Consider the following 144179-nt stretch of genomic DNA (forward strand, 5'->3'; position numbering starts at 1 on the left):
ACTCCAGGATCATGACCTGAGCCGAAGGCAGTCACTTAACCAACTGAGCCACCCAGGCGCCCTGAAATTCTGCATTTCTAACGAATTCTTAGATGATGCTGATGCTACCAGTCCATGGAGCACACTTTAGATATGTGAAGTGCTCCATAAACATTAAAGCATATGCAAACTCAGGAGAATGTGAATTTTAAGTTTTTATTAAGCCCCTACTGAAGGCCAGCTATGATAACAGGCATTATGGCAAAAAACCCCTGTAATGTGGGGCCTCATCCATGAAGACTTAAGAATTCAGTTGGTGAAAACAAAATATGTGTCACAAAAACATAAATTTTCAGTGCCATGAGGAGTGACATAAGTGACAAAGGAATTAATTAGAAATTAATTAGAAACCAGTTCTGGGTGTACAGAACACCCCATGCAGACCATTGGATTTGGGGCATGTACTTATTAAATAGCCGTTCTGTTGATGAAGACTTCTTCCCTCATTTTAGTTGTGTGCCGAATTAGCTTCCTCCCAGAACTCATTGACGACTGGTTTGAACCTATGCTTGCTGCCCCCTTGCTTGGCTAAGATGGTCATAAGAGCTGCAGCACCAGAAAGGGAGGCTGTTTTAGGTTGGGCTCCCTAGAGCAGAGCCTGAGATGAGGGTTCTTGTGCATATGATTTATTTAGGGAGCACTTTGGGGATGACCCTGTGATTGGGTGAAGCAGGGCAGGGCAGGGTGGAACAAGGATGTGGTCTCATCTGCAGCCTCACCTGACTCCACATGGCACCCAATTCCAAAGCACCAAGAACTGTCTCACCTTAGGGGGCTGGCCTTTGCAACCCAATATTAGTCACTGCCAGTGGGTTGCCTGGGGTGCTGTGGCATCACCTCCCAGTTGAGGTGCCTCCGATCAGCACGGGCACATTCAGAAGGCCCTTGCAGGCCAAGGGGTCCTTCTACTGTGGTTCATGGAACTCCTGCCTTTCCCCCATTTCCACACCGATGCCCATAATCTTTGTAAAAATGCACTTTTCTGATTTTATTTAGCAAGCATGTGTTGCCCTCATATTCTAGGCACTAGGTACCTGTAAGGTCAGGGACTTAACAGGCAGGGCCTGAACTTCTCTGTCTCAAAGCCCACGGTGATGTCATTTGATACTGAAACCTGACCTCGTGGCTGTGGAGGGCTCAGGCACTCTCTCTGGGCTGCACCCAAGGAACTCACCCAGCATATAAGGTAATGGCTTGCCTTTAATCTAGCCCTCTTCTTCCCTGCTTCATATGGCAGCCCGGGGAGCCTCCAGGAAAACCCGTCTGTTACTGCCCTCTCACAGAAAATCTTTAACGGGTGCCCTATTGCCCTCAGAGTAAAGTCCAAACTCCCTGTTCTGGTCTGTAGGATCTTTCATGCTCTCATAACTGCCTACCTCATCTCTCACCTCTCGTTAAACCTGAGGAACGCTGAAATATCTGCTTCCCATGATGTCTACACGTCCAGGTCTTAGGTTGTTGTAGTACACTGAGTTGTGGGATCCCAAAAATATTAGTTCCTAATCCCTGGAGACTATTAATCTTACTTTATATGGAGGGGCATCCGGGTGGCTCAGTTGGTTAAGTGTCTGCCTTTGGCTCAGGTCATGGTCCCAGGGTCCTGGGATGGAGCCCCGCGTCGGGCTCCCTGCTCAGCGAGGAGTCTGCTTCTCCCTCTCCTCCCCACTCGTGCTCTCTCTCTTTCTCATGCTCTCCCTCTCTCTCTCTCAAATAAATAAATAAAATCTTTGAAAAAAATCTTAATATGGAAAAAAGTGCAGATACGATTGTTAAGAATCTTGAGAAGGACAGATTACTCTAGACTATCTAAATGGGCCTTAAATGTAATCACAACTGTCTTTATAAGACAGAGGCAGAGGAAAATTTGACAGGGGAGAAGGTGATATGAAGACAGAGGCAGAGACTGGAGTGATGTGGCCACACCAAAGCATGCCGGCAGCCCCCAGAAGCCAGAAGAGGCAAGAACAGATTCTCCCCTAGAACTCCATAGGGAGAATGGCTCTGTTGGTACCTTGATTTCAGACTTCTAACCCCCAGAGCAGTGAGAGAATAAAACTCTGTTGTTTTAAGCCACCCAGTTGTGGTAATTTGTGGTAGCGGCCCTAGGAAACAAGTACAAATATGATATTACCTGTTTCCAGGGTTACCTGGGTGCCCTACTCTCTCCCACAACACATACTTCATCACAATGATGCCTGTTTCTGCAGCTCACATGCTGCCTCTCTGGGCAGTCTCCTAGATCTTTCCTCCCACCACCCACAGGCTCTGGTCTGAGTAGACACCCCTCCTCTGTCTCCCACAGTTCCTTGAACAATCCTCTCTCGTTGCTTTTGCCTCATTCTTTAATATGACCTTTCTAGGTCAATCTCCCTGTGAAATTCTAGATCCCTTGGGCCTTATTCATTTTTTTTTTCTAAAGATTTTATTTATTTATTTGACAGAGAGAGACAGCAAGAGAGGGAACACAAGCAGGGGGAGTGGGAGAGGGAGAAGCAGGCTTCCCGCGGAGCAGGGAGCCCGATGCGGGGCTCAATCCCAGGACCCTGGGATCATGACCTGAGCCAAAGGCAGACGCCCAACGACTGAGCCACCCAGGTGCCCCGGGCCTTATTCATTTTTGTAGTCCCTAGACCTGGCATAGTGCTGAGTGCAAAGTGGCTTCTTGGTATTTGTCTCTTGACATGAAAAGTGGTGGATGGTGCTGTTCGGTGGCTGAAGAGGGAGACTCAGAGGTCTTCAAGGTCTCACATCACTGGCCAAAACTCTCTGGATGTGGATAGGTGGTAACTCCCCTGGTTGAGACGCCACGGACAGGCTTCTCCCCTGTGAACTTGCACTGCCACTGCCACCCCAGAGCTTTCTGAGACCTCAGGCCTGGGTGCTCCCTTCGGCTTTGTGTCTGCAGAGTTTGTGGTTATTTTCTGCTTGGCTCTTCTTATGCTCTTCTCTCTCTGCTCTCCCTCTCCTGGCTCCCAATCAGCCGTGACTCACAACCTCAAACACTGCTCCCTGTTGTCATTATTTTGAGGAGTCACATGATTTCCCTCATTATCGCCTTCAGGCTAGAATGGGAGCTGGCCTGCAGTGTTTTATTTCTCAGGGTCAAACTGGGGGGTGTAAAGCAACCGACAAGTTCAATAAGCTCGGGGTCATGTTAGTGTTCTAGTAATCTAGTTGCTCTGAGGAGGTGGCGGCTAAACACATAATTGGAAAATAAGGGATTGGGCATCAGTCAAGGGGATGATGTTAGAGTCCTTCAAATTCTTTGTGTACAAATTTGCTTTCCAACTCAGACTTCCTGGACAACATTTACAGTCAAATTTAACAGTCTCTCCTAAAACCTGACAGTTTTCTTTCTATTAGCTTCCCAGGAAGGTAGATAATGATTTTGTCTTTTTTTTTAAACATTAGGTAGGGGGACTCCCAGGTGGGGGGTATGGTTTTATTTTCTCTCCTTTATGCTGTTTAGAAGCCACTGTATTATTATTATTTTTTTATTATGTTAATCCCCATACATTACATCATTAGTTTTAGATGTAGTGTTCCATGATTCATTGTTTGTGCATAACACCCAGTGCTCCATGCAGAATGTGCCCTCCTCAATACACATCACCAGGCTAACCCATCCTCCCACCCACCTCCCCTCTAGAACCATCAGTTTGTTTTTCAGAGTCCATCATCTCTCATGGTTCGTCTACCCCTCTGATTCCCCCCCTTCATTCTTCCCCTCCTGCTATCTTCTTCTTCTTCTTCTTTTTTTTTTTCTTAAAATATATTGCATTATTTGTTTCAGAGGTACAGATCTGAGATTCAACAGTCTTGCACAATTCACAGTGCTTACTAGAGCACATACCCTCCCCAGCGTCTATCACCCAGTCACCCCGTCCCTCCCACCCCACCCCCCACTCCAACAACCCTCAGTTTGTTTCCTGAGATTAAGAATTCCTCATATCAGTGAGGTCATATGATACATGTCTTTCTCTGTTTGACTTATTTTGCTCAGCATAATACCCTCCAGTTCCATCCACGTCGTTGCAAATGGCAAGATCTCATTCCTTTTGATGGCTGCATAATATTCCATTGTATATATATACCACATCTTCTTTATCCGTTCGTCTGTCGATGGACATCTTGGTTCTTTCCACAGTTTGGCTATTGTGGACATTGCTGTTATAAACATCGGGGTGCACGTACCCTTTCAGATCCCTACTTTTGTATCTTTGGGGTAAATATCCAGTAGTGCAATTGCTGGATCATATGGTAGCTCTATTTTCAACTTTTTGAGGAACCTCCATACTGTTTTCCAGAGTGGCTGCACCAGCTTGCATTCCCACCAACAGTGTCGGAGGGTTCCCCTTTCTCCGCATCCCTGCCAACATCTGTCATTTCCTGACTTGTTAATTTTAGCCTTTCTGACTGGTGTAAGGTGGTATCTCATTGAGGTTTTGATTTAGATTTCCCTGATGCTGAGTGATGTTGAGCTCTTTTTCATGTGTCTGTTGGCCATTTGGATGTCTTCTTTGGAAAAATGTCTGTTCATGTCTTCTGCCCATTTCTTGATTGGATTCTTTGTTCTTTGGGTATTGAGTTTGATAAATTCTTAATAGATTTTGGATACTAGCCCTTTATCTGATATGTCATTTGCAAATATCTTCTCTCATTCTGTCAGTTGTCTTTTGGTTTTGTTGACTGTTTCCTTTGCTTTGCAAAAGCTTTTTATCTTGATGAAGTCCCAATAATTCATTTTTGCCCTTGCTTCCCTTACCTTTGGCGATGTTTCTAGGAAGAAGTTGCTGCGGCTGAGGTCGAAAGGTTGCTGCCTGTGTTCTCCTTTAGGATTTTGATGGACTCCTGTCTCACATTGTGGTGTTTCAACCATTTGAAGTCTATTTTTGTGTGTGGTGTAAGGAAATGGTCCAGTTTCATTCTTCTGCATGTGGTTGTCCAATTTTCTCAACACCATTTGTTGAAGAGACTGTCTTTTTTCCATTGGACCTTCTTTCCTGCTTTGTAAAAGATGGGTTGACCATAGAGTTGAGGGTCCATTTCTGGGCTCTCTATTCTGTTCCATTGATCTAGGTGTCTGTTTTTGTGCCAGTACCATACTGTCTTGATGATGACAGCTTGGTAATAGAGCTGAAAGTCCGGAATTGTGATGCCGCCAGCTTTGCTTTTCTTTTTCAACGTTCCTCTGGCTATTCAGGGTCTTTTCTGGATCCATAAAAATTTTAGGATGATTTGCTCCATTTCTTTGAAAAAAGTGGATGGTATTTTGATGGGGATTGCATTGAATGTGTAGATTGCTCTAGGTAGCATTGACATCTTCACAATATTTGTTCTTCCAATCCATGAGCATGGAACATTTTTCCATTTCTTTGTGTCTTCCTCAATTTCTTTCATGAGTATTTTATAGTTTTCTGAGTACAGATCCTTTGCCTCTTTCGTTAGATTTATGCCTAGGTATCTTATGGTTTTGGGTGCAATTGTAAATGGGATCGATTCCTTCATTTCTCTTTCTTCTGTCTTGTTGTTGGTGTATAGGAATGCCACTGACTTCTGTGCATTGACTTTATATCCTGCCACTTTACTGAATTCCTGTATGAGTTCTAGCAGTTTTGGGGTGGAGTCTTTTGGGTTTTCCACATAAAGTATCATATCATCTGCAAAGAGTGAGAGTTTGACTTCTTCTTTGCCAATTTGGATGCCTTTGATTTCTTTTTGTTGTCTGATTGCTGTGGCTAAGACTTCTAATACTATGTTGAATAGCAGTGGTGATAGTGGACATCCCTGCCGCGTTCCTGACCTTAGGGGGAAAGCTCTCAGTTTTTCCCCATTGAGAATGATATTCGCTGTAGGTTTTTCATAGATGGCCTTTATGATATTGAGGTATGTACCCTCGATCCCTATACTCTGAAGTTTTGATCAAGAAAGGATGCTGTACTTTGTCAAATGCTTTTTCTGCATCTATTGAGAGGATCATATGATTCTTGTTCTTTCTTTTGTTAATGTATTGTATCACATTGATTGATTTGCGGATGTTGAACCAACCTTGCAGCCCAGGGATAAATCCCACTTGGTCGTGGTGAATAATCCTTTTAATGTACTGTTGGATCCTATTGGCTAGTATTTTGGTGAGAATTTTTGCATCCATGTTCATCAGGATATTGGTCTGTAGTTCTCCTTTTTGATGGGGTCTTTGTCTGGTTTTGGGATCAAGGTAATGGTGGCCTCATAAGTAGAGTTTGGAAGTTTTCCTTCCATTTCTATTTTTTGGAACAGTTTCAGAAGAATAGGTATTAATTCTTTAAATGTTTGGTAGAATTCCCCTGGGAAGCCATCTGGCCCTGGGCTTTTGTTTTTTGGGAGATTTTTGATGACTGCTTCAATTTCCTTAGTGGTTATAGGTCTGTTCACGTTTTCTATTTCATCCTGGTTCAGTTTTGGTAGTTGATACATCTCTAGGAATGCATCCATTTCTTCCAGATTATCTAATTTGCTGGCACATAGTTGCTCATAATATGTTCTTGTAATTGTTTGTATGTCTTTGGTGTTGGTTGTGATCTCTCCTCTTTCATTCATGATTTTGTTGATTTGGGTCATTTCTCTTTTCCTTTTGATAAGTCTGGCCAGGGGTTTATTAATCTTGTTAATTCCTTCAAAGAACCAACTCCTAGTTTCGTTGATCTGTTCTACTGTTCTTTTGTTTTCTATTTCATTGATTTCTGCTCTGATCTTTATTATTTCTCTTCTCCTGCTGGGTTTAGGCTTTATTTGCTGTTCTTTCTCCAGCTCCTTTAGGTGTAAGGTTAGATTGTGTACTTGAGACCTTTCTTGTTTCTTGAGAAAGGCTTGTATTGCTATATACTTTCCTCTTAGGACTGCCTTTGCTGCATCCCAAAGATTTTGAATAGTTGTGTTTTCATTTTCATTGGTTTCCATGTATATTTTTAATTCTTTAATTTCCTGGTTGACCCATTCATTCCTTAGTAGGATTCTCTTTAGCCTCCATGTATTTGAGTTCTTTCCGACTTTCCTGTTGTGATTGAGTTCTAGTTTCAAAGCATTGTGGTCTGAAAATAGGCAGGGAATGATCCCAATGTATTGGTACCGGTTGAGGCCTGATTTATGACCTAGGATGTGATCTATTCTGGAGAATGTTCCATGGGCACTAGAGAAGATTGTGTAATATGGTGCTTTGGGATGGAATGTTCTGAATACGTCTGTGAAGTCCATTTGGTCCAGTGTGTCATTTAAAGTCTTTATTTCCTTGTTGATCTTTTGCTTAGACAATCTGTCCATTTCAGTGAGGGGGGTGTTAAATTCCCCCACTATTATTGTATTGTTGTCAATGTGTTTCTTTGCTTTTGTTATTAATTGCCTTATATAATTGGCTGCTCCCATGTTAGGGGCATAGATATTTACAATTGTTAGATCTTCTTGTTGGATAGACCCTTTAAGTAGTATATAGTGTCCTTCCTCATCTCTTATTACAGTCTTTGGTTTAAAATCTAATTTGTCTGATATAAGGATTGCCACCCCAGCTTTCTTTTGGTGTCCATTAGCATGGTAAATGGTTTTCCACCCCCTCACTTTCAATCTGGGGGTGTCTTTGGGTCTAAAATGAGTCTCTTGTAGACAGCATATCATTGGGTCTTGTTTTTTAATACAGTCTGATAGCCTGTGTCTTTTGATTGGGGCATTTAGCCCATTTGCTTTCAGGGTAACTATTGAAAGATGGGAATTTAGCGCCATTGTATTGCCTGTAGGGTGACTGTTACCGTATATTGTCTGTGTTCCTTTCTGGTCTATGTTGCTTTTAGGCTCTCTCTTTGCTTAGAGGACCCCTTTCAAGATTTCCTGTAGGGCTGGTTTTGTGTTTGCAAATTCCTTTAGTTTTTGTTTGTCCTGGAAGCTTTTTATCTCTCCTATTTTCAATGACAGCCTAGCTGGATATAGTATTCTTGGCTGCATATTTTTCTCATTTAGTGCTCTGAATATATCCTGCCAGTCCTTTCTGGCCTGCCAGGTCTCTGTGGATAGGTCTGTTGCCAATCTAATGTTTCTACCATTTTAGGTTACAGATCTCTTCTCCCAAGCTGCCTTCAGGATTTTCTCTTTGTCTCAGAGACTCGTAAGTTTTACTATTAGATGTCGGGGTGTTGATCTATTTTTATTGATTTTGACAGGGGTTCTCTGTGCTTCCTGGATTTTGATGCCTGTTTCCTTCCCCAAATTAGGGAAGTTCTCTGCTGTAATTTGCTCCATTATACCTTCTGCCCCTCTCTCTCTTTCTTCTTCTTCTGGGATCCAAATTATTCTAATGTTGTTTCGTCTTATGGTATTGCTTATCTCTCGAATTCTGCCCTCCTGATCCAGTAGTTGTTTATCTCTCTTTTTCTCAGCTTCCTTATTTTTCATCATTTGGTCTTCTATATCACTGATTCTCTCTTCTGCCTCATTTATCCTAGCAGTTAGCACCCCCATATTTGATTGCACCTCATTAATAGCCTTTTTGATTTCTACTTGGTTAGATTTTAGTTCTTTTACTTCTCCAGAAAGGGTTTCTCTAATAACTTCCATGCTTTTTTCCAGCCCAGCTAGTATCTTTAAAGTGATGATTCTGAACTCTAGATCTGACATTGTACTAATGTCCGTATTGAGTAGGTCCCTGGCAGTCGGTACTACCTCTTGTTCTTTTTGTTGAGGTGATTTTTTTCTGTCTTGTCATTTTGTCCAGAGGAGAATAGATTAATGAGAGTACAAAATGCTAACAGGGTAACAACGTTCCCAGAAAATATACTCTAAACAAGTCAGAAAAGACCTGAAGCAGTGGGAAAAGAAAGGGAAAGAGAGAAAAAAGAAAAAAATAAGGAAAAGAAAAAGATAAAGATAAAAACAAACAAAAACAGAACAAAGCAAAAAAAAAAACAGAATGTGATCAAATATGATCAGGCTGGTATATAGATCAGTGCCACACACTAGATTTTGGGTGTATTTGGTCTGTTAGAAGAAAGTGCCTCCCAAAATTTTAAAGAAAGAAAAACTTATATATGTACAAAAATAAGGGTTGATATGATGAAGGGATGGAATATGACTGTAAAGATGGAGATTATAAAAAATTTTATAAATGAATTGATAAGAAGTTGTTTGAAAAAAGAAAGAAGAGGATTAAAAAAAAAGAAAAAAAAAGGGAGAGAATGGATCAGGCAGGGGAGTAGGAAAAAACCATACACTAGAGATTTAGGGTATATTTTGATTTGTTAGAAGAAACGATCTCAAAATTTTAAAGAGAGAACAACTTATATATATATGCCAAAAATAAGGGTAACTACTATGAAGGGATAGAATATGACTCTAAAAATGAAAAATAAAAATGAAAAATAAATTTTTTTTTTAAAAAAGGGATTGATAAGATGTGGTTGAAAAAGGGAAAAAGAAAAATTCCAAAAAAAAAAAGAAAAAAGACAGCTAAAAAAAAAAATTAACTTTGAAAGACTAAAGAATCACGGTAAAAAAGCCATGAATTCTATGTGCAGTATTCCCCTAGCGCTGGAGTTCTGCCGTTCTCATTGATCAGTAAACTTGGTCTTGGCTGGCTGTTCTCGCTGATCTGGGGGAGGGGCCTGTTGCCGTGGTTTCCAAATGTCTTTGCCAGAGGCGGAATTGCCGTGCTCTTGCCCATTCCGGACTAAGTAATCTGCTCGGGTTTGCTCTCCGGAGCTTTTGTTCCCTTCAAGCTTTCCGTACAGCTTTGGAGGCAGAGAGTGAAGATGGCGGCCTCCCAATCTCCATCCCGGTGGAGCCGAGAACTCGGGGCCCCGCTCCTCAGTGAGCCCCCAGAGAAAAGCCGCCAGTCACTCCCATCTCCCTGGTCTCTGGCCACACTCCGTGCTCACCCGGCCTGTGACTGCGCGTTTCTATCTCTGGCACCCGACCCCGTGTGGAATCTCCAAACCCAGCAGATTTCTGCAGTGTGTTCCCACACCTCTCCTCCTGGGGGAAGAAGGTGAGTCTCCCCGGATCTGCCGCTTGTTGGGTCCCTGCTGGAGTAGCAGTGGCCCGACTGTGCCACAGATCACGGTATATGGCAACCACGAGCTGAGAGCCTGCGCCTGGGCTCCGTCTCTGCAGCCAGCTTCCCCGCTCTGATACCTGGGAACTCTGCCGCACTCAGGCACCCTGGTCTTTCTGTGACCCCGAGGGTCCTGAGACCACACTGTCGCACAAGGGTTCCACGCCCCACTTAGCCACTGGAGTGATGTCCCTCAGCGGAGCAGACTTCTAAAAGTTCCGATTTTTTGCTCCGCGGCTCTATCACTTGCCAGAAGTGGCAGGCAGAGGTCCCTCCCCCGCCATCTATCCTCCCGAATATCGCCTCAGATTCACTTCTCCACATGTCCTACCTTCCAGAAAGTGGTCGCTTTTCTGTTCAGAGAATTGTTGCTCTTCTTTTCTCGATCTCCTGTTGAGTTTGTAGGTGTTCAGAATGGTTTGATCCCTATCCAGCTGAATTCCTGAGAGGAGACGAAATCCAGGTCTCCTACTCCTCCACCATCTTGCTCCGCCCCCCCCTGACTTAATGAATCTAGAAGCCACTGTAATGTTGTAAGTATGGAACCTGCTATGGGGGAGGTTTTAATAATTTATTCACAAAGTGGCTGAATTATTTATTTTTTGCTGCCTAACAAAATATCCCAAAACTTAGAGGCTTAACACAACAAGCATGTGTTAACTCACGGAAGTTTCTGAGAGTTAGGATAAAGCAACAGCATATTCTGGCTCAGGATGTCTCTGCAGTCAAAATGTTGGTTGAGGCTCCTACAATCTTCAGAAGGGCCTGGAGTAGCTGCTTCCAGAAAGGCTTATCATACGCCAGTTGGCTGGAGACCTCAGTTCCTTATCACATGGATCTCTCTACAGGGTTGCTTGAGTGCCTTTATGACCCAGTAGCTGGTTTCTCCTGGAGCAAGTGATCCAAGAGAAAGAAAGGAAGAAGCCACCAGGCCTTTGATTACCTACTCAGAAGTTACACACTGTTCTTTCTAACTTATTCTATTCCTTAGAAGTGAGCCACTATGCCCACGCTTAAGAGGAAGAGAATTAGGCTTCACCTGTTGGAGAAAGTGTCAAAGAATCTGCAGATACATTTTAAAACACCAGAGTACCTTTCCTTCGAATAGCTCCAGAGAATGCAAACAAATCATTGTTACCACCTGGTATTTGAATGTTTTGCTGGGAGATTGCAAGAAACATAGAAGTCTTAACATTTATAATCATAGAATAGTGAAAAATGAATAGTATATAATAGTGAAAAAATAATACTTATGAGGATAGGTGCGAGGACACTGTACTATCTTATCTTAGGTCTGGATAGGTGGGAGGATTTGGGAAGAGTAGAGGATACCATTGGCTTCAATCTCATACTTTCTGTTTAACATATACAATATTAAGTAGCTATCTCATTGTGCTCTTTGATTCAACAATTCAACACCAGGTACCATAGTACCCCCTGCTTTCAAGGCTGAGAGATAGATGGAAGAGAGCTCTCCTAGAAAAAGCCAAACCCAGCACCGATACAGAACCCCACCTGACCATAGATGAGTGAGCCCAGTAGAGACCAGGAGAACCACCCAGCTCAGATATGTTGAACCATGCAGAAATGTGAGACATTAATATTTATTGTTGTATGCCTCTGAACTTGTGTGACTGTTTGTTATACAGCAGTAGTAACTGATATAAGTTTACAGTGTAGTGGAAAAGGTGAATAGAAAGGCAGATTTTGCAGTGCTATATGATACATATCATAGTTGAAGACTGAATAGGGTGTTCGACAAGAGTGAGAGGGGAGGGCCTAAATCTACCTCAGGGTGATCAGGGAAGCTGAAGACTTCTGGCACACCTGAATGAAGTCCTAAGGATGAGCACCAGAGTGGGTTGGAAGACTGAGGCTGGGGGTGGAAAGCACATCCTTTTCAGGTAACTGCAAGGTCTTAGTAAGCTAGAAAGCAGTTGTAATGGGTGGGTCCTAACTGCTGGCAGCCACTGGATTATGAATCACTCTATATGTCCTGCTAAAGAGTTTGCTCTTTGTCCTAAAAGTAACCACTGAAGGACTAAAGAGGCATAACATAATCAGATTGATGGCTTATTAAGCCCACCCTGGGAGTTGTGTGGACCCAGGCAGGAATTGGGGTGGCTGGTCATGAGTCTGTGCTCCTCCAGATATGGCCATGGGAAAGAAGGGGGCAGAGGAGGGAAATATTAGGAGGTGGTTCAGACAAGGCTTGGCAACCAATATAATGAGGGGGTGGTACTTGGCTTCAGCTCCAAGGCAGAAAAGTTTGGAAGGGGGCGGTGGTAAGCATTTCAATGTGGGTCATGATGAGTTTGAAATGCCTGTGGGTGAGCTGAAAGGAGGTGTTTAGTAGGCAGGGGAAAAGCAGTTCTGGGCCTCAGAAGAGGAGCCTGCATCAGGCATATACTCTTGAGCATCATCCACATGGAAGCAGTAACTGAAGCTATTACAGGCAAGGTTGGGTTTATGTAGAATGAGAAACAAACCAAATTTAGTACCTTAGGGAAACACTGACACCTAAATGATGGACAGAGGAAGAGAAACCAAAGAAGGCTGAGAAAGAGAAGCCAGAGAGTGAGAGAAGACACAGAGGAAAGTGATTTCACATAAAACAAAGGGTTTTGAAGTTGGAGGTTAACAGTACAACATATCACAGGGAGGGAGGAGCATGGAGGATTGAAAAGTATTTTGTTTGTTTGTTTTGTACCCAGAAACTTTGATGAGTTTCATGGTGACTTAAGCAAGGATTGAATCAAAGATCAAGAGGGATGAGAGATATACTGCAAAGAGTAGACAAGGACATGCAGACAATAATGGATATTAACTACTGCTCAGTAGAAGAACCATCTGTGGTCTCTTGGCTGCAGCTCTAACTTCAGCCATGGACAGGGAGAGAGTTCTGTGTAGGTTTTGACTCACTTCAAGCAGACAGCATCTTGCCTCTGGTATGTACTTTGAATTTTCCTTTCTGTCCAGGGCTTTTCCAATACCATGGGCCCTAATGAGAACTTGCTCAGCCCCGTACACATAAGCTTGGGAGTATTGGAGAATTAACACCTCTGTGAGAGAATTAATAATCATCCCCCCAAGGGGATGCAATGTCCACTGACGGATGAATGGATAAAGAGAATGTGGTATCTATATGCAATGAAATATTATTCTGCCATTTGTGACAACAGGCAAGGCGCTTGAGAACATTATGTCAAATGAAATAAATCAGACAGAGGAAAACAAGTACTGTATGAGCTCATTTATATGTAGAATCTGAAAAAAAAATTCAGAGTAGCAGGTTGTCATGGGGTGGGGGAAATGGGGAGATTTGGTCAAGGGTACAAATTTCCAGTTATAAAATGAGTAAGTTTTGGGGATCTAACATTCAGCATGGTGCCTATAGTTAATGATTCTGTATTTTACATTTGAAAGTTGCTAAAGAAGCAAATCTTAAATGTTCTTATTGTAACAGCACTCCAACTGGTCTTAACGGTTAACTTGCTTTAAGCTATGGACTCCTTGCTTCGAGTCCCTAAGACCGAATTACCTTGATCTATAGCAGAACTGACCTTCTTTCCTTGAAGCTGGCCTAGAGGAGTGAAGAACCAAACTCTCCCAGAAGATAAGTCCTGACCACATTTGAAAACGGCTACCTCAGATGCCCGCAAATCTGTTCAGGGTCCGATCAACATACGACTAACCTCCTGGGCACCTGCTTCTCCTGCATGTAGCTCCCCTCTCTTTTCCTGTGCCTTCCCCTTTAAAACCTTTGGTCTTTGAGACGTTAGTCCACCATCTTCCCAGGTGACTGCCTTCCTGAATAAAGCAAACTCTCCTTTCCCACCCTCACTATTCTCCTGAGTACTGATTTTTAAGCAGTGAGCAGCGGAACCTGAGTTCTGAGCTGGTACTCTGGTAACATTACCACACACATAAAAACTGTAATTACCTGAGGGGACAATGTTATTTAATCTTATTGTGGTAACCATTTTGTAGTATAAATATGTAGCAAATCATCCCCTTGTACACTTTTAACACAATGTTATATGTTAATTATATATAACTCAATAAAGTTGGTGGGCTGGGGGGGAATGCCTGCCTCTCATCTTTAGAGCGGACAATTCTGAGAGGGATTCTGTAAACTTCTCACAGGTCAAATGGAATTAAGCTCCATTACCAGGAGGTCTGCTATTGACAACACATGCTCATGTTGGCCTTTCTTCCACAGATCCCTCACTTGGGCTCCCTGGGATCATCTCTCAAATAAACTACTTGAATCTAAGTCCATATCTCAGGCTTTGTTTGGGGGAGAATCTAAATTAAAAGAAAATTGTTTACAATAAAGATTTAAGATAAATATATAGGTATCAAGAGGTACTCACCCACTGCACTCCCTCTCCTTAGCTACTTAGGTGGCCATGTTTTGCATCACAGGACCTTACTCTCCAACAATAGCTAATTGAACCAAGGGTAACTGAGCTCAGCCAATCCAAACACACTCTGGTCAGCAACCTGTGATGTTGCTGTTATGAACATAGGGAAGGAGCTAATTGGATTTCCTTTTTTGGGAAACTAAAATATATCGAAAAAATTGACTAAAAAATATCTCCCGCATGAAGTAAGCAATGAGAGCAGAAGCTGAAAGGTGGAGATGGATAGAGGGAATGGAGAAAATATGGTAGCAACATTATGAGAGAACAAAAGCAGTGAGCTAGGGGCACCTGGATGGCTCAGTTTGTTAAAGGTCCAACTCTTGATTTTGGCTCAGGTCATGATCCCAGTGTCATGAGGTCGAGCCCCACTCTGTGGGGAGTTTGCTTGTCTCCCTCTCCCTCTGACCCTCCTCCACCTCTCTCTCATGCTCACTCTATCTCTAAAATAAATAAATAAATCTTTAAAAAGAAAAAGCAGAAGTGGAGTTTCCATGGGGCTCATAAACAAGAGGAAGAGAGGAGTCCTGTATTCTCCTTGACTTTTTTTTTTTTAAGATTTATTTATCTGAGACAGCGGGTGAGAGAGAGTGTGCACAAGTGGAGTGGAGGGACAGGGGGAGAGGGAGAGGGAGAAGCCGACTTCCCGCTGAGCAAACACAGGGCTTGATCCCAGGACCCTGAGATCATGACCTGAGCCCAAGGCAGACCCTTAACTGATTGAGCCACTTAGGTGCCCCTCCATAGTCAGAGTGACCAGAGGGAGATGCTTGTGGGGAGGAAGTGTGCCAATCCCATCATTCACCCTTCCAAGCCAATGCCCTTCCCTTCTCTGCCCTGTCTGCATCTGGCAGGCCAACTTGTGTTTTGTGGGTTATTTTGGTGCAAAAACTGGTTTTATTAAAGCACAGGGACAGGACCCATAGGCAGAAAGAGCTGCCTGGCAGGGCAACTTGTGTGAACTTCTCCTCCTCCCTTCGCCTGGCTCCTGGTGGGGTTCAGCTTGTGGGAAGCATCAGAAAGGCCAGGGATCAGAAGGTGGGAGAGGAGGGAAACCGTGGTGTTTTATCTCCAGCTTACTTCTACCACGGTGCCATAAGTTAGCACCATCTTCAGCCAGGCAGTCTTCTCCATGTAATCCAGCCACCCTTTCCAGGTTCAGGGAACTGGTCCCTTCCCTCACGTCCTTGGAAGTATAGATGGGAAGAGACCCTCACTGATGCTAGTCCCAGGGGGCTGCACTCTCCTTCCTGGTTTCCCTAAATCTGCCCACACCTTCATAAATAGTCCCTAATATTAATAGTCCCTCTAGGAGCCTGACTGATGTGGGAAAACAGTACAACAGAGGAGAGGGACAATCTTGAAACTGGAGGGACAGGAAATGCAAATAATTTGTGCCTGATAATTACAGACTGCCAAGCTGCACTACTCCAGGAAGTGTTTTTCACATTGGGATGGAATTGTGTGAACTATGCTTCTGCTGACAACTGCACTTTTCTCTTAAAATATAAGGTAAAGTCATGCTAAGAGAGAGAAGGTAAAAGGGTAGTGCAGGAGGGGTTCCTTTATATCTGAAAAACCCCAGCAGCCGAAGGGAGAGCCAGATGAAGTTGGGGACTGTAGCTTGTTGTTTTTACAACCATTTCAAAACTTCTTGTTGAGGTGTAATGTATATCCCCTAAAGTGCACACATATCATATTACATAGTTCAGTGAATTTTTGCAAACTGAACACACTCATGTAATCAGTACCCATGTCAAGAAAGAGGACTTTGTGTCCTGGTTAACTCACTAACCCTTTACCCCAAGGGTACCCACTATGCTAACTTCAAACACAATGGATTAATTTATCCTGTCCTTAAATTTTATATGCATGGAATCAAATATATTCTTCATATTTGGCTTCTTTCATTCTACATTGAATTGGTATGGTTTATGCATGTCGATACATGCAAAAGCATGTAGTTGTAGTTTGCTCATTCTTGTTGCTGTATGTACTACATGTGTAAACAACCATAAAAGATTTCTCAATTTTATTGTTAATGGGCATTTAGGTAAATTCCAATTTGGGGCTATTATGACTATTTCTACTATGAACCTCCTTGTATGTATGTGTCTTTCGATGAACAAAAGTACACATTTCTGTTAAGTAGATACTTAGGAATGGGATTGCTAAATCTTAGTGTGTGTACTTTTGTAGATACTACCAAATGGTTTTCCTGAGTGGTAGTACCAATTTACACTACCAGTTGCTGGGCATGAGAGTTCCAGTGGGACCATACATTTTTATTGGCATCAGCCAGGTAATTGTGTGATTTTTAACCTGTGTTCCCAAAATCCCAGGCACGGGCGTAATCAGGCAGAGGGCTACATTGGCCCAGAGTTTGGGGTTTGTAGTCCAAGGCTGAAGGGCAGAAAATTGAAGTTGCCGACATGAAGTGGAAAGCGTCATGCCCCGGGGCTCTTGCCAACGTCGGAAGCTGGAGTTATTGATAGATAGCTTAAAAGAAGGAACTAGAAGTTTAGATGAGTTTGAAGGGCATGGAGAGAGATGTAAGAACATGAGAGAAGAGAGGTGTGAAATATTTTGTTTTTGTTTTTGTTTTTTTTTAAGATTTTATTTATTTATTTATTTGAGAGAGAGAGAGAGCGAAACAGCATGAGAGGGGAGAGGGTCAGAGGGAGAAGCAGGCTCCCCACTGAGCCGGGAGCCCGACGTGGGACTCGATCCCAGGACTCCGGGACCATGACCTGAGCCGAAGGCAGTCGCTTAACCAACTGAGCCACCCAGGTGCCCGAGAGGTGTGAAATATTTTGGTAAGAGAATGAGTTTGGAGAAATGTTGGATGAGTTGAGACTGAAGATAAGAACAACTTGAAAGAGAGTAGCTTCAAGCTAGAGAAACTTATAATCAAGGTCACCTTGACACCAGCCATGAGAAGAGAGGAGGGTCAAGGAATACAGGTGGGGTTATTTTGAGAAGATGAAAGAGAAGTAGCCTGCAAGTGGCTCGCCCTATGTCCTCCAGTCTTTCAGTCACTATTTCTATTTAAAAGTTCCCTTTTATATTTCTTTCTTGTTCCCTTTTAACTAGTTACATCACTCCCACCCCCATTTTCTTCTGTTATCACTTTGCCTGAATTGCTCAACCTTATCTTCTTTGGTGTCCCTTTTTCCTTCTCTTCCTCCTCATGCTGAACTTTCTGGCCCTTTGCCTCTGGGTCTTGAGAAGTCAAAACGACAACAACAACAACAAAAAACAAAAACAAGTCTTCCTTATTACTCTTCTGCTATCACCTGAAACCTTGGCTGAGATCCCCCAGCGGTTGTGTGAGGGGAAGTAGTCTGTGCGGAGATCACTATACTCTCCCCCCAACCCCCCGTGACTCACCACCATGAGCAGCACCTTAGCCAAGATTGTGGAGATCGAAGCCAAAATGGCTTCGATCTCCAAAAGAACAAGGCCACAGCACACCACCTAGGGCTGCTTAAGGCTTGCCTTGCTAAGCTTCATAGAGAGCTCATTACCTCAAAAGGTGGAAGTGGTGGTGGGCCAAGAGAAGGTTTTGATGTGGCCAAGACAGGTGATGCTCAAATTGGGTTTGTGGGTTTTCCATCAGTGGGGAAGTCAACACTGCTTAGTAACATGGCAGGGGTATATTCGAGGTAGCAGCCTATGAGTTCACTACTCTGACCACTGTGCCTAGTGTCATCAGATACAAAGGTGCCAAGATCCAGCTCCTGGATCTTCCAGGTATCATTGAGGATGCCAAGGATGGGAAAGGTAGAGGCCGTCAAGTCATTGCAGTGGCCTGAACATGTAACTTGATCCTGATTGTTCTGGATGTCCTGAAACCCTTGGGACACAAAAAGATAATTGAAAATGAGCTGGAAGTCTTTGGCATTTGCTTGAACAGCAAACCCCCAACATTGGCTTTAAGAAGAAGGATAAAGGAGGCATTAATCTCATGGCCACTTGCCCTTAGAGTGAGCTGGATGCTGAAACTGTGAAGACCATTCTGGCTGAATACAAAATTCACAAAGCTGATATGACACTGCGTAGTGATGCCACAGTGGATGACCTCATTGACGTGGTAGAAGGAAACAGCGTTTACATCCCTTGTATTTATGTGTTGAATAAGATTGATCAGATCTCCATTGAGGAATTGGATATCATCTATAAGGTGCCTCACTGTGTACCCATCTCTGCCCATCACTGATGGAATTTTGATGACCTCTTGGAAAAGATTGGGACTATCTGAAACTAGTGAGGATTTACACCAAACCCAAAGGCCAGTTGCCAGATTATACATCCCCAGTGGTGTTGCCTTACTCTAGGACTATGGTGGAGGATTTCTGCATGAAGATTCACAAAAATCTTATCAAAGAATTTAAATACGCTCTGGTTTGGGGTCTGTCTGTGAAACATAATCCTCAAAAAGTGGGTAAAGATCATACATTGGAGGACGAGAATGTCATTCAGATTGTGAAGAAATGAAACCTTCCCCTCTAACCATGTGCTTGGCCAACCATAACAGCTTTTCCCATGACCAAGCACCCTACCCCAAACCCCTTTGAGCTTTGGCAGCCAGTGGATCAGGATTCAGGAGAGGGAGATGAAGGCATCCAAGCTGGAATTTTGTCTTGGTGTCACCTTGTAAATTCAACTGCATAAAGGACCTGGTAGGCCATCCAAAAAAAAAACAAAAACAAAAACCTTGGCTCCACCACCAATATTTAGAACTTTATTTTTGCCATCTATTCTACAGTTTGCCTTTTCTATTTGTCCTCCAAGTTATTCTTGAAGAGTGGCTTTAAAGGTTTTATTTTTTTGTTTATTTTGCATTTTCTTTTTATCACTGGAAGCTCCTTCAAACAAAATCTCAGTTGAAATCTTATATATTGAGCAGGGAAATATGATGTTCCCTAGGGTTGAGCAGTATGCAACCTGTACAACTCTATGCAGTGAATGTCAGACATTTCTTAAACCTTCAGATTCTCTTGTCCCTGTCTCTTATTCCAGCCATAGTAGTGGCAACCAGTTTTATGCAGACTTCAACCAGCCTCATACAAGTATGAACTGATGGTGCCTACCTCAGCCCCACCTCTCACTTCTGCCCTAGAACTTCTTCTTTCTCCTTGAGAAGAACCCCTTAACCTGGGTGCACAACCCAGAAGTACAGGGGAGTTAAGGCGCTGTCCCATGACTGTGCTTGACCAAAGGGGGATGGAAACAGCTGGGTAAATCTCCCTTTCTTGCTCCAAAAAGATGGTCCTGATGTGCATTTTTCAGGATTTCTCAGCTGCCTCATGGGAATTAAACACCCAGGTGCCTATAGCGTCAGCTAACTCTATTGTGCATTCTTGAATTAGCTTTCCCTCCTTCAGCATTTCCCTCTCCCACACTCATTCCTGCTCCCTGGAGTCACACTCCCAGATTAACTACTTAGATTCCTGCCTCTGTCTCAGGCTTTGTTTTCTGAGGAAGCAGCTGATAACACCCCCTAACTCAATCCCCTGGGGGTGGGGAAAAGCATTTCCAAAGCACTCGGGTGATTTTCGTCATTTGAAGTGATTGTTCTGGAATAAAGTTAAGTTGAGACAGTTAGTAGGGATATCTTGACTGAAGAACTGCTCATTATTCTTGGAGCTGAATACGTTATTTGCATTTTAGGTGCATATATCAAAGTTCAGTGGGCAGAAATTGAAATGGGCCATTGTTGTGGTTGAATCAATAGGTGTGGAAAACAAAGTGGATTTCAGTGGAGTGGTATAAAAGCTCTAGCCCCTTAGGGAATTTACTTGGCCTAGATTGGAGTTTTGCCTTTAATAACAAATGAGAATATGGGTTTAGGTCTCTAGGGCTTTCTATCTGCACAGCCTCTGAAAGTTTAAAAACACACACCATTAGCACTTGCCTCATCTTTCCTAAACTGGCGGTTGTCACAGTTTCTTTAAAGAAGTAAGACAGTGCCTGGGAAGACAGCAGTCACCTCCCACATCCCCACTCCCCCAGACACCCAGGATACATCTTGTGTATACTTAAGCTGTCTCTGACACACATACGTTCTTTTTCATCCCTGAGTAATCAGTCTTTTTTATCCTCTTAGCAAAGAGAATGGTCTATTTTTGCACAGAAAAGATTGGGAGGAAAGGAAAATAAAATAAAGCCCTCTCCCCCAAGAAATACCCCACAAAATTCCCACAAAATAGCAACAAATGAAAGATGGCAAGGAAAAAACAGAAGCTTCTAGAATGAGGGTATTTGTCAAGTGCTGGTTGAGGATCCGGTTCTATTTTGAACATTTTGAAATTGTTTTTTTCAAATTCTGTTGTTTAGGGGTTAATGACGGTGCTGAAGCCCTATTGCTTTGAATAGGAGGGATTAGTTTCTCTATTTCAGGATTAAGGTCAGTCTTATCATCTTCAGGCTGCCACATCTTGTCAGCAGTCCTCAATCCTACAATCATTCTGCTCACGGTTCTCAAATCCTTCCTTGGGCTGCTGGCCCTGCTGAGCCCTACACTTTTTCTTTTGAATATTACTAAAAGGGAAGACTATTAGCATGAGTCCACTCTAAGACACATGGAGGGCTCACCCTCACCTTTCGTTTCCATGAGATTCTTTTTCTTTTTTAAAGATTTATTTATTTATTTATTTTAGAGAGAGACAGAAAAAGAGAGCACACAAACAGGAGGGGCAGAGGGAGAGGGAGAGAGAATCTCAAGCAGACTCTGCACTGAGAGCAGAGGCTGATGTGGGGCTTGATCTTATGACCCTGAGATCACAACTTGAGAGGAAACCAAGAGTCAGATGCTTAACTGACAGCCCCACTCAGGCACCCCATTTCCATGAGATTCTAAAGACACAGAGGAGAGAAGTAGAACTCCACAGGCCTCTTTGAGGTTGTGGTAGCATGATTGTAAAGATAGCCATATTATTCACCCTTCTCTTTGCAATATGACTTTGAAATTTTTCCCAATAAGAAGTGGAGTATATTTCCCTATATCTTGAATTTGAACTGGTCCTGTCACCAACTTTGGCTGATAGAATATGGTAGAAGCAGTGAGCCTAGAAGAGGTTTTGCATGCTTCCACTCTTTCTGACTTTGCCATGAGAAAAAGTCCTGGCTGACCTCCTGGAGAATGCAATACTACACCATCTGCCAACTCCCAGAAGCTAGGCTGCCCATCTGACCTGTAGTTGACCATAGTCATGTGAGGAAGCCAACCAAGACCAGAACTCCCAGCCAAACCTAGCTCAAAATGCCAAACTGCAGCACTGCAAGCTAAATAAATATTTATTATTTTAAGTCACCATGTTTTGGGGGCAGTTGGTTACAAAGCAGTAGAAAACTTACAGAGGGTTCCAGCCTCCACCATATTCTTTGGATCCTTTGTCTAGTTTGCCTTATTATCATTAATAGTATTGGCAGCCGTGAAAACAATGGGTAATATTAGGAGTAGAACTGTAGAGGGTACAACTCATTTGGGAATAATTTCTATTTTGGACATGAGAAATGGCAAAAGCAGTATTAATGCTCTTGACTTTAATGACCTTTGGGTAGACATTAGAAAGACTGGTTAAACCTCAGTGGTGAAAAATTTAGAGCACATTTCTCTAAAGCAGTGTCTTGGGGGAGATGCTCAGAAGCTGGCATGGATCTCATGAGAATGTATTGTCTGAGGTAGGGCTTCCCCAGAAGCAGACCCTGAGAGATGGATTTCAGGGGAAGTAGTTTATTTGAGAAGAGATTCCAGGAAACACAAATAATGAGGTGGGAAAGAGAGAAGAAAAGACAGCCAATAAATAGTGATAAGTACCAGGCAAGGTACCATGTGAGGAACTGGAGATTGATTCTGCTGGGGGAACTCTGGCAGACAGTGTAGAACACACAGCTCAGGGCTACCCCAACCTGGGGCCAAGGAAACTGGGCATCTATCTACTCATCAATCCCCATCCACCCTTGGTTAAGGACTGCTTCCCAGGGCATTAAAACTTCAGCAGTTTTGGTGTTCTCTGTCCCAAGACAGAGAATTTGCAGTGTTCTTCACTGCAAACAGCATTTTGTGAGTAGAGGTAAGTGCTCAAGAGGGTATGGGCACGGCACTAGCAGTGTCTAGAAGGATGATGGGCCACATTTTTCTGAGTTGCTTGTGGAGACAGTATCATGAACTTAAGGGAGGAAGCCCCCTGAACAGAATGGTCTTGAAGCTGTATTATGGCAAGAGGCTGGAGGAGCTAAGGATGGTGAGATGGTGGGTGGGAAACATCACCTGAGTTTGGGACTCTGGAATAGTTAGATACCTGGAGCTTTGGCAACTCATCCTGGAAATAGCTGTGGGCATTGGTGTTAACTGACTTGTTAATGGTTTATTTTTCTTTAGTTTCCTTGTTCCCCAAAGTCTCCTACATTCTAGGAGATATATTTGAGTTTCCAAATCCTAGATGGAGAACTTGAGATATATGACTAACTTGCTTGAAGGTAAACTAGTATGTCAATGATTGTATGAAGAGCACCCAGAGCAAGAATTCCTAAATCTTGGACCTTGAAGTCAACACTTTCTCCTCTTCTAAGACAATTTAACTTGATCATTCCTTGCACAGTTTGTTTCATCTTGTGGACTTGCATCCTTCTTCTCTGAGCCAAGGAGTTTGCAAGTTTCTTCCAGACAGTGTGGGATATAGTTAAAACTGGTGTTGACTGAGTTGCCAAGGAGGAACTCCAGGATTACTAAATGACAAGATATAGTTTGTATGTTTGTTTTCTCACTCCCAACCCCTGCTTCTTAAATGGGTTCACTCTGGACATATCACTTTGGTTACTCCAAACCTTGAAGAATTCTCTACTTAAATTTCACTTATCTGTGAGGTCTTCCCCAATCATTCTATGTTAAATAATACCCTGTCCACCTTCTGCACTCTTTTTCCCCTTCACTGCTTACATTTCTGTGTGACACGTACTATCTGATATACTTCATTTTTGACTTGTTGGTTTATCTATCTCCCCCAGCTTGAATATAAATTCAATGAATGCTTGAGAATTTTCCCTGTTCCCTCTGCTGCCTCTTCCCCTCCCCCTGCCCCATGTACTCCCAATACTCAGAGCAGGGCCTGATATAGAAGCTCAATAAATATTTCATGAATGAATGAAAGAATGAATCAAAGGTGTTCCCTAAGACTTTTGGCTAAGAAATCCAGTACATTTGTCTTTGCTGCTCTTTGTGAAGCCAGATATCTCCTGGAGTTTTCTGGCTGCTTGAACTGAGAGAGGCACAATCCTGGATTTATCTTCCAGGCTTCCCTATAGCTTTGGAAGTACACATCTGGTTTGAATCACACCTACATTACTTATTAGCTGAGAGGTCTTGTTCAAATAAACTATTAATTTCTTCTTCTGCACAATGGGCTAATAATCCCCACTTTGTAGCATTTTTAGGAGGGTTTAATTGAGTCAACATAAATAAGGCACCTAACACAGTACCTGGCATGTAGTAGATGATCACCAAGTATGAGTCTTCTTCCTTTTCTCTTAATTTCAAGTGCAGTCATCAATTGTCTGGCCAATCAGTGACACAAAGATCGGGAAAGTTGGTCAAAGGAGATGCTGGGGGAGGATGTGAAAGAAGGAAAACTGAAACTAGAAATGGAGAGGCAGGCAAGAGGAAAGGACTCTGCTCCTAGGACCTGGGACCACCTTTCACCTTCTGGTTTGTAGAAGGGCCATGGATGAGGCGGGCAGAAGATTTAGCCTTTCCCCAATCGTTATATTTCTAATGCACTTCCTGAGTTGGTTCCTACCCAGAGCTGATTCATTCCCAGGGAATATGTCCTCTTTTAGCCAAAAGGAACTGACTGCAGAAGAGTTGAGGCTGGACAAACTCAATTATCCAAGGAAATGGGTTTCAGAATGAATTATGTGGTGGGCCTTAAAGCAAAATGCTTATATCTCGATTTTCATGTATCCAGTATGGGGTTTTAATTACTCATACAATGTGGAAACACACCTCACTGAGAGGAGATGGAATTTGGGAGAGAATTTTCTGATATGACTCATACGTTGACCCCTTAGCAACTTTGACATATGTAGCATATTTATCCACTTTCTCCATCTTCTAGCATCCTCTCTACTACTCTTAACTTTCAAGAAGAGATGTATTGTTATAGTTGTTCCTCAGAAGAATTTCCCTGAGCATGTGGGTATATCTAGAACCTATCCTGAGGCTTGGGAAGAGGGTGAAGAATTGCAAACAGTTATTGAGAATGATGAGTTTGTCATCCCTGTTTCCACTCCTTAACTTCTCTAGCAAACCTCCATAACTGCTTTTGGGGATGAAATTATCTGGTGGCCAGCCAAGGCAACCAGGACAAATTCATCTGTATCGCTATTATGGGACAGAAGAGGGAGGCAGAGGAGGAGATGGAGGTTCGGGAGGTGATGGTGGTGATGGTGGTGTTAGTGAATGTGGTGGTGAGGGAGGTGATGGTGGTGATGGTGAAGGTGGTGGAGGAGGTGAAGTTGAGGGCATTGGTGGTGGTGGCAGGGGATGGAGGTGATGCTAGTGACTGGGAAGATGGCAGTGATAAAGATGGAGATGCTGAAGATACTAGGTAAGAGGAGGGAGAGGTGGCAGAGGAAGAGGAGAGAGGAAGGTGGTGGTAATCAAGGCAGTAGTAGCAGTGGTGGAGGTAAGGCTGATACAGGTGCTGGTGGAGATGATGGCGGGGGAAATGTTGGCTTGTAGTGACAGAGGCAGTGATGGCAAAAATGGTGATGTCAAAAGAATTGAAAACAGGTCTACACAAAAACTTGCACATGAATGTTCACAGCATCATAACTCATAATAGCCAAAGAGTGAAAACCATCCAAGTGTCCATCAATGGATGAATGGATAAACAAAATGTGGTATCCACACCATGGACATTATTTGGCCATAAAAGGGAATCAAGCTCTGTTACATGCTACAACATGGATGGACCTTGAAAACATTATGCTAAGTAAAAGAAGCCAGACACAAAGCCATCACGTCCTGTATAATTCCATTTATATGAAATGTTCAAATAGGCAAATCTATAGACAGACATAAATTAATGGTTGCCTATGGCTGGTGGAAGTGGGATGGGAGTGACTGCTATTTGGTATGGGCTTTCTTTTTGGGGGCGTTAGAAATATTCTAAAATTTGATTGCACAAATCTGTGAGTATACTAAAAACCATTCAATTATATACTTTAAATGGGTGAATTGTATGGTATGTCAATAAAGCTGTTAAAAAAAGTGAGGGCAGCAGTGGTGTGGTTGTGGAGGGTTCACTTTTGGTGGTGGGACTGGATTTTGGGGAGAGGAAGGAAGAGTGGATTGATACCTGATATACCTAAATCTAGGTAGGGTCAAGTCTGAGTACCACAGATTTTTTCCATAGATGTTTTCTTTTATCTTCTGGAAAACTGTATTTTCTCCCATAGCCAACACTGAATCCACACACAAATATTTCTGAAACAGATGATAAAAATCAAGCCAAGTGTCACCTGCCATTGGAATTGTGTCTAAAAGGGACATCTTTGTTTTTTCCACACAGTGTTCTCAGCACACAGAACTGGCTTCTGAGGAGCAATGGGATGGAGTGGCCTGGCTTCCTCTTCTCATGTGAGTGCAAAATCAGACGGAGTCCATAAAGAAATTAAAGCAGACATCTGGGGTCTATAATTTTTAATAATTTTAAACTAGCTACAAAATGTCAATCACTTCACAAACCAACAGAGGAGACAGGAGGAATTTAATATTACATGCTGTAATGATATTTATCTCACAGTTTATATTTCATTCATTTATATTATTTTTTAAAGATTTCTTTATCAGCTACTAAATATCTCAGCAATTTGGTGTGCATAGCTCTAGATTAAGCAACAGAGAATTGTACTGATAACAAACCACAGGGGGAAATGGTGATTAATAAGAGTCAGCCTTATAAAATTTACATCTCCACACTGTTTCACAGCAAGACTGCTTTCTCCAAAACATAGCCTTCAAAAGCAGCAAACAAATCCTATATTACATTCATTTGACATAGTTCAGCCAAACGTCTATTTTGCTGGAAATGATTAAGTGGTGAGTGTGTCAAATCCATCTTTTTTTAAAATTCTTTTTTCTTAAAAAAGGATGATCATGATTAATAAGTCTATATACTGACAGAAAGAAAGTGACACTACTTCAGTTTTGCTGGTAGAACTTAATCTTGACAGTGTCTCAATACTGAGCATGCTTTGTTGTTGTTTTGTTGTTTCTGTTGTGTGTGTGTGTTTTCTCATCAGTATGCTACTGTCATGGAAAGATTTTGTTTAAGTAGGAATCTAAAAATCTATTTAGTTCTCATGCATAAATGCATAAATCACATCACTTTTAGTGCAATGCCTGTAATGTAATTCCACATTGTCTAATCATGAAATCATAAAGACAGATGACAACCATGAGGAATCAAGGACAGCAAATTTTGAGAGTTTCAGAGCCTGACACTCAAAGAAAGGACAGTGGCAGTAGCTCTGTGGAATGTCACAGTTTTACAAGAACAATACTGTGTATTGAAAGAATCAACAGCACGTTGAGCATTCCTAAATTGTTGTCATTCAGCAAACACCACTGAGGAGAGAAAAGGAAAAATGAAACCCAAGACATCTTATGTAGGGAGTTAGAGCCACCAAATGACTACTATATACAACCTTTGGAAAGAAAGAGACTCAGAAAGAACAAAAGACACATAATAGTTTGGGGAAGCTGATGAATGATACAAGACAACATTCACAATGGGGGTGGACTGATGTGTGTATGTGTGCAGACCTACTAGGTAATACGATGAGAAAAGCACAAAGGTGCTATCTTGCCCAACAGCATTTGGAAGAGAACACAGGTGGGCACATTTAACCACTCCCCAGCATCTTTGTTGCACGTTGGTTGGCCTCATCAATTCTGGTTTTGTTGGAATCAGCCTAGAAAAGGGGGAAGAAAACAAAACTCAGGTTACCTTTGGACATTCTGTTCTTCCTTCTGGGTCTGTTCAAATGCCCCCTTCTTGAGTGAAGGCATCTTGAAACTTCTCCTGTCAGAACTGACCCTCTCTTTTTTTGTGATTCCAGAACCATTGCTTGTGGTTCTACTTGGACATGATCATAGAAGCTCCATCTTAGTACTCATGACTGTTTCACCCTACCAGAGTGCCTCCTTTTGAGGACAGGGTTACATCATTTATCTTTCTATCCTGGAATGACACCCAGTGACGTTATGAAAGGCATTCACATCTGTGGATTGAGTTTAATTACCACCACTTATACAGTTGGGTTCAAATCATGGCTAACCAGTGTCACTTCGGGCCAATTACATAACATCTTGGGGCCTTGGCTTTCTTGTCTCGAAGCTGGACAAAAAGGAATCCTGGTAACAAGCATGAATGTCTATTATATCCAGTTCATTCAACCTTGACATCAAGATTGATATCAACTATGAGGAGTATATTATTATTAATTCATTTTTCCAAATGAGGAAATCAGGCAGCCTGGAGTCAGAATCCACACTAGTAATCATCATGTTAATCATTATAGTACTAGGTCTGCTGTGAAAATGAAATGAGTTTGTACATATAATGTGCTTGGAATAATTTTTTGCAAAGATTAAGTGCTCAATATATTTTATCTTGCAATTATTGTTATTGGGTGAAAATCTGACTTGTTGGGATGTTTAATAATTTTAAGTTCCATTTTTGAAGACTCATTCCCATGGAGTTTGACAATGGCTTGTTTATTTATTTATTTTATTTATTTATTTTTTAAGTAGGCTCCACATCCAACTGGGGGTTTGAACTCATGACCCCAAGATCAAGCGCCACATGCTCTACTGACTGAGCTAGCCAGGTGTCCCTTATCATTGGCTTGTTTTAACAAGAGCACTTTTTCCATAATTTTGTGCCTTGACTGATCTCACTGCTTCAGTTACCTTTTGCTGTATATGCAGCTTGAAACCCAGAGTTGCTACCAGGATAGACTTTTAAAACCCAGAAAATGAACTATTCCCAACACCACTGAGAAAGGTCTGAGTGAGCAAGCAGAGGCAAAAATGAAGATTCTGTTTAGGCTGTTGTTTTGTCTTATCATGATTGGTGATGGTGTCTGCCCTCTCTAGCCTGGAAAGAGGAACACAAAGCTGAGAGGCAGTGTAGGGAAACTGAACTGCTTTTTTATCAACCTGTATTTGTTCAATGATTACCGATTTTGCATCTTCTATGGTGCTTGGTGCTTTCCAATCTCCACCAAACTGGATCTTCTTTATTTAGTTTGTGAATTCCCAGCACACTTAGAGTTATCTATATTCAACTAGAAATTTGCCAAGTTAAAATAGAAATATTGCTAGATTATTCATTATTCTGAATTATCTGGCAATGGTTTCCTACCATCTGTTTGGATAATCAAAAGTTGACTTTCAAAACAAGTTAAGATAGAGCATTAATTTTCCTTGTTTTGATCTATAGATTCATATTTTGGACCTTAGGTTCCTGATTTGGAAAATAGGTATTCTTTCCAATTTTACTTGGCTCTTAAATCTCCTCTCTTTAGCTATAAACTCTATCAGAAATAATGATACTTTGGTGCAAAGGAAAATTCTAGGCTCAGACCAATGTGAAATGTTTCTGCAGACTGAATTATGCTATTTTTCCAGACTGAATACTAAGGAAAACACAAACGGGGGAAAATCATTAATTTAAAAATGGATGGCATGTCTGGAAGCAAGCATTCTAGAAACTCTTGCATTAAGAATACACTGGTGAGCATTCACCTGGTGGTGGAAGCGGATATTTTGAAGTAGAGCATGAGGTTATTCTCTGGACATCGTCAAAGGATCCAAAACAGACCTATGTTCACTGAAGATCTGTGATTTCTACCTAAATTTTCTCTGAAGCATATCAAAATTCAAGCCCATATACCTTATGCAATAGGTACTATATCTTTATTATATAACAGAAATAGCATCTTTTAGGAACAAATCCTGAGGTAATCTCCTTTTAGATGTCTCTCTGGTATTTGGAGAAGGCCTCTGTGTTCATTCTTTTTATATGCTTTAGGACTGTATTTATGGAATATAGCCCACCCCAGTTTTCATATTTCTATTTAGAGAATCTTAAGTTCACTGGCATACCCAAGATATGCCACATGATTTGCCCCTGTGAGAAAGCAAGGATGATCCCCATAAAGCCACTAAGAGAGTTAGAAGGAGATCATTAGCCCACCCTTCTGCACACTCTGGAAATCTCAACTTCAGACCATGGCAGGTAGCTTTTAGGCTCCTGCTCAGAATTCCAGAAGTGGATGCTTATTACCCTACATGGTAGCCATGTTCTCATCCAAGGTTTGAACTGTTCCCTTATTATCTTTCAGAAGAAGAAATCAGGTCATGAAGCTGGTGAGCAGGAAATGCCACTGGAACTCAAGGTCTTAGTTTTCAAATGCTGTGTTTCCTCATTGATAGGAGAATTCAAAGGAATGTTAAAGCTTCAGCCTCACTGTATTTCAATGTGTGTGTGGCATCTACCACTGACAACTTTAAATTGAAGTTTGAACATTACTACTTCCTGAACAACATAAAGAAGCTAATACAACTTGCCCCATTTTAGTTTTCTGAAAGAATTGTACCATTTCAACCTTAGAAGACTGTATATATATATATTAAAGCAGAAAGCAAAGTTTTTAAATAGACAAAGTAATTCCTTGACAGTCCATGGGGATGTATTAAGAATTACATTGTTTTGGACTTCCAAAACTTTACTATCAATCCAAGAGATGAGAGAGGATCATAATTGATGGGGTAGGGTGAAGGTTGTTGTTGGGGGCCATGGGAGAATATGGGAGAAACATCAGAAGATTCCCTTTTTTCGTTTAATTTTTTAAGGTTTCATTTATTTATTTGAGAGAGAGAGTGTGAGGAGGAGAAGTGGCAGAGAGAGAGAGAGAGAATCCCAACTAGACTCTATGCTGAGCCCTGATGCGGGCTCAATCCCACAACCCTGAGATCATGACCTGAGCTGAAACCAAGAGTTGGATGCTCAACAGACTGAGCCACCCATGTGCCCCAAGATTCTTTTTATTCTTAGACTGTGAGTTTAATTTACTCTTAGATATGCAAGAGACCTTTGAACACTGTTTCCTATGATCAGAAGTGAGAACTTACATGAGACAGGTGGAAATCTATTAAAAATTGTGCAGCTCATATAACATGTATCATTTGTGGCGATGCTGGGTTGAAATGGACTCTCTCTAATCATGTTCAGATTCTGATTTTGGAGCTAAGATAAAGGCTAGTTATTCAAAGGCAACTAGACCCCTCTCTCACTTCTTAAACAAATTAGCACTTAAAGAATGATACAAACCATAATGGCTATTTCCCATCCACTTGCCTGACTCCAATTACACATCTTGGCTGCATACATCTTTGCCATTTAGTAAACTGGGCCCAAAATGAAAGGTTTTCCCTAGAGAAGAGAACTAGAAATGCAAAGTGGCAGAATTAAGATGCCACTTGCCTTTCCAGGAACACTTTTTGGTGCTGAAAATCCTACTCTATCAATAAAGATTTGACCCCTCTTTCTTAGTAAAAGTACTACTTCTAGAACTCTAATTGAGTTAGAGGTACATTATCTCCCTACATCTGTGAGTAAATTGGGTCCATTGACAGAAAATGAGTACTTCTTGTTTTTTCAAATCATTTTCCCATTGGAAGGTGGTTTGGCAATTGTTTTTTTCTGGCCATAATGGGCTAGGTCAGCTTGTGTTGGCTCCAGTGCTTTTTGAAACTCTCAATATTGTTCTAAAATCTATTGATTTGTGCAGCTTTAAAAGCTTTAGCATATCAAAGGCTCTTAACAATGATAAGTATGTCATGACTTGTAAAAGTAAGCAAAGCACAAGCCTTTTGCCAACCAACACTGACATTTGTGTAACTTAATATTGATCAGGCAAAATATTATGCAATCAGATATTTTTAATAGGGAGCACATAGAGCACAATAGGGCAAAGCGTTCCCTTTATGTCTACCTTTTCTTTTTCAGGTCGGTGGAGGATGCTTGGGTTCCAAGAAACTCAGTGTTTAGCCTTAGGATTCAAAGCATCCTTCTCTGCTCATTAAAGTGGAATGAATTGTTAAAAAGAAACTCAGGGTTTCAGGCTCAAAACCTCAGTATCTCTCTTTGAATATAGCTCATACAGCAATATGAGCTGTATATATACAGCTTGAGCTGAATATAGCTCAGGAATAAACTCATACAATGTAAGATTGCCAACTAGAATTGATTATAGATGCACAATTACCATTAAACCTATAATGTATCTATTTCTTCCTGTTGGCATTTTGAGATCTTAAGAGATGATAAGCAATATTCAGGACTCTACTGATCGGGGAGGGGGAAGAATACAAGATCGTAGAAAGTATGTCAGATTTGTAGTGTGGAATATCAGGTTTTGGTGCCCCAAATCTTTTTATAAGGCTTATCCAGTGTTTCTTTCTGTTCCCTTCCAATCTCAAGGCCCTAAACCCATCCCTTCCCATTCTGTTCTCTTCACTTTTCCTTATGACTCTTGTTGACACCAGGGGGTTTTCTCTTAGAGCCACATCTGGTGTCCTTGTGTGAACTCAACTTCATCAGATCATGCTTTCTATTTTGAGATCTGGACATGTGAACTGTTGAACTGGAAATGGAATCTGGGCTTTTTTGAACCATCATTAAAGCTTTGGCATTTATAAAATCAAAGCTCATCATATTCATCTTCTCGTTAAACTAAAATAAGTATTCTTTCCTTTATTTCCTGATTCTATTCCTACACCATCTCTTGACAAGCTCCTAACCAACCTTCAAGACTCGATTTGGCTTTTTTGGAGATTTTCCCATCACTTAACTCTTGAAATCTTTCCTCATCTAACCCTACTTATTAGCATTTTATGTGTGGCTCTCTTGGCAAATTATATTTTGTGTGGTAGTAAATTCAGCTGGAGGCTCACTGCCTCCCATAGGCTGTGAGTTTCTTAGCAGTGGGGATGATGTCTTTCTCATCTTTATGGCCTTTGGATCCTGAAACAGAGGTGCCTCTGAGGAATATCTGCTAGATTAAATTCTACTCTCTTATTTACTTATATGTTGGTGAATTTTTGTCTTGGAAAAATAAGGGGGAAATTTCCATCTATCAGTATGCCTGAATCCCATGCCACAGTTTGAGGGGCTTATTTTGCCATTCATCCTTCCTCAGTGGTATCTCAGAAGAAGTAATGAACAATGGAAGCTTGCTGACTGCCATAAGCTCACCTTCTCCATGATCCTGTCAATCTGGCGGTTCTGTGTATCGATCTCATTGCCCATATCCAGGGCCATGTGACGGAGGTTTCCAATGATACCGCTCACCTGCTCCAGGTTTTCATCCATTTCATTTTCTCGGGCATCGTTTGTTACCCTGGGAGTCAAAATGTAATTTTTAGAAGATAGAAAGTGTGAAAAAAAACTCACATACCAAGGACCCAAAGCTAAGGGAAAGTCTGGAGACCCCTTAGGTATCAATCCCATGCATCTTTAGTCTTTGTTCAATGAGTACATTTTAGCTTTTATACATTAGAAAATAATTTTTATTTATTTATTCATTTATTTATTTATTTATTTATTTATTTATTTATAAGTAGGGTCCATACCCAGCATGGATCTCAACGCCAGGCTTGAACTCATGACCCTGAGATCAAGACCCAAGCTGAAATCGAGTCAAACCCTTAATTGACTGAGCCACCCAGGTGTCCCTAGAAAATAATTTTTAAATTTCATTTTTGAACATTTAAGTTTCTTTTTTAGAGAAGGCATATTAAATAGATTAATTTATTTACTTCTTTCATTTCCACCAGCACATCATTTCCTCCCTATGTTCATATGTTTATCCTAATTTTCATTTTTTAAGAATAAAATCATTTTAGTTGAGAGGACTGGGTCAGAGAATGAAGATGGAACTAGTTAGAAACTATATTTTTCTTTCTGAAATGTCAAACAAAGTCTCCAAGAGTTAAATTGAGAATGAAAGAAAAGGCTTATTGTGTTAAGTCAGAGAATTTCTCTGCTCCATCTTCTTCCGCATTTGGGGCCAAAATCCCTGGGAAGAGTAAGGATAATACAGTCTGCCCCTTAATCCTGCTGGCTCCTAAGAACTCCAAAGGGAGCTACTTATTCAAGATGATTTCTATTTGCTCAGATTTCATTGCAGGGGGGGTTGGGGTTGGTGGCATTGTGAATGGGTGATTTCAGGGGAAAAATTGTGATAAAAGATTATTGTTCCAGTTTGGGAAGGAAGGAGTTGGCTCTCGAAGTGCCTTACCACCTGGCCATTTTTTTCACAGTTCAGCTTGAAAGTTAAGAAGGTAGTAACTCTTTATTGCAAATGGTAAGTATTCATTCTAGGATGTTCTGGTTAATTAATATTTTCCCACTGCATGTGGTGATGAGCTAAAAATGTTCAGAGGGGTTAAAACCCATTCCCCATGGTCACCCCCAGTGTAGACTAGCCCACAAAGGTTTTTAAAGCAGCCTAGGCCAGTAGAAATTAAAGGGGGAACTTCCTAGCTTTCTTACATAAAAAAGAAACTTATTTAAATGATTATCAACAGCTAAGGCATACTCTGGTTCCAGGATTCTCAATGCTGATTGTATATTAGAATCACCTGAAAAGCTTTAAGAACCACAGATGGCTGGGTCTCACTTTTTTTTAAAGATTGTATGTATGTATGTATGTATGTATGTATTTACTTGAGAGAGAGAGAGCGAGCATGTGAGCGGGAGGAAGAACAGAGAGAGAAGGAGACACAGACTCCCGCCTGAGCAGGGAGCCCAATGTGGGGCCCCACCCCAGGAGCCCCGGATCCCAGGATTATGACCTGAGCCAAAGGCAGACATTTAATTGACTGAGCCACCCAGGCGCCCCTCAGTACTGATGTTTTTAAAAAACAGCCTCAGGTCATTCTAATTTGCAGCCAGGATTGAGAACCCCTGGTCTAGTTTCCCTGGGAGCAGATAGAAACAAGAATAGAATTGTCATCTGTGAGGCTTTATGTAGCTATCTAGACCTTATACAGGTCACTGTCATTTGAATGTGGGTTATTGGTTGGTAACATCAGCTACAATGGCCCAGTAATATATAGCTGTACAACTATCTCTACACTAGTCATTAGGTACCCTAGTCACTGCTGAGTCCTAGCAGTAGCCTGTAAAAAGGGATAGGGTTTTTTTTTTTTTTTCTTTTCTTCTCTTTTTAACAACAGGAATATTTGTCATTATTTACTCTGTTTTCTGGTCTCCTGAGAGCTGATTTCTGGATAGGCAGATCTGTGTAATTTGAGATTTTTAAATAGGTCTTTAAGTTGGCTTTTGCTTCCAGGTCTCACAGGAAATCAGAAGTCAGGTATGCTTGTTATTCTCTATTTGTCCCCCCAGGTCCATTCTCTGACCTGTTTTGCTCTCTGCCCAGAGACGCTGACCTCTCTACAAAGGCATCACCCAGATTCTCTTAACCCTCCGGCTTCCAGTAGGCTTTGGCAGATGGCCCGTGAGATATTGGAGGGCAAGAGGAAAGAGGAATGGGGGCATTTATTTCCCTTTCTCATTTCCTGCTAGTTTTGCAACAGCGGCATTTCTCTATAGCCCCTCCCCCACAGTGGTAACTACTGTCAGGTTCTGATAACAGCTCCCATCCCTTCAGGACTTTTCCTGCTATTGCTAGTCCACCAATGCTTTACCATCGCTTGTTATTAACCCGGCCCACATCTCTGTAAACAATCTCTTTAATAAGTTCTGTTCAATTCCATTTATGGAAAGAGACACCTGTTTACTGCCGCATTGAGGCTGGATGTGGCCACGTGACTCGCTTTGTCTGATGAAACTCTGGCAAACCCGACAAGGCTTGATAAGTGCTTGTGCATTGGAGCCTGCCCCCTTGGAATGCTGCCACCACCACGTAAGAAGCCAGGGCTCTTTGCTGGAGGGACCGCACGGGGGAGAGTGGAGGCGCCCTGCCCTAGTCAACCACGAGCCGAGTGACTGAGACCATCTTGGGCCATCGTGCACCCATCTGCACGGAATGAGGGAGCCCAGGAGGGGCTCTTGGCAGAACTGCCCAGCAACATACACATTCATAAGTAACCAGTAAAATGGTTGTTGCTTTAAGACCCACTCAGCTTGGGATGATTTGTTTACTTAACAATGGACGACTGCTACAGGGCTAGCTGCACTGCGGCTCACCTCCGAATGAAGCCACCACTGATGGCCATCTGCTCCCGTTCGTCCACCACACGAGCAGGCTGGCTGGCCACCACTCCGTCCTGATTATTGCCCCAGGCTTTTTTGTAAGCATCGCTTGATTTAAGCCTATGCAAAAAAGAGGGTGAGTGACAAGGCAAGGGGGTGGAGCATCAAGCTCACAACAATGGTCACCTCTTCAAGCTAAGAACCAAACCAAGCAAATGGGTTTTAATTCGAGGCATTAGAGAATACCGATATATCATGATTTGGACCCAAACAGTTGGCCACCACCATGCCTCAGCTACTCAGCATTGCATTTCCAATCGAGCCAATTGCAATTGTCAAGACTGCAACCTTTGCCCAAAGGTTGTTCTTGTTTTGGTTTGTCTTTGCAGTTTAGTTGGATTTAAGACAAGGATTAAGGTAGCTGGAGGACATTCAGTTCTATTTCAGTGACATGGTTATATTTTGAGACACAAAACACACAGAAAAACATACTGGCAGACAGACACATAACAAGACTGCCAAGTAGAGTGTGTACATCACACCACAGCAACACACTGTCACCAAGAAAAACATACTCGACTGAGTTTTTACACACCATCATGCAAAGATTCCCTGTTTTAATTTTTCCCCCAATGCATGTGTGGGACTAACCCTTCCAACTCTGCATGAAGGACATAAAGCACTGGTGGTTGGCCAAGGGTGGTGGTCTTTGAGTTGCCTCGAGAGTGATTTGAATTAGATAATATATCGGTACTTCCAAACAGTCACCATACATCTAGTCGATGTACAAACCTTTGTCCACAGAGACAAAAAGTAAAAGAGGCATAGTGAAATGAGTGCAGGAAAATAGAAGAGAGAACAAGCCATCTAGCACCAGAAAAGGAAATCCCTCTATGTCTTCTTCATGCACCAGCTACAGGCATGAGTAGAAAGTGAAGCATTCTCATTTAAGCCAAACTACTCCAGAAGTTGACCATTCTTGAAAAAGGCACTAGCAGGACAGTAATAGCCTTCATGAGGATTTGAAACGCAGGTTCAATAGCTTCTTTGTCAGGCTGGGGGGCAGGGTGTGAGTGATTACAAACTCCTACTTCAAGCTATCCTGGGATGTGGCAGGGGAGAGTGGTCTGGAACTGGTGTGGTCTCCATGGGCTGTATTTCACTGATCTGCCTTGGAGAGAAACTTAAAATCCAGGCATACCTGTTGTGCCCAATAGAAACATGTGCAGCATATTTCGGTGGGTGTGTTGTAATTTAAGGCAATCAAAGATGTTTTTAGGTTCTTTGCATAGTAGAAACCACATGCTTTTAGTCCAAAAACAAGAGAACTTCCTGTGGTCCCATTTTCATATTTTCTCTTATAAGACAACAGAATTTACACCCCCCCCCCTTTTTTTTCTTGTATTGGAGGATCTCAGCCATCTATTAAAACTGGCTCTAATACTAATATTTGCAGAGGGGACCAAGCAACCCTGGAATAAGCTGGAAAATTGTACAAATGGAATTTCAGCAATTCCCACAATCTAGTGTACAATGCCACAGACCTCGGAGCTGTCAGAATTTACTGCTCTAAAGAGCCATGGGCCCACTCCGTGGGACAGGATCCAAAAACTAATTTAATAGAGCTTAGAGTCTGGCTTTGTTTTCTTTCCGACTCCCCGTTCCCTCCCTCCTCACATTACAAGAAGTTATATGGACCTTGTGAGGTTTTCTGCTATGTAAAATATCTGGTATACCATCTTTGGCAAAGTCAAAGGGGTGGGAAAGTTTGCGTTTCTGAAAGAAGGCGAATCACTGCACCCACAATGCTGCACATAGACTCACAGAACTGCCGTACATCTACCATAATCCTTTGAAACATGCCGAGACAGGGCGAAGCCCTCAGAGAGTCCAGGGCACCACCAGCCACTGCGTTGTGACACATGGTTTTTAAAGCATTATTTACACACAATAGGGAACACTTCACTCAAGCTTTGAAGCTCAGTTAGGGTCTCTTGTGCCGACTACTATGTGGAATTCGTAGGGGCCATCATTTCATCTGAACATTAGAATCCATCCCGGGGCGGGGCCTGCCTCCACGCCTTCTCCACACAGTTGATGAATGGGGAAATTGTATCTGTTGGAATTCATCACAAAAAGGGTGGATATCTCACCTGGGGGACAAGTGGCCAAAGAAAAGGATATACAGTTAAGTCTTAACTAACTGGAATGTGTAGCCATGAGTCATTTTGGTGAATGACGTGACTTTGTTAATTAACAGTGGGCCATGGAGGAAAACTTTGTTTCAGGGGTGATTGTTGAATATCTGTTAGATTCTCAAGGCACTTTCCTGCCTTAGAGTCTTAGGGTAGTGAACATGACCAAATTTTTCCTTGGTTATGGTTTCACTTGATGTGCCTGATGGCCTTTCCTCTGAAGATCAACTCTTGTTGTTTGGTCCCCTTAGGTGTGGAAGTTACATAGGAAAATGTAGACTGAGTGACAGAATGTGAACTGCCTAGACTGCCCTTCAAGAAAAACCATTTTAAGTCCCTGATGTGATCCCCCATCCCTTTGTTCAACTGTCTCTTTTTACTAAAAGTGGAAGGAAGCGAAAGTGTAAATACATTTGAGAGTTCCAGTTAGCTAGATTCCAGTTAATCAGGCTTTACTGTAGATCATTCTTTTAAAACAGTTTTAAATTTATCTGTAAATCGAGCCCCTCCCCCTCCTAAACAGGAAGTGGGATATTTTAAATCAGCCTCAAAGTTTAAAGGATGTGAATGGTCATATAATCAGCTAGAAATGACATAAATTGCTGTTCTAAAAGCTAGGATCAGGAGAGCTTTTAGGAAAAAGGCTTCTGTTCAAAGGGAAGTGGGAGGGGTGAGGGAGATCGGGTAATGGGTTTAATTTTCCAAATGCATGTTGGACAATCCACTCATGCATTTTTTTTCCACTGCTAGTCAAATAAGACTATCTTCCAGAACCCTCATTTTCAGGTTCCTTCTGTTGCAAACCTTTATAACCACATGTCACATTTCTGCTACATTCCAAAAAAAAAAGCGTTGCAGAACCTTGAAAACAGTTGAAAGTTTTGTGATGTCGTGCATGCAAAATCTACACATTTCAACATTTTAGTCAGTGTACGGATAGATCTTCCAAGAGGAAGAATTTCACAGGGATGGGTCCAATTTGAGTAAGGCTTGAGCACCTCTTGCTGAAGGGCTCGTGGCCTCTGCGGTGGGTGCAGCTGGGGCATCTATAGTCTAATAACGGGGCGGATTTGGCAACTGGTGGGGCAATCTCTGTCATATTCTCTGTGTTACAGATGCTTGCTTAGGCCAAATTACCTGTCTCTTTTGCTTCTGGAAAATCAAATCTTGAACATATGTGTTTCTCAACTTCCAAACTTACCCTCCAATCTTTTCTAGCTCTGCAGTTTTGGCTTTTGGGGTTGCAGGAAAATAAAATTGCCTGGGTGCCTCTTTTTTGAGGCTTGTCTCTGTCTCAAGGTACACTTTCTGGAAAATGTTGAAATGTTCATCAATAAAAATTGCTGACAGTGAAGCTTTCACTGTAGTATGCCTGATTTTTAATGCATCAACAGTAACTCCCACTATATCATCTATGCTATGAGATGAATGCATTGGAGACGGTATTGATCTGTTCTGCATGCCACATGCTCATCCTGCCTTTGTGCTTGGCAGGAATGAGCTTGTCAAGGCTTGGAGATGGGCCTTGGGAAACCAAAGCTACAGGCAGGCAGGCAGCACCTACTTGTTACAGGGACACACACAAAGCCCGCAGAATTTTCCTAGGTCCGTCAAATTCTTTTCTGCTTCTTTCATGTCCTTATTGATTTGGTCCATCCCTTCCTCAATGCGTTCCAGTTGTTCTGATTAAACACAAGTATTTTATCCCCACAGAATGAAGCGGATGGAAAAGGACAAAGAAAAAAAAGACAAAACTTCAGACATTCACTTTGACATTAAAAAAGAAAAAAATCAAAAGAAAGAAGAAAAGAAAGAAAACTGGACGCCACAGATTAGAGCTGGTACCCAGTACCTACTTGTTACAAGGACATATGAAAAGGCCACAGCATTTCCCTAAATCTTTTAAATTTTTCTCGGCCTCCTTCATGTCTTGGTTGATATGGTTCATGCCTTCTTCGACACGATCGAGTTGTTCTGGTTAGGACAAAGGGATGACAGTGTGGAATGAATTTTTTGGGGGTTTCCAGCAGAACATGAGAAATGACTATGTGGAACAGAATTTGAAAGAGAAAGATATTACAATGCATGGTCCTAGAGGATGCATTGCTGGAGACTGCTGCCACCCTACACAGGCACAGGTGGAAGGAAATGAACAAAAATGATGCTCAAAATAGTTTGTAATTCAGACACAATGGGATGGGGTACGTGGGCCTGTTGGATTCCTAGTGTCCAGGAAAACAGCACAGCCTATTCACTTACTCAGACACCAGTGAAACCCAAGAGAAAGAAAAACAGGGTGTTAATGTTTTAGGAATTCAGATTTCATGCTACTAGAGAAGGTACCTGCTTCAACTTTAAATATCTCTATCTTTGGGTTTTAAGCATCCTCGACCAGGTAAGGGTAGCAGATAGAATCAATCTTCTCTGGGGAAAATATCAACAATTAAAGGGATAATTAGCAATGGGTACCAGATCTTTTTATTTTTTCCCCTAGCAGTGGGCTGTTCCCTAGCCCAGGGGCAGTTCTTGGTTTTGAATACTTAATTCATAGGCACTGTTTAAAAAAGAAAGCAACATCAGCAGTCATGTTCCAAGCACTGGGACATTTAAATTCCTCTCTTCATCCTATGACTTACTTGCTATGAAAGTTCTGGAAGGCATTTCACTTCTCTGCCCCCTGATTTCCCAGTCTCTACAATGAGGGGCATGCTGGATCCCAATGGCAGACAGCAGGGAAAACAAACACATGGGTCTCTGAAGGTGGGGTGATGAGCTGGACCATAGAACAGTTGCCGAGTCAACTCTGCCAACAAAGCCAATCTGAGTGCATCTGAGACGTAGATCGATAGCCATAAAACCAGCTCGTGCTTCTAGGTTGCCTGGGTTACATTCACTAACTCAATTAATTTTTCAAAAGTTATGGCACCACATTGAGTAAATTACAAGTTCAATGAAGGGGTTTCTTAAAACAGCTTTTAAGACCCTTAAAGGAAAGCAGCAATGCGATGTCCTGGCTGTTGAGTTACAAAACCTAATTACACTTGCATCTCTCTTTTCATCTGCATTTCTGTGCATACCTGCCTGTGCCTCTGGGAATAAAGTTTTGATTAGAATAAAACTGATAAATCCATTTCCAGTCTAAGGGCAGACATAATCACTTAGAAAGAATTTCACGTTAAATTTTCCAGTGGAAAGTATCAGTCCAAAAAACTAAGATAGGTTCCTTACTGACCCATTAAGAGATTGTCCATCTGGAAAACAAGAGCCCACTGTGTTCTCTTTAATGGGGCTAAAGAATAGAACCCAGCTTATTGAGAATCTGCTACCTGTGCCTGCTCTTCAAATGATAGATGAAGGCAAAATTTAAGTACATCTCCAGTGTTGGATAGCTGGGGAGAAAAACAGTGTTGTGCTGGTGAACTTCTGCTGGGTAAGCATAGGTCTAGTAATGTCTTTAAGAAAATCTTTAAAAGGACTAAAAAGAAAAAAAAATGATGGCAATTCTTTATATTCCATAAGATTTTTGTACCTTTATAAAGACTTCTTTCCAGTTCCCTTTAAAGAATGTAATAAATTAGCTTGCAGATAAAATTAACTATTGAATAGGGGGATTGATAGAGAAGGAGCTCAACATTGTCAAAAGGAAGAGCCATGTCAAGTACAGACAGAAGTCCCAATGGAATAATTGCTAATAGCTTCCTGGAGCACTGGGTGGAGGTGGGATTGAAGGAGCATCTGGACTCAGGGAAAATATGTCGCACTCCACTAATGAAAGCTGAAATACACACAGATTATGGCATGGGGATACATATTCAGGCATTTGTCCTTCTTGAAGAGTTTCTCTGACATTTCAGGAGCCCCACCCACGGTGGCCCCAGGGATTAGGAGGTAATAAAAATAAAATGTAATAAAATAAAAATGTGAATTGGTCCCCAAGTGTTGTGTTTCTGAACCAGTGAATTCAGATTAAAATATAAAAACAAACAAGCTGGTCCCAGTCGGTATTTCTTCGAGCTGGGTTCTATCACGGGTTGCCAGACTATTAGGCAAAGGTCATAGCTAAGAGAGGGATGCTGAAGCTCTTTCAGAAAAGTTGATTCAGAAAATGATTTTATAGCTTCCAATATTGGTTGAATTTATCATTTCACACAATTATAAGCCAAACCCTTAATTTAAAAAATATTGTGGAACCATTTTGTCATCGGTATTCTAACTATTCATCTTTGGAGGGTACTGTGTTAGGTTTGTGGGTGTTTGGCGTATTGAAACTTCATTGATACTTATGAAGTATCAATTTCTGTGAGGACATCTCTCAGGAAATGCTCGAAAATAACCAATATATTTATTCCATCCTGGGGTGGCCAGCAGCATCTCACCAGCTGATGCAATGTACTGTCCATAGTTGACCACTCCTTACCACTCCTTACTAGGCTTGCTTTCTGGCTGTTTTCTGTCTATTCTTGGAGACTTGGGAGGACAATAACATTTTGAGTTAGGAGAGGTATTCCAGTAGATGACACTAAATGTTGGGGCAAGGGATTATACTTTCTTTTGCCATGTTTGGATGACTGGTTATTTATGATAGATCCACCAATGGCAGGATACTCAGGGATCTAAGTTAGACATTTTTTTTTTCTACTAATCTTACTTAAGCAAGGTGACATGAGGCCCTTAGAATCCCCAACCTGGTTAAAAAACGGATAGTAGAAGAATAGCAAGATGTCAAAGTTATTGACCCAGTGTATAAGCCTTCATGAGAATAGTCAGTTACCAGATGCTGCTTATGTGATTTTCATTATCCTTAGCATTGATGAACATGTGGAAATTCATTACCTAAATTCACATAGCCACTTGTGGCTAGTGGCTATCACACTGGACAGTGCAGCTTTAGTCATCCATAACAGATATTGGTGTGCAGACTTTAGCAAGAGGAATGTTTTCTCAAATGCTACCTTGTAGTGCCATGAACCTTTTAAGAAAGTCAGCAGGCACTCCGGAAGAGGCCTTATTTTGCCCTTCCTCTGTCAGGCAGAGGTCAAAGATTTCACTGTTTAGTTTGGAGTTGATCCCACGGGATTTTCCCAAGGGCTGCATCTTCAGTATTGAAACAAACACATAACCCAGCAAAGACCAACAAAAGGAACAAGAGATATGGAGGTGAAAGGTTAAGTCATCCCCCATTAGTGATAAGGTGGTTTAATGGGGATTTCTAGAGGAATAAAAGTCCCAGGACTCAGTACATTTCCAGGGCCATCTGTCATGCTCAATGCTCCTTGGTGTCTCCTGATACCTGGGTATAAAACAAGAATCCCGTAAAGAATTTTTGAGTGCAACCATTTAGCTGGACAACCTGGAATGGCTCTTTAGAAGGATGTCTGTTTCTTGAAACTCCTGTGCAGCTGCAGGATAGAAGCAATCAACATTTTTGGTGTTGAGGCATAGACAAAATTAGGAGAGCATAACTGGAGAGAAATTTTAAAGCAGTTACTGATCTAAACAACTAAAAACAGCATATGCAGGATGAAAATGCATTAACCACGGCAATGAAGATAGTTGTTGACTTATGCTTATCTGTCATTTTAAAAGGTCCTAATCACCTTATAGTATAAATGGAACATGTACCACTTAAGACCAGGCAGAAGCCACACACTTTGGGGGGTTTTACAGTTGTGTGTTTTTTCAGTATCATTGTGATCACCACGCATCTGGTAAAACCAGGGCTAGTCTAGGAAATATGTTTAACCAAGGGATTCAGCATTTATTGTGGTATGGCCACAAATGAAATGTTTTAGCGGAGAACATTAACTATCTTGTGGGGGAAAAAATCTGCTCTTCTGCTTCCTTTCTCAGAGAATAACATATAGATGTTCCTGAGAATCATTTGTGCTTAAGAAGAATATATTTTTGTATGGAGATTCTGGCAAATTTTGTCTCGAGATTTTCTTCATCAAAGTGCAATGAAATTTGCAACTCAAGTAAGCATATTATTCACCTTCTCTTTTTTTGATTCCAGATTTGTAGAGATTACTTTCCAAGTCTTTATGTCAATTCTTTATAGTATTGGGAAGAAAGCATTACCTTGAATCTTGCTCAAAACTTTCCTCCAATTATCATTCTCCCTTTTCTACCCCCTTCACATGCAAATTACTAAGAGAGTATTCAAAGGTGGAACTCCTAATTATTTAAATGTGTATCAATTTAACTCTGGAAACGAGGTACCACTCTTCTACATGGGCACCTGTGGGTTAATTTTAAAAAGATGATTTGCCATGTTCAGAGTTTCAAAATCTGGGACATTATTACACAGATCAAGCCAGCAACCCTTACAACTATAGCAAATTTATCTGGGGAGTTCTGAAGACTGCCACAGCTATTATAATTCCTTCAAAACACAACTACATCACTAGATTCAGTTATTTGTGTCTAAATTTTTGCCAATTAGTATCTTAAAAATTGTGGGGAAGTGTAAGGGTTGATGTTCAATTGTTTTTTAAAAAAATTTTTTCTCTTGATTTTTTAATTGGTTGGTATATATTTATTGACAAAGCTCAATACAAATAAATAATATAGAAACAAAAGTCTTTATATGACAGCCATGAGGATGTGCCCCTCAGATCTCCCTTCAAGAGGGAATTTGTAGTTAGCTCACATGTCCAGTTGCTACACCTATGGGATCTGCCAAAGCATTTCCATGGAGACCATGCTGTCGCTGGGATGCTTCTAGCTCATGGCTATGGCTGAGCACAATGGAATCACTAGAGCTGAGGCATCCTTGCCTATGGTGGGGCTGCTCCATTGGGTTTTCTTAGCTCCTGGGCTCCCCATCAGCCTGGAGTGTGAGACTCTTCCTCCTTGCTCCTCTCCTCTTAACAAGTGTCAGACCTGCCTCAGTCGACAGCTTTCCCTGCCTACACCTGCTCCTCTTCCCTTGACCCATCACAGGTGTCCATAATAGATCTTGTATACTTCTGACTCTTAGCATTTGCTTCCCAGAGGAGCCCAAATGATATCCTTTTCTAGTCCCTCCCTGCCCTTGCCCTAACTCATCAGAAGTTGGTAAAGATTTGTCTCATTTAGTGTAATGGTTGAAGAATATTTCTTTTATGGCCAGTCCATAATTCATTTGGTCGGTCTCCCCACTGACAGACATTTAGGCTGTTTCCAGTTTTACACTCTTAAAGGTAAGACATAGAGAAATGTACATCTGCAGCATATAATTCTAGGAGTAGAATGTCTTGGTCAAGGATGAGTATACTTCATACTTTGAAAATATTATCTTGAAAATATTATCAAATTACTCTTCAAACACTTATATCAGTCTATAGTGCCTATCTGTACACTGAAGATCTCCATTTTCCCAAAATACTCACAGCATTAGTGATTATCAATTTAAAAAATCTGTACCAGTCTGCTAAAGAGTGTCATCTCATTATTGTTGTTGGTTGAAGCATGGTTTCATATGTCTATTTATAGATTTATATCTTACACCAATTTGCTTGTAGGTTTTTGCCCTTTTCTTTGATCATATGCAAGGTCTCTCTGTATTTTAGGAAAATGCCTTATGCCTGTTATCTGTAGGGCAATTCCCAAACCCCCAACCCCATCTGAGGTTTATTTTTTTTTGAAGTTTGTTTGTGAATACATTACATTTTTATCTTTGACATTAAAAAATTTCTCATGATTCCTAAGAATTTTCTAATGTTTTCAAAAATACACATAGATACATAATAAATATAAATAAAATAAATATATATAAATAAATATATATATAAATAAAGAGAAAAAATTCTCAACAATTTGCTTGTTATAATAAGAATTCAGAGTAGAATCAGGTAGCTAACTTGTGGCTAGAATTATTATTATTATTATTTTATTATTTTTTTCTCTTTATTTTTAAAAAAATTCAATTAATTAACATATAATGCATTATTGGTTTCAGAGGTACAGGTCTGTGATTCATTAGCCTTATATAATACCCAGTGTTCATTACATCACATGCCTTCCTTAATGTCTGTCACCCAGTTACCCCGTGGCTAGAGTTAAATAAGCATTGCCATATGACTAGATGTATTGAGACAAAAAAAATTACCCTTCTAGATTCCACTTTAGAGTACAGAGATGATTTTCACTGATTCTGATTTTCACTGCTTCAGCATTTCCATAACAATTAAAAGCAATTTAAATATTTTAAATGGTTCATTTATAATCTCCCTTGGCTTATATCCTGTTAAAGATATAACTAAGAGGACTTAGTTACTAAAGGAATCCTCATGATAACTTGGAAATCAAAACTGCCAGATACTGAATTAGGATGGTCACAAGAAATGGACGTGATGTACTATTCTCTTATTCTATCTAGGGATTATTACAAGAAAACTAAGTTTATGGGAAAAATTGGGGATAAGGAGGTTCAGAGAATTCTCAAACTGTCCAAAATACTACCATTAAAAGAAACTCCAAAAAATAATGACTTTTGCCATCAAAATTCTGTTATTCCAACATATATAACAGGGAGATTAGTGACATTCAATCAGCCATGAAGGCCTCAACATTCCCATACATTTACCAATCTTTTCAACAGAGAAAGGGAAAAAAGCAAGATAATGAAAACTCTAGAACCCTCATATATGCATATAAATATGTTGAAAGGACCACCTGTGTATACACAAATAATTTTTTTTTAAAAAATGCACTTTATTCAGATGAGGAATTGTGCTTACTGAAGAAATCTCAACTTACCTCCTTGTTCATCCAACATAACCAAAGTCCTGATACCAGCATCTTTACTCTACATTCCAATAATGGTAGCAAAGTTGAAAAAGAGTTAAAGAGAGAAAAGAGAGAAAGAGAAATCAGTAAGGGGACAATTAGCCCTAGAAATGGAAAATGAAGAAGGACCAAAGGAAAAAGAGGGAGGAAATAGGGCAAGAGCACTAAGGGCTGGGGAGGGACTCAGAAGAAGGGGTCACCTGTGGACTTGCTCTATCAGTGAATCTTAGGGTAGATGAGGTAGATGTAGCTCAGTCTCCATGGGGGTAGGGCTGGGGATGGGGCTTGGCATGAAATTGGAATACACAACTTAATACTATACTGTGGTTTTATATTTGCAAAACAAAAATGCCTTACAGGTTCTGTAACACCAACCATAGAAAGCAAATCTTTCAAAATCTTCTAGACTAAATCTTCTCTGGCATGATACATCAGGAAGTTTCCCTCAGTGAACTGGGAAGGGATGCCCCACTGGAAAGTAAGAAACTTTGGGGGTGAGATTTTTAGGTTTATCAAAATAGATGACTGCTTCACAAAGGTTGAGAAATACAGCCCCAAACAGAACTCACCCTCCCATTTTCTCTCTACGGGGAAAAGTTATGTGAGATTTAGAAAACCAATGGACAGATGAGAAATAAAGGCTCTTTATTCTGAAATCTAAAATTCTGCACAATAATAGAATGTGAGAAAATAATTCATCCACAAGCTTTACTGCATTTCTTTTGTGCAGAAATCTGGAAAAGGCACTCCTCATCTCACTCCACATGATCTAAACAAACCAAACACCACCTGAACTATTTGGTGGAGGGGAGTGGGACTTGGTGGGTAGGGGAAAAGGAACACAGATATTTGTACAGCTCAACCTTAAAAATCATCATTGCTGGGAATTCAAACTGTTAAGGAAAGACTTTTCATTTTATAGGGTGATTATTAATAAGTATAAAATGGCATTGCTAACCGTTTGGATTAATTGGTTTTTCAGGGGATGCTCATGGTGGCCCCTAGAATAAACTCAAAAGGAAGACATCTCTCATGGCCCCATTTATTTTCCACTGACTTATTTTATTTATTTTTTAAGATTTTATTTATTTATTTGACAGAGAGAGACACAGCGAGAGAGGGGACACAGGCAGGGGGTTGGGAGAGGGAGAAGCAGGCTTCCCTCAGAGCAAGGAGCCCGATGTGGGGCTCGATCCCAGGACCCCGGGATCATGACCTGAGCTGAAGGCACACGCTTCATGACTGAGCCACCCAGGTGCCCCTCCACTGACTTATTTTAAACTAAGAAAGAAAGAGAGGGATATTAGTGGAGGTCAACAGAGGGTTTTGTTTTCTTTTGTTTTGTTTTTAAACAGTATTTTAACAACTCAATAGGGCTTCTAAAAAATAGAACACTGAAAATGTTTTCTGTGAGTTTTATAAACTCACCATTTCAGAGAATGTTCCAGACAGGAAAAACCAAGCTGCTTCTGAACACATTTTGATAGGATTTAGTTGTGAGGTTAGGAAGTAGTTTGGAGAGCTTGGGTTGACTTCCGGAGTCATCAACAGCACAAATTCTGGAGCCAGACTCTGCCCTGAGATCCTGATGATTTCATTTCCTAGCTGTGGAGCCTCAGGTAAATGTCTTAATTACTCTGTGCCTCAGTTCCCTCATTTGTAAGACAGCGATGATAATAGTTAATACCTCATTGAGTTGTCATGGGAATTAAATGAATTAGTATGTGGCACATGGTAGAATGGTGCCTGGCCTAGAGTTCGCAAGACAGAAGTGTTTATAAAATAAATACCTTCAGAAAATGCATCTATAGCAGGATATTTGGCAAATGAAAACTATCGTCATTACCGACTACCATCAGAAGCTTCCAGACCACTACTTCCCAAACTTTAATGTGCATATGAAGCCCCTGCATAGGAAACATCTTGTTAAAACATGGATCCTGATTCAGTAAGATTGAGATAGAGCCTGAGATTTTGCATTCTGAATAAGCTCTACCATCTAATGATACTGCTGGTGCAAGAATACCGATGGAGCAGCAAGATTCCAGATCCCAGGACACATTTCAAAATCTTTTATTTCAGTGTGTTGTAAATGGACATTTGTCTGCACTGGCCTGTGTTTTAACCATTTCTGTGCCCAGACAGGAACAGAAACAGCTCCTTCACTTTCCAGAGTATGTATAAGGATAAAATGAGCTACAGAATGTAAAGACTTCTAACAGTTCAACTCTTTGGGAGGCTCTGGTTCCAAAAAGCAATTAAGATAAAGGATTTACTTTGTATAGAATATCAATCAGTTTAGAATGGGCTACTGTGTTTGTTTTCTCAGATCATTTTCTCAAAGGAAAAAGGAAATATGGTAGGAGTTGCCTGATGGAAGGGAAGTTCTGTGCGTAGGAATTCACACTCTGGGATCAGGTAGACCTGGGTTTTAATTTAGTTTCATCTCTGCCATTTGTAGCTGGGTATTTCAAGCAAGTTACTTAATCACTGCATACTTCGATTTCCTCCTTGGTAAGATGGAGATCAGAATAATAGTAAAAGGTGGCTACCTACAAGGGTTAAGTTAGATTACATACGTTTGATGATGATAGCTCTGGGTAGAGTACCCAGCACATAGTAGATTCTCAATAAATGTTAGAACTTACATTTGACTCCACAGTTTTGCTGACAGTTTTTATCAAAATAACTGGATTGTTCTTTGGGGAAACTAGAAATGCAAGGGAGGAGAAGGGCAGGGATGAAGACAATATTTCAGGGAAAGCAGAATATTACTTTCTTTTCTTCTTAACAAGTATTATGTTTTAATAGCTAGGAGTGAGAGGAGGTGGTTCCATTTTTGTCTTAGCTCAATTGTTGGTTTCTGTTTGAGATTGCTGGGAAAACAGTCTACCTAAAACCAGAGAGTTGGAGATATGAGGGATTTTTTTTTTTCATTTCTTTCTTTTTTCTTTTTATTTCTCTCTTTTTATTTTTCCTTTCTTGCAGATGAACCAAGACCATTTCTAGAACATTTTTAAGTCTTTCTTTTGTCATTCTGAGATGTTTTCCCCAAAGTCCAACACATCTGAGCTAAAACCAGGACTCTCCAGGCACTTTCTTAACTGCGAGAATTCCAAAAAACCCCACATCTACCTATATGAAAAGAACTACCCTGCTTCAGTTATCCAGTAGAAAGTCTGGCATAACAAAGACATGGCTTTAGAATGCTTATTTTCTTTTCATTGCCAGGGTGTCTTGAAAGGTAAGTTGGGATGAAAAGAAAAGATGCTTAAAACATCCATGCAGTGTTAAAGAGCCTCAGTAACTACCACTCCATGAAAGCTCTAGGTGGTGCTTCTGAACTGGCCTGCCCTTAAGCCGTGGGCCTTTCCTGGGGTGACCTTTCATAGCCCAAGGCATTCATGTGTAGACTTCATTTCTGGCATGCAGTGTCAACAGAATCAACTTTTTTGCCTGGAACCAAATATTCCCTTCTTGAAGAGACAGTCATGATTCTGTTACCAGAATTAATTACATGCTCCAAAGGCAGGTAAGGCCTTGACTTTGGAGAGCTATTTTCATACCTGTTTTGTTGCATGATACCAATTTATATCTTCCCTCCCACCCCCAAAGGTAGGCCTTCCATACATGTTTCTTGACATGCAGCCATCAAAAGAGCCAGTTTGCAACTCTAGCCTGGGAACCAAGTGCTATATGACTTCTCATCTTTTTGCCTGTGTATGATATCCAGCTTTTCTGAACTTTCCCAACTGACTTCTGTATAACTTTACATTGTCCTTGAGATGCCAATAACGGTTTCTATTAAAAAGCAAGTTTCTATACCTGCCACTCTGTTACACCCTAATGTCTGTGAGGGCTGGCACAAAGTCCTATGTTGAACTGAGAGTGGGGTTGTCTGCCTCAGGGAGATTTCACAAGTTTAGTAACCTTTCCCGTCTTTGAGACTGAATTTCAATAAAAATTCAGCTCAATTCAAATTATATAGCACTGATGCACTTCGGGATCCTGGGTAAGATCCTGGTATTTCAGTGCTCATATTTGCCAAGTTATTTCTGCCCTTGATGAATATTTAATGCTGATTCTCTTTAAAGAGAATTTCTTTTTTGATTGAAAAGCAGACTACCCCCTGAATAGCCAATGCCCTAGACATAAGGGGTATTTGACCATCAATATAAAATAACCCAGGAGGAAGTAAGAGCAATCAATCTACGCTAATCATACCTTGCTCATAAGTTCCTAAGGATAGAAAATCTAATAGCCTCCTCTCATTTATGAGAGGTAGGAACTAGCTTCCATCTGTTTCATCCCTTGTTCTAAGATGCAACCTCATTCTTGATCAAGAAATCCTTTAGGAGAAACAAAAATGTATGATTCAAGTATCCTACTTTAATCAATAGAGCTTTTGAGACTTTCTCCCCGCCGGAGAATAAATTAGAGCAGACACTCCTTACTCAAGACTGGTCGACACTGCCTGCAATTTAAGAAGAGGCAAAAACGAAGTATTCATTGGCCCAAAGACTCCGATGTATGAGGGGCCAGTTCAAAGTGATGCATCCTGATGCATTTGCTCTACCACTTCCACCTCCTAAGCAGGGTTTCAACATTGCACAGGTGGAGCGATTGGTGATAGTTCTGGTATTTTAGAAATTTACTTCACATGTGCACAAACATAAATGAAAATGAAAAATGAGCCTGGAGGCTATGGCTGAAGGTCATAAAGATGTATAACATAATTATGTCAGCTGACATGTGGGTTCCCTTCAGGTCAACGTGAGAACTCATGTGGGAATGTTAAAAAGATTTGTTCCTTTTGCTTGTTCTCATGATGGGTTGAGGGAAAATAAGTCAACTCTGAAAGCCTTGCCAGCACACTTAGATTTAGAATACCTGCCTCCTTCTTGGTCCTCAAGTATTTCTGCATGAGTGGTGTTCCCAGGATAGAGCAAAGACAACATTTCTCTTCATTTAGAGAGGGAAAACTGCTTTCTGTGCTTCCAAGTTCTCCTTTGTTGGCCTGCCTTCCTGTGGGGGCCAATTTGTGCTACATTGCAGGCTCAAATACTCATTTTTCGTGATAACAGATTTCATTAAATGTACCTCCCACCCTTTCCCGGTGGCCTGGGAGCTCATGGTGTCCCCTTCTCCCCACTCCTCTTGTGGCAATTCACATTTAGCCAATATTTCATTTCTGGGTAAGAAGCTGAAGCTGCAGAAATAAAGGAAGATGTTGGCTTCTCTAGCGTGAGGCAGCCGAACTTCCTTCTAGCCTTATAACATTGATCTTTCTTTCCTTTCATGTCATTGCATAAGCAATTTATAGTAGCGCAAGGCAAGTAGGCTCATTTAATCATTCTGCTCAAGAACATGCAAGATCCTTAAAAATGATAACCACACATGAATTGATAAGCAGTTTCAAAGCATAGCTAAAACAGCATTTCACTGAATAAAAACTATTAGGCTTGTTTTATTCAGTAAAGATAAATACAGCCCATCCCATTCTTTTTCCACTTCATCTCTCCCAGTGGGCAAGTTCAATTAATCCACTTACTCTTCCTGGTTGACTGCTGCTCTCCCCAATTGGAATGAGCAAGGTTTATTGTAAATGCCCTTTTGATTCCATTATTGCTATCTGCCCTATTTTGCCCATATAAAAATAGTTTGGGATTCATTAACCATGCCTCGCAAATGGATGTTCAATCCAGAGTCAGGAATATAAAAGAGCTTCTGTATTTGCGTTATGGCCTTGAAATGCCTTTTATCAAAGAATTTTCCTATTACTTCATGAATTTTAGTGCCTGACTCTCAATATTACAATTTCTGAAAATGTTGTTTCTATGGGGTATGTATTTTTAAAAGTCATATGTGTGGCTAAGTCAAAACAGAATGTCAAGATTAGACGTGATTTAGAGGCATCAAAATCACTGCAAGTGAAGTTTTTATGTAGGTAATGCCTTTAGATTTGCTTAAAGTGATTCAGTCTTCTGTGATTTCTTAGGAACATTTACTTAGAAATACCATCCTTCTCTACTTCCCAGACTATAAAGGTAGCTAGGGCTGGGAGGGAGAGGGGATCCTTTGATGGCTACCTGACATCTCCCTCAGTAATGTGAATTCCAGATAGGCTACAATGGAATCAATGGAACCAATGGGATTGTGGCATAAGAAAAGGCAGTAGGGTCTAGGAAAAGAATATGCCGGCAAAAGGGATTAGTTTATCTTGAAATATGGCCACTCCTTACCTCTTCAACCAGTTGCAGCATACGACGGGTGCTTTCCAGTGACTGGGATTAAAAAAAAAAAAATTATGAATGCAGGATCCAGAGGTCTTGGAAAATCCGAACTACTCTCTTCACTTGAGAAACACAAAGGGTTACTATCACACATTCTTTTAAGTTTGTAACTGAACACATTTTCAATCTCTTTCCTATCAGTCTTTCTACATAGTAAGATTCCCTAAAGCAATTACATTAAAGTTGATCTTCTAAAATCAAAACCATATGAAGCTGATCTTGATATCAAAGACAAGGTAATCTGGAAAAGATAATTTTGCATGTGCAGGATGCATGAAAAATTATCTCAAATACTCAGAGGATTAATTTGGCCTCCCTGGACCAGGAATATTGAATTTTAAGCACAAACATAATTTCTCATGAATTGAGATGAATCTAACATCAAGTTTCTTATAAAGCTCCGAGAAACACAATTGGAAGTTCTTATCAATACAAATTAAGCTGTCGCCTTAGGGTGAAAAAAAATCAAGCATGTTTGAAATAACTAGCCTGTAGGAGACAGCTATAATAATTATCTTCATCCTTAGATAAGACAAAGTGAGATGGAAGGTCTGAAGTCAGCACTGGTTCCTCGGGCACATCATTGTCACTTTTTTCTCAGTTCCTTTGTAACTAACTACTAGACTCCAGCAACCAGTGTGATTTCTCAAGGCTTTGCTTTTAAGTGACAAACTTATTTTGGACAAGATCCTGAAGGAGCGGGAAGAACGTTAACTTTCCTAGAAGAGGCTGGGCTTGTTGAAATACAATGGCTGTAAGCAGTGGTATGTTGGTAAATGCTAAAATAGATGAATACAAATATGAAACAGATATGAATATACATATATGTATAGGTGTATTTAAGTTTATTATTTTCCTTATATAAGGGATGGAGAGCATAGAATTTACAGATAATAAAATACACAATGCCCTTTATTATAAATTCTATGTAGCCAACTGAGTCTCACAGAAAGCTTTTGTTAAGTTTTACTGAACTCTTGTGTCCATTGCTAAGCATGCAAAGGACAAATGTAGTTCTGACATGAATGTTGGTTGATATTTTCATTTGCATTAATGAGTAAGAGGAAAGTGAAACAATGGAGAAATGTTGGGACTTCGCTAGTTTGTCAATGATGCAAGTGACTTCTTTGCTGAAAAGAATAAAAATTTTCAACTACTAGAAGATTTTCTCCATTTTTTTGTGTTAATTAAAGAGTAATGACTAGAGACATGCCCATTTTTAAGTTTAATCTGTTATTAACATTTTCTCTACTTTCTTAAGTCTAGACAGTCAACAAAACAGTAAGTCAAACCCTGATTTGTAGTGTTTGCAGATTCCTGTGAAATAGCCTTAACCTGATTTTTAACTACAGCATAGCATCACTGAAGGTGAACTTGGGAAAAGTACAGTAACATGCTGTTACATGGTATTCCTACACTATAGATATAACACAAGTCAAGAACTTTGAGAGCATAGGTAATATGAAAATATAGGAAAAAAATTAAGAAGTGATGAATTTTGAGTATTTATTGCCTTTGATTTTTAATATAATCTACTTAATTATCAATTTATATAATTCAATTTAATTAATTAATTAATTAATTAATTTATATAATTCAATTTTAATACCAGCTTGCAAGATTCTGGAAAATGTAACAATCAGCTCTCAGAATTAGGCCAGCTCCGGACACCCAAAGACATTGCTTTTCTTAGAGGATCTTGACTTCCCTAGATTTCTACTAATTGGGAGTTTAGGCTAAGACATTAGTTGTATGTAGGTTTATCAACCCATTCTTGTCTGTAGAGGTATCAGGTATATAGAAAATCAAAGTCATACTCCTCCGTTTTTAAAACTGAGATGTTAGAAGACCTTTTCCACCTGAACCTGAATAAGACAAACTACTCAGCTACCCAAATTTTGCTCCTTTTTCATGTCCCATCCCTCACCTCATCAGCCAGCTGGTCAGCCCTTCGCTGCATCTCCTCCAGCTCATTGCGCATGTCTGCGTCTTCAGCCATGGTAGTGGTGGGGGTGGGGTGGCTGGGTGCTTGGGCTAGAGGTCAGTGAAGGCTTTGGACACAGAACCTGGAAAAAGCAGATTTGAACATGTGAGAGTTTATGTAAGTGCATGTAGTATGTGCAAATAGGAGATCTAAATAGCCCACACTCTGTCTCCATGACTCAGTCATCTTCTGAAGACAGAAGCCATACTCAGACAGGGTTCAATAGAATTTTGCTGTTTCTCCAAAAGATGCATTATGAATGCATACTTGCCAGCTTTATAATGGAGACACATACCTGTCTATCTATGAAGCATTTTTTTTTTAAAGATTTTATTTATTTATTTGACAGAGAGAGGCACAGCGAGAGAGGGAACACAAGCAGGGGGAGTGGGAGAGGGAGAAGCAGGCTTCCCGCCGAGCAGGGAGCCCGATGCGGGGCTCGATCCCAGGACCCTGAGATCATGACCTGAGCGGAAGGCAGACGCTCAACGACTGAGCCACCCAGGCGCCCCTCTATGAAGCATTTTTAAGACACAAACCACCAAGAGTTTGGAATGATGGTGTGGAGGGATGTGGTTCTGGGTTAGTATACTTTTAACCTCACATTTATTTTCCATTTTTATTTTATTTTTAAGAGCTTTATTGAGGTATGATTGACATATAATAAATATTTGAAGTGTATAGTTTGAAAAGTTTTGACATAGGTACACACACAGGAAACCATGACCACAATTAGGAAAACATATCCATCACCCCCAAAGTTTTTTCCATGCTCTTTGTAATCCTACACACCCACTCATCCCATCTCATCTTACCCCTGTGCTGAGACAACTGCTTATCTGCTTTCTGTTACTATAAATTAGTTTGCATTTCCTAGAATTTTATATACATGGATGATACAGTATGTACTATCTGTTGTCTCTTTTTTACTTAGTATAATGATTTTGAGATTTATTATGTTGTGGTATGTATTAATAGCTTGTTCATTTTTGATGTTGAGTAGTATTCCACTACATTTAGAAGCATTTGGAATGTAGGAGCTAAGGGCAGGCCACCTCAAGATGTGCCACTTTGGCGTGCAGATTATTTCGAGCTGAAAAGAATCAAGGCCCAAGAGACTCAGGAAGAAAATTTGACCTTCCCTCTAACTGCCTACAAGAGTTTAGATAGAGGACCTCCTGCAGGAAAGGAGAAATCACCATAGATAACTACAGTATAACAAGAAGTAGGGGTGGTAAACACAGATGGATTTAGCAAGGTTTGATTATTAAAATTACTTCCTATGTCCCACTGTTTCTGTATGGCCCAGCAAACATTTGTTTACCAAACATTTACTCTTTTTTTATCTTCCTGTGAATTTTTTCCTTTCCTTTGAAGTTCCAGACTCCTACCTTCTTCTCCTTAGTTCAGAATGACATATATACCTCATTTTGCCTGACTGCCTTTGGAACTCATATCTATGTGGATTCCCCATACATATATAATTAAATTTGATTTTCTCCTGTTAATCTGTCTTATGTCAGTTTAATTCTTAGACCAACTAAAAGAATCTTGAAGGATAGAGGTAAATTTTTCCTCCCCAGCAAGGAGCTAAAGGCAGAAAATCTTTAGTCTCCTTCAGTGGTTATCAGAGGTTGTCAAGAAGGCTTATGTGAGCATGCAGTTATTTTTCCAAAAAGGGATGGATCCTTGTCCCTGAAATGTGATTGACTCTTTCTTGGTAACACTCTTGAAATCCCATATGATGCAAATTACAAGTAGCCAGACTGAGCTCCCTCCAGAGCCAACCAGCCCTGTCCCCCTCTTCCTTTTTCCTTTCTTTCTTTCTCCTGTCTTCTCGTCTCTCCTCAAATATTTATTGAGTATTTGTAAGATGCCAGGACAGTGTTAGGCACTAAGGCTATAGTGATGAATGAGACAGGTAAATTCATTGCTGTCGCAGAGCAACAGCCTAATTAGGAAGATGGAAGTAAAATAAGGAAATTAAATTATTCAGTGTGAAATGAATTATTTGGGGTCATACCATAGCTGCCCATGGGGCACAGCAGGCCTCCCTGAAGAAGTCACGTCCCCAGGAAAGGCTATCAGAGGTAATGGGATAAAGAGCCCAAGGAAGGGTTTGAGATGATAAATATTTGATATGCTAAAACCTTCTCTGTGAGTAGCACAACTGTAGAAGGCATGGGCTCTTGCTTTGTGGCTGAGATGGTCAAGTGTGCACTGGAATTTTTCCTCCCTCTTCCATGGTAGAGCAGGGTCTTAGGGAAATGGCTGCCCAGTTGGGAATTAATTTCCAGTTCCCACTGCAAGGAGGTGGTGCATGTGGCTAGAGATGGCTTATGGGTTACAGTGGAAATGATGTGCATCCCTGCCAGGCTAAGGCATCCCTTCTATGTCCTCTCTTTCCCTCTCTGCCAAAAAAAACAGGGCCCTAGAGGATGGCCAGGCTATGAGACAGCAAGAACTTGGGCCCCTGGCATCCCTACATGGAGGCAAGTTGACAGTTAACCACAAAGACCTGAACCTTCATATGAAATGACAGCACACTTCAACTGTACTACACTACTGAAAATGTGAACATTTTGTTTTGTTTTAGCAGTGGGTGTTACAATAACAGAAGCAGACCTAAAGAAACTTAAAATGGAATAAAAATATTGCATAGGAACACGATTTCCCAACCAAAAAACATATCAGTGTTTGTTCTATTGAAAATTGAAGATGGGAAAGGAACTTAGATTTAGGGCTTTGGAGTAATACCATGTTTAATTATTATTCTTTTTTTTCTTAAGACTTTCTTTATTTGAGAGAGAGAGCATGAAAGACAGCATGAGCAGGGGAGAGGAGCAGAGGGAGAGGGAGAAGCAGGCTCCCCACTAAGCAGGGACCCCTACATGGGGCTCGATCCCAGGACCCTGGGATCATGACCTGAACTGAAGGTAGACGCTTAACTGACTGAGCCACCTGGGTGTCCCCATGTTTAATTATTATTCTAATAATTATTGTTATTATTACTTGTATGAGAAGCATTTTTTTTTTTTGCAAAAATAAAATGAAAACTCTCCATCAAAAAAAAAATCAGGTTCGCAGAGGCAGGCCTTCAATGACATCTCCCAGGCCCGCTGCTATACTGCTTTCCCAACAGCTAAGGTTGAACTCCTCTGGGATTTTAATTTAGCATGTATTATTAGACTCTTCCACATGTATTACTTTTGTGAAGTAACTCAGAACTATTCAGGGTTCCTCAATAGGAGGAGTCCTAAAGTGAATCTTCTTTGGAGATAATAGATTTCACAGTTCTTTTATACCCAGTGGTTCTTGGGCAAAGTGACAAATGGGGAATCACAGTAAAAAAGAAGGAAAAAAACTTCAGAACTACATTCTACTTACCAGTATTTTTTAAAAAGGTAGTAAGCTTATGTTAGGCTAGTTCTATGTGCACCATTTAAAATGTTGACAGAGCATCATACCATGAGCCTGCTGATTTTTTAAAAAGATTTATTTATTTGAGAAAGAGAGAGAGAGGGAGAGAGCATGAATCGGGGGAGAGGGAGAGAGACAATCTCAAGCAGACTTCCCACTGAGTGCGGAGCCCGACACAGGGCTCAATCCCACAACCCTGAGATCATGATGTGAGCCAAAATCAAGAGTTGGATGCTTAACCAACTGAGCCACCCAGGCACCCTGAGCCTGCTAATTTTTGAACACCAATTCTGGCCACCATAATATGTACTCATGATATAGAGCTTTATATGCTTTGTGTTTCACTTAAATACATGTTTCCACTTTGTAAATTAGGGATCTAGCAAACAGAAACTGGAAGGAATTTATACTAAGCCACTTCTGAACCTTGAAATAGGCAGAAACAAAATTCCTGTGTTCTTCTGGGTTGCTGGGATCTACCCTCCAGAATAAAATGGTGCATCCATGGAAATGTGGAGTAGATCATGAGCCCTAGCTTAGTGGAGTGGACAAGAGCTTGCATAGATGGTTGACTCGGGCATTCAGTTGCTGGCTGACTCTGGGCAAGTTTATCACTGTCTCTGAGCTTCAGTTTTTTTCAACAAGGCACATAATACCAGTCTCATAGGCTTTCTGAGGGGAATATATTATAGAAAGTTCTGATCAACCTTGTTTGTAACGATGTGGGGGCTTCATATTCGGAAAGACTTGCTCATTCAGGATAAGCCTGTACCCTTTGCTAAGAGGGGAACAAATCCAGTATTTGTTAATTAGCTTTCCTTTCTAACAGCTGGGCAGGAGGCACGTTGCTGTGGTGCTGAGCACCCGCAGAAGCCTGAAACCAGGGAAACCAGCAGAGTGCCCCAGCCTGCAATCTCGAAGTAGCACCTCTCACAGGATTGCCACTTGGAGACAAATAAGAGCATCTTCTCTCCCTGTTATTTATCTTTGTATTTTGCTGCTGGGTTCCTTGGGGGAACATCTTCCTTCACTCTAAGTAAGCAACTGACCTTTCCTCCTAATAGGTTAGTTTATTAGAAGGCAGGTCCTCTGTTTTCCAACCTAGAGTATTATTGCTAGTTCTCTCTTCCAGGTCTATTTGCTGATGGTGCTTTCTCTCTTGCTCTCTCCTTGTCTCTCTGTCTCTCTGTCTCTGTCTCTGTCTCTGTCTCTGTCTCTCTCTCTCTCACACACACACACACACACACACACACACACATCTCATCGGTTTCCTTGGCAATCTCCTCCCAAAGTTGCTATTTTCAGCACCTGAAAAACAGCTGTAGGGCCCCCTGGCTTCAAGCTGAGGGCAGCTGACGAGGATCTGGCTGATGGGCAGTTGGTGTGAGGGCAGAGAAGCCATGTGATGGATATCTTTGTTTTCATCACTTCCATGGTCTCCCCAGGAGCTCCCACACCTTAGTGTGCTCTAAAATGTGGGGGATGTCTGATTTGGGAGGGGGGCCGATGCATCTAACAGATCTCAAATGCACAGCATTTCCAAGCTGAAAGAGCAGTGTCCACTCTCCTAAAAAGATTAGAGGGAAAGTAGGCATGGGGCATGCCTCTGGATCCTCTGTTGGGATAGGTAATGCTAGTGTTTGATAAATTCTCCCCACAAACCCCAAACCCAAGCATACTAACCTTCTAAGAGATAGCACCTGAAGAGGCATACTGATGTTGATGAACAGCAATTTGACCAGCTAAAAGGATGGTCATAGTGAAATGGCATTTATAAATTATCCAGGGGGCATAGCACATTCACTCATATTAGCACATTGAACCTCCATCCTATGTGTCGCTCGAGCTAGTGGTATGGTCCCAGCCAGCAAAGCCTGCTCAGTTAAGTGAAGAAATTAGGGAGCAGAGCCACTCCAAACTATTCCCTGGGGCTCTGCTGTAAGATAATCTCCCATTCTATTAAGGGTCCAATAGTATCCTATTAATTATCTCAAATCGCCAGTGTGTTTAGTAAAGGATCTGGCCCCTAGTAGGTGTTCAATTCATGTTAATTGATTTGTTGAGTGAATGAATGCACTGATCTTCCCCCAACCCCACCCCGCCCAACAGGTGGCATTTAATGTTCCCAAGCCAGCAGTTTTCCAGGTGTGGTCTAGGGCAGTGCTTCTAAAACTTCAGCGGGCATCAGAATCACTAGAAACCTGGTTAAAACAGACTGCTAGGTCCCACGCTCAGAGATTCTGAGTCAGCTGGTCCCAGATGGGGTCCCAGACTCTGCATTTCCAACAAGACCCAGGCGATGCTGCTGCCATTGGCCCACAGACAGCACTTCTGCATAGCTCTCATATCTGGAACAGTGTCTCCTGGAGTGTTAGTAAGTGCCACCAGGTGGGCAGGGAGTGGGGAGGTTCTGCAGTTACCCAGACTGCGGGGAGACTGTAGGCTCAACCAGGGGCTTCAGGGAATTATGGCCAAATCCAGTTCACTGCCTATTTTTGCACTGGCGGTATGCAAAGGATGATTTTATATTTTAAATGGTTAAAAAAGACTCAAAGAAGAAGCATAACTTATACATGTAAAAAGAGTATGAAATTCAAGTTCCAGGGTCTATAAACACAGTTTTATAGACATACCCCATGACCATTGGCTTCCCTGTTGTCAATGATCCTTTCAGGCTACAAAGGCAGAGTTGGGGGGTTGCAAGAGACCACTTGACTCTCAGTGCTGAAAATATTTACTCTCTGGTCCTATACAAAAAACATGTGCTGATCCCTGGGTTAAATCAAGTTAAACAAAAACCTTTAAAGCATTCCTTTTCAGTTTTTCATACCCACAAAGCATTGTACATTTCCCGTAGAAAGACACATTGTCTATATCTGTCTGAAGAAGCCCTTTCTCGTGTAATAGGTTTGTTTCCTGGACCATTTTTTAAATTTTTTATTTCTTTCTTTATTTTTTAAAGATTTATTTATTTATTTGAGAGACAGAGAGACAAAGAGAGTTTGCAGGGGCAGAGGGAGAGGGACAGAGAGTTCTAAGCAGACTCTGCACCAAGCACGGAGCCCAATGCAGGGTTCGATCCCATGATCCTGAGATCATGACCTGAGCCAAAACCAAGAGTCGGACACTTAACCAACTGTGCCACCAGGTGCCCCTGATTTTTTAATTTGACATGTAATATGAATTTGCTTTTGATTGACGATTTCTATAGAGTTTTAGGACTACAAATCAGATTTAATCCGTGTAATTCATCACAAGGTCGTGGGATGCCTGCACAGCCCTCACAGAGATTCCTAATTTCCATGACCAGCTACAGGCCAAGGTTCCCAGCCCCAGCAGCAGCACTGGACTGCATTAGAGACAGAAACATCTGAGAAGCTGTTGCTGTCACTGTACATGGTACAAAGTAGGCAGGGTGCCGCTATTCCTTGATGTCAAGTATAATTTGCAAAGCTCTTCATTTTCTAATGTGGCACGCAAGTCTATTTGAGACTCACATCAGACACGGGGCAAGTACAATACAGAGACATCCCTTACTTCCTTGTCTAGGGGCTTACTTATTTTCATTCATTAGGCTAAGACTATTCTCTCCATGCAGAGTCTGGACTCAAATATGGGGTTAGGATCCAGAAGGAGAGGTGAGCATGGAAATAAGGGATGTGTGTTTTTAACAGACAAGATCAACAGAGACATGGATAGCTATTATTCTGGGGACACTCGTCATTAGCCTAAGCACCATAGGGCAGGAACATCTTGGAAAAGATGTAAGGAGAGTGTGCCCTGAGCTAACATCTATTTCTCTTCATGCTTTATCTTTTAATTAATAAAACAAATCAACAAACCCACATACATCAACATCTATTGGCTGAATCATCACAGAGCTGAAATCTACAACTTGGTGTCTTCTCACACTGCTGATCATTTGAACAAAGCCTCTTCGGGGTAATCACTCTCTCCTCCTGCAGAACCTGCCTGCTTTCTGGTGAAAATATACTTTAAAATTCAACAAAAGTTTATTGAAGACTCACTGTATTCAACCAAGCCCAAAGAAGAACAAAGGGACTTTATAAACCAAGTTGGACAGCTCTCCTTAATTATTAATAAAATCTCACTAACACGTACTGAGGGCTTACTCTTTGCTGGGCCCTGTTTTAAGTGCTTTTCATATAATAACTTACATGAACCTTCAATGCCATATGGTGTGCATACTATTACTATCCCCACTTTGCAGATTAGAAAACACGTTTAGAGGTAACTCTCTATTAACCACACAGCTAAATTTCAGATCAGGAACCTGGGTCATTTTTAAAAGCATAATTTCAAAGCATATTTATTCTCAAAGCACACTGTGTGGCTATTCTTGTTTTTTAATCAAAAACTGAAAACTATTATTTTTAGTTTCATTTACATACTGGAAAATAACATAGAGTGGCTTGACAGGTGCATCTCAGGATGCCCCAGCTTTGGATATCATTTATCATCTCTACCAATGCTTTTAACCTCCAGTTCTTTTCCCCCCCTGTTTTTTGCTTATTTTAATTCTTTTTTCCTCCTAGGATGTGACTGTGTTCTCTTTATAACTTCTTGAATTGACAAGAGATTCATTTATTTCACATTTTTCTTGTTTTTGGTACAGCATACTTAATGCTGTAAAATTGTCCTCTCTGTGTTATTGTGGCTCTATCCTAAAGATTTGGGAATATAGTATAGCCTTTGTTATTTATTTCTAAATAGCATTAAATTTCAGTTTTAATTTCCTTTATTCTCATTCTTCTGTTTTGAGTTTAATTTCAAATAACTCAAGAGTTATTTGAAAGTACGGTTTTAAAATTTAAATGATAGAAAAAAACTTTAAATAATAGAGGTTTTTTGCTTGTCATTTCTTTTTTTTTTTAAAGATTTTATTTATTTATTTGACAGAGAGAGACAAAGTGAGAGAGGGAACACAAGCAGGGGGAGTGGGAGAGGGAGAAGCAGGCTCCCTGCAGAGCAGGGAGCCCGATGCGGGACTCGATCCCAGGACCCTGGGATCATGACCTGAGCTGAAGGCAGTCGCTTAACCAACTGAGCCACCCAGGCGCCCTTGCTTGTCATTTCTAATTTTATTTTCATCATGGTCAGTGAGGGTGGCCCATATGATTTGGTTTTTGAAATTAGGTGAGATTTCCTTTGTACCCCAATGCGTGGTCAATTTCTGGTAATGTTTGATTTGTGTCTAAAAAGAAAGTCTAGGGGAGCCTGGGTGGCTCAGTCTGTTAAGTGTCTGATCACAGTTCCTGGGACAGAGCCCCATGTCAGACTCCCTGCTCAGTGGGAAGTCTGCTTCTCCCTCTCCCTCTAACCTCTGCTGCACCCCCTGCTTGTGCTTGCTTGCTTTCTCTCTCTGTAAAAATAAATGGATAAAATCTTTAAAAAAATAAATAAAATAAATAAAAAGAAAGTCTATTCTATCTCTGACTCTCTTGCTACCTATCTACATCAAATCAAGCTGAAAAGGCAGATCTGTTATTCAAATGCCCCGAAATCTTCAGTCAACTTGACCTATTGATTTCCATGTATTCAAGTCCCTGGTAGTACTGTAGCTTTATCAATTTCTTCTTACATTTCAGCCCATTTCTTGCTTTTTATGTTTTGCAGCTGCATTGTCACATAATAGCCCCATGATCGCTACTTCCTCATAATAAATTGTAGCTTTTATGGATATTAAATAATAGAATTGCACCCATATACCCCATTTCACTATGTGATTGATTGATTGATTGATTGATTGAAGTATAGTTGACACATAATGTTACATTAGTTTCAGGTGTACAACATAGTAATTTGGCAAGTCTGTAAGTTATACCATGCTCACCGCAAGTGTAGCTACCATCTGTCACCACACGGCATTATAATAATACCATTGACTATACTCCCTATGCTGTACCTTTCATCCCCATGACTTATTCATTCCATGATGGGAAACCTGCGTCTCATATTCCCCTCCACTATGCTATTTATGCTGCACAACTTTGGTCAAACTCAAGGGTCAGGAATAAATGTCTGAGCCTTATTCCTTTCATCTTCTAAAACAAACCCAAACAACAGCAATAACAAACCAGTATCACCCATCTAAGATGTGGGAGCTCTCATTCGGCTCATGACTCAGAATCAAACAGTGGAGCAGTCACACTGGGTTTTTGTCCTCACTCTCGAGAAGGAGCTGGTACTGGATATGTTCGGAAGCAGGATCTCTTTCCTCAACTACAATGATATGAGGATGTGATCAAGGATGGGCCTACTGCCATTACTGTTACTGGATGGAATTTCTCCTTGAAGATAATGCAACCATAAGACCCAAAGTGCCCATTCTAAGGGATTAGTGAAGTGCAGTTACTGCTGCTGAGACAAGTCCCCAAGATGCCTCAAGTGCATCAAGAGCATTATTTACTCTGAATAATCAGAATTTGACCCAGGTTCAAAGCAGCCTTTCTCAAATAAGAAAAATCAGCTGCATTTATTCCAACATTCTATGTCATTATAACTCTTGTAATAATCATCATCATTTACTGAGAACTTGCTATGTGCTAGGAACTTTATATAAAGCTAGGGGGGTTATATAGGAACCCCCAAACCTTTGCTACTCCAACTGTGGTCCCCAGACCAGCAGCATGTGCTTCATCTGGGAGCTTGTTAGAAATGCAGAATCGTAGGGGCACCTGGGTGACTCAGTTGGTTAAGTGTCTGCCTTCAGCTCAGGTCATGATCCTGGGGTCCTGGGATTGAGCCCCGCATCGGGCTCCCTGCTCAGTGGGGAGTCTGCTTCTCCTTCTCCCTCTGCCCCTGCCCCACTCCCCACTTGCACGCTCTCTCTCAAATAAATAAATAAAATTTTAAAAAAAGAAATGCAGAATCCTAGCCTCCACCCCAGACCTCCTGAATGAGATCACCTACTGAACAAGGTCATCAAGCATCAGAAGTTTGAGAAGTGCTGCCCCAAACCATGTTATCTCCATATGAAGCAAGAAAAGATGAAGTACAAGTTGACTCAATAACCAGCCAAGATCAGAAGGTCAGTGGGAGAGGCTGAGAGTCCCCACTGGGCGAGCCAGACTCTGGGCCTGTCTGCACTTCCGCTATTGCACCAAATGCCATGATCCACTTTGCCCCATTCTACACGACCTGCAGACTTTTAGCAGCATTTGCTTCCCAGCAGATGGAAAGCTCCATGGGCCATGGGTTCCATGTCCCACGACAGTGTCCTGTACTGGAAGGATGGACACACTGGCTAATTTCCATGAGACAGTCTTTCATTCAGAGAACAAAGGGAAGATGCTTATCAGAAAAAGCACACGGAGACTTTCCTTCTCCAAATAACAAAGTCCAGGAAGGCTAAGACTCGTTTAAGATGATTAGAGCTGGATAGTTCTGATAAACGCTTCCTCTGGAAATGATAATAATTAAGTTACGTGTCTTAATGCCAAACTGAGGATCAGAGCAAATCGTAATTTTTAGCAAGGTAGCAAGGTTCTGTTTGTATTTCTGTTGTTAAAAATGGCCAGTTCTTAAATCTGCTATGTTTGTGGTTGTATAAGTTCTTCAAAGTGTGGACTGGACTTGGCTCCCTGTTCTTCTACATTGGATATTCTTGTGCAGGAAATTCAACTTCCTCCTCTCTTCATAGTGGGCACTGGTTTTAACAAATTGCTTAGCTGAATTAAAAAAATATATCTTTCTTTTTTTTAAAGATTTTATTTATTTGACAGAGAGGGTGAGGGAGAGAGCGAGTGCGTACAAGCAGGGGGAGCAGCAGAGGGAGAGGGAGAAGCAGGCTCTCCGCTGAACAGGGAGCCCGACGCGGGGCTCAAACCCAGGACCCAGGGATCATGACCTGAGCCGAAGGCAGACACTTAACCGACTGAGCCACCAGGTGCCCCCAAATATATCTTTCAAATATGAAGAAGTGGTTCATGAATAAATGGATTTACCACCTTCATTCCATTTTATGCCCATGATCTGGCTCACTGATAAGTCACAGTGCTCATGACAGCACTTCTTCATAGCATGGTCTAAGGTTTCCTTGCATCTAAACCTTTTTGGTTGCTTGTAAAAATGCAGACTGCCAGTCATACCACCTACGGAAGGAGACTGATGAAGGTGGGGCTAGAATTTGCATTTTCTACCACAACAGGTCCTTCTTATGCCCCTAGAATGGGAGGATTCATGTACCGCTTCCCATAGCACTGAAGGGCTTTGCAAGTATCCAACGGGAAACTCTGATGATCCTATGATAAAACCATCTAGAAATGCAAATATGTGGCTATTGTGATCTGAGAAAAGGCAGCCTCCTTTTCTCCCCACCAAGTTCTTCTCAATATTTGATGGCACAGAATGGGCTAGGTTAAACACTATGAATGCATTCTTTACAGGAAAGTTTGCCTTAAGAACCATCTCATGTGAAAAGATCTTTCACCCAGTTCACAGATATGTCACTGTTTCCCCAGTCTCTCTGGGGGAAGCCACTGACCACCGTTACAGCCCAGTGCCTTTCAAGCTCGGCTTCCTTATTTTCCAAACCATTGCACTCCACCCCATTCCTACATGGGATTCCGTGTCTGTACATCTAGACAGATAAACAAATACAGTCCTGATCTGGTTTCTTTTTAAAAGAAAAGTCTGACTTCCCTGATGAGCCCCTTCTGTGGGCTATGCTGGGCATAATGACAGTATGGCAGATAGGTGGCTTCAGTTCGGTTTTTGTTTTTTAGGGTCCTGGTCTGGGACCCTAAAGCAGCCGGCTTCCATGCAGCCAGCTTTTGGCATCTCTTAATTGCAAAAGGACTGCCAGCCACAACCAACACTGATTATGCCTAAATCTCTCGTTTTCAAAAGTGCCAATGTTTCCTTTGTTTTGCAAATGCAACCAAATGGGTATTTAGCATTGAGGTTTGTATTATGCCACAGTTCCTGATTGTTTACTTGGGAGCCAAGCACAGAGGACTCACTGACCGGGAGAGAGGGATGGACAGAATGGGACTTCATCTCATTTACCCTGATCCTAGTCAAAGCAAACCATAGAAATCGGTTCAGTCATTTAACCAATGTTTACTGAGCGCTAGCCACGTTCAGCATGCAGCTGGAGTGGAATGGCCACCTCTAAGGGTTGGCTCCAGGAGCCCCAGCTAGAAGCCTTTTGCTTCCAGGTCTCTTCCTTCATCTTGCCTAGGAGGAAACTGATGAAGATGTTTGTATTCCAAGGAACCTGGCTGGTTCCTGGGAGAACAGTGATATCTATGCAGGACTAAACAGATAAAATCCAAGACCAAGCACAAAGACCTTCATTCTAATCAAAACAAACCATCTCTGTGCCTGGAGGACCAAATCAACAGCTGTTAGCTGCTAAATGTTCCTGTTCAGACAGTCCTGCCTTCAGTAATGGATGTTGGTGCTCTTTTCAGCCCCCTGGGATCTCCCTCACTTGTTCCATATGGGCATCCCCTAGTTTTGGCATATTTCACTCCTGACTCCCTCCTGGGACCCTTTTTGTAAGACCCCCCCCCCCCCCAAGGATCCTTCACCTGATCCACTGAGAGCTGTAAGTGCCTGGGTCTTGCCAGGGCAAGCCCATAGCTGGTGACCCACGGGCACAGCAGAACAGAAGCTCAGCTGTTTTTGCCTTAAGGTGAGATATGAGGTAAAATGGACCATCCAAAGGTCTCTTGCGGTCCTGCCACATCTAAAAGCTCTCCTGCACTTACTCCACTCCCTGCTTCCTCTCCATCTTGCTGTCTTGCTTCCTCCTTTCCTTTCTTGTTTTTCCTGGTGGCACTTCCTTAATTAATCGTTGCACACACATCCTTGTCTAAGGGTCTGCTTCTGAGGAACCCAGCCTAAGACAACTTCCATCGGCTTGGGAGTTATATTTCATGAAGTATGGATGATTGTAGACCAGGTACTGAAAGGAATGAACACATCATTGCATCAGGAAAGGGGCAGGGGCAGCGGGAGAACAGAAACTGCCTGTATTCCCAGTCATGCCAAAATATGGTAAGTCCCGGCTAGACTTACTTGGATGTGAAGACTCCACAACCAAAACATCACAGAGTGGCTAGAACTTGAGGGTTACTGGAGCATCATCATCACAGGAGGAAAGAAAGCTTGGAGAGGTAGAGTAGTTTGTTGGCGGTCACATCATCATCATCTGGAACCCAAATCTTTTAACTCCCAATCTAGGGCTCATCTTAGGGTACCACTGAAACCTCAAACTTCAGAAAACTTGGAAGGGGGATGCCTGGATGGCTCAGTCGGTTAAGTGTCTGCCTTCAGCTCAGATCATGATCCCAGCATCCTGGGATAGAGTCCCGCATTGGGCTCCTTGCTTAGCAAGGAGCCTGCTTCTCCCTCTGCCCACCTCTCCCCCTGCTTGTGTGCTCTCTCTCTCTCTGTCTGACAAATAAATAAATAAAATCTTAAGAAAAAAAAAACTTGGAAGGAAGGGACTAGTCTTGTCTGGGCTCATTGAAGGTCTTCAGAACGTATAAAAATACTACAACTATTGCCCATGTGGCCTGTGCTCTTTTCCTCCTGTTAAGTTGAGGCAATTGCTCTTTTTATCTGCCATCATATCATCTTTCTACAACAAAACCAAAACTGTAGTTTCTTCTAGCTTAGATCTCTTCTAGTGGTACTGATCTTGGTACAGAATGTTTTCTCTACTGAATTAAAAGAGACATATGAGCTATATGGGGTTTCTCAAAGAATCAGTAGTATTTGTGTTGCTAAACTAACTGAATGTTGTCATTTTCCTTCTGGAGACATAAACAGTTTGACAGAAGAATGATGTTGATTACCATGATCTGTTTTCCTAGGAAAGGTACTCATGGTGAAGATACCCAAAGCCAGGTCCTCCACATCTAGACCTGTTAACCCATGTGAATAATTTGCTCAAAACCCTAGGCCTCCTGTGTTTTCTTCACAATTAAAGCATAAATGCACACCAGATTATTAACTTAATCCTTTTTAAAAATTGGTTTTAATGGACTCATGTTTCAAACTTAACCTTATTCTAAGTAATAATACCTATACAACCAGAAGTTTTAATTGTGTTATGTTTTCCAAATAAACACTGAAAATAGATACACAACTATTCAAATTTTGAAAAACAAACTTTATCAGACCTTTTGGAAACCATCGTGTGTGTGTGTGTGTGTGAGAGAGAGAGAGAGAGAGAGAGAGAGATACTTGGGAGTTTATTGCTTTACAAATGTGGGGAAGGGCCATCCACCAATATTCTTGCCTACATTTGCACATGTCTGACCTACATAGAGAGAACAAAGATAGGCAAAAGAATCTTGGCAAACAGGGGCTCTGAGTTTGAGCAAAATCTAGGGTGTGGTGGCCAGGGCATAGTAGTGGAACATAGTAGTGTGTGTGTGTGTGTGTGTGTGTGTGTGTGTGTGTGTAGTTGGTCTGGATCTATGCTATTGGCTTAAAGTTTAAATGTGGCCCTTTATTCTCTTTTGATTAAGCATTCTCTTGCTCACTGGCTCTCCCACCTGGAAAGCTTGTTAAAGCTGAGATTGCTGATGTAGTAAATGATTCCATATGGTGTCTGATAATTTGCCCTTCTAAGAAATTCTCAGGTGGTACCACTGTGAAAGTACAGGGAACACACTTTAAGAACCATTGCTCTTACCTGATCTGACTGTAAGGTCACCTGAATCCTGTTACTAGAATATCCTTGAATCCTCCTGGATAAGCCTTTTATGCAAGGTGCTTACTGGAGTGCCCAAAGAAGGCTGGGGCATTGTGTTGGTAGAACAGGTTGTCCAACTAGGATTGTGTCTTCCTTCTAATAATATGCGCATGGAGGGAAGAATTCATCCCAAGGCTTGTTTTCCTTGAACATAATACCTAGTCTCAAAGTCATGGGAGAGGAGACCTACAAATGTCACCTACTCTACCTACTAAAGGCTGCAGATATCTATTAAGTAACTACTGACAAATGCCAAATTGGCAGAGATCAATTTACTGCAGACTCTAAGGAACAAAAAACATCAGCACTGGGAAAAAGTTACAGGAGAATAGAGTTTGTTTCAATAAAGAATACTGAAGAGATCTGTCCAAAGTCTAGGTTGGAAGCCTTCAATAAAGTGAATTCCTGCTTCTTGGAAATATGCGAGGAAAGCTTAGTGGCCAATGGTGGTGAAGATTCAGTTAAGAGAAGGGACACTGGATTCCCTTGCAAACCTGAGGTCACTGGCTCTATGAAAGAAGTTAAGGTGTAGTTATGGTGTTGATGCCACAAGCATGGATCCCCACATAAGAGTGGGTTCTTTGGGGCACCTGGGTGGCTTAGTTGGTTAAGCGACTGCCTTCGGCTCAAGTCATGATCCTGGGGTCCTGGGATCGAGTCCTGCATTGGGCTCCCCCTGCTCTGCGGGGAGCCTGCTTCTCCCTCTGCCTCTGCCTGCCACTCCCCCTGTTTGTGTGCGCTCTCTCTCTCTCTCTCTGTCAAATAAATAAATAAATAAAATATTAAAAAAAAAAAGAGTGGGTTCTTTGTAGCCAGGGGAATTGGGATTTGCTGATTAGTCAGAGCAAAATCCTTTAACATGACTCTCAGTAACTACTTCTTCCATAGGCAGTCACGGATGTGAGAACTTAGATGGACCTAATTCTACCCTCTTGATCCTTTTGGGAAAGGTTTGCCATGCAGGAAAGGACACCATCTGCTTCTCGGTATTAAAGGATCCACTGTGGTTGTAAACAACGAAGACAATCTCTAAGTGGACAAATTCCAGGGTGGAGCTGACTCACTTGCAAAGTGGCTTCATGGAGAGGAGAGGACCAAAAAATGCCAACCTAATGATTATTTCCCAGATTAATCTGACAATATCATATCCAAGAATATAGGCATTTGCCCTGGACTTTATCACTTTTACCTTTGATGGAGATAATTATTATTAGTTTTTTTGCCTTAGATAACAGTTCTGCTATGTCTCCGCAGGAAGCAACCAGGACCTACAAATATACTCCCACTCCAAAAAAACTCATCATGCACCAACCTAATAAGTGGTTAAGCTAAAAGACTCATGGAAAATTATTTGCTCTAAAAATGAATTCACAGCAGGGTTTCTTTAAAATAGCAAAGCTCCTGGCTTGAGTCCTAGCATGTTACAGACTGTTAAGTATTTGCCAGAAAGAATGGGACCAAAAAGTAAAAAAAAGTCCAACCAAAGCGTCAGGAGTCCCAGCTGATATCAGAAGAGCTCCAATTGATGATAAAGTGTCTCTGAAGTGATTGTGTAAGTCACTGGGAACAGAAGACTGATTTATAAAATTAGATTTACCCAAATCTCCAGTTGCTTAAGATAAGTAACTAATGCTACTGTAACTACCCCAGTATATAAATTTGGCTTCCTCAGTTACTCTGTTTGGCACTCACTATCATTAATATGGAGTGGATTTAAGAAGCACTTTGGACTAGACCTTGTGGGCAGAGGAGGGTCTGGGGATTTTTTTTTTTTTTTCATGAACCGAGAATATCAGAGGGAAGGAAGCTTTCTGTGGTCAAATGATAGGATTATCATGCTGGATAAATCTCTACTCAGTGAGTGTCCCATGTTCACTTCTATCATTTAATGTGTGTTTGATTATTGCTAGTTTCAAGATATAATTTCAACAAGTTAAAAACACAGTTCTCATAAAAATATAGAGTGAGTATGTGTCAAAGATTTACTTAACTCATTAATGAGGGAACTAATATGATGATAAATTTGATTCAAGGACAATTCATACATAATAGTGCTGGAATGAGATTGTTAAATTAGATACAAAGTTAGTTAACATCTTCTAGGGCAATAAAACTAACTTTTATCTTTTCTACCAGACAGAATCATTTAAATTTTTATCACACAAAAATCTTCAAGTTAAGGAACATGTAACTTCACAGAGTATGGAGCCTGATCAAAAGTTAATAGTAGGGGCGCCTGGGTGGCTCAGTTGGTTAAGCGACTGCCTTCGGCTCAGGTCATGATCCTGGAGTCCCGGGATCGAGTCCCGCATCCGGCTCCCTGCTCGGCGGGGGGTCTGCTTCTCCCTCTGCCCCTCCCCCCTCTCATGTGCTCTCTCTCTCATTCTCTCTGTCTCAAATAAATAAATAAAATCTTTAAAAATAAATAAATAAATAAATAAAATTTAAAAAAAAGTGTTAAAAAAAAAGTTAATAGTAAGTTAAACAAAGAGAGTTACATAATCTGTAAGTGGGTCCCTTAGGCCTTATTTCTTAGTTTAGGATAATTTTTCCTGATAATAGAAATGGGTGAGTTGTTCCTTAGGCATGATGCCATTATATTTGGTAGCAGCCACCAGATGAACTTTCTGCTTTGGAAGGCTGAGTGGTTATTCATGCTCTCTCCCAGGGCACTTAGTAAAGAATCTTAAACATCCTATGCCCAAGTTTCTCAAATCTGGTGGGGGAGGGGTGGGGCACATTAAAATCTCTTGAGGAGCTTAAAAAACTCCAGATGCCCAGCCAACACCCAAGACCAATTCAATGAGAATCTCTGAGAATGGGTCACAGGCAGCAGTGTATTTTAAAGCTCTTCTGGTGATTCTTCTCTTTCTTCTTCTTTTTTTAATGTTTACTTAACTTTATTTTTTTAAATTAACATATAATGTATTATTTGTTTCAGGGGTACAGGTCTGCGATTCATCAGTCTTATATAATACCCAGTGCTCATTACAACACATACCCTCCCCAATGCCCATCACCCCATTCCCCCCACCCCCACCCCTCCAGCAACCCTCAGTTTTTTTCCTAAGATTAAGAGTCTCTTATGTTCTTCTGGTGATTTTTTTTTTTTTTAAGATTTTATTTATTTATTTGTCAGAGAGAGAGAGACAGAACACAAGCAGGGGGAGAGGCAGGCAGAGGGAGAAGCAGGGTCCCTGCCGAGCAAGGAGCCCAATGTGGGACTCGATCCCAGGACGCCGGGATCATGACCTGAGCCGAAGGCAGCCGCCCAACCGACTGAGCCACCCAGGCATCCCTCTTCTGGTGATTCTAATATACACCAAGACTAAGACCCACTGTACTACTTAGAATCAATATGTATGTGTACATGTGTATACACAAATTTATTTTAAAATAGGATCATACTAACATACAATTTATACTGTTTTTAAATTAGTAATTATATTTTGAAAATTTTCATAAATCATTAAACATTGCTCAAATGCCACTCTATTTTATTTATTTTTCAAATGCCATTTTAAAAGGCTATATTGTGTTCCATCGTATTACAATTTATTTGGCTATCTCTTATTCTTGGACGTTTAATGGAATATTTTCTTTTCTGTCTCTCTCTTTTCTTTTTTTGCCATTATAAATTAGACTTCTATGAACATATTTATATAAAAACTTTATCTACATCTTGGATTATTTCCTTACAATGGACTTCTGGGAGTGGATTTATAGGTCAAAGAAAATAACTGTTTAAAGACATCTGAGACATATCACCAAAATGCTTTCTACAAAGGCTTATTAATGTATACTTTTAAACTGATGATTTCCTCATTATTTATTCAGAAAAATTTGCATATTCCAAGAACAGTTAAAAATTCATTTTTAAAAGTATTTCTCAATGGACATTTTTAAGTTTAATTTAATTCAGCTAAAATTTATTTTAGTGTGTATATGGAAAGAGTTAAAGCCCCAATTTGATATTTTCTCCAAACTGCTCCTTTTCTCAATGTCATTTGTGGGATAATTCATTCTTTCTCCATTAGTTTATGTAACATAACATATGTAGGTTAGTACTCTTAACTACAGAGAACAAACTGATGGTTACTAGAGGGTAGGTGCATGGGAGAATGGGGGAAATAGGTGAAGGGGATTAAGAGTACACTTATCACGATGAGCACTGAGTAATGTACAGAATTGTTGAATCACTATCTTGTACACCTGAAACTAACACTCTATGTTAACTACACTGAAATTAAAATTTTAAGAAATATGTAGGTTGGTTAACTGTACTTTGTAACAGTGGATAGACTCACAGATGCATATGAAAAAGACTGACACTAGTAACAAACTATTTTGAATATATTCTTGTCTCAATTTTAACCATTATTATTTCTTAGAGTGATCTAGTTGTGGTTTAAACTCTCACTCCCTTACAGAACTTTTAGGTGTTGAAAAACAACTTGAAAGCTCATCCTCTCTAAGATGGCTTTAATCTGTCTGCAAGCAGCTTGTCGCTTTGCCAGTAAGAGACCTGCCTAAATCCATCTGTTCTACTTTAAATATTCTCCCTCTGTAAATTGGTTATACCCTTGCATTGGCTCTGAAGAGAGGTTTTTCTATGTGATGTCCCAGATTGATGTATTACCAATTCTGAATTGAATGGGATCCATTTTTATGTATTTTTGTTTGTATTTATTTATTTTTAAATATTATTTCTATAAGCATGATAGTCTCATTGTCCTATGCTTAGTAGCCCCATTGAAAATCAATAAATGAAGCCCAAAGTCATCGAAGATTACACAAAGGAAAAGAAAGCCAGGATTAATGCTCAAGAAAGCAGAAACATTCTCAATGAATTCAGGACACAAATCTCCTCCCTCACCCACAAAAGTCCTCTGGTAGATTGTAGGAAAGGTAGACTTGTCGCCTAAGTTTTTTAATGAGTGTACTTCATCAGCTATTGCTCTTTTTTAGCTTTGTTGTGCCTGAGAAAACTTTATTGTGCCTCTCCTACTGCCAGGCATTATACAGACCACTAGTAATTGCGTATTACAAAAAGGAACAGCTGACTTCAGTAAATTTCCACCCACAAGCCTCTGAAGGCAGAGGAAGGGGTGTGTGTGTTGCTGTTCCAGAAACTGGGAAGAGCTTACACTGACCCATTCACCCTCACCCACCCAGTCTGTCTTCATCAAGAAATTATTTGCTCTTGGGACACCTGGGTGGCTCAGTCAGTTTAGTGTCTGTCTTCGGCTCAGATCATGATCCAGTTCCTGGGATTGAGCCCCTGCAATGGGCTCTCCCTGCTCAGCAAGGAGTCCACTTCTCCCTCTGCCTCTGCTCCCCCTGCTTGTGCTCTGTGTGTGTGTGTCAAATAAATAAATAAAATATTAAAAAAAAAGAAAAGAAATTATTTGCTCTTTGGAAGAATACAAAGCCAGATGGTGGACAAGAATTAAGGGTGTCATCTGTGGCCAGGGGAGCAGGCATCGCTTGCTGGCCTTTTAAGTGATCAAACTTTGAAGTGCTTTCCAGCCCCAGAGTCCATGTCAGACCATCTTGACTTTTGGAAATCTGGCAGGTTGGCGGCTATGGTCATTACACTCATGCAAGGGCCCACTGGGACTCCATAACCTGACCAACTCGAATAGCAAACCTTCAGGTCTTTCTCTTATCAAAGGCCCGGCTATGGGGCTGCCCTGACACCTTCCCGGGAAGGGATCCCTCGATGTCACTTCAAGCACCTTTGGCTAGCAGGTGGGCTGTGCTTCAGAGTTCTGAGGTGCCTCGGCAACCTTTTTACTTCAAGTGAAAAAACAGAAGCCTCAGACCCCCTGTTGTGGCTGAGCTGAAGGACAAAGCTGAGGGAACTTTCCTGAGGTCAGTGAGGCACAGAGCAGGCTGATCTTTTTCAGGAGAAGTTCCTGAGGTTCTGAGACTGCCCAGAGCATGGGAACATCTTCTAGCAAGGCAGGCCTGATTAGCCCACTCCTTGCCTTGGGAACATGAGTGTTTTCTTTGGAGGATTCTGAATGGCTGCTTTCCCCTACCCACTGCAAGCCCCATGCCTTCCTTTCCTGCTTTCCCTCCAGCCCTCAGAGTGTTTACAGAGCAAGCAGCTTAGGATGGGGCCAACAGCTCAAAGCAAGCCCTAGCTTTGTAGAAACTTCCACAAGTCCTTGCAAAGACACTTCTCTACCGGCAGTGAGAGTAAGGGGAGAAGGTGGTCCTGGGCTGGCTTCTTCAAGGAGTCAACCCTGAGCCAAGAATCTGTGCCTAAGAAGTTTACTAGGGAAGCCCCCCGCTGCTGCCCTAGGAAACCAGAGAGGGAGTGGAGGAAGTAAACCTAGGAAGGGACAGAAGCCAAGCAAGATGAGGTCATCTATGGGGAGATCTGATGTGTAAAACGCACCTTAGAGTATGTCCCACCTCATGGCCAAGGTGCTGGGCTTTTGGAGTTATTGGTGAAAGTCACTGAATGGGGCAGGGGGACAAAAACTCCCAGGCATTTCTGGAATTCTGTAAGGATGAGGCAATCCTCTATGGGGTTATACACAGGCAATCCTTTGCATGGGGAGTTATAGGTTGCCTTTAGCAGCAAAACCTGCAGAAGCTGTGCAGTGGGGTGGTAAGAAGGATCCAAGGTGATCTTATGGGGGGGCTACAATGTCCACTGTTGGAACCCTCTGGGGATAGATCTTGCAGCTCTGGGCTGAGCAGTACCACAGAACTAGAGAGAAACTATCCTGCCAAAAGCAGGTGGTAAGCCATCTGTGGGCTCTGTGGGAACAACAGGGCACATCCTGCTTAGGGAACCTTGCCAGTCAGCAGGGTGGAAGGCCTGGCCAGGTCACCCTGAAACCTGCCTGGCCAGCCCCTTTGTGGATGTCAACACCTTTTTTCTAGTCCCAGGGTGTGAGTGATATGTAGATCACAGAAGGCTTTTGTGTCATTAGACTGTGTATGCTGCTGCCAGACAACCCCAAATACACCTTTGGAGTTGTTATTGAATGACATCCCAAAGAGGAATTGCCCTGCATATAAAAATTACATTTCAACCCTCACCACTCTGAGAGGTTCAACAACACTCCTCGGTCTTGCTTAGTATCCAGGACCCATGGCTACTCAGCCACTCATCCAAAGGCCCTAATAATAGGGAATGATCACTGAGTGCTTCGTGTCTGCCAAGCCCTCTTTAGATATTTGGATGTGAAAACTCAGTGTGAAAGTCCCAGTAACTCTGTGTGAGATGGGTGCCTTTACTGTTTCCATTTTAGAGATAGGAAACCAAGGCACAGAGGGGTTAAGTAGATGGCCTAGGGTTCCACACAGCTAGTGGATGGCAGAGTTGGGATTTGAACCCAGAGAGCCTGAATCCAGAGTCTTTGCCATTGACCACTGAGTTACAGTACGGTGAACATACAGCCCTAACCTAAGTGCTTATGAATAGATTCTGGATGTGAAGAAGCTAGAATTCCATCAGGATTCAGTTCAAGTCCTGGTGAGTGAATTCCACTTCAAAAGTTAGATCCTACTTTGACCCTCGTTTACTCTTCCTATAGTGTAATTGGTGAGAAATGAGAGATAAGGGAAAGGGAATGGACCTGGTCAAGGTCATGCAGTTCTTAGCATCCATAGAGCCTCATTCTTGGTCTACAGTCTTTCTATCTGCCATATTGTCTCATTCAGACTCTTCATTGAGCTACCTCCTTCCTTGGAAACAATAACTAAGAAGTCCTTAATGTAATATATACCAGGTGCTTTGCTAAGTACTCCACATGTGTCATTTTATTTAATCCTAGTTATATGTCTATGACATGGCCATGTATTATTATCTTCATTTTTTTCAGATGGAAAAATCTGAGCCTTATGCCGGTTTAAATATTTTACCCAAGGTTATACAATTAGCAAGTAACCAAAACCTAAATCACTTTTATTATAGAATCAATTGCTTTAATTAGTGTCAAGAATTATCCAAAACTTGGAAATAAAGCAAAAGGATGATAGCATCTTTTTATACCATACTGAGACATTGTCTAACAGACTCACCCAAGGATCATCTATTTTCCTAAGGGAATGAGCTTTTGTTTTGCTTACTATTTTTTTCTCACTTTTAATTGCTTTATTGGGATAGAATTAATGTACAATAAATGCACATATTTAAAGCCTATAATGTGATACATTTTGTCATATGTACATTGCCCTGAAACCATCACCATAATCAAGGGAATAAATAAATCTATTGCTCCCAAAAGTTTTTACTATTTGCTCTTAATGGGAAACCAGACTATCAAGTTGGATGTTACTTTACAAAAGACTGGGCAAATGACTTTCATCCAGTCGAGATGCAAATGATTTCTCTTTGGTAGAAAAGATAATCCCAAGTATTACAGTTTTATTGCCCTATAGGACATTAATCAGTCTCATACTTAGCTGAGAAATTTATTTTAACATGCCTTTCCTGACTGTCTATATAAATCTTTGTTCCTCAAATGCTCTGTGAATGGACTTTACAGCCTCCTGGTACATTAATGATGTGAATGAACCTTTGACATATACTCACTATACGTTGGTAGGAGGGCCTTGTTTTAATTCAGGAAATTGTATTTTGCCACTACTGAGTTTGCGTGTGTGTATCTCAAAATGAGTTGATGTATTCCTGTGTCCATAGGCCCTTCCAGACAGCAAATCAGGGCACATATTGTCTTATCCACCTAATGATGGTAGAGCTCTAGATGGTTCTAGAAGATCATGGCTGCCATGTTAGAAAGCAAGTTTGCAATTCTCACTCATTCTTATTTGGTATATACTGGTGGGGTGACTTGGCAAACACAGTGTCCACAGAATTCGTGCCTTGAGTCTCTCCGAGTTCCTGTTCTTTCCATTCCACCAGATTTGAGATTTCTTTTTCTGTAGCTACACAAATATCTAAAATTTCCATAAATTTGCTTTCTAGGAGACAGTTATCACAGACAGACAGGATTTGGGGGGCCTGCAATCCACGTAGCTAGAACCTCAGGGGAATGTGAAGAAAATAGAAGATTTCATGAATAACAAAATGTTAAGATGAAAGCCACCAGAAAAGGTTAGTCTGCTTTAATCACAAGTGCAAACACTGCTCCCCTTCAAATAGATTTATGTGTTGCTTTTCGGAGGTAGCAGCAGGTTTGTTTAACATTTTCTAAGGAGTCAGATCTCATGCTTATTAATCATTTGCTCCCTCAGGAGCAAAACTGATGGAAATGCTTACCTATTTAACTTTGACTGTAATCCTCCAAACCCCTGTCATTTTGTTTGCCATAACATCACCCCTCAACCTTGCCCTGATTTCTTTATCTGCACAGCTTCCAACCGGCCTTCAAAATTCAGCACAAAGGGCATCTCCTGGAGAAGGCTGGTGGCCCGAGCCAAGGCCCCTCTAGACTGCCTTGTGCTCTCAGGAGTCCTGTCCTGGTATTGTTTACCTTGTGCTGCAGTGGTCTCTTCATGTTATCTCCATCTCCCACTACCCTAGGACAGGTTCTCAAAGGGTATCCTTTTAGTGCCAGTGGCTAGCACACAGAAATCATTGAGTAAGGATTTTTGAGGACAACAATCATAGCTCACACTTCTTTATAACATTTTTATTTGACAAGATGTTGCATCTCAAACTTGAGTAGGCACTCACATATATGTTGCTTAATTATTTCCTGCAGCTTTCTGGCACCAATCTTTCATATTCCATTTAAGGCAATATGTTCTCAACTATCTTGAACATGTTAATATTTATGAGAGAGTCCAATAAGCAACTTAAGAAATCATACACACACACCCACACACATTCATTCACCAGCCTCAGTATCATAGAAGGGGAAGCATTAAGGGCTTAGAGGAGATCCAAGTGTTAGAGAAACACATTAAGCTTTCTTTTCCAGAGAATTTAGAGACCACTCTTGGCCATTTGGATGTTATTTTTGTGGGGCCTGATTAATGCACCCAGAAAATGTAGCCCCATGCAATGTTTATCAGTAGCTCTGGGTCTAAGCAGATGGAAGTTTATCAAAGTCTCCCACACATGAAGTCATGAAGCTGTATCTTACCCTCTTCCACTTATTTAGACTTGACCAGATCCTTTAGAAATGCCCTGGACACCAGACTTGGCACTATTTCAAAAATAGTTGTGGGCTTTGGTTGAAAAATAAAGTTTAGAAGTAAGCAGTTTTCCAAAGAAAATGAGTTCCCTAATTAAGAAAATAGCATTTTTGTTTATTTTATTTTATTTATTTATTTTATTTATTTAAAGATTTTATTTATTTATTTGACAGAGAGAGGGAGAGAGAGAGAGCACAAGCAGGGGGAGTGGCAGGCAGTGGGAGAGGGAGAAGCAGACTGCTTTCTGAGCAGGAAGCCTGATGTGGGGCTCAATCCCAGGACCCTGGGATCATGACCTGAGCCAAAGGCAGATGCTTAACCTACCGAGACACCCAAGTGCCCCAAGAAAATAGCATTTTTAAATGTAAATATAGAATCAGAGATCTTAAGAAGGTCTTGAAAGTTAAAGTCAGGTTCTTTTTTTTTTCTTTATGAAGAATGTTGGCTGAAGGAGTCTAGAGGGCATATGGTTCAGGACTGGTAGCATCCATTAGCAGCCCTGGGGAACTTGCTAGAAATACAAATTCATGAGCCCCATTCTAGATCTGCTGAATTGGACTCTGAGGATACTGTCCGAAAATTTGTTTTAACAATGTCTCCATGTGATCCTGATGGTTACTAGTTTGTGACGTACAGAATTAAGTTTCCAGAAGGTCAGCTGTCCTCCTTGGGAAGCAAAATAATTAGTTCTACAGGGTTCTCCATAGAGCGGAGCTTCTAAAAATTTAGCTGCATAAAAATCACCAGGAGAGCTTGTTAAAACACAGATTCTTGGGCTCCTCCAACCTCAGAGATTCTAATCCAGTAGATTTGGACTGGGGCTTATGATTGTTGCATTTCTAGCAAGCCACATAGTGATCCTGCTGGTCCCTGGACCACACTTAGAGTAGTGGGGACGGCCACCCAGAAAGCCATGAGCTCATCCTACATGGCTACAAAAGCTATACTCCATCCAGCTGGAACATCATGAAGGCTTGGTGATCACAAGGAAAGTTTTTTTTTCCTTGTAAGAAACCTGGCAAAATATTACCAGGCTCTTTGCTATTTAAAAATAGCACAGAAGACTTTGGAGCAGGTTCCTTTCTGTAGCTTAAAAAGGCAGCATCTTTGTGCACTTTTTTTCCCTTTCAGATCTTTTTTGATCAGGACAGTCTGTTAAATATCAGTACGTGGAGGCTGCTGGGGGCAGAGCTCATAGCACTACCCATCCCAGGGCTTCCCAGCTAGAGCCCCTCACCAAGAAAATGAATGAATAAAGAAGGAATGACTGCAATCTCTGCATCTTACAGTAATGCTTGGCTGTCACAGAGGCTGCATCTAAGTTCTGAACCATCTCCTTGAGTGCTATCGCCTCAACAGAAGAAAAGCATGGGCCATAAGATGAAGTGAAAATTCCCCATTCATTGTTTTCCACGAGAGCAAACTGGACATAGGAAATAACATAGAGTTAACCAGCTGTGTGTCCATAAGCTATTTACTGAACCTCTCTGAACTTCTATCTTTCCAGCTGTGAAGCAGAATTAACAGTACGTACCTAAACGCTGCTGTGAACAGAACTACACAGTGTGGTTCCTGGACCAGCAGCATCAGCATCACCAGGGAGTCTGCTAGAAATGCAGAATCTGGATGCCTGGGTGGCTCAGTGGGTTAAGCACCTGCCTTCAGCTCAGGTCATGATTCCGGGGTCCTGGGATCAAGTCCCGCATCAGGCTCCTTGCTCGGTGAGGAGTCTACTTCTCTCTCTGTCTGCCACTCTCCCTGCCTGTGCTCTCTCTCAATCTGACAAATAAATAAATAAAATCTTAAAAAAAAAAAGAAATGCAGCATCTCAGGCCCCACCCCAGACCACATGAGTCATAATATCTGGGGGTGGGGCTCAGCAATCTGTTTTAAGAAGCCCTCTAGGGGATTCTGATGCACACTGAAGTTAGGGGAATAGTGAATATCATGACTGACAATAGATTCTAATGGTTAAGAATGGTTTAAGGAGTGAGGTTGCAGTGTTTCAAATGCTGACTCCACTACTTACTTGCAGTGTGATCTCAGGCAAGATGTTTACCCTCTCTGAGCCTTATTTTCCTCATCACAGAAGTGATTGCTATTGTAAAAATTAAATAAGTTAATACAGGCAAAACAGGAGAAAGCCTGAAACATAGGGCTCAATAAATGGTATCACTAGATACTTAAATATAGAAAAGAACAAAGCCAGTGTTATACCACATATATAATATAATAATTATTTAAAATTACTGCCTCTGAACCATGGGATCATGGTTGAACATTTTTTTCTTTTTCTTATACTTCTTTTTACGTATTTTTTTTGTCAATTGCCATGAATTGCTTTCATAAGCAGAAGAAACACCATAAAAATGATTTGTGTTGAAAGAGGGCAAATGTTAACAACTGAAGTAGATGAGGTGTTGGGTTTGACTAGGGAATATTTCATGGGTTGTCATGGGTCTTCCCTATATGAATGCCCTTATCTGTACAGCCAAGCATACTTTTTATTGGCTTCTGAAATTACATGTGTGAGTTTGATCATTCCCATGCAATCAATCAGGAAGAACATCTTCTTCGGCCTCATTACCCATAGGCATGGGCTCAAGATAGATTAGATTGAGGTGTCCTCCAACCCTCCTTGTATGCATGCACCCATTAGGTGAACAAACCAGGCTAGCCTAGTGGATCATGAGATAGACCATCATGTGATAAGTCATCTCAGCTAAGGCCACTCTAAACCAACCAGTTCCCAACTGACCCACCCACTGACCACAGAGTGAGCTCAAGCAAGACTAAAAACAGCAGCCCAGTTGAACTCAGCCCAAATTGCTGACATGTAGAATCATGAGCTAAACAAATGAATGCTGTTTGAAGCTATTACATTTGGGGATTATTTGTTACCCAGTGAAAGCTAACTGATATACTGGGTATACCTCAAGAGTTTGCTATAGTGTCATCATCCTGTTCTGCCTTCCATACTCAGCAGTCAAACTTCTTTCCACTCTTTTATGTTAGAAGTTTTACAGACAGTTGAACTATCAGTATGAGTAAGTAGCAGGCGGCAAGTAGAGCAGAAATAAAGCATGCTTGGAAGGCAAGTCAGTAATGGAAGGTGCTGTCTTCACATCCTTTAATAAAAGAAAATAGGCCAAGAGGAAAAAAAAGAAGACTGACTTAATATAAATTTTTCATATGGCATATCAGGAACAACCGGTAATTCTATTCTTAGCCTTTTCCTCTATTGAAGCTGAAATTTATTTTCAGGGTAATGTCTATCTTGGTCTGAAAAGGAATACTGAAGTTGTGGGCCAGGACAGGAAGAACGTAGTTGGTAAAATAAAATGCTGTCATCCCATTTCATCATAAGAGAGCTAAAATAAGTCAATGCAGGGCTGGACCCAGATGTCACCACCAATCTGCCCAAGTGATTTTGGTGGCACATCTTTACTGAACTGCTGATGGTTGTCAATTAATGAATCATCAGGTGCAGCAATCTGGGCAGAATTAGGGTGTTCTCTGCAACTTTAGGGAGAAAGAAAGTCCTTGCCTTAGCCGTGAGATATTGCCTATTCTTTTCTAGCTTTTGGGTCACACAGATTTTAATTAGATGAGTTAATCCATCTTGAGTACCTAGAAGCACCATAGTTGACACACGGTTGACTCACTGTGTGCCAGGCAGTGTCTAATCCTGTGTGCTAATCCTTACAACAGCCCTGTTATCATCACCCCTATTTTACATATAAAGAAACAGGAACAGAAAGATTAAGTAACTTCCCCCTTCATTGGAGGCCAGAGTGCCCACCACTAACCAGATCGTGACCAGATGCCAGCACAGCATGGGGGCATGGCAGATGTTCGATAAATACTGTGTTTGACTTACCATAGAAGCCCTAAGAGGGATACTGTGCCTGGGGGGCTGGTGAGCACTCCTAGAGAATAAATATTAGTGGTGAGTATTGATTTATTCTCCTCTTATATCTCTATCTTTCCACTTAAAGAACCACTCAGCACATCTATTCTTTCTGGATTTCAAAGGGACCATGAAATTCTTTACAGTTTAAAAGGTGGCAATTTAGTAGACTTGCCTGGAAAGTGACTTACCCCCCACAAGCAAGCAGTTTTCACTTGGGTTCTGTGTGTAGATGATGACTGAAGTACCCCCTACACACACCCATCACAGTCAAGGTAGCTTGTCTCTATTCTTTCTTCTCTGTAAGATGTTTTGGCCAAACATCAACATTTCCTGGGCCCAGCATCTTTCAGTCTTTATTGATAAGAAGACTCATGCAAGTGCAATTTGCTCTCCCTCTCAATAAATAGGTCAGCCCCTTTTATCTCTTTCCTACTTCTTCTACTCCCAGCCCACACACCCATACAGATGTGCACACAACATGCACGCCCATCGTTCTTTCCTTTGCTCCAAACCAGGAAAATTCAGTGTGAGACTGTTCTTTCAAATAAAATGGCTCGGAATCAGTTCAGAATCAGTATGTCCCCAGCAAAACCACCGGAATTCTGAGTTTTCCCATTAGGCTTCGGAAAGAAGTGGAATCAACATATTCAAGCATAAAATGAATTCCAATGAGCTCCACTAAATAACACCAATGCCTGAGAACGCTCTTTACCTGGGCTGAAGGACATGCTACTTTGAAATACCAGATGTCAGTAAAGGTATGTTTAAATTTTCAATCATGATGTGAATGATGTACTTTTATTCCTTGCCAATTTTGGAAGCAGAAAGTCAATTTTATATGGGGACAAGATGGGACAAAGGAAGGGATATAGCTTGTGATTTACATGTGCTCCTGAGGTTTCAAATATAGATAAGTTTCAAATACAGAAAAAATAAGCAAGTCACAGCACCTTGTCATGAGTTTAATTATAAATCCATTTAAAAACACATATTGAGGGGCACTTGGGTGGCTCCATCGGTTAAGTGTCTGTCTGACTCTTGACGCTTCAGCTCAGGTCATGATCTCAGGGTCTTGAGATCAAGCCCCATGTGGGGCTCTGTGCTCAGCAGGGAGTCTGCTTGAGATTCTCTCTCTCCCTCTCCCTCTGCCTCTCTGCTCCCCCTGCCACCACCCCCCGCGCCCTGAGCTCGCAGGTGCACATTTTTTCTCTCTCTCAAAAAAAAAAAAAAGACCAAAACACTAATGTGTGGAATTTTTAGTGTGTGTGTATGTGTAAAAGATAGATAAGATGGCATTCCTGTCACCATTTCAGGTGCAAGAATATGGGCCTGGGGATATACCCAGGGTGAGGACCTAAATGTGATACTTTGAAATCCAGAGAAACAGTATTTTTTAGACTTACAGATTCAAACGAATACTTGTTTTCCCAAAACACATTTGATAGCTAATCTAAGTTCTCACAATCAGGGATTTCCTTTGCATTACTAAACTCCTGACATAAAAATGAAGGAGGGCAGGCTGATTTCCTTAAGTGTAGAAGACAAGGCATGAGGATGTGTTTTGAATGGTCCAGGTTGTTTTATGCCAACCATCAGTTCCAGTTACTGCAAGAGGTGTCCTACACACTCTGATCTCCCTAAAATCAAAGACATGCTGAATTTCCCCAAGTGCACATTAAAGAATTAAGAAAACAAGAGAGGTGAGAGAGAGACTTCTCAGGGAAAGGATGCCTAACGTCAGCTGGCTTTGGGGGGGAAGCAGAATGTTCCTTAATCTTTCGAAACACCTCCGTTCTCCTTCCCCTACCCCACCCCACACTTGCCTGGTATATCCTGACTGAAGATTGCACAGATATTTTCCTGACTGGGCTCCCTTCCCTAACCCAGCCAAGCTCCCCTTTTAAACAGCATCACAACACTCAACACTACTTATTTGTAGCATCTGGCATAGTGTCGTGGTTACCAACACAGACTTGAGAGTGAGACTGCCTCAGTTCGAATCCTGGCTCTGCTACTCACTGGCTGTGTGCCTCAGTTAGCCAAGCTCCTTCACCTCACTGGACCTCAGTTTCCTTATCGGTAAAATGGGGATAATAATAGTTGTTCCCTTATATGCTTTTTATGAAGACTAAGTGAGGCAGTATTTATGAAAATGATTAGAACAGTGCCTGGCATATGGTAAATGCTAAAGAAGTGTTCACTTAAGAGGTAAACATTCTGGAATGCGTTGTTTAATATGTCCCTCTCAAATGTAAGTTTCAACTTACCATTTCATGTCATTGAGGTGCCCCGATGTTTGATACACAAGGCTGGAGTAGGGAAGGCATTACTAGTATTATTACTACTGTCAATAGTTAACATTTATGGAATGCTTGCTCTATGTCCGGCACTACAGTCAAAACTGTATGCGTTATCTAATTCATCTTTGCAATAACTCTTAGAAATAGATACTCTATTGACACCTGTTTTTCAGATGAGGAAACTGAGGCTCAGCAGGGACTAATCACTTGCCCAAGGTAACACAGCCAGGAGGTACTCGTTCATTCGTAGGGGATTGGAGGAGTATGCCAAGTCCTGGATCATTTGAGAAAGTTTGCACAGTAATGACTGGGAACCAAGCCAAGAGATCAGGACAGTATCATGGCCATGAAAATGTGCCCTTCAGACTTTTGCCTGCAGGTAGGGCTTGATTACCACCTACACACACACACACACCCCTTGATATTGGACTAGACTTAGTGACAGGTTTCCAAAGATTAGAGTAAAGGAAGAGAAAAATAGTAACTTCACAGTGGAGTCACTTGGCAAACGCTATCCTGGGCGAGTAGTGAAGTCTAACATCACCAGTGATGTCATATGGATTTGCTAGACACCCTGATGTGAGATGATGTGTAGGGCACTTCACTTCTGCCATATTCTTTCCCAAAACCCACAACCCCAGTCTAATAATGAGAAGAACAGACAAACCCAGATTGGATGACATTCTGTGGGTACCTGGCCAATGCTCCTCAAGACTATCAAGGTCATGAAGAACAAAGAAAAATGGAGAAACTATCACAGAAAGGAGATGGGGAGACACAACAGCTAAATGCAATGTGGTACCTGGATTGGACCCCAGAATAGAAAAGCTGGTGGAATCCCCACCTAAAATCTAGAGTTTGATTAATAGTCATGGACTAATGTCAATTTCCTAATTGTGATAAAGGTACCATAATAGCGGAAGGTGTTAACAGTGGGAGAAATTGGATGAAGAGTATGCATTCTTCAGGGGAGAGGTATGCTATCTTCATAACTTTCCTGCAAATCTAAAATTATTCCCAAATAAAAAGTTTATTTAAAACTGCCCCCAGAAATTGTGATTTGATTGGTTTAGGATACGGCCTGGGCTTTGAAATTTTTATAAGATCCTAAACAATTCTGACGTGCAGACAAGTTTTGGAAACCACGGGTCTACATTCTTAAGAGCTACACAGTTGAGCGGTAAAGCCAGTTTTTAAGTAAAGTCACAAGGGGCAGCCGTGTTAAGGTGGTCCTACTCCTGAGCTAATGGCTCCTTCCTAGGATCATAGTGCAGTGGTTCTTCCTAGAACTACTCCTTGTGAACAGGCCACATCTACTCTCATATTTACTCTCAGAAACTAATTTAGATCTCTCTGGCAGGAGACTCTAAGGTACTGAGTGGGTGGGCCTACTCCTAATCTTCCTTTATGTTAACTAAATGGATATTCAGATGTAACCTTTGTAGAACCAAACGAAAATGGAGTTACTTATGTCAAGGACAAAATGGAGATGGTTAACACAGGTGCATTAAGGAAATCTAACCTAACCTTATAGAAATTTACAGTTCTTTTCAGAAATCAGCAAAGGACCCAGCCAATCCCCCAAACTCCAAGTCTGTTTATGCCATCTCTGGACTCATTGTTCCCCTGACTCAGCTCCTCTGATTCAGGTAAACTAGACCACGAGGCAACCAATCAGCTGAAAAAGCCAAATAACTTCTTTATTTATTCCATAAAAATCCCTTAGTCTGTGGGGAACTTGGAACTCACTGTTCCCGCAGCCTTGCATCTCCTGGCTTGCAGGTCAAAAGCCTTGCAATACACTCATCTCTCTGCTTTGTTTTATTCCATATGCAGCTTGGTTTCTGACACTTTCCAGCATGCACTGAATTTATTACTGAGAAGCTGGGTGAATGGAGCACCAGGAAATCAATTCCTATTTTAAGTGCATAGTGGGAGCTGACTGTTTAAAGGTTTTTTGAAGAGAACCAGTGGGCAATGAGAGCTTCCTCCTATAACAGGCCTCTCGTGTTAGCTCATTTCATTTATTTTGAAATTTTGGGGTCTAATGTTTTCTTCATAGCCTGGGCATCCCCCCGTCCCCACCCTCCACCCTCCACCGGGAAAAGTCATGGCTGCTATCATGGCTGCTGGAAATGCCCTACCCAGATCCTTGTTACTCTTTTCTGGCAGGGGCACCAGATCCCCAGACATGCAAACATACCAGCCTGGCTCCTGTCTCAGGGCTTTGCACCAACCTTCTGAAATGCTCTTTCCACCGTGATGGGTCCCTCCTCATCCGGAGCTTAACTGCCATCTCCTCGGAGGGGCCTTCTCTGCCTCTCTTGTTACCCTCTCACCAGATTTTAACCTCCTGCTTAGCATGTGATAGATGCTCAGTAAATATGTGGTGGATGACGGAGAAAGAAGGGAGAATTGACGGGTGCTGATGAGGATCCACAGGGTTCAACCCACCGGATGCCCTCTGAGGCTCAGGAGGCATTGCCAGGCTGCCTGTAGATCACTGAACAAAGAGGCCACCCTTGCCCTGATTGCACCCTCTGCCAGCCTGCCCCTTGAAGTCTGTCCCAGTCCCCGTCTTTCTGGTCAAGGCCTCCACTGCTCTTTCTGGCTCAAAGCAGCCCAGCTTTGGAAAAGTTCAGAATGCCAAGGACCCCACAGCCACATTGACCTCCCATGAATGGGGTGGGCAGCCCCAGACCTCTTGTTTGGCTCTGTGGAAGCTAAGCAAGGCTACAGACATCCCCATTACCCCCCAGCAGCTGCTCCCCAGAGGCGTTTCCATAGCTCATGCCAGGGGACCCCCCTCCTCCTACCCCCACCCCCCACAAGCCTGCCGTGATGGCTGGCTCCACAGAGTGATCCGAGCCATTGGCATCACTCTCCAGGATGCTGACGGCAAACACTGAAAGTCAAATCCTCTAGAGACCCCCTGCCTGCTTTTCCAGGGCTCTGCGAGCCTTGCCTCTTCTGGAACGATGATTGTGGATTGAGGCAATCAAGGTCAGGAAAATGAACGCAGGCCCCAACTCAGGCCAGCAGGCAGGTCTGCAAACATCAAAATTACCCAGTTCAGAACGAAGCCTGGCCGCTGAGAAACGGTCATTTGGGAGGCCTCTGACTGTGTGATGTACCTCCAGGTGCTCTCTGGAGTAGGAGGATGCGGCTGGCTGAAGGGAGAACGGGGCTTTCCCCGGTGGGGGAGGCAGAATTCTAAGATGGCTGTCACAATTCCCACTCCTGGCACACAGGCTCTGTGTGGAATCTCCTCCCACTGAGTGTGGGTGGCTTCTGTGAATATGACAGGCTGTCACTCTGTAATTAGGTTAGGTCATATGGAGAAGGTAAAGGGATCCTGCATGTGTAATTAAGGTCCCCAATCAGTTGACTTTGAGATCATCGAAAGGGAGATTATCTGGGCCTAGGCCTGTCCTGATCAGGTGAAAGCCCTTCCAAGAAGGACTTGGTCCCTCCTGACGAAATCCTGCTGCTGGCCTTGAAGAGGTAAACTGCAGTGTGGTGAGAGGGCCTGTGGGGGCCACGTGGTGAGGACCTGAGAAGGGTTCTGGCCTGACAGCCAGCCAGGAAACCGGGCCCTCGGTCCTACCAGGGAAGGAATTGAATTCCGCCAACAACCTGAATGAGCTTGGAAGTAGACCTCAGGCTCCAGATGAGAATGCAGCTCCAGGAGCTTGTGAGGCTCTGAGAAGGGAGTCCCGCCACGCTGTGCCCACAATCATGACGTGTGGAAACTGTGAGATAATAAATGTGTACTGCTTGAGGCCTCTGGGTTTGCTGTCATATTATTACATAGCAAAAGTAAGAAATGCATCTGGGTTCCAGAAAGGCCTCTGTGCATTCCTGGTGCTGCCTCCTGAAATCAGAGGGCTTCTACCCCCTTCTGTCTCCCTCTGCTCCTCCACTTAGGGAAGCCTTGTGGGTACTGTGGTGTAGGGTGGGGGCTCCAGGTAACAGGTGTTAATTTAACAAAGTCACAACAGTATCTTTACTTGTGAGTGAGGGTTTTGGGTTGGAGGCTTCCCAACATTTCTTCCAGCTCAGCCTTCCCTGATTCTATGATGCAACCCACACACAGGGACGCAGAGTTGGCACAACATGTCGTGTGGTTCCAAAGCGCCTAGAGAGCTGCGGTCCAAGATGGGGTGCAAAACTAGCCTAAATGCCAAAGGCTCCTACTCTTCCTTCTCTGCTAAAACACTTTGGATTTTAACATCGTTGTTTAAAAATGGTCTATTTGGGGGCGCCTTGGTGGCTCAGTCAGTTAAGTGTCTGACTCTTGATTGTGGCTCAGGTCATGATCTCAGGGTGGTGAGATCGAGCCCCACATCAGCCTGTGCTCTGAACCTGGAGCCTGCTTGGGATTCTCTCTCTCCCTCTCCCTTTGTCTACCCCCCCCCCCCACCTGTTCACGCTCTCTCTCAAAAAGAAAAAAAAAAGGAAAAAATAAGATAGTAGGAAGGGAAAAATAAAGGGGGGGGGGAATCGGAGGGGGAGACGAACCATGAGACACTACGAACTCCGAGAAACACACTGAAGGTTCTAGAGGGGAGGGGATGGGTTAGCCCGGTGATGGGTATAAAAGGGGGCACGTATTGAATGGAGCACTGGGTGTTATACGCAAACAATGAACCATGGAACACTACATCTAAAACTAATGATGTAATGTATGGGGATTAACATAACATAATAAAATTAAATTAAAAAAAGAAAAAAAAAGGGCACCTGGGTGGCTCAGTTGGTTAAACGACTGCCTTCGGCTCGGGTCATGATCCTGGAGTCCCGGGATCGAGTCCCACATCGGGCTCCCTGCTCGGCGGGGAGTCTGCTTCTCCCTCTGACCCTCCTCCCTCTCATGTTCTCTGTCTCTCATTCTCTGTCTCTCAAATAAATAAATAAAATCTTAAAAAAAAAAAAGAAAAAATCAAAATGGTCTATTTGGATCCATGGTATAAAATTTTCACTCACTGATCTACAACAAGCCATTTTTCCATCACAGATCTCAGCCCCATTCTTTTACTTCTTGCAGTTCCACCTTTATCTTCTGGTTTGTTCTGGGAGAGGATGAGAGAATGGGCTGCTCACCAGTAGTGGTTCCAGAACACCAGAGGTAGTATTGGCTGATGCGCTAGGATATCGTCTTTCAAAATGATAGTGTGTGTTTCTCGAAGTCAGACCTAGTATCTCTAAAATGGTGCCACGCAGCATCGTTTTGCACCCCACCTGCCTCCCTTTATGTTCCTTTGCCACCTGGAGGCTGAAGCTCTGTGTTTCCTGCGGGGTGTCCTCCCCGAGACTGCAAGAGCTGCGCCTTCCTCCCACTCCCCTGCTGGCAGACTGGAATAATTAATCCCTCTCCTGGCCCTCACCTCATGCCATTTTATTTTTAAAATATTAACAACAGTAAATTGGGATTTGCATTTTGGTCCAATGCTCAAAAACAAACCATTTGCTTGGGACCCACGGATGAAAAGTGAAATCAGCCCTAAAGTCACGAGACGTCACAAAGAGATGGTTCCCTGATTCCTTTAGCAGGATACCAGAAGCAGCGGGACCTGCCAAAGTGCCTGACAGAGCCGGCTAAAGGAGCAGAGATCACGGGTGGGTGTGAGTCGGAGGGTGTTTAAGGACCTGGAGAGTCAAAGATGGAATGAGGTTGGAGAAAGAGGTTACAGTGCCCAGGGTCAGGGGGCCCTGGAGGTTGGGAAGGACAGCCCACTGCCCTGAGAGAGGGTATGAAACACCAAAGGGGCAGGAGGTAATTCCCCGGAGCCAGCCTGAGAAGAAGAGATAAAAGAACAGGGCCGACAAAGAAGGGAGAGGGGAAAGGTTCTGGAAAAGGCACAGGGGCTGGGCATGGTTGAGCCTTCTCTCAAATGAGCAAAATAGTGTCCTGACCTAACTGGGTGGTAGTTACAGTGGATGGAGCTGAGACCTGAAGGTGAACCAGGATGGGGATCTCAGCTCTGCCATTTTCAGGCTGAGGGACTTAAGGTAATTTATTAACCTCCCTGAACCTCACTTTCTTCATCTGTAAAATGAAACTAATAATACCTCCTTGCAGGTTGTCATGGGAAGCAAATGAGATGATGTGCGCAAAACCTTAGCTTACTGCCTAGCACACAGGTGCTGCATAAATGGTATCCAGTAGGAGCCCGATGAATACATGTTGAATAAACACAGGACTAAACCAACAATGCGCCAAAGCTCGAGACAGGTGTTGTGGTGCTTGGGGTGTCTGGAGGTGACTGTTTGCACAACTGTAGCAGCTATTCTTAATGCTCCACTGTGTTTCCTTGGCACCCACCTTTCCTGTACATTCTGAGGGCTACACAAGCTATGACTCATTGCCGTGGGATTTCTCCAGTTTCAGGAGTAGGCTTGGCTTCCCACAGGGCTGGAGGCAAGTTTATACCCCTGGGAACAGCTCTTAGCCAATGAAGGATGGGAGTTGCTTCACAAATACTCCAGATTCTTTGCCTATCAGAGGAAGCATTCTGGGACTGAGCCCCAGCAGGTGGTAACCTGCTCATAATGCCCCCTGCATTGGCTGCCTCCTCATTCTCTTGCTTCCCTGCTCACCTACCAGTGTTCCCTAGGATCACCTCTCAAATACAGTATGTGTACTCACACCCCTCCTCAGGGTCTGCTTCTGGGAGGACCCAATCTAAGATAGCACTCTGACGAAAGAATTTAGAAACCTTTGAATTTTGTGCGTGTGGTGGGAGAGCTCAGTAAAGACGCTGGTGCAGGATCTGAAAGAGTGAACAGTTCTTCTGCTCGGGGTCTGATCCTCAGGAGTCTGCCATCTGATACCTGAAGCGAGCTGAGAAAATGTACAGCAGGACTCAGAATGCTCTTTGAAGTGCCGGACTAGACACTGGGTGAGTCAGACATCCCCTGCTCATCTACAGAATAACTAAGACGAAGGCTCCGGTGGGACTTGCTGGGAGGGACCAGTGCAGGTGCCTGGCTGGTTTTCCATGACTCCGCAGCACAGTTGAAAAGCCTTCAGGGTATTTCCCACTGCCTCCTCCCTTGGGTTCCCATTTCCAAAGTGCTCATTGGGCAGAAGACTGGCTGAGACTTGTTTCTACCATTATGGGGAGCTCTTGCAATTAGAGCAGAAAGAAGAGTTTGCTTAAACGGGGGAGAGCTTCTGGAAGGAAAGAAAAAAAATTCAAATGAACTGTCCTCACACCAAGGCCAGCCCGGGCAAAATTTCAGATGAAGAAACGTCATCACAAAACAATAAGAAGGTGATTTTTTTTTTTTCAGTTTGATTCCAGAAAGGCCTACTGATCCTTAATGTTCAGAGGAGAAAATTTTCTTTTTGCTTACCCCCTCCTGAATTTACCAGACATCTGAGTCTGTGGTTGTTTAGTTAACTTGCAGAGATGCAACAAGATGTTCCAGGTGCCTTCTTGACTCAAGGATATCTAAAACTAAACCCAAGGGCTCTCAGTTTGGCAGGGTAATAATAAGCCATGTCTAAGTTCCCCGGTTTGTGGAATTTAGTGGGAGTTCTGTAGCCCCAGGATGGACAGACAGAGCCTGGTGCCCAGCCTGTGGCAGATGGAAGGGCTTTCTCTGACTAATGCTCCCAAGTTTGGTGGGGGCTATGGTAGATAATTTTGCAAAAGTGGTTGGAATAATTCCCTTCTCAGTATCCATAATTTTGGGTGGCCCCCTCCTGTACTGACTCTGTGCTTGGCCATGAGACTACTTTGGCCAATGGGGCAATAGCAAATGTGGCCTAAACAGACTTGAAAAGCATTTCCACATTGGTGCTCACCCTTTCTTGCTGTTTTTGGATGATGAGACATATGTGGTCTAGTCATCCATCACCCTAGCCCACAGTCAGTACCAGCCACCATTCATGGAAGTGAGGATGTTACAGACCAACAAGACCCCAGCCAATCTACCAGCTGATTGAAGAATTGCCTAGTTAACCCAGAGGCCCAAGAACAATAAGGAATTGCTGTTTTAAGTTTTGGGGTAAGTTGTTATACAACAAAAAAATAACTGCTTTGGGGCACCCCAAGTATCGCTTGTGCCACATGACATGTCGATCTACCCTTCCTTCCTCTCCACTGGCTTACTCCCACCCCCACACTGGGAGCACTGGAAGGGGCCCCAAACCCTGATGCAACACCAGTAGAAATCTCAGATGTCTTCCATTATCACCTCACGGTTGTTACAGATATCTCAAAATATATCTCATAAAATATAAAAAATATATAAATATAAAAATATATATAAAATATAAAAAATTATATTCTCATCACCACTTGAAATTGTGGTTGTTGTTAGACTCTCCACCAAATATTGCTATTTCTTGCTGTACTTTTCAAAAGATCATGTATTACTATATCACAAATTACAGAAATATTTTGATAACTGTTCAATAGAATTTGTTTCCTATGAAATCTTATGTATTCTATTTTATACATTTAAAAAATGTCATTCTGCAAAGGGATTCATAGGTGTCACCAGACTGCCAGCAGGGTCAGTGGGAAAAACAAAAAGCTAATTCTATTCAGGTTTTTAAAAAGTAAAAATTGGTTGGTCTATTTAGTGCAACTTATTTGCCCCATCTTGTCTCTCAAAATATTGACATGACTTATGAAGACATCTCGAGGGAAGAATTGTGGCAAAACAACCTAAGAAACTTCTACTTTGATTTGGTTCTGGCAGTTCACAGAACCACCACAAATGCTCTAACTTTGGTAGGCAGCAGAAGAAACTCAAATGTCTATAGGGGCCAGGAAGATAAGAGAACCAGGTGGATTGAACCAGGTATACAAAGACATGTAGTGTTAGGCTCTATGGCAAATTGGAGGGGACATATGCTGCCTTAAGGCATTCATATTTAAGATATCTGCAAATCCAGCACTGGCCAAATAAAGTAAGTTTGTGGATCATATTAAGCCTAGGGGCCACCAGTTTGCCATCCATGAATTAGGAGCAGAACTGGACATTTGGCCAACCTTCATCCTTGAGTTGGCTCTGCCTTTGATTAATTTGACTGCCTTTTTCAGGGCAGTCAAGTTTTAGGCCCCAGTTTTTAGATCTGAAAAATGTTTTGTTTTGTTTTCTTTTCTTTTACCATCTTTCTTGCCAGAGCTGCCATGAAGTCATAGTGGGGGAATTAGGTCATAGCAAGGGGTGGGGGGGAGGGAGTGGAGGAACAATTTGGAAAAAAGAAACAAGTGTCATTAAACACTTCCAGGGTGAATTAATATACCCTGTTTGGTAAGTGACTAATAAAAATTATGTCTGTGTATATAGGACACATAATATGGCTTATTATGTCTGCCAAGAATCTGGTTCTTTCCCCAATCGAATCATGTGGTTCAAGCCTGTAAATCATACTCTTGCATAACACTTCATATTCACAGCTGATTGGTGTAAGCTGGGCAACTGGCCCAAGCTGGGCCAATCAGAGCCTTTCCCTGAGATTTTTGAACACCGGGTACAGACAACAAGTGGCTGTGCCTTTTCCATGGCAGATGTGTAGGAAGGACAAATTGGGTGCCATGTTTCTGGTATGTGGAAGGAGGAACTGGCTTTTTCACAAGAGAAAGTGGAGTCAGTGTGCAGAAGGAATCAGGGACAGGAGGGAAAGCATGAGCCTCCATAGTATTTGCATATCTCCTCTGCCCTTCCCATGGTTTGGCTGTTCAACATTTATTCGAATTCTCTGGGCGAATTAATCTCCATTTTTGCCTAAACCACTTATATTTGGGTTTTTGTCATGTGCAAAACCAAAAAGACATAAGCCATAGTCAACCTTTTCAGGAAGCTCTGCCTGGCAGCTGAGAATCATAAGAATGTTCCTACCTTGTTTTACAGATGTTGGGTCACCATCCAAGGCCAAAGACCTCTGAGGGTAAGAACAGACTGAGAGATTTCCAGCCTGGAGTGTGGACCTGTACTGGACAGAAAATGTGAAAGAGGTGGAGGCAGAAGTGGCAAGGCAGTGGAAGCAGCACTCAACTGTGAGCCAAGAGCCCAGCTGCAATGCTCACCCTGTGACTTTGGTAAGTCATTTATCTCTGGGCCTGGCCATTTGTCATTTTTTTTAAAAATACCATTTGTGAGGTCTGCCCCAGCAACCCAAATGCATGATTCTATAGGAGAGAAGGGCAGAAAAGAAGGTCAATGTGAGCCACCAGGATCTTTTGTTTCCCCAAGGGCAGTTGGTGCTGGGATCCAGAGCAGAAAATAAGAAATTGCAGGGATGTGTGAAAAGGGACCAGTCCCCTCCTTGTACCCATGACAGTTTATGGAGGGGCCCAAAAGAGGAGCAATGGGAACGGCTGTATCATTTGCACAGTGGGTACATTTTCCTCTCTGGTATCCTTCAGGCTGGCGCAGCAGAAAGAAGAAAGGGTCTGTCCTTCCATCTGGTGAGATTTTACATTTTGATAAGTTTTGGGGGGAAGATTCTAGGAGCCAGAGATTGAGCCATTGTTGCAGGGGGAGAAAAGTATAAAAAGCAGCCCTATGTTCCCCACCTAAGACCCCTGTCCTCATGCTGTGGACACTCATCTTCCTCATCCTTCAAATTCATTCTTATGAGTAACCGCATCTTTATTACTAAGTGAGAGGGTGAGTAGAGACTTCTATCCAGTGGCCCAGGATAGTTCTCTCTCTAAGTTCCTGGTCACCACTTTTGTGAGGCAGAGAACAGGGGAAACACCTCATCCTCATCAGACCCAGTTTAAGATGAATGTGAACACATGAAGGAGCTCCTAAGATCTCTAGGACATTGGTTCTCAAACTTGAGCCTGCCTCAGAATCACCTGGAGGTGATGAAAACACAGACTCCGCCCCTCCCCACTGCACTGGAGTATCAGATTCTGTAGGTGCGGGGTGGGGCCTGAGAAGAGCATTTCTAACAAACTCTCAGGTGATGCTGATGCTGCTGGTCCAAAGCTCCTCATCTAAGAACGAATGTCCTAAAAGTAATGTGTCATTGATTGTGGAGGGTCAGTAGTATTGCACTTCGGATCTTAAGTTCAAACTCAAGTTTTCTCTCTTATTAGCTGTGTGGAAGAAGGAGGAACTATTTTCTGATGTTCAAAGAATCATCAATTCCTACCTTGTCCCTTAAAATGGGAACCTCCAGTCTTCGGGAAGAGCAGTACTGGGAAGATAGCTTCTACCATCCCCTCCAACCCTTTCTTTATTTGCCCCAGCTTAAGTACTCTGTGAGATAGGAAATAGGCAGTGAGCAATCATAGCTCATCATCGCTCCCAACCCCCTCTCTCCCAACTTCTTTTTTTCTCTCAGATCTGCCTGCTCCAAGCTGCAAACCTCCTGAGAAAGATTCTGTGCTTTGGGAGGGGATGGGTGGAGGAGGGAGGTAGGACCTTAGTTTTCCAGCTGTTCTGTCTGATTACACACATCTCTGCAGTCCTTTCTCCCTTGGTGGGTCCCAATGTAGACTTGGAGCAGAACTAATCTGATTCTGGCTAATGGTCCTAAACATTTTTTCTCCAGTCAGGCCTGATATTTTCATCACTAACCCCAGTTTATGTATCCACTGGTTCATGGAGAAGGGAGGGGCAGCACTTAGCACCTTGAAAGGGCCTGGATTAAATAGTATCTTCTCTAAGTATAGAAAATAACACCCACCACTTAGAAGGTTGCTGTACAAATTAAGAATAATACTAGCTACAGTAGGGAGCGCCTGGGTGGCTCAGTCGGTTAACTGTCAGACTCTTGATTTTGGCGCAGGTCATGATCTCAGCGTCCTGGGATCGAGCTCCTTGTGGGGGTCCATGCTCAGCACGGAGTCTGCTTAAGATTCTCTCTCTCCTTCTGCCCCTCCCTCCACTTGCACACATGCTCTCCCTCTCTCTAAAATAAATACATAAAATCTAAAAAAAAAATACTAGCTATAGTAGACTATCATATAATAAGTAGTACATAATAGGTGCTCAAAAGACAATGTGGGTTTCAAAAATTTTCCCCAAAGAGCTGTCTTATCCTCCAGGCCTAGATTCACAGGACTTCTCCCAAAAGCAGAATCTGAGGTCATGGGCACAGGCAGGGTTTTGGGGGGGCCTGTTCCAACTTTGGAGAGAAATCATTATGTGATTGTGACTTAGGAACATCCATTTTGCAGCTCATGTAACTTGCCTATGCAGGTTTTATTGGTTTTAATGATGAGGTGAGACATGCAGGAATCTTGTACCCAAGGCTGGCTGCAAGAAAGCGTCTGTGTTTGCACCTCTCTGCCTGCGTATTGTGTGCACATACAAAACATACATGCACACACACAAAATTTAGTAAGGAATCCAACCCTCCTCGACAAAAAAACCTGACACAAAGCTGAATACAAAATGAAGCCAAAAGATGTAGCTTCAATAACGATTCACTAAATAGCTTACAGCAAATTTCTTTTTCTCAAGCTACAGAATAGCAGAAAATTTTGCATACCATTTCTTTTTAACTCCTTAAGGGCCCTAAGTCCTCAGGCACCAAGCAAGAGGGGACCAGTGTTTAAACTGTAACTGAGCCTCTTGGGTCTCCAAATGCTATCCGGAGACTCACGAGGCCACTCTGTAAGCAGAGATGCTATTCAAAGGCATTTTTAAAAATCCTCCCCCAAACAGAAAAACCAAAGACTGTTGACACATTTTCCCATTTTATCATGCATGCTGTGCAAGCTAAAAAATAATGTGATACCAAGACCTGTGTCTTTAAGCAAACTCAACATTATAAAGAGGAAAAGAAGCATATGGCCTTCACATAACCTGCAATAAAGAACACTGGAAATCTGGCATGGCAAATGACAGCTACCAGAACATGGCAACAACAATTTCTTCCTCGCTCCCAGAGTGGTGGAGGGAATAGCACTTCACAAGCATTAGCTTCTTTAAGTCTCAAGACAACCACATGATGTATGCAAGGCAGCTATTGCTTGCTTTTTATAGGCGTGAAAACTGAGGCTCGGTTCAGGTTATATAAGTTGGTCAGGGTCATATAATCACAGTGGCAGAAATGGGCCAAGTATGCAGCCATTTCTCGCAATCCAGTGCTCAATGAGCTTGTCTGGATACTTCCGTTTCTCCTGGTTCCTCATACCACCATATCTCACCTGACTTTTTAGCCCAGAGGACTGAGTTCTTTGGATTTTGCTGACCCATGTTCTACACGTCAGGAGCATGCTTTCCGTTAGAAGATCACCATGGACTGTATGCAACTGATGGGAAAACTCATAGGATGGTGGGAAAAAACACAGACTTTGCAGTCAGAGATGAGAATTTTAAGCTCTTTTAAGGCTGCCGTAGAGATTCAATGAGATAATGTATGCCAAGGGTCTAGTGCACCATACCATAGTCATTCCATAAGTTAGTTACTTTTTTCTTATGGTCATCAAGTGGTATCCTTGTTCTCAGATGGAGAAAGTAGGGTGCAGGGTAACTGACCCATGGTTTTAGACTTGTTTCATGAGAAAGGCTGGGGAAAAAGAAATGCAAAATTCAGTGCTTAGTTGTAGTTGCGGTAACAGCTTTTTTTTTTTTTTTAAGATAAATGGGACTGATTTACTACATCATGCCGCAGTTTATTTTTCTCTCCTAGGCAAGAGAACACTGGATGTTTGAAGGGAAAAGTTAGAAGCTGACGTATTTGAGGACATTTTCTGGGAAGCCAACTCAACCATGCCACCCTTCTAACAGAGAAGCAGCAAATATGTGACCCAGAAAATGAGAGTTAGCTGAAGCCACCAATCTATCCCCCAGTGACTATGATATGTGTGGATAGCAGCATCAAAAATATCTTTTTAATCTTAGCGAAAAGTAAAGAATTTTAGCTTTGTATTTTATATATGTGAAATAGCTTGGCTCTGTATGTAAATTGACTTAAATCACTCACAGGAAATGGCTTTTCATCTCTGAATATAAACTTGCTTTTGGCAACACTTTCCTTGAGAATTACCTGAGTCTTCATTAGCATTTTAACCCCTGACTCATAAGTGATAAAAGAGCAGATCAGAAAAAGAAATTATTTACCAAAGTTTGGCAGCTAGTTTGGGTGAACATAAGTGCTTCCTTGGCACAAAACTTCATTCCAACAGTTAGGGTGAATCTGCATTCCTGAGTTGTTCTGATATAACATTTGGTCAATAAAAGGAGGAATTACTTACAGTAGTAGAATTCTTTTTTCTGCAAAGGGGTGGTTGGTATTCCCATTCACTCATTCATTTCCTGTATACCTGGTGTGTGACAGGCACTGTTACCAAGGATTCAAAGATGGTTAACATATTGCCCTTGCTCTCAAAAACTTTTATAGTCTGTTAAGGAAGAAAAATGCATATGTAATTACAAAGCAATGTGAGAAATTATATAAGGGAGATGGGAGCATTGCTCATTGGTAAGAAGAGGTAAATTTCTAAAGGCAAGAGTTGGGAGACTAATACATACTTCTACTTGATCCTGAATCTTTGAACCTTGTTTCATGACAGGGAGTTCTCAGAGGAAGGAAGTGGATTGGCTTGGGAAGTACTGTCATCAAAAAGATGCTGCTTTCTCTCAGTCACCCTATTCTTGCATTGTTCCATGACCTTTATAGTCGGGGCTAGGTTTTCTGGCCTAGGAGGTACCATGTTCCTCAAAGATTGACCTGTTTTCCCCATGAGTGATGGGAACGATCTATATAGGGAGAGGACCCAATAGACTGGGGTACATGTACTTAAAGGAAATGTTAGTGATATCCTAGTTGATTGCCATGTCCATAGAGGCAAATTTACATAAGGGCATATCTTAGACATTTACTGAATTCCTTGATGGCTGCGGGTGTTCTTAATATATATTCCATCTATGATGCAGCAAACTCTCTATGGATACTGACCACTCAGTAGAAAACTTCAATCAACTGTACATTTTGAATAGAGAGCCAAGTTCTTTTCTAAGTTGGGTTAGTATCTTAGATTCAAAAAGGGATCCTATGTGAAATATGTCTTCTAAAATAATAATACCTCAAAAGGGGATGCCCAGAAAAATGCATTGAAGGCAGAAACATGCATGCTTTATTTACTGCTCTATCTTCAGTAATCAGTGCAGTGTTTTCTTGTAGATGACAGATGCTCAATAAATATTTGTTGAATTAATTAATTAATGAAGAGTGCCATAATGACAGCTGATTTAAGTTTGAGGAATACAGGGAGAGTCATCTTGGAATTGGAAAAAGTGGGTATGTTCAGCAATTTCTCCAGCCTAAATCAGGAATGCTATCTTATTTCTAGTGTTACAGTGAGGTTTACAATAGGATTTCCCATTAAAATAAAAAATTCACTCAACAGGACTATTGCATAGTCTTCCTAGCAGACTCACAGGCAGGCATTTCCCTCCACTTTCTGTTTATCAATGGAGAAGTCACAGTGTGAGTTACTTAGAGCTATCAGACAGATCTTGGACTAACTGCAAAGAAATTCAAGAAATACGTGGCTTTGCAATTTGTCAGTTATTATTTTTTTGAAACTGTACAAAAGATGAAGATGAAGAAAGGAAATCAGCAATTTGGTCTGAGATTCCCCATAGCAATGGGATTCTATCCAACTTGAAGAATTCTCAGAGCTATACGGAGGGATTTGTCTGAAATAGGAGCAGGGCCAGAGTGCAGGGCGAGTCTGGCCTGGCGGGGGGGGCACCTCTGAGGCTCTCATTTTCTTGAAGTGCTGCCATCAGTAAAGAATAGAAGCCACTCGCTCAAGCCTGCAGGCATGAACAGTCATCTCCCAAGTTCAAAACCTGTGACTGGTGGGATTTGGATATAGGAAGCAATGGGGAAATGATGAGACCAGATGGGCATTTTGTAGAACCTACCATTTTAGCAGGAGTAGAACCTTGTTCTTCAAGTATAAAATGGACCATTTTGGAGGATGGATGAGGTGAATCAGCAGAAATTGCAAACAGTCTCAACTTAAGACACAAGAGAATTAGCCATCTCTGGGTACTAGGAACCAAATCAGGTCAACAGCAACAATAAAAACCCCATAACAGAAGAAAAGATTAGTGAGTTGTTTTCGTTCCCCCTTCACATGAAACAGAATTTAGCTTCCTTTACTAGCTAAGAGGATCATGTATATTTTTCCGTGACCACCGAAAGCAAGCCACAAAGCTACTGCAGCTGTCATGGAGCATCAGTCCGGTGCTGACATTGTCATTCACTTTGAATTTCTCTAGAGTGATTGTTGAGCATTTAAAAGGAAACACGAACCCTTCAACAGGATTGTCCCCCATCTCTTTTAGGGGATAAAGATTTGTTCTTATCATCTGTTAATCACTGCTGAGGCTAACCTCTGAGGGTCAGCAGTAAGAAAATGAGTGAAACACTGCTCAAATGCTACAGTAGGAATGGGATTGTAGCAACAAGGAGAACGTGGCTTTTCTGGAACATGGGACTTTAATTCACATGGGACTCTGAGTTTAATTAATAAACATTGTACTGCCCACTGCTGGCCTCTGAACTGTAAATCTCAGAGGCTTTAAGGCTTCCCCTTCTCCTTGTCCCTTGACCTTAAAGCTTTTTTGAAATGCTATTTTCCCTCCCCACCTCTAGCCCATCCATTAAACTTGATTAGTTTTTGAGCTAGCTAGTAATATCACGTGATTCAGATCACATGGAATTGTTATGTTTTAAGTACTTAAGGGCTTATAGAGTCTATGAAAGTGTTTTCTTTTTTCCAAGTGGCAGAGGAAGAAAGAGGAGAAATGAAGAAATAGTAGCTAATAAATTGCTTTAAGTCAGACACAGGAGATCATCAAAAGGGGGCCTAGAAAGGGATAAAAAAAAAAAAAAAACCACCACCACCAGTTAATTACGTTGGGGAAAGAATTATAAAAAGTTTAGGCAGGTTGTAGGAAATAGTCTGTGCCAGAGAACAATAAAATCTGATTGAGAAGGATGAAAGATCCCCAAAACACTGATGGCTCAGATAAGGGCTTTGAGGAAAAAGCCAGGGTTTCTTAAGTCTGACCATAAAGACTTCAGAAAGGTGATGTCAAAGAAATTACTGGGAGAGGGGGAAAGAGAAAGAGAGAGAGGGAGAGAGAGATGGAAGAGCGGGGGAGGCTGTGGATATAAATTAATCTTATAATCTTATAATGGGGGAGGGAGTCAGGTCAGGTACTAAAGCAATATTAAGGCAGTGACAGCTGAGATCAACAGGTCACTGGACCCAGACCTATTACCCAGAGTTTTCAGCACTGATTTCATTAACTTCTGAATGGTAGGGATACTGGAAAATATTAGTCCAGTTCTGTCATTCTACAGATGAACAAACTGAGTTCAATGGTGGCTGAGTGACTTACGTAAAGATAGTGTGATTCCCAAACAGGAAATTACAAGCAGATGTTTCAGGGCTAGAACCAGGTCTCCCTGCTCCTGATTGGCATCCTTGCCATCACACCCTGCAGCCCAACTGAGGGGGAAAAGATATTGGAAAAGAAATCATGTACATTCTGTGTGCCTGATTTGGCCAATATGAAAAATGTGGATGATGCAAGAGGTCACCTAACAGATAGTTAATAGCTTAGTCTCTGGACACAGAGTGATCGAATTTAAATCCTGGCTCTGCTCTGTGATCTTAAGCAAGTTTCTTAGCCTTTCTTTGCCTCAGTTTGCGTATCTCTGGAACGGAAATAGTAATAGTGCCCTGATCATAGGGTTGTTATGAAGATTCAGTGAACTAGTACAGGTAAAAGCTTTTAGAATTAGTGGCTCACTATTCTCCCGCATAGGCCTATTCTGATTAATCCTAGCTCTGGGTGTCTCCATTCTTCTACATGAGATCTATGGCTTACTAAACATTATCTACTATCATATATGAACTCATCCTATAACTGTGGTTTGCATTATTCATCTAGAAATCAGAAACTGGTTGTACTTTTATATTGGGTGAAGTGCTTTGAAATCCTTGTGAAGAAAATTACGTAGAAATGAATAGCTATTATCATTACAGCAGTGATAGTAATTCTGACACTGCAGCTAGAGTTCTCTGAAAATTTCCCTGTAATCTCTTTCCCCTTTTACAACTAATTGTTTTTCAAAACTCTTTCTCCACTCACCATGTCCTGCTTCATGTCAATGCTGTGTGGTGTCTCCTCCCTCCCCCTTGATACTTACAAGGCCGTCTGCATTCAGATTAATAACCACCAGTTTGACCTCCTCTGAAACATCACTATTTCCAAATTTCCCCCGGGGAATCATCTTGGAAATCAACACGTTATCCTAAGGATGTCTCACCTGCCAGTGTTTTGGTGAAGAACAGATGAGGATAGTCCCTTGACACTTCCGCATGAGAACTGAAATAGCAACAAGATCTATGCCTGCAACTGCCACTTATTCCTCCACATGGAGCCACTGACTATTTCAGTTCAGCAGTTCTGACAGCATTTGGAATTTTGAAGCTCTGCTGAGAGAGTAATAACCACAAGATTAAAAATGAAAAAGGTATAGTTCAGACCTTGAGCTAGTCCTGAAGTGAGGGGGCTCAGCAGATTCAGCGAGGCTGGTAGGGAAAGAAATATGATGTTCTGTCCACCTCACCTCAGTTTTCCAAAATTTTACTATAGTTTTTTTTTTTTCTTCCAGTTTTAGCTACTTGGGGCTGGTTGTTATGTGTCATGCTGCCTAAACAGGCACAGAAAAACTGGCCTCTATTTCCATCCAGCCAGCTAGTGTATGTGACAATGCAGAATACTCCAAGGTGCAAGAGAGTGTTCTACATGTTTATCATGCAAGTGTACCTTTTGGGTACCTCTCATTCCTGGCTCTTGACCTGCTTTGCAATCTTTCTGGTAGGTGCTCATCTTGAATAATTTGTTCTAGTCAATAATGAAAATTTGAAACTTTTAATTAACTTCTGGGCAGGACTCATAAGTCCATGTGTATCCTGAGAAGGGATCTTAAAGGATGCCTAAATGAGGACTGGTTTTGTTTTTTTTTTCTTCTAATTAATCATCCTTTATACCAATTTACTCCCCTCTATTTCTGGAGGAAAACAAATGTAATCCATTCTGGGAATAGCAGTTTTCAGATGTTAAAAAGGACCTGGTTACTTTATTATATCAACTTCTTCTCTGAAATCAACTGTAGGAAATAAAGCACTAAACCATCAACTTAGTATTCAAGGCCTTCCATAGAAGGCTTCAAGTCTCTGTTCCAGTATATTCCCCAACATAAGCCTCTCACTACCCAAATGGATGGATATTTGCTGTCCATAACTTGGGCTTGCCTTACTTATAGTTCTGCCTATGCTGTAACTTTTACTCAGCAAATCTCCCCCACTTCTCCAACCTCCAAAAACCAGCTGATGTACTGCCTCCTTGCTCAGATCATTCTAGTCCAATGCAATATTGTCCTCCTTAGAATTTACCTTCCTTATTTCTGGTCACATTCACTGGGCAAATTATTATATATTTCCTTCATGATTCTTCTTCCACTGTTTTATTGTATTTCATTCGGTATTATTTATTAATTTTTGTTGTTTATTGTTTTTACTAAGATTACTACATGCTAAACTTACTGAGGTCAAAGACTATATAAGCATGAGACTTTATGTCCTCCATGGGGTTCATTTATGTATCTGGTGCTCACTGATTGGTCAATATCTTCCTATCATGTTGGTCCTTGCTGACAAGGGATGACACTGCAGAAATGTATCTACGCTGAGGTTGACAACACCAATTTTCTTACCTTTATAGAATTGAAAAGCATTTCCATAATGTGAGAAAAATAGTTTATTCATAGTACATCATATAAAAAGCAGATTTATCTTCTTTTATCCTTCATGTCTCCCCTCTCAATCTCTTTCTCAAGTTATCTCACATTTCTACTAATCATCAAAACCTACATGTTCTGCTGAAGGCTGTCTGCTTTGGGAAGAGGTGCCACTGGCAGAAATATCAGTCTTCTGGTTGATAAACATCACTCTGGGGTTAACACTTAGAGTTTAGGAATGTCTTTAGACTAGCTAATTAAGGGGCATTTTATTGTGTTTGCGCACATGTGGTTGTGCATGTTTCACAAAGTAGGAATAAAATTTTAAATTCTTGGGAGATTTTACCATGGAGAGGTTAAGAAGATTATAAACTGTTTCGTATTCTGAATGCCAAGGTGATAATGCACAAAATGCCAATGAACAAACAAGCAGGTACCATCAGAGGGTCTGCATGAATGTTTCCTGGCACATCCTGACGTCCATCTGCTCCGGCCTCTTCTTGCTGTATTGCCCTGGATGTTTAAAATTTAAAAGAGAAAATCTCTTCTTTTTTTTTCCTGAAGCTTATCAATAATATAAATGTTAAATTCATGCTTCAATTATGTTTTTCTTTAATTTCTCAGTAAGCTGTTGTAGAATTAGCTCCATAATTGTGCACATCGTCACTTCTTTCCAGATCTTTGCCCTTTGCCAGTTTCACTGCGGTCTTCTACCTCCACCCCCCGTTCTCCTCCCCCCCCCCCCCCACCCGGTCTTCCACTAGCAAACAAACCCAGCAGTAATTACCAATGTCCAAGCACGTAATTCCGGCAGCATTAGGCTTTTTCATTTGACGCAACTAGGCAGAGCTGTCTGGACATGCAGCATGAAGTCAAAGCATTTTTAATGACTCCTACCCATCTTTTCTCCCCTCCTCCCATCACTAAAACACAGTTGTTTATTTTGTTTGCGGACTTATAAAATTTTTCCATGCAGTTACGTACCCCTGAATATTAATTTTACATCCATATACAGTAACAGGTCAATATACACTCAAATGGAAACACATGGTTATTCATGAAATTGAAAAAAATTAGGAAATAAATAGCTGGGAATGAAAGTACCTCCTTTATATGGACCAGGCATTTTAACAGCTCTAGTATAGAAATGATTGGAATTATGATTTACATAAACAATCCAAGATCTTATTGTGAGGCTTTTCAAGGGATCATGACAGTGTTTCTTTTAATGCGTTGCATAGATTCCTACATATGACGCTGTTACTCTTATTTAACAACTATTCAAATAGTACAGTTTTGCTCCTGGTCATTTTATGCCAATTTTAGTTATATCAAACAGGAGGAAATAACCCTGTGGTAATTTTTGTTCACTCAGAGGCTCCAAGCCTCAGAGTAGAAAATGGTTAAAGTACTTATCACTGTCTCAGCAAAATCCCGCAGTGCCGTAATAGAAATTGCAGTAGATCTTTAGGTCAGAGTCCGGTTTCAATCTAATACCTGCATTACCCTGAAGGTAATTTTCCTGAGGAAAACCAGTCTTAATGACGTCCAAATCAGAAACTATCAGCCTGAGATAACCAATGTCCATAGGAAACACTTCCACTCACTCTGAAACCATAGCCAAAGAGATTAAATCTATACCCTGTAGGACCTGTAATATTTCTCAGAGATGTATTTTTGTGAGTGTGTGTTTATGTTCATGCCTAATTACAAGGATGGGGGAGAAGGAAGAGGAAGAGGGATTCATTCTTAAAGTTGATTCTGCTTAGTTCAACTACCCCCATTTTTTTTTGTCAGATAGAAATATATATGGAAATATATTACTCCTGTAAACAGATCATGTTGGTATCTTCATATATACCTTATTCATGCTCACCAAAGGTCTGCAGACAAATATACTCTGTGTTAAAAACAAAACCAAACAAAACCCTTGATATCCGACTGGAGGATGAATGCAGATTTTTTAATAAAAAAAAAGTGTTTATTTTCTACCTAAAAAAAAGGGGAAGAGGGTAACATGAAAATTTCCACAAGTAGACTTATTTTTTTGAAGCTATGCAGGAGCTGAGGATGGGAGAGGTAATTGCCTGCAAAGGAGTCCTGTGGGCAGGATTTATTTTTTTCTTTTTTAAAATTCTTAACCTACTATTCCTTCTCTATTAATGAGTCTCTGTGAGACCGGGGTCTCAGACAGGCAGTTTGGCCTCCAGCCCTGAATACCCAGGTCTGTCCAGGCATCGCTGCCGGACCGCTGTCCGCGGTGCTGAAAGGTCGCGGGCGCCCGTGAGGTCCCTCGGTATTGCTGTCCAGGGTGCTGACTGCGGGCCGCCGCAGTCCCCGAGGCGAGCCCACCCCCACCAGCCCTCCGCAGAGCCCTCCCACACAGCACGACCCGCCCGCCTCCCGCCAGCCTGCAGTTGACGTGGAGCAGGCGGCATAAATCAAGTCCGCGGGGCATGGAGGCTGCTGTCGCTGCTGCAGCTCGGCTTGCCCGGGGCGGGAACTCCCCCTTCTGCTTTCGCCTCCCCAGCGCCCACAACCTGCCTTCTCCCTAATTCTTCCCTGGATAATAGAGCCTTAAAGACAATAATCAAAATAACAGGGTCAGAACGACAGGGTTTGTTTATTTCGGTCTACAGAAAAAAAACAAAAACAAAAACAAAAACCCAGCAGCCTAAACATCTCTGAAAACTGCATCGCAAAATGGAAGAGAGAGAGAGTCCCACTACTGTTTCGAAAAGAGTAAGTTATTATTCGGTACGTATCCTTGAGCTTCCTCCCCATCGCTCCATCTGCAGTGTCCCCATTCCTCCCTTCCCCAAGCAGCTCACCTCGAAAATACTTTATAAAGCTCCAGACCGGAGCTATCCCAAGGCGCACACACGGAATACCGCACCCTAGGTGCACAAATACTTGTATTTGTCCAAGCTCACTTGGTCTCCCTGGCTGTGGTCCCCTCTGGGTATGCAGCCATCCAAAACCAGAACCACGACCCGAGGTGGAGGCTCCTTACCTTGGTTTCTTCGGAGGGTGGTGCTCGCCTGGCCCCTTGCAGGTTGCAAGTGTGGAGGAGCCGCCAAGCAGGGAGGGAAGGAGAGACAGCGCCTGACCTCCCCGAGGTTTCGTCTTCAATGCAACGTGAGCTCTGCCCTCATCAAAGATGGCCGTCCCTTTTGACGTCAGCAGCTTTTAATAGCCCTCTCTAGGAGGGGCGGGGAGGAAGTGTGTTGAGGGGAGGGCGGAGGGAGGATGGAGGCTGGCGGTGGGAGGGGAGGAGCCGAGTTGTGCGGAGCGCTTGACTCAGCTCCCTGTGCGCTTTACTGCAAACCTTTGTATTTCAGTCTTTTATAAACACCTGAACGGGACGATTCTTATGACTCCATTTTAACACCCGGTGTCAGGCAAATACATTTATCTCGCGACTGGTTTTCTGATATTCTTTGTGTGTGTATATATATATATATCTGTGTGTGTATATATTGTGTTATATATGCGACGTGTATGCAATTATATGTAATCCCCCCCCCCCCCCCCCGCTGAGTTGTCTTTGGTTGAGTCATAGAAGGGGAGGGGAAGGCAGAGGAGTAGAAGTGGGGGAGGGAGTCGAGGAGATTTCAGCAGCAATTTGTTTTTTCTGAAGGAGCGGCTCAGAAGGGGCATCCCTGTCAACCCTCACCAGCTCCATATATGGCCAGGCTACGTGGGCTGCTATTTTTATGAGTGATTTCTTCATTTTATCAAAGCAGCATCGAGCGCTTGGATTTTGCATTAATGTGGTCAGTTGGGGAGACAGACTCATACACGTTATTTTAAAGTACGTCAGAGCAATTATCTCTGAGAGATATAAAATGAATTGGGCTAAGGGGGAGGGAAGGGTAGTTACCCCGACCAGCGTGGGTTTCCTGGAGTTCAAGGCTTGGAGTTGAGAGTTGTTTGCTGAGGGCAAAATAGATGACGCTGTTTTCGGTTGAATATGCAACGGGAGCCTGGGGTTTTATGTTGAGTTTCTTAAGAATAGTTCACAGAAGCGCGTACACACCTTATAGAACCGTCCATATTTCCAAGGGGAGTGTGGAGGGCTGAGGAGTTAAGGATCTCTAGGACGCTACAAAATTCTGGTGGTTCATTCAGTGCGCAAACCTAGGTACCAGTCGAGGCTAGCTTTGGGCCGGGGGCGTGGGGCGGGGGGTGATGCTCAAAACAGCGTGGTCGAGAAAGGCTACTTGTGCTGGTCATAGGAGAGACTAAAAATAATAATCATAAAGAAACAATCCTAATTGTCCTCCTTTGTTGTGCATTAGGCACTGAGGGAGGGCGGGTGGTGGGGTATGCAAATGGTTCCGCGGTGGCAGCCTCTCAGATGATTCACAGGTGTTGGGGAGGCTCTCGCGGGGCTCTCCGCGGGGAGAGCGAGCTGGAGAGCGCGTGGGAGGTGGGGGACCTCGGCTGAGGAACTGCTTGTACTTTTCCGGGAAGGATGCGATTAGAAGTCGTGCCTTGCAATGTTAAAACTTGATGGCCTCTTTCAGGCGATGGAAAATCCTTGTCTCGGATCCGGAAAAACAACGCACAATCCCCAACCCTACCACCACATCCACACACCCACACACCCACCCCGCGCTCTGGCCTGAGAGCCAAGCTCAAGTTTTTAACTGCAAGCTATTGGAGAGAGAATCCCAGGGGAAAAAAAGGAGGAAAGCAGAGCTGTAAAGGGGGCGTTTAGAGCTAGCAGAGCTGTAAGAATTGAATAAAGGATGCTTTTAATTGAAATAAGTAGAAGTCATTTTTTTTTTAATTTTATATATTTGTCAGAGAGAGAGCACAAGCAGGGAGAGCTGCAGGCTCCCCGCTGAGCAAGGAGCCCCATGCGGGACTCGATCCCAGGATCCTGGGATCATGACCTGAGCCGAAGGCAGACGCTTAACTGGCTGAGCCACTCAGGCGTCCCAGAAGTCATTTTTTCTTAAAGATTCTCTGACCCAAAGGGTATTTTGAAATGTTAATGTTTTTAATAATAATAAACAAATAGTGTTTGGATTTTATTAAAGTAGGATTCTTAAAACAAGGCATGTTGCTGAAATTTGTTTACTTAAATAATCATAAAACATTTAAAATTCTTATACAATAAAGAAGAAGAAGATCTGCATGGTCCTCAGATCCTTAATTGCCAATAAAACTCGGAATTATGGTTCTGACTTTCATTAAAAAGCAAGCCGGCATGGGCTGGGAGAAGTAGTGACAAATGCAAAGTCACTACAAAATCCTTTAGTCAGGATTTTTTATTCCCCCAAATGTGACACTTATTTAGCATGTGGAAGTTTCTTGGAGAAAAGCCTGCAAGTGGAGAAAAACGAAATATATGTATGGCCCTCAGACTGAAAGTCATTCCTGCAGAAAGTTTTGTGAAAGAATGGAGGAAGCGGGGATGTTCCAAATAAATAAATAAATAAATAAATAAATAAATAAATAAATAAATAAATAAAGAAGGAAGGAAGGAAGGAAGGAAGGAAGGAAGAAAGAAAGTTTGGCATCGATGTAGGCTCATCCTCCAGGCACATGTTATGTGAGAGTCACAGGGGAGGACTTGCTTGGTATTCTGAATTTTCAACTGCTGATGCCCCACATTGACATCTTTAAATATTACACATATGAGGAGAGAGTCAGACTGATTCAAAGCTTCACAGAAAATACCACAGGCCCACAGGATTATTTAGTGGTGGTGGCAGCATTTTCCACTCTCTTGTGCTTATGCTGAAAATGATACTGGTTAGGAGTTTCTTCATCTTGCTCTGGGAAAGGTTATAGAGTCTAATTTGAGAAGCATAAACACTGGATAAATATTAAGTCTATTAAGGATGACCAGATAGCCCTAAATTTATTTTTAATATGATAATGAGATTTTTCCCCCTAGGATTTACTCATTGCTTGATTAAAATAAAATATATCCATAGTCATCTTTGCCAGTAGGCAACCAGGAGATTCAAGTTATTCAGGGTCTATAAAGGCCTAAACCACACAGAGAAGGAAGGAGATGGAAAATTTGCTTTGAAATGATTCAGCTGCCTGTGAGTTTTTTCCACAAAGAACCAACATGTAGAGTAACTAATGCTTAGGAACTCATTTGATGAGTAATGAGAAAATTACCTGCTCTGCTGGATGGATATTTATACTGTGCTAATTCAGTCTCTGAAAGCTTTTTCTGGTACACCATGCCCCAAAGTATTCTAGTTTGTAATAGCTCCAGATCCAGGTAGTTAGCATATATTTGCCAGGTAAGGTGCAAAATGCATGATTGACTAAAAAATGACAACTTCAAAAAGTATAATAATAAAAGTTTCTTTTTAAAGATTTATTTTTATTTACTTGAGGTGGGGAGGGGCAGAGGGAGAGGGAGAAAGAAACCCAAGCAGACTCTGAGCAACATGAGGAGCCCCACACGGGAGCTCCATCTCACCACCCTGAGATCATGACCTGAGCCGAAATCAAGAGTCAGGTGTTTAACCAACTGTGCCACCCAGGTGTCCCAATAATAAAAATTTTTATAAAACTTCCTATCATATGGGTGCCTGGGTGGCTCAGTTGGTTAAGCGACTGCCTTCGGCTCAGGTCATGATCCTGGAGTCCCTGGATCGAGTCCCGCATCGGGCTTCCTGCTCAGCAGGGAGTGTGCTTCATCCTCAGACCCTATCGCCTCTCAGGTGTTCTCTCTGTCTCATTCTCTCTCTCTCAAATAAATAAATAAAATCTTTAAAAAAAAAAAACTTCCTATCATATGATCTTTCCAAAGTCAATTTGCAAGTAGGTTAGCTACTTGCTCAGCTCAGAAACCCCCCTCTCCAAGGTCCACCTTTGGGACATGCCTGGCACCCTGTGACAATATTTCAAAACACCACAAGGGCACAAGGCTTGGGCACAGGAATATACAATTTGACAGATCCACTGTTTTGATTCCTTGGTTTGCCTTCCACATGGCTGTTTACTGCTTTTTCTTTATATGTTCTTCCCGCCCTTGCCCCAGCCCCCACCCCATTTACACGTAGTGAATGAATAGTACCTAGTAAAAGCTTAAATGCTCCCAATCTAAACTCCCCAGATTATCCTTGTTCCTTGAAGCCACTTAGGTAGGGACAGATCTTGTGAGAGGTACAAAAAGAACAGGAATATTGGTTTCTCTTTCTGGCTTGCCATGTAGAGAAGAAATAAGACTGTACATCCAGAGTTTTAAATCACATTTTGGTTTTTACTAAGAACAGCATTGTAGGAAAGGAGGAGAGTGCTCATTAGCTAGAGGCTAGGTGCTTCCAGACCCCTGTTCCTTAATGCATCAAAATTATAGGCTCTCTTTTGTACATGAATGCATCCTAGAACCCTCTCCAATGCCAACACATGCCTGTGGTCAAGTAGGAAGGAAGAACCTTGTGTCAGTTATGGACAGAAGGAAGGAGAACATAGTTGTCAAAATAATGAAATATTAAAAAGGCTATTTGATGGGGTGCCTGGGTGGCTCAGTCATTAAGCATCTGCCTTCGGCTCAGGTCATGATCCCAGGGTCCTGTGATCGAGCCCCACGTCGGGCTCCCTGCTCGGCGGGAGGCCTGCTTCTCCCTCTCTCACTCCCCCTGCTTGTGTTCCCTCTCTCGCTGTGCCTCTCTCTGTCAAATAAATAAATAAAATCTTTAAAAAAAAAGGCTATTTGAAAGGGATCACAGTATTCATTCAGTGAATCTTTTAAGAATCTTCTTGTTCCATCAGCTCTGTGTACCTCAGTTATCTCATAGGTAAAATGGGGACAATAATTATAACCAACTCACAAGGAAATTGTGAAGCACTTAGAATCATCATGTCTGACACTATGAAGCATTGGTTAAATAAAATAAATTGATCAATTTGATGAGACTTTTAACTTTCTCTACATAATGACACATACCTCTGCTGCTTTAATGTGGAAGGTTATTTTTTTTTCATTAGCTACTAACTAGACATGTATAATTTAAGTCCTCTGGGCCTTGGTTTCTTCATCTGTATTCATTCATTCATTTACTCAACATCTAAAACCTTCCACATGCTTGGCACTGGAACATTCTTGGGTTTAGGTAAAACAGAGGAAAGAATCGAGGATTAGAGAGGTTGAATAACCTGACTAAGGGCACAGTTAATGAATGGTACTGGAATTTGAACCTCATGGCCCAAGTTCATAATCATCATGCTTTAGTACAAACTCTTGCAGCCCCATCAGATTCATTCCCTCTGTATTAGTCAGGGTTCTTCAGAGAAAGAGAAACAGAACCAATAGAATGTATACACACATGCATACACACACACATATTCTCTCTCCCCTGCTCCTCTCTGTATATATGTGCAAAAAGACTTATTATAAGCTCATATGATTATGGAAGCTGATAAGCCTCAAGATTTGCAGGGTGAGTCACAGGCTGGAGATCCTATAGAGCCAATGGTGTAGTACCAGTCCAAAGGCCAGCAAGCTTGAGACCCAGGAAGAGCTGTTGTTTCAGTTTGACTCTGAAGGCAAGAAAAAGCCCGTGTCCCAGTTTAAAGGCATTCAGGCAGAAGGAACTCTGTTACTCAGGGGAGATTCAGACTTTATTTAATTTAGGCCTTTAGCTGATTGGATGAGGCCCACCACATTAGGGAGGGTAATCTGCTTTAGTCAGTCTATTGATTTAAATGTTAATCTCATCCAAAGATACTCTCACAGAAACATCCAGAATAATGTTTGACCAAATATCTGGACACCTTGTGGCCCAGTCATACTGACCCATAAAATTAACTATCACATGCTCCCTTTACAGCTAACCTCTCTGCCTCAACATATTGTGGCTTGTGTATGACATTTTTCATTAGCAGCCTCAGGGTTTCATTTGCTGATGGGATGAGTCTATGGATCACTGACCACAAGGCTTGGTTGCGGTGAATTCCAAGAAAGGGATCTAGGCTGGCAAGATGATTACTTGGAGTAAACAGAAACAACATAGTCAAAGGAAGAGTGCCAAGTACAATCAAGGAAGAAATCCAGAGATCAATACCAAATAAGCAGCATAAATAAGAATTGGGTCAAGATGATGTACTCAAAATATACTTGAAAGAGTCAGCCAGGGAGGTCAGAACAGAACAGCAAGTTTGATCACTGGTTTTGAGGGAATGATAAGAGATCTTAAATAGGAACTTATTCCGGGAGCCAAGAACTCTCGCAGTGAAAATCAGGTTGAGATGGGTTGAGGTGAATACTTCAGGATATGTCTGGGAATGGACAAAGGATACCTGGAACTATTCTGTCAGTCTTGGCACAAAAGGCAGTGAAATTCTACCACCTAGCAGGCACCAGAGCATTTTCTTCATTCTAATATCTCAGCAGGTAGCATCAATGATCTCCTGGTCATATCCAATGGACTTCCCATGTTTCTTTTTTTTTTTTTTTTAATTTATTTATTTGACAGGGAGAGACACAGCGAGAGAGGGAACACAGGAAGGGGGAGTGGGAGAGGGAGAAGCAGGCTTCCCGCCGAGCAGGGACTTCCCATGTTTCTTAACCTCTGGCTTCACCTGACACTCTTTACCATTCATTCCATTTCTGAAATTGTTTATGAAGTGGCTTCACCTCTGGTTCTCTCCCTTGTCCTTATTTTCCATAGCAGATGAGTCAAAGCACCAAAATTGTGATGCCCAGCAGGTTAAGCTGTACATTTCCCTGAGCTCCCTGGGAGCTCCATTTGTCATGGACTGTGTCCTGAATCTCCACCATGAAAACTTCTGTACTCTAAACCAAAGAGTAGAAAATTTAGCAGCTCACTCGTGTATAGCTGGGTACAAATTATAAAGCACTATCACACACATGATCTCATTTTAGTCTTACAATTCTCTGAGATATATATAAAAGCAATTATTATTTTATTTCTAAATTAACATGTGAGAATTCTGATTGATTTTTTCCAGACTCCTGTACTTTCCTTGGTACATCAGGAGAACCCAATGTCCTATTCCTTCTTTGACATCTTGTCTTAAAAGAATGTGATTCATACCCCTGATTTTAACCATTGTTTATATATGTATAACTGTTAATTTTATTTTATCAATCTCAACTTCTCTCATGAGCTTCAGAGTCATATTCCTAGCTTCTTACTGAATACTCCCATCTGCAGGATCAAGGCATCCTCAAACTGAATGTGTATATGCATCTGTTGATTTCCTCTACTCTTCATCTCTTACATTCTTCTTTTTTTTTAAAGATTTTATTTATTAATTTGACAGAGAGAGACACAGTGAAGAGGGAACACAAGCAGGGGGGGTTGGAGAGGGAGAAGCAGGCTTCCCGCTGAGCAGGAAGCCCGATGTGGGGCAGCATCCCAGGACCCTGGGATCATGATGTGAGCCAAAGGCAGACACTTAAGGACTGAGCCCCCCAGGCGTCCCTTCATCTCTTACATTCTTAATTAACAATCTCAGCAGGTGTCCTGTTTGCTAAATTAGCACTCAGAAAGCATCTTCCTTTCATTCTCCTTTTCTGGCTTTTCTTCATCTCCCCAACTCTGGGCTCAGTCATGCACCTTCTCTCCTCTCTATGCACTCATTTCTTGGTGATTTTATCCAGTTCTAGAACCTCAAATAGCATCTATGTGTTAATGCTCTCGTATTTACATATTCAGCCCTGATTTATCTCTTAAACTCCAGTTTGTCTATCCAACTTACTACTCAATACCTGCACTTAAATATAAAGCAAATATGGATATAAACCTAGCAGGAACCAAGTGGAATTTGTGGTTTTTAACTCCAAAATGGGTCCCTCCCCCTATTGTTTTCCTATATTTGTAAATGGCGGCTACATTCACCTACTTCCTCTTGTCTTACTTCACTGATCTGTTTCTCATGCACATCTCCCCTGTGAGCAAATGTTGTTCTATTTTCAATACGTTCTCTAAATCCAACCACTTCTCAACTTCCACAGTTGAAGCCAACATCATTTTTCACTTGTGCTATTACAGTAGCCTCCTGATTTGCTCTCTAGTCCTGATTTCTTCACATAGCTTCCACAATGGCATTTTTAAAAAATAAATTTTTCTGAAAATTTTTTAATGGCTCCTATCACATTTAGGAGTCCTAACCTACAAGATCAGGCTCCTGGCCACCTCTCCAAATTCATTTCCCAACACTCTCTCTCTACTTACTCTATTATAATCACACTAACCTTGTTCATTGTACAATCAAACACACTTCGACCTCAGGACCTTTGTATTTACCATTACTTTTACCTGAAACACTCTTCCTTAGATTTTCTCATATCTAACTTCCTCAAATGCTGCTTTTTCAAAGGAGTCTTCTCTGACCATCCAAACTAGCTAACCTTGTTAACCTCCAATTCACTATCATTATTTCTCTTACCTTGAATTATTTTTCTTCATAGCGCTTTTCTCTCCTTGACATTATATATGTCATATATATGTATATATTATATATATGTGTATTATATATGTATACATATATGTAACAATTTTCAATGACATTAGCTTTTCCTTTGGGTAAAGTATTTTTTGTTTCTAAATAGTATGCAGACATTGCTAATTCTAGATTCATAAAATAAACCTATCATTTGACTTATTGTTATGACCAATGATAATCAAGCTCTCTTACATTGCCCCTTTTCCTTCTCCCCATCCTCTCAATACCATGACTTTTTATTAAATAATCACTCAGTTATTAATAAGAATAGGTTAGCATTGTTATAAATTAATCCCACACAATGAGTATGCCTCTTCTTTTGCTTAATTTCCCACTTTACTTGGAGAAGATTTTAAGAACTTCTATAGAGGAGAAAAAGATGGTTGCTTACAAAGAAACATGAATCACATCAACATCCAACTTCTCATCAGCAAATGTAGACAGTAGGGGGTCAATGGAATAAATCTTGAAGTGTTAGAAAAAAAAAATAAGTTGCAATCTATAAATCTGTATAAAGCCAAAATTTTGATAAAGAATTAAGGGCAAAATAAAGACATTTCCAGACATACACAGATTCAGAAAGTTTATTTCCTATGCACTCTGTCTACAAATAAAAACATTTTCTGAGGATTGTACCCCAGAAAACAACAATCCACAAAAAAATCCACAAAATGCAGGAAGCCTAGGGATTTAGTAAATGTTAGAATTAATGTAGGATTTGTTTCCTAGGATCAAAGCTAGGAAGCAAGTATAGAAATAAATCAGTAAAAATTAGATCATTTAACAAACAGTATGATTTAAAAGGTGTATTAGTCTGACATCAATCTCTTTGAATAGCAATAAAAATGAAAGTGCCTTATAAATGCCAGGAAAAACAAGCTATCCCATACACTTTTGGTCCAAATATGATGTAATTTTGAGCGATTTTTAAAATATTTTTTTATTGTTATGTTAATCCCCATACATTACATCATTAGTTTTAGATGTAGTATTCCATGATTCATTGTTTGTGCATAACACCCAGTGCTGCATGTAGAATGTGCCCTCAATACCCATCACCAGGCTAACCCATCCTCCACCCTCCTCCCCTCTAGAACCCTCCGTTTGTTTTTCAGAGTCCATCGTCTCTCATAGTTTGTCTACCCCTCCGATTACTCCCCCTTCATTTTTCACCTCCTGCTATCTTCTTCTTTTTTTTTTCTTAACATATATTGCATTATTTGTTTCAGAGGTACAGATCTGAGATTCAACAGTCTTGCACAATTCACAGTGCTTACCAGAGCACATACCCTCCCCAGTGTCTGTCACCCAGTCACCACATCCCTCCCCCCCCACCCCCCACTCCAGCAACCCTCAGTTTGTTTCCTGAGATTAAGAATTCCTCATATCAGTGAGGTCATATGGTACATGTCTTTCTCTGTTTGACTTATCTCGCTCAGCATATACCCTCCAGTTCCATCCACGTCATTGCAAACGGCAAGATCTCATTCCTTTTGATGGCTGCATAATATTCCATTGTATATATATACCACTTCTTCTTTATCCATTCATCTGTCGATGGACATCTTGGCTCTTTCCATAGTTTGGCTATTGTGGACATTGCTGCTATAAACATCGGGGTGCATGTACCCTTTTGGATCCCTACTTTTGTATCTTTGGGGTAAATACCCAGTAGTGCAATTGCTGGATCATAGGGTAGCTCTATTTTCAACTTTTTGAGGAACCTCCATACTGTTTTCCAGAGTGGCTGCACCAGCTTGCATTCCCACCAACAGTGTCGGAGGGTTCCCCTTTCTCCGCATCCCCACCAACATTTGTCATTTCCTGACTTGTTCCTTTTAGCCATTCTGACTGGTCTGAGGTGGTATCTCATTGAGGTTTTGATTAGGATTTCCCTGATGCCGAGCGATGTTGAGCACTTTTTCATGTGTCTGTTGGCCATTTGGATATCTTCTTTGGAAAAATGTCTGTTCATGTCTTCTGCCCATTTCTTGATTGGATTCTTTGTTCTTTGGGTGTTGAGTTTGATGAGTTCTTTATAAATTTTGGATACTAGCCCTTTATCTGATATGTCATTTGCACATATCTTCTCCCATTCTGTCGGTTGTCTTTTGGTTTTGTTGACTGTTTCCTTGGCTTTGCAAAAGCTTTTTATCTTGATGAAGTCCCAATAGTTCATTTTTGCTCTTGCTTCCCTTGCCTTTGGCGATGTTTCTAGGAAGAAGTTGCTTGAGCTGAGGTCAAAGAGGTTGCTGCCCGTGTTCTACTTTAGGATTTTGATGGACTCCTGTCTCACATTGAGGTCTTTCAACCATTTGGAGTCTATTTTTTTTTTTTTGGAGTCTATTTTTGTGTGTGGTGTAAGGAAATGGTCCAGTTTCATTCTTCTGCATGTGGCTGTCCAATTTTCCCAACACCATTTGTTGAAGAGACTGTCTTTGTTCCATTGGACATTCTTTCCTGCTTTGTCAAAGTTTAGTTGACCATAGAGTTGAGGGTTCACTTCTGGGCTCTCTATTCTGTTCCATTGATTTATGTGTCTGTTTTTGTGCCAGTACCATACTGTCTTGATGATGACAGCTTTGTAATAGAGCTGGAAGTCCGGAATTGTGATGCCGCCAGCTTTGCTTTCCTTTTTCAACGTTCCTCTGGCTATTCGGGGTCTTTTCTGGTTCCATACAAATTTTAGGATGATTTGTTCCATTTCTTTGAAAAAAGTGGATGGTATTTTGATGGGGATTGCATTGAATGTGTAGATTGCTCTAGGTAGCATTGACATCTTCACAATATTTGTTCTTCCAATCCATGAGCATGGAACGTTTTTCCATTTCTTTGTGTCTTCCTCAATTTCTTTCATGAGTATTTTATAGTTTTCTAAGTACAAATTCTTTGCCTCTTTGATTAGACTTATGCCGAGGTATCTTATGGTTTTGGGTGCAATTGTAAATGGGATCAACTCCTTAATTTCTCTTTCTTCTGTCTTGTTGTTGGTGTATAGGAATGCCACTGAATTGGCATTCACAATTCTGTGAATTGATTTTCTATCCTGCCACTTTACTGAATTCCTGTATGAGTTCTAGCAGTTTTGGGGTGGAGTCTTTTGGGTTTTCCACATAAAGTATCATATCATTTGCAAAGAGTGAGAGTTTGACTTCTTCTTTGCCGATTTGTATGCCTTTGATTTCTTTTTGTTGTCTGATTGCTGTGGCTAGGACTTCTAATACTATGTTGAATAACAGTGGTGATAGTGGACATCCCTGCCACTTTCCTGACCTTAGGGGGGAAGCTGTCAGTTTTTCCCCATTGAGAATGATATTAGCTGTAGGTTTTTCATAGATGGCTTTTATGATATTGAGGTATGTACCCTCTATCCCTATACTCTGAAGTTTTGATCAAGAAAGGATGCTGTACTTTGTCAAATGCTTTTTCTGCATCTATTGAGAGGATCACATGATTCTTGTTCTTTCTTTTGTTAATGTATTGTATCACGTTGATTGATTTGTGGATGTTGAACCAACCTTGCAGCCCAGGGATAAATCCCACTTGGTCATGGTGAATAATCCTTTTAATGTACTGTTGGATCCTGTTGGCTAGTATTTTGGTGAGAATTTTTGCATCCATGTTCATCAGGGATATTGGTCTGTAGTTCTCCTTTTTGATGGGGTCTTTGTCTGGTTTTGGGATCAAGGTAATGGTGGCCTCATAAGTAGAGTTTGGAAGTTTTCCTTCCATTTCTATTTTTTGGAACAGTTTCAGAAGAATAGGTATTAATTCTTCTTTAAATGTTTGGTAGAATTCCCCTGGGAAGCCATCTGGCCCTGGGCTTCTGTTTGTTGGGAGATTTTTGATGACTGCTTCAATTTACTTAGTGGTTATAGGTCTGTTCAGGTTTTCTATTTCTTCCTGGTTCAGTTTTGGTAGTTTGTATATCTCTAGAAATGCATCCATTTCTTCCAGATTATCTAATTTGCTGGCACAAAGTTGCTCATAATATGTTCTTGTAATTGTTTGTATGTCTTTGGTGTTGGTTGTGATCTCTCCTCTTTCATTCATGATTTTATTTATTTGGGTCATTTCTTGTTTCTTTTTGTTAAGTCTGGCCAGGGGTTTATTAATCTTGTTAATTCTTTCCCAAAGAACCAGCTCCTAGTTTCGTTGATCTGTTCTACTGTTCTTTTAGTTTCTATTTCATTGATTTCTGCTCTGATCTTTACTATTTCTCTTCTCCTGCTGGGTTTAGGCTTTATTTGCTGTTCCTTCTCCAGCTCCTTTAGGTGTAGGGTTAGGTTGTGTACTTGAGACCTTTCTTGTTTCTTGAGAAAGGCTTGTATTGCTATATACTTTCCTCTTAGGACTGCCTTTGCTGCATCCCAGAGATTTTGAATAGTTGTGTTTTCATTTTCATTGGTTTCCATGAATTTTTTAAATTCTTCTTTAATTTCCTGGTTGACCCATTCATTCTTCAGTAGGATGCTCTTTAGCCTCCATGTATTTGAGTTCTTTCCGACTTTCCTCTTGTGATTGAGTTCTAGTTTCAAAGCATTGTGGTCTGAAAATAGGCAGGGAATGATCCCAATCTTTTGGTACTGGTTGAGACCCGATTTATGACCTAGGATGTGATCGATTCTGGAGAATGTTCCATGGGCACTAGAGAAGAATGTGTATTCCGTTGCTTTGGGATGGAATGTTCTGAATATGTCTGTGAAGTCCATTTGGTCCAGTGTGTCATTTAAAGTCTTTATTTCCTTATTGATCTTTTGCTTAGACAATCTGTCCATTTCAGTGAAGGGGGTGTTAAAGTCCCCCACTATTATTGTATTTTTGTTGATGTGTTTCTTTGCTTCTGTTATTAATTGCCTTATATAATTGGCTGCTCCCATGTTAGGGGCATAGATATTTATAATTGTTAGATCTTCTTGTTGGATAGACCCTTTAAGTAGGATAGAGTGTCCTTCCTCATCTCTTATTACAGTCTTTGGTTTAAAATCTAATTTGTCTGATATAAGGATTGACACCCCAGCTTTCTTTTGGTGTCCATTAGCATGGTAAATGGTTTTCCACCCCCTCACTTTCAAGCTGGGGGTGTCTTTGGGTCTAAAATGAGCCTCTTGCAGACAGCATATCGATGGGTCTTGTTTTTTTATCCAATCTGATAGCCTGTGTCTTTTGATTGGGGCATTTAGCCCATTTACATTCAGGGTAACTGTTGAAAGATAGGAATTTAGTGCCATTGTATTGCCTGTAAGGTGACTTTTACTGTATATTGTCTGTGTTCCTTTCTGGTCTATGTTGCTTTTAGGCTCTCTCTTTGCTTAGAGGACCGCTTTCAAGATTTCTTGTAGGGCTGATTTTGTGTTTGCAAATTCCTTTAGTTTTTGTTTGTCCTGGAAGCTGTTTATCTCTCCTTCTATTTTCAATGACAGCCTAGCTGGATATAGTATTCTTGGCTGCATATTTTTCTCATTTAGTGCTCTGAGTATATCCTGCCAGTCCTTTCTGGCCTGCCAGGTCTCTGTGGATAGGTCTGTTGCCAATCTAATGTTTCTACCCTTGTAGGTTACAGATCTCTTCTCCCGAGCTGCTTTCAGGATTTTCTCTTTGTCTATGAGACTCGTAAGTTTTACTATTAGATGTTGGGGTGTTGACCTATTTTTATTGACTTTGAGAGGGGATCTCTGTGCTTCCTGGATTTTGATGCCTGTTTCCTTCCCCAAATTAGGGAAGTTCTCTGCTATAATTTGCTCCATTATACCTTCTGCCCCTCTCCCTCTTTCTTCTTCTTCTGGGATCCCAATTATTCTAATGTTGTTTTGTCTTATAGTATCGCTTATCTCTCGAATTCTGCCCTCGTGATCCAGTAGTTGTTTATCTCTTTTTCTCAGCTTCTTTATTTTCCATCATTTGATCTTCTATATTACTGATTCTCTCTTCTGCCTCATTTATCCTAGCAGTTAGCACCCCCATATTTGATTGCACCTCATTAATAGCGTTTTTGATTTTGACTTGGTTAGATTTTAGTTCTTTTACTTCTCCAGAAAGGGTTTCTCTAATAACTTCCATGCTTTTTTCAAGCCCAGCTAGTATCTTTAAAGTGATGATTCTGAACTCTAGATCCTACATCGTACTAATGTCCGTATTGAGTAGGTCCTTGGCAGTCGGTACTACCTCTTGTTCTTTTTGTTGAGGTGATTTTTTCTGTCTTGTCATTTTGTCCAGAGGAGAATAGATTAATGAGTGTACAAAACGCTAACAGGGTAACAACATTCCCAGAAAATATACTCTAAACAAATCAGAAAAGACCTGAAGCAGTGGGAAGAGAAAGGGAAAGAGAAAAAAGAAAAAGGAAAAAAAAAAAGGAAAAGAAAAAGATAAAGATATAAACAAACAAAAACAGAACAAAACAAAAAAAAATCAGAATGTGATCAAATATGATCAGGCTGGTATATAGATCAGTGCCACACACTAGATTTTGGGTGTATTTGGTCTGTTAGAAGAACGTGCCTCCCAAAATTTTAAAGAAAGAAAAACTTATATATGTACAAAAATAAGGGTTGGGGGGGCGGAGCAAGATGGCGGAGGAGTAGGAGACCTGGATTTCGTCTCCTCTCAGGAATTCAGCTGGATAGGGATCAAACCATTCTGAACACCTACAAACCCAACAGGAGATCAAAGAAAAGAAGAGCAACAACTTTCTGAACAGAAAAGCGACCACTTTCTGGAAGGTAGGACGTGCGGAGAAGTGAATCCGAGGCGATATTCGGGAGGATAGACGGCGGGGGAGGGGCCTCCGTCGGCCGCTTCTGGCAAGTGATAGAGCCGCGGAGCACAAAATCGGAACTTTTAAAAGTCTGCTCCGCTGAGGGACGTCACTCCGGTGGCTAAGCGGGGGGTGGAACCCTCCGGGACAGTGTGGTCTCAGGACCTTTGGGGTCACAGAAAGACCGGGGGTGCCTGAGTGTGGCAGAGCTCCCAGGTAACGGAGCCGGGAAGCCGGCTGCAGAGGCGGAGCCCAGGCGCGGGCCCTCAGCTCGGGGTGGCCATAAACCGGGATCCGCGGCACCGTCGGGCCCCTGCTCCTCCAGCAGGGACCCAACAAGCGGCAGATCCGGGGAGACTCACCTTCCTCCCCCGGGAGGAGCCGCGGGGGAGTGCACCGCAGGGATCTGCTGGGTTTGGAGACTCCAGACCGGGTCGGGTGCCAGAGATAGAAACGCGCGGTCACAGGCCGGTTGAGCATGGAGTGCAGCCGGAGACCGGGGAGACGGGAGTGACTGACGGCTTTTCTCTGGGGGCTCACTGAGGAGCAGGCCCGAGTTCTCGGCTCCTCCGGGGCGGAGAGTGGGAGGCCGCCATTTTCACGCTCCGCCTCCAAAGCTGTAGGGAAAGCTCGCAGGGAACAAAAGCCCCGGAGAGCAAACCCGAGCAGATTACTTAGCCGGGAGGGGGCAAGGGCGGGGCAATTCCGCCTCCGGCAGAGACATTTGGAAACCACGGCAACAGGCCCCTCCCCAGAAGATCAGCGAGAACAGCCAGCCAAGACCAAGTTTACCGATCAATGAGAGCGGCAGAACTCCAGCGCTAGGGGACCACTGCACATAGAACTCATGGCTTTTTTACCATGATTCCTTAGTCTTTTAAAGTTAATTTTTTTTTAACTGTCTTTTTGTCTTTTTATTTCTTTTTGAATTTTTCTTTTTCCCTTTTTCAAACAACATCTTATCAATCCCTTTTTTTAAAAAAAAACATTTTTATTTTTCATTTTTAGAGTCATATTCTATCCCTTCATAGTAGTTACCCATATTTTTGGCTTATATATATAAGTTGTTCTCTCTTTAAAATTTTGAGATAGTTTCTTCTAACAGATTAAAATATACCCTAAATCTCTAGTATATGGTGTTTTCTATTCCCCTGCCTGATCACATCCTCTCCCTTTTTTTTTCTTTTTCTTTTTTCTTTTTTTAAATCTTCTTCTTTCTTTTTCAAACAACTTCTTATCAATTCCTTTTATAAAATTTTTTATAATTTCCATTTTTACAGTCATTTTCTATCCCTTCATCATATCAACCCTTATTTTTGTACATATATCTTTTTCTTTCTTTAAAATTTTGGGAGACACTTTCTTCTAAAAGACCAAAACACACCCCAAATCTAGTGTGTGGCACTGATCTATATACCATATAGATCATATTTGATCACATTCTGGTTTTTCTTTTGTTGTTGTTGTTTTGTTTTGTTTGTTTTTGTTTTTATCTTTATCTTTTTCTTTTTTTTTCTTTTTCTTTTTTCTCTCTTTCCCCTTCTTATCCCACTGCTTCAGGTCTTTTCTGATTTGTTTAGAGTATATTTTCTGGGGACGTGGTTACTCTGCTAGCATTTTGTTCTCTCATTAATCTATTCTCCTCTGCACAAAATGACGAGACGGAAAAAATCACCTCAACAAAAAGAACAAGAGGCAGTACCGACTGCCAGGGACCTACTCAATACGGACATTAGTACGATGTCAGATCTAGAGTTCAGAATCATCACTTTAAAGATACTAGCTGGGCTTGAAAAAAATATGGAAGTTATTAGAGAAACTCTTTCTGGAGAAGTAAAAGAGCTAAAATCCAACCAAGTAGAAATCAAAAAGGCTATTAATGAGGTGCAATCAAAATTGGGGGCGCTAACTGCTAGAATAAATGAGGCAGAAGAGAGAATCAGTAATATAGAAGATGAAATGCTGGAAAATAAAGAAGCTGAGAAAAAGAGAGATAAACAACTACTGGATCATGAGGGCAGAATTCGAGAGATAAGCGATACCATAAGACGAAACAACATTAGAATAATTGGGATCCCAGAAGAAGAAGAAAGAGAGAGAGGGGCAGAAGGTATAATGGAGCAAATTATAGCAGAGAACTTCCCTAATTTGGGGAAAGAAACAGGCATGAAAATCCAGGAAGCACAGAGAACCCCTCTCAAAATCAATAAAAATAGGTCAACTCCCCGACATCTAATAGTAAAACTTACGAGTCTCAGAGACAAAGAGAAAATCCTGAAAGCAGCTCGGGAGAAGAGATATGTAACCTACAATGGTAGAAACATTAGATTGGCAACAGACCTATCCACAGAGACCTGGCAGGCCAGAAAGGACTGGCAGGATATATTCAGAGCACTAAATGAGAAAAATATGCAGCCAAGAATACTCTATCCAGCTAGGCTGTCATTGAAAATTGAAGGAGAGATAAAAAGCTTCCAGGACAAACAAAAACTAAAGGAATTTGCAAACACAAAACCAGCCCTACAGGAAATCTTGAAAGGGGTCCTCTAAGCAAAGAGAGACCCTAAAAGCAACATAGACCAGAAAGGAACACAGACAATATACGGTAACAGTCACCTTACAGGCAATACAATGGCACTAAATTCCTATCTTTCAATAGTTACCTTGAATGTAAATGGGCTAAATGCCCCAATCAAAAGACACAGGCTAACAGACTGGATTAAAAAACAAGATCCATCGATATGCTGTCTGCAAGAGACTCATTTTAGAGCCAAAGACACCCCCAGATTGAAAGTGAGGGGGTGGAAAACCATTTACCATGCTAATGGACACCAAAAGAAAGCTGGGGTGGCAATCCTTATATCAGACAAATTAGATTTTAAACCAAAGACTGTAATAAGAGATGAGGAAGGACACTATATCATACTTAAAGGATCTATCCAACAAGAAGATCTAACAATTGTAAATATCTATGCCCCTAACATGGGAGCAGCCAATTATATAAGGCAATTAATAACAAAAGCAAAGAAACACATCGACAACAATACAATAATAGTGGGGGACTTTAACATCCCCCTCACTGAAATGGACAGATCATCTAAGCAAAAGATCAACAAGGAAATAAAGACTTTAAATGACACACTGGACCAAATGGACTTCACAGACATATTCAGAACATTCCACCCCAAAGCAACGGAATACACATTCTTCTCTAGTGCCCATGGAACATTCTCCAGAATCGATCACATCCTAGGTCATAAATCAGGTCTCAACCGGTACCAAAAGATTGGGATCATTCCCTGCCTATTTTCAGACCACAATGCTTTGAAACTAGAACTCAATCCCAAGAGGAAAGTCGGAAAGAACTCAAATACATGGAGGCTAAAGAGCATCCTACTGAAGAATGAATGGGTCAACCAGGAAATTAAAGAAGAATTAAAAAAATACATGGAAACCAATGAAAATGAAAACACAACTGTTCAAAATCTTTGGGATGCAGCAAAGGCAGTCCTAAGAGGAAAGTATATAGCAATACAAGCCTTTCTCAAGAAACAAGAAAGGTCTCAAGTACACAACCTAACCCTACACCTAAAGGAGCTGGAGAAAGAACAGCAAATAAAGCCTAAACCCAGCAGGAGAAGAGAAATCATAAAGATCAGAGCAGAAATCAATGAAATAGAAACTAAAAGAACAGTAGAACAGATCAACGAAACTAGGAGCTGGTTCTTTGAAAGAATTAACAAGATTGATAAACCCCTGGCCAGACTGATCAAAAAGAGAAGAGAAATGACCCAAATCAACAAAATCATGAATGAAAGAGGAGAGATCACAACCAACACCAAAGAAATACAAACAATTATAAGAACATATTATGAGCAACTCTATGCCAGCAAATTAGATAACCTGGAAGAGATGGATGCATTCCTAGAGATGTATCAACTACCAAAACTGAACCAGGATGAAATAGAAAACCTGAACAGACCTATAACCACTAAGGAAATTGAAGCAGTCATCAAAAATCTCCCAAAAAACAAAAGCCCAGGGCCAGATGGCTTCCCAGGGGAATTCTACCAAACATTTCAAGAAGAATTAATACCTATTCTTCTGAAACTGTTCCAAAAAATCGAAACGGAAGGAAAACTTCCAAACTCATTTTATGAGGCCAGCATTACCTTGATCCCCAAACCAGACAAAGACCCCATCAAAAAGGAGAATTACAGACCAATATCCCTGATGAACATGGATGCAAAAATTCTCACCAAAATACTAGCCAATAGGATCCAACAGTACATTAAAAGGATTATTCACCATGACCAAGTGGGATTTATCCCTGGGCTGCAAGGTTGGTTCAACATCCGCAAATCAATCAATGTGATACAGTACATTAACAAAGGAAAGAACAAGAATCATATGATCCTCTCAATAGATGCAGAAAAAGCTTTTGACAAAGTACAGCATCCTTTCTTGATCAAAACTCTTCAGAGTATAGGGATAGAGGGTACATACCTCAATATCATAAAAGCCATCTATGAAAAACCTACAGCAAATATTATTCTCAATGGGGAAAAACTGAGAGCTTTCCCCCTAAGGTCAGGAACGCGGCAGGGATGTCCACTATCACCACTGCTATTCAACATAGTATTGGAAGTCCTAGCCACAGCAATCAGACAACAAAAAGAAATCAAAGGCATCCAAATTGGCAAAGAAGAAGTCAAACTCTCACTCTTTGCAGATGATATGATACTTTATGTGGAAAACCCAAAAGACTCCACCCCAAAACTGCTAGAACTCATACAGGAATTCAGTAAAGTGGCAGGATATAAAATCAATGCACAGAAGTCAGTGGCATTCCTATACACCAACAACAAGACAGAAGAAAGAGAAATTAAGGAGTCGATCCCATTTACAATTGCACCCAAAACCATAAGATACCTAGGAATAAATCTAACCAAAGAGACAAAGGATCTTTACTCAGAAAACTATAAAATACTCATGAAAGAAATTGAGGAAGACACAAAGAAATGGAAAAACGTTCCATGCTCATGGATTGGAAGAACAAATATTGTGAAGATGTCAATGCTACCTAGAGCAATCTACACATTCAATGCAATCCCCATCAAAATACCATCCACTTTTTTCAAAGAAATGGAACAAATAATCCTAAAATTTGTATGGAACCAGAAAAGACCCCGCATAGCCAGAGGAATATTGAAAAAGAAAAGCAAAGCCGGTGGCATCACAATTCCGGACTTCAAGCTCTATTACAAAGCTGTCATCATCAAGACAGCATGGTACTGGCACAAAAACAGACACATAGATCAATGGAACAGAATAGAGAGCCCAGAAATGGACCCTCAACTCTATGGTCAACTAATCTTCGACAAAGCAGGAAAGAATGTCCAATGGAACAAAGACAGTCTCTTCAACAAATGGTGTTGGGAAAATTGGATAGACACATGCAGAAGAATGAAACTGGACCACTTCCTTACACCACACACAAAAATAGACTCCAAATGGCTGAAAGACCTCAATGTGAGACAGGAGTCCATCAAAATCCTAAAGGAGAACACAGGCAACAACCTCTTTGACCTCAGCCGAAGCAACTTCTTCCTAGAAACATCGCCAAAGGCAAGGGAAGCAAGGGCAAAAATGAACTATTGGGACTTCATCAAGATAAAAAGCTTTTGCAAAGCAAAGGAAACAGTTAAGAAAACCAAAAGACAACCGACAGAATGGGAGAAGATATTTGCAAATGACATATCAGATAAAGGGCTAGTATCCAAAATCTATAAAGAACTCATCAAACTCAACACCCAAAGAACAAAGAATCCAATTAAGAAATGGGCAGAAGACATGAACAGACATTTTTCCAATGAAGACATCCAAATGGCCAACAGACACATGAAAAAGTGCTCAATATCGCTCGGCATCAGGGAAATCCAAATCAAAACCTCAATGAGGTATCACCTCACACCAGTCAGAATGGCTAAAATTAACAAGTCAGGAAACGACAGATGTTGGCGGGGATGCGGAGAAAGGGGAACCCTCCTACACTGTTGGTGGGAATGCAAACTGGTGCAGCCACTCTGGAAAACTGTATGGAGGTTCCTCAAAAAGTTGAAAATAGAGCTACCATATGATCCAGCAATTGCACTACTGGGTATTTACCCCAAAGATACAAAAGTAGGGATCCGAAGGGGTACGTGCACCCCGATGTTTATAGCAGCAATGTCCACTATAGCCAAACTGTGGAAAGAGCCAAGATGTCCATCGACAGATGAATGGATAAAGAAGATGTGGTATATATATACAATGGAATATTATGCAGCCATCAAAAGGAATGAGATATTGCCATTTGCAACAACGTGGATGGAACTGGAGGGTATTATGTTGAGTGAAATAAGTCAAACAGAGAAAGACATGTATCATATGATCTCACTGATATGAGGAATTCTTAATCGCAGGAAACAAACTGAGTGTTGTTGGAGTGGGGGGTGGGGTGGGAGGGATGGGGTGACTGGGTGATAGACACTGGGCAGTGTATGTGCTCTGGTAAGCGCTGTGAATTGTGCAAGACTGTTGAATCTCAGATCTGTACCTCTGAAACAAATAATGCAATATATGTTAAGAAAAAAAAAAAGAAGAAGAAGAAGAAGAATGTAGCAGGAGGGGAAGAATGAAGCGGGGGAAATCGGAGGGGTAGACGAACCATGAGAGAAGATGGACTCTGAAAAACAAACAGGGTTCTAGAGGGGAGGGGGGTGGGAGGATGGGTTAGCCTGGTGGTGGGTATTTAGGAGGGCACATTCTGCATGGAGCACTGGGTGTTGTGCACAAACAATGAATCATGGAACACTTCATCTAAAACTAATGTTGTAATGTAAGGGGATTAACATAAGAATAAAAAAATTAAAAAAAAAAAAAAAATTGCAAAAAAAAAAAAAAAAAAAAAAAAAAAAAAAAAATAAGGGTTGATATGATGAAGGGATGGAATATGACTGTAAAGATGGAAATTATAAAAAATTTTATAAAAGGAATTGATAAGAAGTTGTTTGAATAAAGAAAGAAGAGGATTTAAAAAAAAAGAAAAAAAAAGGAGAGAATGTGATCAGGCAGGGGAGTAGAAAAAAAACATACACTAGAGATTTAGGGTATATTTTGATCTGTTAGAAGAAACGATCTCAAAATTTTAAAGAGAGATCAACTTATATATATATGCCAAAAATACGGGTAACTACTATGAAGGGATAGAATATGACTCTGAAACTGAAAAATAAAAATGTTTTTTTTTAAAAAAGTGATTGATAAGATGTTGGTAAAAAAGGGAAAAAGAAAAATTAAAAAAAAAAAAAGACAGTTAAAAAAAATTAACTTTGAAAGCCTAAAGAATCACGGTAAAAAAGCCCTGAATTCTATATGCAGTATTCCCCTAGCACTGGAGTTCTGCCGTTCTCATTGATTGGTAAACTTGGTCTTGGCTGGCTGTTCTCGCTGATCTTCTGGGGGAGGGGCCTGTTGTCCTGGTTTCCAAAAGTCTTTGCCGGAGGCGCAATAGCCCCGCCCTTGCCCAGTCTGGGCTAAGTAATCTGCTCAGGTTTGCTCTCCGGAGCTTTTGTTCCCTGCAAGCTTTGGAGGCAGAGAGTGAAAATGGCGGCCTCCCAATCTCCGCCTTGGAGGAGCCGGGAACTTGGGGCCCCACTCCTCAGTGAGCCCCCAGAGAAAAGCCATCAGTCACTCCCATCTCCCCAGTCTCCGGCCGCACTCCGTGCTCACCCGGTCTGTCACCACGCATTTCTATCTCTGGCACCCGACCCCGTGTGGCATCTCCAAACCCAGCAGATCCCTGCGGTGTGCTCCCGCACCTCTCCTTCCAGGGGAAGAAGGTGAGTCTCCAAGGATCTGCCACTTGTTGGGTCCCTGCTGGAGGAGCAGTGGCCCGACTGTGCTGCGGATCACGGTTTATGACAACTTCGAGCTGAGAGCCTGCGACTGGGCTCCGTCTCTGCAGCTGGCTTCCCTGCTCCAATACCTGGGAGCTCTGCCGCATTCAGGCACCCCCGGTCTTTCTGTGACCCCAAGGGCCCTGAGACCACACTGTCCCACGAGGGTTCCACCCCCCCGCTTAGCCACCGAGTGACGTCCCTCAGCGGAGCCGACCTCTAAAAGTTCCGATCTTGTGCTCCACGGCTCTATCACTTGCCAGAAGTGGCTGACGGAGGCCCCCCCGCCCCCCGCCATCTATCCTCCCAAATATCGCCTCGGATTCACTTCTCCGCATGTCCTACCTTCCAGAAAGTGGTCGCTTTTCTGTTCAGAGAGTTGTTGCTCTTCTTTTCTTCGATCTCCTGTTGAGTTCGTAGGTGTTCAGAATAGTTTGATCCCTATCCAGCTGAATTCCTGAGAGGAGACGAAATCCAGGTCTCTTACTCTTCCGCCATCTTGCTCCGCCCCCCTGAGCAATTTTTGTTGGAGCTTAAGGAAGGAGCTTCCATCTATCTCTTTTGTTTAATTATTTTCTTTGTGTGAAGATTTGGTGTCAAAGGAATATTTAAAGACTCACTACTTGGTTCTGCAGTGAATAGTATTCATATAATTATGATGCTATAAATGCTATTTATTGATTTTTAAAATTTATAATCAAGCTGTAAATCAAGCACAAAAGACTTCATTATGTTTTCCTAACAGAATATAAATGTTATGAGCCCTAACCTATAAAAGTGGTGGTAGAACTGTCAGAATGTGGTAGTTAAAGGAGGGAGCTGAGGAGGGGACAAGATAAAGAGGTGTCATTTAATATATAACCCCCAATTTACTCATTTTCTGTGGTAAGGAGTTAAGAGAATTAGTATAAAGTTGATAGAAGAAATAAACTTTAATCATATTACATAATTATATATAAAGTTATGTATAAAATTATAAAATTAATTGACAAAACCAAAATTTAATAAAAGAAACAAGGTTTGGGTGTTTGAATAAGAGAGAAAGCCAATTAGATCTAATCTTTAGATCTAATCTTTAATAAAAGCGAGTTAATACATATTATTCAAAGTTCATAAATCAAGAAATAGAAGTATATAATTTAAAATTAAAGTTATAAACACCAAGAAGAACTTAAAAGTGAAATATTTAAAGATGGTTACTTTGGGGAAGAATAAAAACTAAGATGTGTGATTTTATTTTTTAAATTTTTTGTTTTTTAAATGTGACTATATCACTCTTCTTAAAAAGAATAGATAGCAAAATTATAAAATTATTTCAAGATGCTTTTTTTAAAGATTTTATTTATTTGAATGAGAGAGAGAGAGAGCACGAGTGGGGGGAGGGGCAACAGGAGAGGGAGAAGCAGGCTCCCCACTGAACAGGAAACCAGACAGATGTGGGGCCTGATAACTGGACCATTACCTGAGCTGAAGGAAGATGCTTAACTAACTGAGCCACCCAGATGCCCCTTTCATAATGCTTTTAAGGAGGCACTTGGTTTGGGTGAGCTGCAATGTTCTATCTACAATGACTATCTTATAACACCTTGGCAATTCTAAAAACTTGTTTGCTCAGTCTGTTACAATGGTATCCACTTTTGTAGTGGAGAACAAAAAAGAATACTGAAATGTATTTTTAACCCTTTTGCTTTTCTGGGTTATGCTAGAGAGAGAGTCTGGCTTAAAATTGAAAAGTGAGATGTGAGAGTTAACATCTGGGCAAGAGGCCTGTTGGAGTCAACATCTCAATAATATAATTATGTTTATGGGAGAGCCACTTTTGTGATGGTGGAGTAAGGACCTCCATAATCTGTTTCTCCATAAAAGCAATGAACTCACTGGCAAAAATTGTCAAAACGAAATTTTTTTTAGAACTCTGGAAATTAACAAAAGATTTGCAACAACTTGAGAGCATTTATTTGAGAAAAATGGCTAGATCTAGGTAAGAACAGCAAATTTTGTACCATTTAACTTTCTCTATTCCCACTTCCTTCTCCTCAGTTCTGTGGTAACCTTGAAAACCTAGAAGCCTAGAAGACAATGGAAGGAGGTATAATTGGTTTGGAGCTTCCCAGAAGCCCCATCCAAAGAGAATTGTCACTATTTTACCTGTGTGAAAGTTCCCTGCAATTTACCACTCTCAGTGCTTGTCTTTGATATGACTCAGAACTCAGTGTGAACAGTGTTTTCCCCATGGCACTTGTCAAAAACAATCAGCAGCAAATGTTTAACATAGCAGCTGCCTGAGGCAGTAATGATAGTTGGGGCAAACAAGGTGCTGACAAAAAAACTTAAAAGGAAATCCTGAGAAATGAGATGTACATAGGGGCTTTGAAAAACTTCAATATATTCCTGGGAATCTAGAAATTCATACAGATGAATAGGGCTATGCACATACCCAGAAAGGATCTGAGAAGGCCCTATTCTCTAAATGACCTTGAGATTCTGTAAAAGTACGAAGTAAAGACTAAGGCAGTGTTGCAAACTGCCTGCTGGAGTGTTGCAACACTACCCTAGCACAGAGACAGATCTTTGCAAAGATTGTGAGAAGTTTTGGTTCCAGGCATTTAAGGAAATCTGTCCATTCATTATCTGATCACTAAGTTAGCTGAGCAAAGACTTCAGACCACACACAACAAAGAATACACACTTTACACAAGTAGTTTAGAAAAAGCACCAAACTAACAAACAGTGGCTGTAATAAATGCTGGGGGTAGTGGTGGTGGCAGAATCTGATTTCCAGAGTTTCCACATTATACCGTTTTTAATGTATTTTAAAATGTATTTGAACTAAATATTGAAACATGCAAAGAAATATGGCCCATAAGCAGAAGAAAAACTATCAATAGAAACTTCCCATGTGGACACCTAGAAATTGGCTAACTGGACAAAAAATTTAAATTAGTGATTACCAATATGTCAAGAACTAAAAGAACTTATATCTAAGGAACTAAAGGAAAGCATTAGAAAAATGACTCAATCAAATATAGAATATCAAGAAAGAGATAGATATTATTTTTAAAAAGAACCAAATAGTTCCAGAGCTTAAAAATACAATAACTGAAATGAAAAATTCACTAGAGAAGAACAAGAGTAGATTTGAGCTGGCTGAAGAAAGAACTAGCAAATTTAAAGGTAGGTCAATTAAAATTATTCAGTCTGAGAAACAAAAAGAAAAAAGACTTTAAAAAATTAACAGAGGGGTGCCTGGGTGGCTCAGTTAGTTAAGTGTCTGCCTTCAGCTCAGGTCATGATCCCAGGGTCCTGAGATGGAGCCCCACATCAGGCTCCCTGCTCAGTGGGGAGTCTGCTTATCCCTGCCCCTCCCCACACCCCCACTTGTGGTCTCTCTCTCTCTCTTTCAAATGGATAAACAAACAAAAAAAAACTTAAAAAGAATTAACAGAACCTCAGAGACAAGTGGGACACCATCAAGCATACCAAATATTCATAAAGGGAGTACAAGAAAGTGAGGAGAGAAAGGGGTAGAAAGACTATTTGAAGGAATCATGGTCAAAGCTTCCCAAATTTTGGATACATTAATCAAATATTTAAACAACTTAATGAACTCCAAGTAGGAAAACTCAAGGATATCCCCACCTACATACAGCATGACCAAACTATCAAAAGGCACCAAAGAAAAAATCTTGAAAACAGTAACACAGAAGTGCTTCATCACATACAAGGGATCCTGAATAAGATTAACAGCTGATTTTTCATCACAAACCATAGAAGCAATGATATGATATATTCAAAGTGATGAAAGAAAAAGACTTTCAACCAAGAATTCGATATTAGCAAAACTATCTCTCAAAAAGAAATTAAGACATTCCTGGATAACAACAACAATAACAACAACAACAACTGAGAAAATTTGTTGCTAGCATAACTGCCTTACACAAAATACTTAACCACAGGGCAACCACTAAGAAAATAACTAGAAAAATATAGTATAAGAAAAGAAATGACAATGAAATTAAAATGGTACACTAGAAAATATCTAACACAAAAGAAGGCAGTTGGAGGAGTAGAGGAAAAAGACATAAGACATATAGAAAACAAATAACAAAAGGGCAGACATAAATCCTACCTTATCAGTTGTATTAAATATAAATGGATAAAACCCTCCAATCAGAAGGCAGGGATTGGTCAAATTGGTCAAATATCCACTTATATGCTGCCTACAAGAGACCCAGTTTATAGTCAAAGATACAAATAGGTTGAAAATAAAAAAGACAGAAAAAGATAAACAATGCAAACAAATATAAGAGAACTGGACCATACTAATAACAGATAAAATAGATTTTCAGACAAAAGTTGTTACTAGAGACAGAGAAGAACATTTTATAATAATAAAAGTGTCAACTGGTCAAGAAGACGTAATAATATATACATCACAGCAGAACCACAAATAGATTGAGGGGAGAAATAGATAATTCAACAACAATAGTTGGAGACTTCAACACCCCACTTTTAATATACACGGGAGACCTTAATAGAAGATCAATAAGGTTCAAAGACTTGAACAACACTAAAACGCACTAGACCCTGACAGATTTCTATCCCACCTGTCATTCAACCCAACAACAGCAGAATACACATTCTTCTGAAGTACACATCACCTCTCTTCTGTGCACATATGTCCAAATCTTTCTCTGCCTCCCTTTTATAAGGATACATGAACTCTGATTTCATTTAAGCCTCACCCCAGATAATCTAGGATAATACCATCTCAAGGCCTTTAACTTAATCACATCTGCAAGACCCTTTTTCTAAATGAAATCATATTTACAGGTTCCAGAAATTAAAACCTGATATCATTGGGAGACATCATTCAGCCCACTAGAGGAAGCTTTTAAAAAACACACATGCTTGGGTACCATTTCTAGAAATTCTGATTTCATTGGGTTGAAATGAGCCCTTGGCATTCATAATGTTTTTAAAGCTTTCCAAATGTATCCAGTATTTCAAACTATTGCTGTGGGCAAGTCATAGATAAACTAATGAATAGGAGTTACCTTGTTTATTTCTTTTTGTTTCATTCTATCCACTCAATCCTTTAATAAAATCTCCTTCTCCTTTCAACATGGCAGTGGAATTAACCTGCTGCCTTGGTAGCTTCTACTAAGAATGGATTGTCAGGTAACTAATTAATATTAAATTCACATTAAGTTAATTCATGTTCACCATGCTAAAAAAAAAATCCAAGTAATTTTAAAAAGAACTAAGGTGGGATTTCAGACACATTGCCTGGTGGTTAAAGAAATCTTGTGGGGAAAGAAGGGACATTTCTGGTATAGGAGAGTTTCAGTGTACCATGGAAATCACTCCAGATGGGATCAGGATTTATTTTTTTTTTATTTAACAGACATATATAAAATGTTATATGTTGCTGACATAATTTAAACACTTTACAAATTTAATTCCCTACAGCATCATGAAGTTTGTACTATTATAATGCCCATTGAACAAATGAGCAAACTGAGACACAGAACAGTTAAGGATCTTCCAAATGACACCCAGTAATAAGTGCCTGGGCAGCCCAGCTCCAGAGCAACAGTGTCCAAACACTACCCACTGTTCTTTTGTACCTTCTCATCTCTACTGTATCTTCTCATGTCTGCTCTGCTATACCTGCACTGTGTGTTTTTTTAAAAACCTGTTAACATCTCTGGGCTTGTTTTCTCATTTTTAAAATAAAAATTGTTTCCAGTTGGAGGTGGATATCATTCTACACACAGAGTCCAACCAACTGCTTTCTGACTGATAGAGGCTTTCTTTTATTTGTCTGCCCCCTGCCTTTTCTATTAATCTGTATGCTAGGCTGCCACACTTTATTTGAACCAAGGACTATAAAACATGAGTATCTTAGGAAGTCCAGTCTACAGTAAATCTCTGAAATAGTCTGGTCTGTTCATTTCACAGGTGAAAAAAATGAGACAGAGGAAGAACTATAGGACCAGTCTTCTAACTTCCAGGCAGCAACTTTTACCATTTACGTACATGAATTACTAGGGATTTTTTTAAAAGATTTTATTTATTTATTTTGAGAGAGAAAGAGAGAGACCATACAAGTGGGGGGGGTAGGGGCAGAGGGGGAAGCAGACTCCCCACTGAGTAGGGAGCCTGATGCGGGACTCAATCCCAAGACCTTCAGTTCATGACCTTAGCCTAAGGCAGATGCTTAACGCACTGAGCCACCCAGGCACCCTAGGGATTTGTTAAGATACAAATTATATTTGGCAGGTCTATGGTGGTGCCTGAAATCCTGCATTTCTAACAAGTTCCTAAGTGATACTGTTGCTGTTGGTCCATACTTTGAATAGTGAAGTTCTAGATAGAACCCAGCACTTCAGGTCTATGTTACACTTGGAAAAAAATTATGTCTGCCCAAATCTAGGGACTTGACCAGTATTATCTCAGGAAACTCCATTAGGCTTGTGACCATGGCAACAAGTACAATTACAAACATTTTGGAATTTGGAAGTTGGAAAATGACCATGTCACAGCTGGTGAGGAACAGAAGAGAGAGTGGAAGCTGAGAGCTGAGGACTTGTTTGGGGTCAACAAGCTTGGAACATAGGGTGGCTTTGTATATGAGGATTATGTTGCTTGCAAGTTATAGAAATCCAAATTACAATAATTAGACAAAAAGGGGAACATATTGACACACAATTAAAAAGTCTGGGGTCAGGTCTGGCTTTAAGCAAAGCTGGATTCAGGTGCTCAAATAATGTCATCAAATTTATCTCTTATCATCTATGTGTTGACTTTATTCTCAGATAGACTTCACCTGCTGTGGTGAACAGCAGAAAAGAGCATGCCACTTTCCCAATAGTTCCAACAAATATCCCTGACTATTATTTTCATTGGCCAGTCCCAGGTTATGTGCTTCCTCCAGAACCAGTCACTGTGGCTGGAAGAGGATTGTGCTCTAATCAGCTGGCCTGAGTCAAATGTCCCTTCCCAGAACCATGATAAATCCCATCCAAAATACATGGGCTGGGAGTTGGGGAAGAGAGTTGTCTCAGAATGAGGTCAGCAGGAAGGGAAATGCATGTGGAATAAGCAAAAATAATAGACATTCATTCTAGAGAGTAGAGCCAGTTGAGCAACTGAAGGTGTTAAGAGCTTGACTAGGAGGTCAGAGGCTCAGCAAGGTGCTGGGATTTGAAGGGTTAACTCACCTACTAGCACCGTCTAGTGGTGCTATTCCAGTGGTATGACTCTATTTTTATTCTTGCTAAAGAAGTGCTTCTCAGGGGCACCTGGGTGGCTTACTTGGTTAAGCGTGGGACTCTTGGTTTTGGCTCAGGTGATGATCTCGGGGTTGTGGGATCAAGCCCCGAGTCAGGCTCCATGCTCAGTGCAGAGTTTGCTCGAGATTCTATCTCCCTCTGCCTCTCTGCTCCTCTCCCCACTCACATGCACTCTCTCTCTCTCTCTCTAAAATAAATAAATAAATAAAATATTTTTAAAAAAGGAGTGCTTCTTAGATTTTGATTCAGGAGGTCCAGGGTGGAGTCCAAGAATCCACATTTCTAACAAACTCCCAAGTGATATTGATGCTGCCGGTTCATGGACCACATTTTGGTGTGGCACTGTGTGGAGGTATCAACTTCAATCTTTTCTAGCTTTTCTAGCTTGATTGCTCTTCCCTGGAAATGGTAGGGACTCAAAACTTCTTAGTAGGCTCTCTCCTGCTGTCAGTCATCTCTCTCAAGGATAACATGGGGAGGGAGGCAGCCTTTCTGTCAGAATCATAGGCTTTCTCATTTCCCTACTGCAGGCCTATACAGATTTAAGGCGTTGAACCAGAGGAGGTCCCCGGCTTAGGGTTCAGGGAAGGTTAGTTTGTTGGCTCATGATCAGCATTTCATTCAATAAAGAAGCCAGAGATTACTCCACTTCCTGCTGCTCACTTATGATTCTTTAGCCCTAGACTAGAGAGATTTGCCAAACCCCAGATGACAGCAATTGCATGAGTGGGCCCTGCTGAGACCAATGCAAATGAGCAGAACTGCCCAGGTTGACAAGCCATACCAAATGGCTGTTTATGGGCCACTGAGGTTTGCAAGGCTGCATTACTGTGGCATTAGATTACTAAAAAGCTATCTATGTGAAGTTGGGCAAATTTTTAACTCTAAGTCTCTTCCTTTGTAAAATGGGAATAAACTCACATAGAATTATGTGACTATTAAATAAGGAATGTGAAAAACTTAACACAGTACTCCAGTAAGTGGCAGAATTAGAACTACAGTTTGCCTTTCTAAAACTGGTCTTCAGAAAGCCTTATGGAGAAAGAAAAGTCCTTGTAGAATAAAGAAGAGATAATGTGAGAGACAGAAGAGAGAAAGAAACAGTGATCTCTGCTTGGCATCAGGCACTTTCCAAAATCCTTTATTTTATTTTATAGCATTCTATCTTTCTTACCAACTTATGTGCTAAGTTTTATTATTCCCTTCTTACAGAGGAGGAAATCATGACTCAGAAAAGTGAGCTGAATTTTGTCAGTCAGACAGCTAGTAGTGGAGGTGCTGGGTTTAAAACCCTTAAGTCTTTCCCATTCTAATGACCTTGCTCTTTCCATTGTGAAAACCTGATTCAAACCTTAATCACATTAGAGTTTTTATTAAAATATGTATAAAGGCTCCTACTACAGAGTAAGAAAACTGATGTCATAGCTAAATCTTTCAAATTTCATTTTTGCTTTTCCCATTTGACTTAATAGATTTTTCTTCTTTCTTTCTAGAATCAATCTTTCTTCTTCTCTCCCTAAATCTCTCTGTCTCTGTGTCTTCATCTCTGTCTCTGTCTCTGTCTTCTGTCTCTCTCTCTCTCTTTCTCCTTGCTGCCTTCAGATTTCTGTAGTTAAAATTCAAGTGGAAGACAAGTGACTCAGCAAGCTGGATGTTAATCTCAATGGTTTATTTTTTCTTAAAGGGAAAAAAATGATCTTAGCAGCATATCTAGAAAGAGGGGAATGAAAATTTTAAGGCTTTTGCAGGAAAAGCATTTTAGAAATACACAGCCTATATAGCACTTTTTTCTTCAACCAGATAGGAAAAGAGGCCCCACCTTACAGCAGAGCTTCAATAAACGTCTATATACCATTTACACTCGCACAAACAAGTTATTTTTTCTTCCTATGTTTAATGCCTATAAGAAATGAGGGCTAGGATTGACTTTGTCAAATTTGATCCCTTGCCTCTAACTCTTGATCTGCACACATATAGCTTTTCTATTTTTATTCACAGAAACAAAAGGCTCAGAACTCATCGTTTCCATTTTGAGCCATATGACCTGGATTTAGGTGATGTATTGGTCACAACAGGCTAGACTATACTGTAGTTCATAATGGCTTAACATAATAAACGTTTATTCTTTTACTCACTACTTGTCCAATACAGTATTAGCAAGGGCCTTTCTTCATCATAATCACTAATGGATTTCCGCTGATGGAAACTCCAATGTGGGCTTCTATGATTGTAAATAAACCTGGGGAGAAAGGAGGAATCAGTCAATCAGAGGAACTTAAATGCTAACACTGGAAGAGACATACATCACTCCTGCTCATATTTAACCATGCAAACCAAGTCATCTGGCCTCTCTTGCTTTAGGGGGTGGTAAAGTGTAGTCTCCCATATTCCGAGAGAAGTAGAGCAGGAATTTTTTTTTTAAAGATTTTATTTATTTATTCATGAGAGACAGAGAGAGAGAGAGAGAGGCAGAGGGAGAAGCAGGCTCCCCGCGGAGCAGGGAGCCCGATGCGGGACTCGATCCCAGGACCCTGGGATCATGACCTGAGCGGAAGGCAGACGCTTAACCGACTGAGCCAGCCAGGCGTCCCAGAGCAGGAATTTTTATGAACAGCCCTAATAACTAGTCCAGCTGGCCTCTCTGATGGCCAGGTAGGATTCTTGCCTCTCCTGGACCAATAATAGAATAGGTCCCTTGTCTATTCACTTTCCTCTTGGGTAGACTAACTTCTCTTGGGGAAAAAAATGATGCCATATCTTATTATATAGCTTACAGGTTAACATGTACAAGGAGTATAAATATTTCAGTGCTTTGAGTATTGTAATATAGAATTTTATTTTTAAAATGATATGTACTTGGAGATCACACCCTTAAAAATAGGCAAGATTCTTTTTCAGTTCATTCTTAATTCTAGTGTTATCTGAAAAGGGTCTCACATTGCTTGTTTTCTCTCTCTCTCTCTCTGGAAGATGTCAGGAGATATTAGATTTGTGGTTTTATTTAACCTTTCATCTATAATGATGGCTGAGCTCCAGGCAGTTAAAACCTCATTCATATTAGAGATGCAAAATTTAACTTTCCAAGGTGGACTGACCTTTCAAATATGTAAAATTTATTTTAAGAAACTACATGTATATGTCTAAATTTTAGCCAAATGCATGTCCTCTTTTGGTATCCTAAAAAGAGCTTATCATATTTTCTACCAAATAGAGTTGAGATAACTTGATCTAGAAAGCTGGACTCACTATATGGAAGCAATTTCTAGAACATTTCTGTCCAGTAGAACTTTCTGTGATGCCAGAAAATATTCTATAGCTACATTTTCCAATGGGCTATTTAGCACTTGACATGTGGTCAGTGTGACTGACAAACTGCATCTTAAATTTTGTTTAATTTTAAGTAATTTAAATTTAAATCTTAATAACCACGTGTGGCCAGTGACTACTGTATTTTATAGTGTATTTCTGAAGCTGGGCTTTCAATAAATGTTTATTATTGTTCAAGTAAAAAAAACCCCACTAAAATGCATTCTTAACTTGAAATAAAAGAAGCTCATATATGCATCCCTGGTCTGTATGCTGAAAACCTAAGACTGCCACAGGAATGTTTTCTAATTCTGGGGTATGGGCATCTTGGATTCTAGCAACCTGCAGAATCACTTCTTTGGGAGTGGACTCTCGGTTAGGCCCTGCTGGGTGACAGTGTTAGACTATAGGACAGTGGAGGGAAAGTCAGTAATTGCCCTAGAGCAGAATTATTATGTCAGTCATTGTGGTGGCCCTGATACCTTCTCTTGGTAAAGCCATGGGTTCAGGGAGGAGGCCTTGCCAGCTTGTGGTGAAAAAGATCTGAACCTCACAAATACACAATCATCTCATTATTTACTCCCATTATTATCTTTCCTCAACACTGATGGGGCTCAAAGTTGATAGCTTTACCTCTTCCACCCTCATTTTAGTAAAACTTCCCCATCATCCTGTGAAATGACAATTGCTCTTTCTTCAAACTTTTCTGAAGTATTAAACAAACAATTTAATGTACCCCCCAATAGAGACACAAAAATCAAACCTTATAAATCACCCCTACTCAGTATAGTTATTTGGGAGTGAGCACTGACCACCAACATCAGGACAAAGCAGTTGGGGGTATCTTCTTTTTTCTGATTTGCCCAGGATCTCCAATCTTTAATAAGTGCCATCCACTGTGCTGAGCTCTGAGTATATAGAGAGGAAGTACACAAGGTCCTTCTTTCAGGAAGTACCAGCAACTAGTGGGACATAGACATATAGAGAGTTAATTCATGATAAAACACAGTAGTAGTATGAGGTACTTGGGAACACAGGATAAGCAGTGACATATGGGAATATTCAAAGTGAGATTAATATTTCCCTTAATTACTTGCAATTCAG

At 41.3% G+C, this 144179-nt stretch overlaps 1 protein-coding gene and 1 pseudogene across 2 annotated transcripts; one reads left to right on the plus strand and one right to left on the minus strand.

Annotated features, from left to right (window-relative positions):
* Positions 1-17929: 17929 nt before the first annotated feature.
* Positions 17930-19160, plus strand: LOC123850567 (developmentally-regulated GTP-binding protein 1-like; annotated as a pseudogene).
* Positions 19161-26227: 7067 nt separating this feature from the next.
* SNAP25 (synaptosome associated protein 25) lies at positions 26228-109493 on the minus strand. Of its 2 annotated transcripts, XM_045883818.2 has the most exons (8): positions 109337-109493; positions 55019-55157; positions 53041-53082; positions 46769-46817; positions 39594-39711; positions 35829-35954; positions 32868-33012; positions 26228-27516 (listed from the first exon to the last, which is right to left on the minus strand). In XM_045883818.2, the coding sequence occupies exons 2-8, from the start codon at positions 55088-55090 to the stop codon at positions 27448-27450; spliced, it is 621 nt and encodes a 206-aa protein (XP_045739774.1). In that variant the 5' UTR covers positions 55091-55157; positions 109337-109493; the 3' UTR covers positions 26228-27447. The 2 variants fall into 2 exon arrangements, with proteins under 2 accessions (XP_045739774.1, XP_045739775.1); XM_045883819.3 differs by lacking the exons at positions 39594-39711; positions 109337-109493 and adding an exon at positions 39886-40003 and having other exon boundaries at positions 55019-55145.
* Positions 109494-144179: the final 34686 nt, after the last annotated feature.

The sequence above is a fragment of the Mirounga angustirostris genome, unplaced genomic scaffold (assembly GCF_029215605.1).
Source record: "Mirounga angustirostris isolate CCGP_5_RB_7025 unplaced genomic scaffold, mMirAng1.0.hap1 SCAF_10, whole genome shotgun sequence".
NCBI classification, from domain to species: domain Eukaryota; kingdom Metazoa; phylum Chordata; class Mammalia; order Carnivora; family Phocidae; genus Mirounga; species Mirounga angustirostris.

What these genes read in the sequence shown, in the direction of transcription:
- SNAP25 (XM_045883818.2), bottom strand. Translation starts at nt 55,090, where the DNA reads ATGGCTGAAGACGCAGACATGCGCAATGAGCTGGAGGAGATGCAGCGA. An exon ending in TGTGTGTGTCCCTGTAACAA is followed by an intron (nt 35,955 to 39,593) that starts GTAGGTGCTGCC and finishes TTTTTTGCATAG; the next exon opens with GCTTAAATCAAGCGATGCTT. An exon ending in AGTGGTGGCTTCATTCGGAG is followed by an intron (nt 33,013 to 35,828) that starts GTGAGCCGCAGT and finishes TTTGACTCCCAG; the next exon opens with GGTAACAAACGATGCCCGAG.